The sequence below is a fragment of the Ambystoma mexicanum genome, chromosome 10 (genome assembly GCF_040938575.1).
Source record: "Ambystoma mexicanum isolate Mex_15411 chromosome 10, UKY_AmexF1_1, whole genome shotgun sequence".
Taxonomy (NCBI): Eukaryota; Metazoa; Chordata; class Amphibia; order Caudata; family Ambystomatidae; genus Ambystoma; species Ambystoma mexicanum.
The window spans coordinates 239,138,785-239,282,963 of record NC_090932.1 but is presented as its reverse complement, the minus strand read 5'-3'; the positions used below and the strand labels follow the sequence as shown (position 1 = coordinate 239,282,963).

Genomic DNA, 144,179 nt, shown 5'->3' with positions numbered 1-144,179 from the left:
GATTTTACTTTCCTTTTGGTGTTGCATTCATAATTTCTTCATTTGCATGTGTGGTTTTGATTTTGTCATTTTGGTTTCTTTTTAATACATTTCACGAATCTTCATTATTGGTGTGGTCTACTCTCAGTTTTGTGCATGTGTCAGTGTCCATTGCCTCTGTAATGTTCATCACTGTGTGGCTCTGTTGGACATGTCTTTAGGTGCATTCGTGTACTTTTTTGAATGTCAAGTCATGGTACTTATAGTGGGGAGTGGGTACAATATATGATTGTATGTTTGGACTGGGGTGCTGCAACGCGGGGTGGGATTTGGGTTGGCATTTCTGACATGGGCCTGTATTCTGACAGCACGTTGGGTGGGGTGAGCCACAGACAGACCATCCACCCTCCCCATGCCCCGCAGGCAGCCCACACCACAGGGGGGACTTTTTCCACGCAATTTGCCTAGCGCGAGCAGGGTATGCGTATTCCTAGGTTGCGCAGGTGTTTTACACACGATTGGCAGACGCGAGTGGGGTACGTGTATTCGAAGGGGTGCACGGGGAGTTTTACACACGATTGGCCTGGTGCAAGCGGGGTACACGTATTCCAAGGGGTGCGCGGTGAGTTTTACATGCGATTGGCCTGGCACAAGCGTGTTACATGTATTGGGCTGGCGTGAGTGGGGTACGTGTATTCCGAGGGTGTGCAGTGAATTTTAAACGCGATTGGCCTGGCGTGAGTGGGGTCGCATATTCTGAGGGGTGCGCGGGGAGTTTTACATGCGATTGGCCTGGCGTGAGCGGGGTCGCATATTCTGAGGGGTGCACGGGGAGTTTTACATGTGATTGGGCTGGCGCGAGTGGGGTACTCGTATTCCGAGGGTGCACCGGGAGTTTTACACACGATTGGGCTGGCACGAGTGGGGTACGTGTATTCCAAGGGGTTCGTGGGGAGTTTTACATGTGATTGGCCTGCCGCGAGCGGGGTACGCATTTTCCCATTTCCCCAACTCATATCCCTCCACCCCACCCCCATTGACATGCACCTGCCAGCAGGCCTCGACTCATGTCCCCCCACCCCACCCCCATTGAAGGGCACCTGCCAGCAGGCCCCGACTCATGTCCCTCCACCCCATCCCCATTGACGGGCACCTGCTAGCAGGCCTCGACTCATGTCCCCCCCACCCCACCCCCATTGACGGGCACCTGCCAGCAGGCCCCGACTCATGTTGCCCCCACCCCACCCCCATTGACGGGCAACTGCCAGCAGGCCCCGAATCATGTCCCTCAACCCCACCCCCATTGACGGGCACCTGCCAGTAGGCCCCGACTCATGTCCCCATCACCCCAATCCCCATTGACGCAACCTGCCAGCAGGCCCCGACTCGTGTCCCCCCAAACACCACATCATAACAATACAGACCCATGGCCCTAATGCCAGCCCAAATCCTACCACCGCATCCCCCAGTCCAAACACCCAATGATCCATTGCACCCACTCCCTAGTAAATTACCCATTCCATGATAGTCTGAAAAGAACCAGCATGCCCATCAACAAATGTCCTACAGAGCCACACAGTGGCAACACATGACTTAGCCTATGCTCATGAAGACATGCACAAAATAAATCATAGTAGACCACACCACAAATGTCGATTTATGAAATGTATTAAAAAGTCAAACAAATGACAAAATGAAAACCACACATGCAAATGAAGAAATAATGAGTGCAATAAGAAAAAGAATGTGAAATACAAGGAAAAAACCACATACAAAACATGAAAAAATAAGTGGTCCATCCCCAAAGTCCATAGAAAGAAATCATAAGTTGAAAAGCATAAAAATATTACTCCATGTGAACATCTAAAAAAGAAAGTATGTACATGTCCGTCAAAATTGTAAACGAAAAGTCTGAAGGGTCCATTATCCCAAAACAAAAGGAAACCTACCAAAAACCTTATCTAAAATACAACTATATACAAAAAGTGGAGCAAAGTCTGTGGACTCCAAATCATAATAAAAACCAAACAAAACCTAAACCTAAATAACTATATACAAAGGCGGCGGGCTAGTCCGATGGCTCACTAATTGATGTCCCGGGCCAGGGCATCATTGAACTCCATGTCGATGTTCCGGAGGCGGGCCTGTTCCCTGGCCTCGAGGTCTCGAAGTGATGCAGTCATGGCCTTCTCCAACTCCCTGCGAGTTGCCTCGAGGCACTCAGCACGCCTCAAAGCCCGGTGCATGGAGCTCACCGCCCTGACCATTGTGAGCCATGCCCTCTCCGCCACTGCTCCACCTCTATTTGCTGGCCCAACCGCTGCCACATGGAAGACACTCCCAATCTTGGGTCCTCCTGCCCGCCAGCCGATGCCTGCCCCCAGGATGTTGATGGCCCCGAGCCATGATCGCTCCCACACTCATCCTGCTGCTGCCTCCAATGCAACCGCCTCTGGCAGCACAACGGCCTCCAGGCTGATGGAATCCTCTGGTGCCACTGTGCACGTGCCCTGCTTGATGATTCCTGCACATCCTCCATCTGGTGGTGTCCAGTTGGTGGGGTGGCCACCCCTGCTGGACCTCTGACTCCTGACTGTGGCAGGGATGTGTCCTCCACCAGCCTGGCCGCTGACTCAGGGGCAGCTCCACAGGGGGCCCAGGTGATACTTGGGTGGGAAGATGGCAGGGAGGATGCCTGGCGCATAGGGGGTTCAGTTGAGGAGGGGGGCGCAAGAAGATCCAGCACACGGGGGAACCCAGTGCCGATGACCTGTCCTAGTAGTGCGACGCGGCCAAAGAGGTATTCGAAATGACGTGCATTATCCTGACGAGAACCCTGCATGTCATCCCGAATACCACGTTGGTGCAACGCCACACCAGCTAGGACAGGCTCAATCTGGTCACGGATTGCCACGTCCGCAGGGAGAGGAAGGCCAGTTGTTGTATGCGCATCCACTATTGGAAAACGGGTCTGGGCGGAGGCATCCCTGCTGGTGCCGGATGATGCAGTCACAGGATCGGAGACAGGATTACACACAGGCACCTCCGCAGCGGCCTGTGCTGCCTCCTGGACTGCACCACTAGCACCAGTGGAATCCCCCCTTCCAGGCCCCGTGCATGGGACTTCCATGCCCTCCTCCTCAACAAACCCCTCACCAAACTGGATGACTCTGTGCCATCTTCCTCCGTAGGCCCCTGTGCGGGCTCAGCTGCCCCTTCTGCAGCCAAGGAGTCCACCTCCAACCTCCGCCTCTTGGACCTTCCCTCGGCAGCTGCGGCCATGGATGCAGCACCAGACTCCTCACTCCTGGTAGATATCAATACCTGGGAGGGGAGCTGGGCCTTGCGTCTCCGGCTGGCGGGATCCCTGCCGCTGTGCTCCACAGCACCATCTCCGCCCTCTTCATCAGTCAATGCTGCAGACAGGGAGAGATAGAACACAGGCATCAGGGAACTGTGCATTGGTCTGATACACACATGACAGTTGCACATTAGTGGCAGTGTCAAACTTCACAGATGGCATCATACTCCCCAACATATCATTTTAACCCACACACATGCACTAATAAACTGGTATCGTGCAACAGGCATCAGCATCCATACACCCGTAACTATATGAACAACCAAAGCTTGCCATTACATCACAAGCAACATGGGTATTGCCGATCACATGCACACACGCCATGTCATGATGCCTACCTCTAAGGAGCCAGGCCGGGCCCAGCAACCCCAGAGGCAGACATCATTTTCCCCAGGGAAGTCTCAGCGGGCCCAAGTCGGGGCCCTTTGGACTCAGTCCTGGCGCCTTAGGCGCCAGGCTCATAGCGGACCCCAGTCCTGGCGCCTTAGGCGCCAGGCTCATAGAAGAGGATATGTGTTTAAGTGCTTGGGTGCACACTTACCTGATGCAGACCTTGCTGCTTCATCCAGGCCCTCTTGAGGCCTGAATGGGACTACTTTACCTGTAGGACTACTTCACCACCCGGGTGTGGTCGGGGAAGGATACATACCTGATTGGTGGAAGGATACATACCAGGAACTTCTTCCAAGGCTATTTAAACCCCACCCGAACAGCCACACGTGCTTCGCGTTGTTCTGCACCTAGCAGCTGGATGCTCACCGTGTCAGCTCCTGCATCCTGACTTCAGCCACGCCTGCCAACACCCTGGGACACCTGCAAGGGGAGAAAGGAAGAGAATAGGAGAAGAAAAGCCCTTACCTGCTAAATCTACATCCCGGAGTCATTTCTCCAACGGCCCTGAAAGGGAAGACATCATTTTAAAGGCATTTCGTTTCGATCGCTGCAGCGCTGCATTTTACTCACCTTGGCAAGGCGCTTCCATCTTCAGCAGCGATCTTCCGGATTCAGCTACGCCCCGGCGCCTAGAGGAAAAAAGACAAGAACAAAGGTGAGAGGGAGAAAAGGAATCAGGAAAGCTCAGTTTCCTTTTAAGTCTTACCTGTTGGATTATTCCCACTGCATTTCGGGTCCTGCCGCTTCCTGGCATCTCCGGACCCCGGCCCCTATGGGGAAAAAAGACAAAGACATTGAATGAGCGAATGCAAAGACATTACCTGAGCGCTCATCCAGAACTGTTTCACTTCGGGTCGGCGCCATATCTCCGGCACTCCGAACCCCGGCCCCTAAGGGGAAAAAGACATAAGCATTAGCGCTTGCTGCAATTAGACAACGAACATTATTATTAAGCTTGAACTTTTGAACAGAACTTTTACCGCGCCTTACCTGAACAGTCAAGCTTACCTGAACTCCCATTAATCCTCAATCCAGTGAAGTAACTGGGTTTCAACGCGCCACTGCATCAGAAGCAGGATGGAGAGCTCATCCTTCCAAACCCTAAGGTGAGGCTTCACGAGGAATCGTGGAGGAGGTATCGTGGAGGGTTGGAAGGGAGTGGGAGGCTTGAGCATTGTTCCACAGTTGGTAATACTCCCTTTTCACGCACAGGAGGGTATCCAACGAGCCAGGGAAGCCAGAATAGAGGGGCCCTTCCTGTCCATCTTCAGAGTTCTGCGCCTTCGACGCCGCGTCTCCGTGGGAACCAGGTGAGCGTTACAGAACGCGAAGCCTTACCACAATTTCCCACCTGGGCGCTATGGAGACTTCCGAGACAGATCAGCTGGCCCATCTTGTAGGGGAATTACGGGCAGAAGTGCACTCAGCCCGCCAGGAGACTAATGCTCTCAGAAGGGAACTAATCCTATCCAAGGAAAGAACTGATGATCTGGCCAAAAGGTTATTGCAGGGCCAGGCAGAGCACACTCCTTTACCTGTTTCCGGGGATATTTCTACAACAATGGTTCGAATAACCCGGTACAAATCAATCTACCTGGACACATGCCTTTGGCCCCGCCGGAACGTTTTGCGGGGGATCCCAAGAAATATGCCGTTTTTATGAACCAATGCCGTTTACACTTTTTATGCAGGCCTGGGGCCTTCCCCAACGACCAGACCAAAGTAGCCTTTGTACTATCTTACCTCAGTGGCTGTGCTGCCGATTGGTCTATTTCATTGGTAAATCAGGATGATCCCATTCTCCGGGATTTCCAGGGCTTCCAGGCCAGCATGGAAAGATTGTTCGCTCGACACTCGCAGGGACAGGCCCTTGACAACGAACTGCTATCCTTACGACAAGGTAATCAGGATCTTTTGTCCTATATCGCCACCTTTAATAGACTAGTTGTGGAAACCGGATGGCCTGAAAATAAAAGGATCACATTGTTTCATCGAGGCCTGCGCGGAGAGCTTAAAGATGTTATAGCTCAGATAGTAGATCCACCCCAGGCCTGCGCAGACTACATAGACTTAGTGGTTCAACTTGATCACAGACTTCAAAATAGAAAAGCAGATCGGCTCAAGTATGAAACCAGAGTACCTATCAAGACCCACGTTAACTCCAAGAGAACTGACGTTTCCGAACCTATGCAAATTGGCAGTGTTAAAGGACCATTAACGCAGAAGGAACGAGAGAGAAGGCGACAAATGCAACTTTGTCTGTATTGCGGAACTTCCGGGCACTTTCTTCAAAGTTGTCCAGTTAAACCACCCAAGAAGGTGGTTGGAGCCACTGATAACGAGTTATTGACACCTGGTTCGGGAAACGACCTAGCCCGACAAGCGTAGGGGTCCGCTTGCCGAGCTTGAAAACAAACTCTTTGACCTCGCATTTTGTCATGCCAATGGTGCTTGTGAACCCAAAACAGCCTCAGCAGTTGCATGCTATAAAAGCATACATTGAGAGTGGAGCTATTGGAAATTACATAGACCGTGAATTGGCTTCCAGGATTAAGCTTCCTCTCCACCCGAAAGTAACCCAAGATGTAATTACTACAGTTGATGGAACTGAAATAGCCTCAGGGCTGTAACGCATTCCACAGTTGAAATCACTCTGGTGGGTCAGGACGGACATCGGGAAGCAATCGTGTTTGATGTGATCAAGGCCCCACAATTTCAAGTACTTCTTGGAATCCCTTGGTTAGAAACACATAATCCGAGAATAGACTGGCGAGCAAAGAAGATAACTTTTCCTGATTGTGAACCAACCTGTTACCCAAGGAATCCAGCTATGGGTCTAGCCTCTGTAACTTCCACCCCTGTACAGCTACCATCTGAATACCAAGAATTCCAAGACGTTTTTCAGAAAGAGCAGGCTAACACCTTACCTCCCCATCGATCTTACGATTGCCAAATCGACTTGGTACCCAATGCACAACTACCCTGTAGTAGGATTTATGCTCTTACTGAACCTGAGAACCTGCATTTGCGCCAGTATTTGGATCAATACCTGGCCAATGGCTTCATTCGCCCATCAAAGTCACCAGTCTCTTCCGCTTTGTTCTTCGTACCAAAAAAGGAAGGAGACCTTAGGGCCTGTATTGACTACCGCGCCCTAAATCAGATAACGATTAAGAATCATTACCCTTTGCCCCTGATAGCTGAGCTTATCGACCAAGTAAAAGATGCCCGTGTGTACACCAAGCTAGATCTCCGAGGAGCTTACCACCTGGTACGTATAAAAGAGGGCGACAAGTGGAAGACTGCATTCCGCACCAAATTTGGGCTCTTCGAATATCAAGTAATGCCCTTCGGTTTGTGCAACGCACCTGCCGCCTTTCAGTACTTCATGAATGATGTTCTTCGGGAACTTATCGATGTTTGTGTCATCGTTTATATTGACGACATCCTGGTGTATTCCTCCTCAGAATCTGATCACAGAAACCATGTTAGGGCAGTTCTTGAGAAATTGTGCCAGCACAAATTATTTGCCAAGCTCGAAAAATGCGTTTTTCATACCATAGAAGTGGAGTTTCTCGGATTCATCCTGACACCACAAGGAATCCGAATGGACTCGCGGAAAGTGGACGCCATTCTCAAATGGCCATCTCCTAGCTCTGTGAAGGGAGTGCAAAGCATGCTTGGCTTTGCCAATTTCTATCGAAGGTTCATCCCGGAATTTTCTCGAACTGTTCAACCCATCACAGCTCTCCTAAAGAAAAATAAACACTTTGAATGGACTCTTGAGGCTGAACAAGCCTTTCAGGACCTGAAAACCAAATTCACCTCTGCACCTGTATTGAAGCACCCGCGCCCAGATCTCCCTTACATCGTGGAAACCGATGCATCCAGTTTGGCCATGGGAGCTGTCCTGTCGCAAAGAGACCCAGAAACTAACCAACTACACCCTGTAGCCTTTTGGTCCAGAAAATTCTCTCCACCTGAACTCAATTACGCAATTACCGACAAAGAACTACTGGCTATTAAATCAGCTTTCAAGGCTTGGCGTCACTATCTTCTCGGTGCAAGACACACCATCACCGTAATTACGGACCACAGAAATTTGCAGTATTTAAAGACGGCCAAAGCTCAATCTTCGCGACAACTCCGATGGGCTTTATTCTTTGCGGAATTTGATTTTGTAATTACCTATCGCCCTGGCTGCAAGAATGGTAAGGCAGATGCCTTATCCCGGATAGGCATGGAAGAACCCAATTCGAGTTTAGAACCTGTGCCAATCATACCGGAACAAAGAATTCTGGGCTTGACTTCATTGCAAACCATTGAGGACATCCAAGCTCAAGTAAAACAACTTTTCGACTCTTCTGACTTACTGGAATGGAGTCAAAAGGGTCCTCACTACACCGTTAAGGATGATTTACCCTACTTCCAAGAGCGGTTATTTCTGCCAAGTATTGAATTGCAGGAACTTGTCATTACCCGTCATCATGAATCATTAATGGAAGGACACCCCGGTATCGCGAAAACAGAAGAAAAGATCAAACGCCACTTCTGGTGGCCTTCTTAGAGAAAAGACATAAAGTCATTTGTGTTGTCTTGCGGAATCTGTGCCCAAAATAAGAGTCAAAAGAAAAGGCCAGCCGGCCTACTTCAACCTTTGGACATTCCACCAGCACCTTGGCACACCTTGTCAATGGACTTTATAACTGACCTGCCTCCTTGTGGTGGTTACAACACGATTCTCGTAATAGTGGATCTATTCTCCAAAATGGCCCATTTTATCCCTTTAAAAGGATTGCCGTCAGCTTCCACCTTGGCCAAGGAATTTATGGAAAATATAGTGCGGTTACATGGTTTCCCTTCCATATTAGTCTCAGACCGTGGAAGTCAATTTATCTCCCACTTTTGGAAGAAATGTTGCCAACTAGCACAAATAGACGTGTGGTTATCCACCAGCCACCACCCCCAGACCGACGGACAAACCGAGAGAACCAATCAGACTCTCGAGCAATATCTGCAGTGCATGTTACACCAATCCGAGTTAAATTGGAAAGACATCCTTTGGATTGCAGAATATGCATACAACAATTCAGTGCATTCTGGAACCGGACAGACTCCTTTTTATACCCTGTATGGTCACCATCCTCGGACCTCTGACCTAGATCCACCTCTGACCCTGGAGATGCCTGCAGTAAATCACCTACATTCCACAATAACCCAAGCCTTCAAAGAAGCTACAACCCACTTACAGCAAGCCAAGAAAAAGTATAAAGAAAACGCTGATTTGCACCGAAGTAAATCTCCTCCTTACCAAGTAGGAGATCAGGTATGGCTAGCAACTAAACATCTACCCCTCAAGGGTCAGCGAACTTTTAATCCCAGATTCATTGGGCCTTACCCCATCAAAGCTATTATCAACCCAGTGGCCTTTAAACTCGATTTACCATCCAACATGCGGATTCATCCCGTTTTTCACGCATCTCTTCTAAAACCAGTACAACCTGGAACCAGACTGTCTGAGCCCCCAGGCCCTGTCCAAATTGATGGAGAATTAGAATTCGAAGTGAAAGACATTTTAGATTCCAAGATAGTTAAGTCGAAACTCTTCTATCTTGTTGATTGGAAAGGATATGGACCTCAGGAAAGATCTTGGGAACCCAGTAACTATGTTCACGCACCACGATTAATTCAAAGATTCCATCGAAGATTCCCGCACAAACCAAAACCCCCGGAGGAAAAGACCTTGGGAGGGGCCTTGAGGGGGGGTACTGTCATGATGCCTACCTCTAAGGAGCCAGGCCGGGCCCAGCAACCCCAGAGGCAGACATCATTTTCCCCAGGGAAGTCTCAGCGGGCCCAAGTCGGGGCCCTTTGGACTCAGCCTTAGGCGCCAGGCTCATAGAAGAGGATATGTGTTTAAGTGCTTGGGTGCACACTTACCTGATGCAGACCTTGCTGCTTCATCCAGGCCCTCTTGAGGCCTGAATGGGACTACTTTACCTGTAGGACTACTTCACCACCCGGGTGTGGTCGGGGAAGGATACATACCTGATTGGTGGAAGGATACATGCCAGGAACTTCTTCCAAGGCTATTTAAACCCCACCCGAACAGCCACACGTGCTTCGCGTTGTTCTGCACCTAGCAGCTGGATGCTCACCGTGTCAGCTCCTGCATCCTGACTTCAGCCACGCCTGCCAACACCCTGGGACACCTGCAAGGGGAGAAAGGAAGAGAATAGGAGAAGAAAAGCCCTTACCTGCTAAATCTGCATCCCGGAGTCATTTCTCCAACGGCCCTGAAAAGGAAGACATCGTTTCGATCGCTGCAGCGCTGCATTTTACTCACCTTGGCAAGGCGCTTCCATCTTCAGCAGCGATCTTCCGGATTCAGCTACGCCCCGGCGCCTAGAGGAAAAAAGACAAGAACAAAGGTGAGAGGGAGAAAAGGAATAAGGAAAGCTCAGTTTCCTTTTAAGTCTTACCTGTTGGATTATTCCCACTGCATTTCGGGTCCTGCCGCTTCCTGGCATCTCCGGACCCCGGCCCCTATGGGGAAAAAAGACAAAGACATTGAATGAGCGAATGCAAAGACATTACCTGAGCGCTCATCCAGAACTGTTTCACTTCGGGTCGGCGCCATATCTCCGGCACTCCGAACCCCGGCCCCTAAGGGGAAAAAGACATAAGCATTAGCGCTTGCTGCAATTAGACAACGAACATTATTATTAAGCTTGAACTTTTGAACAGAACTTTTACAGCGCCTTACCTGAACAGTCAAGCTTACCTGAACTCCCATCAATCCTCAATCCAGTGAAGTAACTGGGTTTCAACGCGCCCCTGCATCAGAAGCAGGATGGAGAGCTCATCCTTCCAAACCCTAAGGTGAGGCTTCACGGGGAATCGTGGAGGAGGTATCGTGGAGGGTTGGAAGGGAGTGGGAGGCTTGAGCATTGTTCCACAGTTGGTAATACTCCCTTTTCACGCACAGGAGGGTATCCAACGAGCCAGGGAAGCCAGAATAGAGGGGCCCTTCCTGTCCATCTTCAGAGTTCTGCGCCTTCGACGCCGCGCCTCCGTGGGAACCAGGTGAGCGTTACACGCCACCAGACAGACATGTATCTGTACATCTCAAACCCCTGTCACAGTGCAATCATCGGCAACTAAGTCACATCTGCCAATCAGGTACCCACATGTCCGCGTCACATGCATCCACGGCGTATCACAGTCGCACACAACTCAAACACACACACGCACATGTACGCTGTCACGTACATGAAGGTGGAACCATCATCCATATGTCACACCCCAACCATGGCATAGCACATACACAGAAATGCAAACATGTGTGCATCTCCACATGCAGTTGGGCATCATGCATTGGAACACATACATCATTGATGGGCATCACACATGACTACACTCACATGCAGCACAGGCATGTCCCTGCACACACTCACATCCGTACATGGGCCTTTTCAGACATATGCCCAAGCTGCACACTCCTGCCACACCTAAACATGCACTGTGTGGAATGGGATAGGCCAGACACTCATTGCTTACCTCCAGACGGGTCTACCTCTCCAGAGCCTGGTGGTGAAGCACTGGGTCGATGCGTTCCAGGACCCTCATCTGGTCAATGGAAAGTTGGACCCGGCTTCCCCCTGCATCCGCTGCACGCAAGAGGTGCCGGGCCTTCCTGACAGTCCTGGATCTGAAGTCCTCCCAGCACTTCTGGACATGTTTTAAGTCGTGGGCTGCCACCCCTTCCGCGTTGATGGCGACCACGATGTCCGACCAGGTCCTCTTCCGTCCTTCCTTGTCGGCACACGGACGTCTGAAGAGGGCATCATAATGCCCCAGGACTTGCTCCACCAGGATGCCAACTTCTCTGGCTGAGAAGGCGACAGCCCTCTGCCTCTCTGGCTGGGGGTTGCCAGTGGTCTCTGATGGTGTTTGCCCCGACATGGCAACCCCCGAGAGCAGGTGTGGGTGGGCAACTGGGTCCTGGGGCTGGGCTGTGGAGCGATGGAACACCAGTCAGGAATCTTCTGTTTCAGCAGGGGTGGTCACAGCGACTGGACCCCTGCAGATGGCTGATGTGCAGGCACCAAATAGCAGGGCACGTGGCCAGCAGGCAGGCAGGCAGTAGCAGATGTCTCGTGGGAGGCTGCTCAGGGTTCTGGGGGGCATGAGAATGGCCTTCTGGGCAGGAGCGTGGTTTTACGTGTGTTGTCGCGTGGCCAGCTTGATGCAGAGTGAATCCCCACGTGAAAAAACAGCACGTCAGCGTGTAATTCGAGGAAAGGCCCTTAGTGCGTAAGCGCACAAGTGACGTGACGTGCATGGGGGTTTCCCTCGGCACGGGTGCATAGTGAATCCGCACGTGCAAAAACAGCACGTCAGCGTGTAATTCAAGGAAAGGCCCTTAGCGCATAAGCGCGCCAGTGATGTTACGCATGCAGCGTTTCCTTCAGCACCGGTTAAAGGTCCAGCGGGGAAACAATTCCCTGTATGTGCTTTTTGTGGAGACCGTCGCGTCTGTTTACTATTCTGGATTCACAAGCGATCACTTCACAGCATATGAAGTTCGTACCTCTTCTTTTGGCAGGGTGTTGCCTACGCGCTCAAGCGCTTGTGTTTTTCTTTTTCTTTTCCATGCAAGGCAGACGGTGAGTCGCGCATGCTATTTTTCCCACTGTAGTACCCCCTGTGCATCGCATACCGTTTTCGAGGTCATAGTAGCCCGTGTGTTCCAAGCGTACATGTTTTTTGTGTCCCTGGGTGACACAACATACTGTGGGTGGTTCATTCCACGTACGTGGGAGTTAGGGAGAATTCTCATTCTATGGCTAATTTCCATTACCTATAGAGTCCCTGAGCAGCTTTGCTGTATTTGAAGGGTTTGTTTTTTTCTCCTGCTAAGAGTGTGACTCTTTTTCTCACTCTTAGGCATATTTGCTAGGTGTGTTTTAGACTCTTAGGCATATTTACTATGTGCGTTTTAGGCTTTTTTTGTGTTTAATGGCTATGGAGTTTATCTCACCCTCATAGGAACCATCTTTATGCACATGTGTTACACAGCACCTTCCGTGCAGTGACACAGGGGTGTCGTAGGGACCCCTAAACATAGACTCCATACCGTAGGACTGACTATTGTCTCCCAGAGCATGTAAAGTCCCCATTGACTTTACTAGTCAATTTTTATGAACTAAACCAGTTCAACCCATCTTACTATGGGGGTACTGGGAAGGGGTAATAGTTTTTCCCTAGTGTTCATTTTCGAGAGGGTACCGTACAGTCTCTCTCTCAAACGTTTCTGGCTGGTGGCAGTGGTTACTACCAAAAATATTCGACCGTGAATATTTCCCTGAGGGATTTTCCCGTTGTTCGTGGCTACCATTTTTACTGACAGCCTCTAACATACCGCCGGTTTATTTTATTATTAACTTTACTCCGGTAGGTTTTATTTGCCAGAACTTTAATATAAATTCTTTCTCGTGTATTTCTCTAAACTCCTAACCCAGGTCAGGGATCCTTTGTTTGTCCTTTTGGTGGGCTTCTGCCAAGAAGCCCTCCTTTCAGCGCCACTGAGTCTGGGGTGGGTCCATTGTGTGGCAAGGGGAGTAGGACCCCTGGACAGGGTTGCCGCAGCAACTAATGTCTCACTCTGCCCTGATAGACTGGAGGGTCTCCCGCCACAATGACCACTCCACTGTGAGAGTGACAGCTAGGCTGTATGAATGGGGATCTTTTTGCATAAAAGCAGGGTCCTGAGGACTGGAAGATCAAGACGTCACCACTGGAACTAAGAAGTTGAAGAGGAGAGAAGCCAAAGACATCTGCAATGACTGAACCACCAGTGAAGGCCTGCTGCAGCGTCTCACCACTTTTCTCCACACAACGAGAGGAGATCTTCATCTGAAAGAGCCTCCTTCCCTTGAGCTGGTGGGGCCAACCAGTTTGCCAATCGCCTTCTTGGACCTGCCTTGGTCGAATCGCCAGTGCCCAGCACTTGGAGGCCAGATAGCCAGGGAGCCATCCACCCAGACCGCGATTTAAAGGAGCATACCTTTTATTCATTGGGCAGCACCTTCGCTGGTTTCATCCCTGGGTAGTGCAGTAACTCGAACCTTCTTCCACAACGAGAGTCCCTCTTCCTCTGCTGGATCACCCGAACTGCAGGAACTACCAGGAACAACCGCCACCGCAGGAGCCTCTTCTTCATTTCAAGGTACTTTGTTCCGTCAGGCCTCCCTTTTCGTGGGGTATCGCCAAAGGTGTTTTAAATCCTTTACTTACCTGTTAGTTGACCGCCCCTATCGGCTAACATTGTCTTTCGCCTCCTGCATCCACCTTTTCGAATCGTTAACCAAAGACTTGACTGCAGCTACAAGAACATTTTGCTCCTGGGCCCTTTGCCCTGTACCACTGACTCTGGCACAGGACCTTTGACTCTGGCTAAATTTGTTAGAACTGCCTTCTCCAGATTGCTTCTCAACTTGAACTGTGTTGTTGCACCTACTTCTTATAACAACCATTTCCTTCCTACTTTTAAAATTTGTGAAGTGCCATTTTGCTCGGTTTTCATTTAAGTATTCTGTATGCTAAAGTACTGCCTTGCCTAAACTTGTTCACAAACTTATTGGGAAGTGTTGCTAAGGTGCCTAAGAAGATATCCCTGTATAACTTGTCCTTTCCCTCCCTTGTGAGAAATTTCTAGAGTGCCATTTGTGTTTGGTTTTCACTGTGCCGTTTTGCTCAATTTTCACTCTTGCTCAAACTTGTCTACAATTTAATTAGGGAGATTGTGTATACTTTACTTGACTGATTTTAACTTGCTTTATTAACTGTGATTAATGTGTTGAACTAGAAGTGTGTAAAATAAATATATATATTCTTTTTAATACAAAGCTTTGGTCAGTGTTTCCTTGTGCCATAGTACTGTAGTCCTATTGTGTAAACCCTGAATACTGCTCATCTCCCTCTTGAGATATGTCTGACTGCTTAGCCACAGCTACCATCTAAATCTTTATGCTATAGACTGATACCAAAGGGGATTTATTGCTCATACCTGTAGTCTTAATCTTCTGTAGTGCTCCCTAAAGGAACTGCACAGGATTCTGCCTAACAGTGGGCTACCAGGTCGCGTGCACATTTTTCTTTAATATTTTAATTTTTTATTATTTACTTTAATTAATTTTTCTTTTTTTTTTAGGGGTGCTGAGCATTGCGTGACCCTTCATTTTTCCTCAGGGATCACAGACAGCCGTGCAGGAGCACAGGGGTACCTATTCCATCCTGTACCCTGCCCCCTTCAACCCAATTACCCAGGACAATTGTTGAGTGCACCTCCCATTGGCTATTTACCATTTGTGCCATGGTTGGGAGGCCACCAAAGGGTAAGGGGGGCAAAGTTGGGCACCCTCTGAGGGGTGTCCGTGGCTGGGCACGTGGGCGTGGAGACCAGGGGGCACAGGGAGTACAGGATGGCTACAGAGGGGGGAAGAGGCAGGGGTGCCCCATTGGGGCAGGATGCCCAGCCACGTGCTGGTGCAGACATGCCACCACCCCCTGTGGATCATGGAGATGCAGCTGTTGCATCACAACCTGGCACCCATATGATCCAACAGCAACTTTCATCTGCTGTCATGGGCCCACCGGTGGTGGTAGCTGCAGGTGCAGCCGTTGGGACCACCACCCAGGCTCAGGGTCGGGCAGCGCATGTTGCGTTGCGTGATGAGGACTCCCAGGAAGATTTCCATCTTGTCAGGAGTTGCGGGCCATGTGTGTCCAGTGTAGCTGTGACTGGGGCACACATATCTGGGGCAGTTATGACATCTGCTGCCCCAAGCAGCTGGGTGGTGGTAACTGCATGGGCAGATGCAGCCAACACCACCCCGGCAGTGAGTCAGACCCAAGCCAGACCTTCCGTCCACATTCCAACACCCACTCCCTAGGTCCAGTCCACCAGCGCCACTGCCCCCACTGATCAGGGCTACATTGGCCACTCAGGGTCAGTACCACCACCCAAAAGGAAGAAGCGTGTTCCTGCGCAAGAGGCTGAGACCCCAGCCACGGCTCCGTCCTCCGGCACGTTGAGGAAGAAGCCTTTCGGCAAGCTGGAATTGGACTTCCTTGTGGACTACGTGTCGGCACACCAACGCGATATGCTTGTGGGCCCACAGTGCCATACAACACCTCCCCAGCAGTGGGTCCACTGGCAGAATGTTGTGGATGGTGTGACAGCCATGGGATTCCAGGTGCGCACGGCTCAGGACTGCTACAAGCATTGGAATGACCTCCGACGCTGTGCAAAACAAAAGCGTGCCTTCAATTATGCCATGTCTCAGGTGATTGGTGGTGGGCCACAACCTGAGGAAGATGAACTCACTCAGCATGAGGAGATCACTGCAGAGTTCATCCCAGCAGAACAAATCTGTGGAGTGGGAGAGAGGATGGATTATGATGCATCGTCCGGTGAGTTTTGATGCGTGTTACTAAATGACATGTGTGTATGGCGTGTGTGCCCCTCACAGCTACAACTTGGGTCCTTCCTTTCATCAATCTCCCTCCCTACCTGTGGTGTTCACCAGGGGTCTGACCTCTCGGCCTGGCTTTCCATACAACACCTGGCAGCTCTCACCTACTGCATTTCCATTTTCTGCTACAACTTCCAGTGCTATGCTGATGACACTCAACTTATTTCCTGGCTGCCCTCGGCCACTTCTTCTCCTCCCCTCATTTCTGATTGCCTAATTGCTATTTGAAATTGGTGCACTGCCAACAATCTCTGTCTAAATGCCAGCAAGACTGACATCCTCATCATCGGTACACCTTCACCATCCTTTCCCCTCACTCTCTGTCCGGCCTCCCTTGGCCCTCCTCCTACCCCCATCTGCAAAGCCAACAACCTCAGGTTCACCTTTGACTCCACATATTCCATCTACGCACACATTTCTGATGTCTCTTGAGATTCTAACTTCTTGCTTAACCTCCTCAGGGGTACTCTGCCTTTCCTCTCGTTCACCTACAAGCTCACTGTCTCTCAAGCTCTGGTTGTCTCAAGGCTGGACTACTGTGACAGGCTCTTTCAAAAATCTACCTGCCTCCACACTCCGCCCTCTACCACTAATCCAGTACAGGACTGCGAGACTTGTCCTTGCCCTCAAGCTGTGGGATCCTATCTCTCCAGCTCTGAAATCCCTTCATTGGCTACCAATAGATTCAAGGATAACATTTTAGACCCACTGCATTGTGCACAAGGATTTCTGGGGCCTGCGTCCAAAATACCTTCAACTATCCCTCTGCTAATACCTACCCTTTTGAATCCTTTGCTCCTCTACCTCGCACTCCCTTTGGGTCAGTCGTTTATCGAAGAAACAAGTGGGGGCAGATCTGTGTCTACAGCTGGGACCTTCCTTTGGGACAGCCTACCTGCCACGTTAAAACTTGAGGAGAAACATCTCTGCTTCCGGAAGCACCTCAAGACCTTCCTATTTGCTCCTGCATAAGCCCCTCTTCTCCCGAGCTGAACTGATTTCCCTCTTGGCACTGTGCACCTGGCCATCCTCTGTCCTTCGGGCCGAGGTACCTGCTCACCCTGCCTCCCTGCTGCACTGCCTCCAGGCCTCCCATTGCAATGGCTCATGTACGTGTACCCATACAGTCCCACACTCTTCTTCTGCACTCATCAGATTTGCCCTATCCAAATGACCCTGCACTTGCCACTTGCTGGCTGCACTACCACCTTTAGAATGCCTATTCTATCATTGGATTTCATTCTCAATCTTTGGTCTCCTCTGTTTGGCACTTTCCACTTCTCCCCCTTCCAGGGACTTTACTCCTTTTTACCTTCTCGATGCACTTGCGTGTTCTCAATTTCACTGTACCCAGTAAGATAGTTGTTTTCTTTTTCTTTTCTCCCTTCTTCCCCTCCGTTTGCTTGGTTGGCATCTGAGCCACTTGTGTACGAGGGCAATCTTTATGAGAAATAATATCATGTCATATACATCCTTTGTCCTTGTTGCAGTGTGTCACACTCTGACTCTGCTGATGGCAGTGGCTCCCCCTGCACATGTGTGCACAATCATGCTCCATGTGCATTCCATGTATGCCCCTAGGTGCCCTTGACCGCCAGCTCATTATAGTATGTCTCCAGGATGATCCAAGTTGTATGTTATTTGGACAGCCATTTCATGCTCACTGTGGGTATGTATGTCATCATGCATGACTTTAAGGTGTTAACATCTGTGTCGTGCACATGGCTCCCCCTGTTACAGGCCCCCTGCCTTTGTTCAACTGGTGTTGTGTCTTCTGCATGCGTGGGTGTACTACTGATGGTTCCTCATCTGTCCTGCATCATGTCCACTTCTCGTTGGCTGTAGTGACATTTGACTGACGAGATGCAGTAGACACATGCCAACACTGTCTGTCAATGCACAGTTCTGTGGTGTACCTTTCATTGACTTGTAGTGCCTCCCTGCTATTGCCCAGATGGCTGCAATTGCCCTTACACTGCCGTCATGTTTGTAGATTGACATCACTACGTACGTGTTGGTGTTGGAAGTTGAGGGGGTACACATGCACTGCACACACCCACTCCTGTGCCAAGGTCAGCCCTTCAACATGGCAACACTATGCTGCTGTGTGATAGTGACCTGTCATGTATATACCCATGTCCCTCCTTTCACTGTATCGAAACGCAGTAGCTTAGGTGCCTCCTGTGACACATGTATTCTGCATAGTCGATGATTGTTAAGTGCTGCACATGAACATGCATGTTACATGTGTCATGGTGTGTTTGGTGTGATTGCCAGCTGTGGCTATTTGTGTGTTCCCACATGCTTATGCTACATGCCATCTCTTTGTTGCCATCTCTTATTTCTGCCTTGTATATGTGCCTGCTAGAGGTTGTGTGTGATGCAGGTGATGGGCAACATGCAAAACATGTGTTGGCTTCACATTTAGCACACATCCTTTTCTGCTTTCGGGATACCCTTGCATTGCAATTCCACTGGATGCATGTTGGGGTTTCAGTTGCGTGTGACATGTCTTCTTCATGTGTTGGCTGTCAATGTTGTGATCTGTATGTGTGTAGTATGTGCTACTGACATGCATGTTCCTGTTTCTTTCGTTTATGTTGCAGGCGATGACGCACTGTAGACAGAGGATGAAGATATCATCCCAGACACGGTGGTCAGTTCACATGACCATCCAGGCACCAGTGGTGGTCGTGGGGTGGCAGCCCATGAGAACCCACTGGTGCCCCAGGCCATCGTGTCCAGAGAAGACTCTGAGTCAGGCTCTGATGGATCCTCTAACCACTATGTTGAGCCGGATCTGCATCACAACGTGTCGTCGTCTGTAAGTGATCCTGTGTTGGATAATCTTCTGTCAGCAACACCTGCAGTAGGGGGCCAGGTGGGGTTGGAATGTCTGCCTGTGGTGGTTACGGGTGCAGGGTCACACTCCACACCAGTTGGCCATGTTCCTGGGGTATCAGGTCGATGGAGGGATGCAGTCCTGCAGCCGCGGGCGGCATCAACCCAGCAAGGACCACGCCTCTTTGGGCCCGGCAGGTGTCATGTCCAGCAATGCGGTGGCCGTGATACACCGGGGTTAACTGAGTGGGAGCATGCCATTATTGCCATTGCACAGCAACAGGAAGGAGCAGTTGAGATGATGTCCATCCTCCCCCCTGAAAGGCAAGTGGAGTTCCAGCAGCAGGCTATGCGGTCTATGTGCCGCTCACTCAGGCTGGGCATGGCGGCCTCTGACAGGGCACACCGGGCTGAAATGGTGGCTCTGCGTCAAGTACTTGCTGCTCAGGCAGAGGCACACCGTGAGGCCCTGAGGGTCGAACACCAAACCCTCCGATCTACTCTGGGTGCGCTCATGATGGACGACAGTAGGCGGGCAGAAGACAGGATGGAGCGGCTTGAAAGAACCATCTCAGGTGAACTCCAGGCAAGCCGAGAGGTGGTCCGTATGTCATGTGAGGCCATGCAGGCAGAACTCCATCTTACATGTGAGTCCTTGCAGGAGGAAGCACGTGTGACACATGAGTTAATGCATGCAGACCTACGTGCCATTGCCATGCAGGACCTGGTTTACCAGACCCGCATGCTTGCTGCTGCTGAGGGGAAAGCCACAGATAGACGTGGTCAGGCAACTATGCCATGTCTACCTTCTGATTTCAATCCAGAGGGTGACGACGACAACCTATCTCCCACATAAGTCGGGCCATGCAGGCACTGAGCCCATTGAGTTTTTTTTTTTATCTCAACATCTACAGATGTGGGTGTTGAGGTGCGCCCTGTGCCTCCCCCTTCTGGGTGCCCCTCCACCCCCTGGGTCATATGTGGCTATTTTAGTTTTTTTTAAATTATTTTTTCTGCACATTTTTTTTTTGTCTATTGTGCATTCATGTGACAGTGTGGTGCTTTGCGGCATTTGAAGGCATCCACTGTGTGTTCCAGCAGGGTCCATTCAGGCTTGTCTCATGTATGTGTTTTGCTTGGGGTCCTGACACATATGTTACTCCTGCTTCCCCTTTCCATGTGCTCGCTTGAATGGCTCGGTGTGGCAGCATCTTACACAGGGGCATTGGGCTTCCGTCATATCTGTGGCCAACCTGCAGTCCTACTTGTGTGTACACCCATAGTGGGTATTGCGGATGACTTCTCCAATACATGTCTGCACTTCATTTTGGTGAGTATTCTGTTGACAGTGCATTTCATCATGTTGCTTATGATTTTTTTATGACTTGACTGTCTATGTTCATGCACTTCCTTCTGTAGGCTGTACCATGCACCCTTTGGCTGTGTAACACACACTGATGGTGGGAGGGGTCCGTGTGCTGACAATGTTGCATTGGGACACTTGTCCTACAGTGATTTTGATATGCCACATGAACGCTCCACGCTGAGTTATCCTTGTGACCACGTGTTTCATCAACCCCAATTCCTTGCTTCCCCTGCTTTGGCCATCTTGCATCCCTGCCTGTGGTTTTGTTGTGCCATTTGAAAAATGGCCGCATTGCTTTTGACTTAACTGTCCGGTTTATGGCCTGGCCCTGCCCCCCCCATTAGTTGCACTTGGCCCTTGTGAAAATCCGGGCAACCAGGAGGCTGGAGCCAGCCACCACTAACAAAAGCCCACAATGGAGGCCCTGTCTACCCCTGTCCACACCTGTCCACCTCCCTTCTGGGTCCCTTGATTGTCCCCCTGTGTCCCCCGCCCCCGCCTGTCTCTACCTTCCCCCTGCCAGTCTCCCCCTGTCTCCCTTTCCCCCCGCCAGTCTCAACCTGGCCCCCGCCAGTCTGCCTCTGTCTCCACCCCTTCACCATCACACCCCCTCCTCTTCTACACCCTCTTCTTTCCCTCTGCCCCCTGTGTGTGCTTTCTATCACCCTCTCCCGCTTCCTGCCTTTACACCTTGTCCCCTTCCTCCCTTCTCTCCTCCCTCTCCCTATCCACCACCCTTTGCCCTCCTCCTTGTCCTCTGTCTGTCTTTTTCCAGCACTGCCCAAATTGCCGTCAGGCATGGTGATACATAGCCGCTTGTTCTTTGCAGACACTTCCCCCTCTGCCTCCATCCATCCACCCCCAACCTTCATCTTTTTGAGTTTTATTGTGGCACTTACTTTTATCATCAGTCCCTCCACCACTGATTACAGCTCATCTGTTCCCCCTTTCCCTTTTGTGTTTCTTCTCCCCCTCCCCAGCACTATCTTGATTATTTGTCGACCTTCCATTGTTTGTCACTTGTTTTGTTACTCTTCTCACCTCTTCCCTCCTCTTCCAGCACCCCCCCTCCTTATGTGACTCTTGCACTGCAACTATTGCCGTCCGGCATAACAATGTTGATGCTAGTTTTGTTTTCCCACATTCCCCCCCTAGACTCTCCCTTATTGTTACAGGCAGTTGTACTATCTACTTTGATTTGATTGTTATTTTTCATTTTCTGGACTGTTTGAAGGACTTGTAGGAAGGTACTGTTATTCTCCCTTGTTCACTCCCTCCTTGAGGCGCTTTGATGCACTTTGTGTGTAGGCCCTATACGGATTATCAATGAATCAGTGATTGCTCACTGTCTGCCATTGTTAATGTGCAGTACTCTGTACATGATATGTTCTGCTAGTCAATGGCTTATCCTATGTTGGGTTTGATTTTGAGGTGTCAGGGGATTGGTGTGATTTGACACACAGGGGGGTCCTTGAGTGCAATATACACATGTGCTGTCTACAGGACGCTCTGAGGCTCACTTCATTTCACATGCATGTATTCGATGCATGTCCCTACTGACACAAACAATTAGGCAACGCCCCCCCACCAACTACGATGACACCATGCACACACGTGCACCCAGATTGCCTTCTCAGGCATGCTGTGTCCCTACAATCCATGTTCACTTCCAATTCATTGATTGTGTACATGCATTACAGGGTACAATTTTGTTGATTGTACTTATTTTTCATGACGCCCAAGTGGTTTCCCCAATGCAATGCACACTCACTGTGCTGTCCCGTGAGCGGTGTGTTGCAGGGGACACACACACCGCACACTGTTTGTAATGCCAATTTGCTATTGTCCAATATGCATGGCAACAGGTATTCTGACTTTTGTTGCTTGCTCCATTGGTGGCATGCATTTGTGCCACAGTTTTCAGGGTGTGAGGTTTTGGCCAGTCATTTCTTCAGATTCCATGTCAGGTGTAATTGTCTGGTGCCTATTTGCATTTCTCACGTGGGACTTCATGACTATTGTGCCATGTATTGTGCATATGGTTTGATGTTTTGCTGTTGCATACCATTGCATGGTGTGGCAGATGAGGGTCATGGGGGTTGGGGCGGTGTGGGTGGCATACCAGTACTTTCATGACCTGTTTTTCAGGGTGGTGGGTGGAATATGCACCTTGCATGTGTTCCTTTTGGTCACACGGGATTGGTTGTGTTTAAGTAGCTAGGGATGCAAACAATGTGGCACTTCCAGTGACACATTCTCAGGGTGGTAAAATTGTGACAGTTAACTGTCCCTTCTCATCATCGATTGTGACCTGGTATGTGTCAGGCCTGTGTGCACTCTGCATGGGTCGGAGTTTAGGTGAAAAATGTGGCCATAAGCTGGGTACGGGCTGCCTCGCCACGTGCCCTTTCCCCTCCCATGCGCAGCGGCCGTGCGTGTAGTTGGGGATGTGGGGACACCACCAGGTCCACCGGTACGCCCCGCTGTGTTGCAACGTTGTGCAGGACACATGCTGCCACAATGATCCTGCACACTACTGGCGGTGCATATCGTAGCTGTTCACCAGAGTGGTCAAGGGAGCAGAAGCGTGACTTGAGCACTCCGAATGTGCGCTCCACTATGGCCCTGGTTGCAATATGGGCTGTGTTGTATCTTACCTGGGGTGGTGTGGTGGGGTTCCGTATTGGCGTCATCATGTAGGTGCTCAGAGGGTAGGCACTGTCCCATGGTAAGGTGATAATGGTTGTCATTGGTTGGGCTTGTGTATTTGTCTGTGTGTGACATGCATGCATGTGCACAGGCATTTGTACTCACCTATGAGCCATGTGTCGCCATGCTTCCCAGCTTCCAGGGCCCTGCTCAGGGCCGACATTCTGTATATGAAACTGTCATGGGTGGACCCAAGGATAGTTTGCATAGACAGAGGTGATGATTCCCTTGGCATAGCATACAACCTGCACGTTGATGGAATGCCAGTGCTTGCGGTTGCGGTAGATGTTTTCAGTGGCCCTAGGTGGACTTAGGGCCACATGTGTGCAGTCTATGGCACCAAGCACTTTAGACTTTGGGGAAGTGTGCCACCCTGTAGAAGTCCTGGACCACGGCCTGCCTTTCGGCGGGTGTTCTGGGCATGTATATGTGCCTTCGGACTTAAGGGCGCACAGTGATGTTTGCCAACACCTGGTGTAGGCAACGTGACTGTGTGGGCTGTGAGACGCCCCCCACTATGGCAGTTTTCCACTGAAATGACCCAGTGGCTAAAAAATGCAGTACATTGAGCACCTCCTCCAAGGGGCTTGGGAGCACAGGGTGACCAGCTCTAGGATGATATAAGGTGGAAACCTATACCTGCCATAGACCTCGTCATCAGGCATCCCAAAAAGGCTGGTCCCGGGCAAAAAAATGCAGGGCCTGGCGATTCTCCTCCTCCTGCGGTGTCCCACGATCACTGCTGCGAGGAATGGGACATTCATCGTAGCTGTATATGCTTGTTTGTTGTTTGCGCACACTTTTATGCTGCACGGGGGCGCTTCCACCTGCTTTCGTGTGGCGGACGTATTTGTGCATATGTTTTGACGTGCGCGGGTTTTCCCTATTCGATTCCATGAATACATGTTGTTCATTAGCGTGTGGGCATTGCGTGTGTTTCCCAGCAGTATTTCCCACTTTACGCTTACATTTTCACACGTTGTTCCCCATTCCAGTGTTCCTTTTTAGGTGTGTGTACGAGAAGTTGAGTGCTTTGCCTGTTCCTGTCGCAGTAACGTGTAAGGTAAGCACGGATTTGGCACACATCCCAGAAAAACATGCGCAAGGCCTTCCATGAATCGCACGTGGTGATTCGCACGCGTGCACTAGCTTTTTCACGCTTCCACCACAAATTTCGGCGCACAATTATTCCATGAATTACCCTCTTTGTATTTTCTGCTAACATGGATTACTTTATTTTTGATAAATTGTATTTACCTTGTATTTGTTGTTTTATAGTTGTATTTAGTTTGTCATAAGCTTTACAAAGTACACTTTATATACATTTTTACTAAACATATAATATTATATAATAATAATATAATATATACATTTTTTTATTCGTATTTGGTTTACACATAATACACTTTTACAAAAAGAGTTACAATAAGAAAAAGAACCGAATAGAACTCATAAATGATAAAAATACAGATAAAACATATTTCACAATCATTGTTTAAAACACATCATTTTAGCTTTAAAACATAAAAAGAAAATCAGAGAATTCAACAATTCCAAAAAGAAACACTTCATCATGGATATACATTTTGAAAAATCAAGTCCCACAAGCCTCCCAACGAGAGGTTTAAAAAATGTATCATATTATTGCCTTTTTACCCACCAAATTCACCACATAGCCTGCCCATGATCTTCAACTAAATTAATTAAAGGGTTCTAATAGCCCACACACTTCAGGGAGAAATTTAACTACGGCCATTTTCAATGCACTCATTTTCCCATGCAACAAATTCCACCATAAAACCCTGGAAGGGTCATGGACAAATCTGCCAAAAGCTGCTAAACGTTGTGGTATAAGCACAGGACATTCCAACAATAGATATTTTAATGATTCAGTAGAATTGCTACAATGGCAAAAACGACATGGAATTTTAGTGTTGTCCCTGACCGAGTTTCAAGAATTTCGCCCATAAGTAAATCATTAAAGCAAAATCTCAAATATGAGACCCTTCTAACTGGGTCCGGAAATGTATTCAGATATGAATCAGGGGTTCCCATTTTCTTTCCATCATGAACAAGGTGACAACATTGCCTAGACGCACTAACAATCTCCATTGATCTCATCCAATCCATACAGTGGAGACAGGACTTCACCCTCTCACGGATGCTGCGATTCGAGGAGTTTTTATCTTACCATAGAATCATATACATGCATGTGTGAGTGTCTAGCAACCATGTTATTCAGACATTTCACAGAGCTATCCATCAGACAACTTACATATTCCGAAAAAAGGGCACAGAGAATAAAAGCGATCTAATAGGCCACGAGGTACACTGGTATTCATGAATAAATTCAGCATTCAATTTGCTTATATTCCCATCATGCCATTTTATACGGTTACCTCCACATGAGACTGTTCGAGCTGTGTTTATTTTCCCTTGGTTGATTGTGTTAAAACTCCACATTAATGTAGTCTCTAGGAACCTGTGGTCACTCATTTCAGAGTCGATCACTGAAAATTTGACATACGCATCCGATAGGCTATTTGACATAAATATATGATCAATGGTGGATTTATATAGCCCATTCGACCATGCAAACTGTTCTACAGAGGATTCAAGATATACGTTCATGTGGTTAAGGCCCCATGATTGAAATAACTTGCTCCAAATCTGCCGTGAGTAATTTTACAGGTAGCAGCAAAGGGCACCCCTTTGATCACCCCAGAGCTCCCCATAGATCAAATCGAAGAAGAGCCCATCTTTTTGTTCAGGCCTAGACCATATTTGATTTCGGAATTAAGATCCCCCGCTACTATGATATTAGTCCTCTGTATTTAAGCAACATGGTCGAGAAGCAGGTATTGAAAGACATTATTACATTGTCCAATAATGATTGAGGATTCCAATATATATTGAGCACCAATAAAGGGATTGAGGGGTGACCATTAAATCGTTCCAAAACTACCGCTAATACCCCACAAGATATTTCCCTTGATTCCAGAATTCTCATGCCAATTGCTCTTTAACTGCAGTAAAAAGGCCCCCGGTAGGCCTGCCCTGGAGAGTTGGTGTATACATTCAAAACCATCTAGTTGGAGTGGGGAAGTCATCCATGATTCTTGAATTCAAATCAGGTCAAAAGTTTTAAATTTGGTACACAATGCTTTAGAAACCAGAAAGTTGGAATGTCCCCTGGAATTCCAGGATAAGAGTCGCAAATGTTAAAATGCTTTAGGGCGACTAAAGTTTCTGATTCATTGTTTTAATTTGGGAGATGGACTCCCTCACAGATAACGCAAGCCATCTCCAATCCTGTTGATCCTCCCCCTGAGTTGAAACTTTGTCCTCTTTATATTCCTGCACATCCTGCATCACGGGTTGAGATCTATTCTGCTGGTCCCTCAAGTTCCTCCCTTGATCCTACCCATTGTTGGAGATAAGTATATCGTACCCCATCCTGTTAAATTGCTCACTCTCTTGTAGTATTAGATCAAAAATCTTTTGAGAGTTGGGAACAATTCGCACATGATCATATCTTGTTGGATCAACAATGTCCACCAGCCAAATATCTGCAGAGGATATCAACCTCAATCTTGGGATCTCATTAAGCAACGACAGGACCCGTGATCAATGTAGGGACGGGGGACCTCCAATATCACAAAGATTGTACAATAAAATGCTGGGATAATCAGGGAAGGCTATTCTCCACCACTTTACATTCGTAGGTCACTGTCCTTAATATGAGCTGGCATGGGGGGCCCATTTGCCTCCTGGACTCCCTCTGCCAGTCCTCCTTTGCTTGGGCAATGATTCGGGAATTAGCGGTAGGGGCTGAACTCATCTCCTGCTCCTTTTCATATCTGGATCCCAGACCCAGCTGCCCGGCCGGTACCTGGTATATTTGGCGCCTGTTACACGGACCTGTCGTTTTATGGGGACACTCCCCTAGATCCTATGCGGGAGCTACGTTAATTTCATGGGGATTGACCGAGTGAACCGATTGTCTAAGCCAAGATTGATCTGGAAGCAGTTCCATTATGTTTTTTTTTAATGATCTTTGACAGGTCCTGTTTATTTTGGTCCACAATCCCCTGCCCCCTTGTATGCATTCCAGGATTTACAGGCAACACCGAAGCATGAACATTGGCAACCATGTTACTTAAAGCCCTAGTAGTCACCTGAGATTTTCCATCATTACAAGGGGGACTGATGGTTTAATTCCACAGGAATGAGCAAGACCTGGTTTCCAGTCCTTGGTTGCGAAGAGAAGCCTAATTTGTTTGACTCTGCTGATGTCATATTTTCTTTACACATTTCTTTCTAAAAGCAATACTACATTTTGCCACATTTTGCCATAGCCTAAAAAGTGCTATGTGCATCGCACTTGAATCAGTAGACCGTATAGCCAGAATTCTGTGGATTTAATCGTGTCATAGTTATGTATGAGATTTTCAAACTGGGTCATGTATATATATCCTAACTGTGGACACTCTGTCAAGACGTGTTTAGCTGTTTCGAGGTTGCTGCTACACAAACACAATCTGCATGTTCTTTTATCTTTTGGCAGTTTCTATTTTGCTCTCCATATTGCTCTCCATATTGCTCTCCATATTGCTCTCCATATTGCTCCACATATTGCTCTCACTGGAAGCTGGTTTGTGCTTAACAGAAGCCAAAATGTGCATACAGAAGGGTCACCACACTTTAGGAGGTAGGTTTGAGGTCGCAAATATGTGTGGACTATTCCCTCAACTTGTGCAACATTGTGCAATCCACTTAGAGGATCATAGTTGCATACCCAAACCCACCTCCTTAATGTTCTTCCAAATGCTGCCTTTAGTATGTTATAATTTCAACAGCGAGCCATATCTACGGACCAATTTATCCTAGAGCATAATTAATTTCCATATGTCCCATATTGAGCTCTGTCACTCTGGTGTCCTTGTGACTTGAAATCTTCACATAGTATTTTCCATACCGGGCACTCTGGCGATGTTAAGGCTTTCAGGCAGAGAAGGCCTCTACGCAAAAGTACCAATGATCTTAGAGAGGTGAACCCTGCTCTAATCCCATGTATTGTACGGGGCATGATCGAGTTAATCCTAGTATGGTCCGCCAGAAAAAGCCCCCAATTTGGTCAAGCCATCCCAAGTCTTTTATACCCAGGGCCAACATGCCATATGATACCACAGGGACAAACCCTTGTCTATACAGTGTCGTTCAGCCTCCAATCCAGTAGAACGCATACTGGAGAGCAAACATTCTAATCAGTAACACGACTTGTTTAGCTCTTCGTGTCTTGGTCTCTATTATATGGTCGTAGTTGTTATTATAGGACATTTCAATTCCTAGGTATTTGTAGCTGGCAATGTACTCTATGGTTCCAAAACTAGTCGTCATGGAATGCCTCAGGACTTTTTTGGAAGAGACTAACATTATTTTGGTTTTATTCAGATTTACTGCTAGTCCATTCTCTTTTGCATTTGTTCCTAGTTCTTTGAGCATCTCTGTCATCCCTCTAAAGGTATGTTCTCCAATGACTAGGTCCTCCTCACATAACATTGGCACTACTAGAGTGGAATTTATTTTCGGTGAACAATTTGCTTTCTTTTTCCAGACGGGAGGGCAAATCTGCTACATATAAATTAAATAATAAGGCCACTAACGGGCAGCCTTCTTTCACAAATTTACCTATCTTATAGTGACGCTCAAGAGCCCCTCGCCTCGTTATCTAAACAGAATCAGGCGGTGTTGTCTACGTGTAAGGCTATAATAACCTGCAGTAGCCAGTTGGGGCAGCCCATCTCCATCAGTTTGTTCCACAAAATATCCCAGTCTACATGATCAAATGCCGCTCAAAAGTCCACATACACCACATATAATGGAGGATTATTCTGCATCTTGGCTTGCAACATTAATGCGTTTAGGATTCTGACATTGTGGATCGTACTTGAACCTGGTGAAAATCCCATTTGAAAGGGATGTAGGTGGTCATTTTGTTCTACCCAGGATTGGAGATGTTCTAATACAATGGCTGTGAATAATTTGCCAGTAGTGTGATAATAGCCGATCATTTTCAGGGACAAACCTGTCACCAGCTTTGTAGACATGAACTAGGATTGATTTCTCCCATGATAATGGGACCTTTCCCACTGTGCATACCTTTTTAAACATCATTAATAATATTTCTGGCCAAGTATCTGGATCTTTTTTCAATACTATTGTGGCAAGCCAATTTGGACCAGGGGCTCTGGAGTTATTTAATTTGATTATAACTCTCTTGATGTCATTTAGAGTAATATTTAATATCCATGCTATGCATTTAATCTTTTTTACATGGTCCAAAGGAGGCTCATACAACATTTTAGACTCTATGAAATTGACCCATATGTCTTCCGTAATGGGGTTTATGATCTTCTGTATACAAGTTTTCCCCTTGCTTTATTTAATAGTCTCCATATAGAGCTAGTATTGCTGCTCCCCAAAGTCCCCATCATGTGCTGACATTTGACATTAAATCTCAATTTGAGCTTTCTTTTGGTCCAATTTCTATATTGATTCACTAGCCTTTTACATTTTTTCTTTCTCTTATTGGTGACTCCTCAGTCCTTTTAACTTCATGTCATTCATTTGTAGTTTCCTCCTTGCAACCAGAATCTCTAAATCAAAGTATTTGACTCTTTTTTTCCTGGTGCAATCAGGGGCCATACTTTTGGCACTGCAACACAGGTGGATAGTTTCTCGAACATCAGTTCGATCTCATTGCTTGCTTATATTGTCAGTGCGTGCAGTGTGTCAATTAGAATCCGCCGTATTTCTCGGCATACCTTTGAAATACTAGCAGCTGACCATTTATGTGATTTCCTCTGTAATTGGGTGTCAAATTGGCAGGACCCTTGCCCTTCATTTTGCTCACAAATATATTCAAATGAATACTAAGGACAGCATGATCACTGAACGGGGAGGCATGGATTTTAAGATCTTTCACGTATTGGAGAAGGGAGGCATTATCACAAAAGTAGTCCAATATTTCATTTTTCTTTCCATTGGACCACGTGGGAGCCTGGTGTATCACTGGTGGTCCTGCCATTTAGAATCCCTAGATCTCACTGTGCCAAAAACTCTCGCCATTCCACTCCCCTGCTATTAACCTTGGAGCAGGACAAAGTGTTTGTTTCTGCAACATTCTGATATATTGCTTTCAGTGAGGTTACTCCACATCTTGCATTCAGGTCTCCTCCAAACAATATTGTGTTGTTATTAGACGATATACCCCACTTGGTTAATATTTCATCTATATAATCAAATATTTCACTTGTGAGGTTTTTGTTTGGGGATCATATACATTTATCACTAGTATATTGGGAAAGTCTAACAATACCCTAGATTTAATCTCAACTGCCAACACATTATCATTAGGGTCAATGGGGCCCACCCTACTTGAGGTGAACTCTTGGCTAACTCCAATTATCAAACCTCCATAGGGTCGACCCTTCTAACCCTTTTCTGCATTGACCTGATGAACAACATAACTATCCACATAGAAATGAGTGGTTAACAATGTTTCTTGTAACATAAGTACTGGATAAGATGTGAGAACATTCAATGAAAAACCTTTCCTTAAAAAAAGTGTGTTTCCTCCAGTGTTCCACGAGGCCAGTTTAAATTCTTATTTCTGCAGGCCATCCATACTGTGTATTAGAGTTTTCAACCGCTGCCACCCTTTTAAGTTGTCTTATCCTTCCGTGGTTGCAGTCTCAGATTTGTCATGGTTGGTTGTTTTTCTTCTTGGAGGCACTACAGTGTTCACAGCAGTTCTTTTATTTCTTTATACAGATCACACCCTAAGTAGTCCAATGATTCATGTTGGGTCCTTATTAAAGCAGCAGTTGGGGGTAGAGGGAGAACACAATGTGTGCGTGACTTTGAATCAAACCCTCTTTTCATGGGTTCTTTAAAATCAAAGTCACATGAATTCAGGATGCAGAGAGAAGGGATTTTCACAAATAGCCCCATCAGTGCCAATCTATTTTTTTTAATGTGTTTATTTTAGTTAACAATCAAACAAACAGAGACAACACAGGTCTTGCCAGGTCATTTCAATCATATAGTGCTCTTCAATGCAAGTTCCTTTATGCTGTTGTCCATTTCCCCTTCTTCCCTGCACCCTGAGCTACTCCCACTATCACATCTACCAATTCATGCATTATATCGCAGTGCACTGTTCCAGTCCCTTAGTTGCCCTTTGTGCTAATCTTCCATTTTATTGTGTACCTTCATTCAGGGGTCTCCTCAATGACAGCAAACATGGTCTGGGTCAAGGCCCTTCCAGGCCTCCAATCCCTCACTCTTTTCATATATTCCCCCTAGCTGTGCTCTATACCACACTGCCGTTTCTGCCAGAGCCATCTTTTTAAGTCCCGCCACCAAGCCTCAAGTCTGGGGCCCTCGGTAGATTTCCACACCATTGCAATTCTGCGTTTCGCCAATATACAAATCAGGTCTTCATTTTAGAGAGGTGTGTGACCTGTCTTCCGCCTCTCGGAAACAGCCCTAGTAGATATTACTCTGGCGGCCAGTCCGTCATCTGGATGCCCCCACTTCCCGCCCTTTCTGGCACCACCCTCTAGAACCTTGCAATCCCCAGGCATGCCCAAAACATGTGCATCATGCCTGCCTCTCTGCATACACCACAGGCGGGCGTGGGTGTCTTCCCTTGCCTTTTGGTACAGGCTGTTGGGGTCATTTACCCTCTGTGGGTCACATATAATTGGGTCAATTGTAATCTAGTGTTTCTCGAGAATAGTTTGGTGCACTTCAGTACTCTACTCCACTCGGCATTCGTGAGAGCTGTCCTCACATCTTCCTCCCAGTTTCCCCACACCTTAAGCGCTACTGCTTCTAGCCTTTCCAGGAACAGTTTGTATAGTCTGGAGACCTTGTGCCCTCCCTCCGAAACATCATTTATAGTGTCTAGCCTCACATTGGTCACTATGTCCGGGCCAGCACTCCTCCATCTCCTCTCAATTCGACCAGACCCAGCTGTAACAGAAATTGGCCCTTTTGTATCCCATATTCACTAACCAAGGAAGGGAAGTCCATTATGTTATCCTCCCTCAACACGTCTGCCACAGTGGCCAACCCTTTGCTTTCCCATTGCCTCTGAAATCACCCCAGCTCATCTTTCTGCGAATCTATGACTACTATTAGAGGTACGTTTGCGGAGCAAGGGTCTGTCGCTCCGAGGAGCTTCCAGGCTCGGCCATATGTCTCGTTTCAGCAGTCTGGAGGGTCTCGCTAAATCAAGCTTCTGCACCCACAGTACTTCTTTCAGGTAGTAGCATCTCAATATTGGCTGAATTAGTATGGTTTCTTGCGAAAGCTCAACTCCTAGCCAGCTTGCTACGAATTGTAGCTGTCTAGCTAGGTAGCTAGGTAGTAGCCTTTGAAATGTGACACTTTCATTCTGCCTTCCACGTGGCCTCTTTGCAGGGTGCGCATCGCAATTCTGCTCCTTACTCCCTTCCACAGAAAGCCCCGGGCCAATGTGTTCAGATGCCAGAAAGAAGTTGCAGGTATGTTATACGGCACATTGGTAAAGTGATAAAGATGGCAGGAAATCACTATCATCTTCAGGAGGGCCACCCTTCCTGGTACCCCAAGTGGCAATTTATCCCAGAACTGCATAGAATTGGCTATTCCAGTTAGGGCTGTGAGAAACCTGAAGGTGTCCACCCACTAGTACCCCGGGATCTGTCATCCAGGTGGCCAGGACACAGCCATCGTTATTGGTTCCAGTTCCTGGGAGTGGACCAGTGCTGGACGATCACCTGGATGGGGGGGGTCTTCCGGGAGTGGAAATGGGACACGGACGGGTAAGACGCGGTACCCCCTTCCTTATAACACCTTTTCCCCATCCTACCCCGTAGGATATTTAAAAGCTCTAACCGCTCCTTTTCCTATACAAACACTTTCTCATCCCGTGAAAGACAATGGACTAATACCATAACCGTTTACCTGACATGTCCCAGCACAAAGGTCAGGCAGAGTCAGGCAATCGCTAATAACTATGCACACCTGGCAGCCCTTTACCTTCCCCAGAGGGATAAAAGCCAGAGCACAAGAGCACACTTTGAGCAAGGCTGAAAGCATGAGGAAGGAGCTATTCCGAGATGGCAGTTCAAGCAAAGTGGAAAGGCAAGGAAACTGAAAGGATGACAACGAGGGAATTGCCCTTACCCTTTTCAACCCAGACCCGTGAAGCCTTCGATAAAGGAACAGTAAGACTGGAAATTGCAGCTGGCGATTGGTGTGGCAGATGTCACCGGTACACGGGGCCCTCCTGCACTAATAGCCAAGGCGGGGGAAAAAAGCTTTCCGCTGTGGTACCGTCCTTGACGCCAGCAGAAGAAAAGCCAACAAGTGAGTCAGAAGAAACTGATAGTAGAAAGGACTGTGTTAAGCTCAGGGTTGCAGTGGCAACATTTATGTAAAGAGAAGAAGATAATAGACAAATGTCTTTTGTGAACAACTGAGGTATTGGGGTTAGAGTGGTCCGGCGCCACGCTGGGGCTCATTCAAAAGACTGCCCCGCTCCTGAACAAGGAGGATATGTTGAACTAAGAAAACGGCAAGAACCAAGAGACCCCAGGCAGGGCCAGTGAGAGATGTCAAAGTGGTCATACAAAGGTCGAGTTAAAACCCCTTGTACAATCGAAAGTCTTCGGCACATTTTGAATTGAAAAGCTAAGTGAGCTGCATTGTGGTGACAAATGTGAACCTGACTGAGGGATGTCCACAGTGGTTGTTGGTCTGAGCCTAATTGAGGGAGGCTGACGTTGTGAAAGGGATCGGAGCCTGACTGAGGGGATCCTTGGGTGAATAGTAATCACCTGATGTGAAGATAAACCGAAGGAACTTTTGTTTGTTGTTTGTGATGCATCTGACCCTCTGAAGCAAGAGACTTTGCATAAATAGACTTGGGCACAGAAGGGCCCTGATAGGAACTGTAAACTCAGGCAAGAGAAGCCCCAGAAGTGTGCTGTGCTCGAGAGTCCCGCCTTATCCTGTGGTTCAGACGTGGGGAAGGGAGACCCCAGCTATAAATTCCTGACTTATCCTTTGCAGAACACTACTTTCTTTCTTTGTTAACGTTATCCCACATGATTTTGCATTTAGAGGTAAGGACTGGCAATAGGTTTTTCTTAGTATAGGCCCTTTTTTATTTGACTAGACTCCACTACGACTTTATTATTATTATTTGATGGTCGTAGCTTGCTCCTATCTTAGATTTAGGTTTAGATTAGGCATTTATCTCACCTGTTTTTACAGTTCAATAAACACCCTTCAACTGTGATCACTTGTGTCTTTCTTGCTTTGATACCATGCCTTCCTTACATATGGTGTCAGGAGTTGGGATTTTACTCAATTCGAACAAATTGGGGAACCCTATGATTTCAAAAATTTAGTCATAGAGCTTTTAGCCCTCCTTTTGCCACTAAAGAGTCGATAGGTTTCGATATCTGTAGTACTAGGGAAGATGTTATTCCCCCTGTGAAAAGAGGAATGATTCCTACCGATTTGGCTTTGATACCCACTCCAGGGTGTTACATAAGGTTGGCCCCAAAATCTAGCCTAGCGTTGAAGTTCAGTGTAGACGTTTTAGCAGGTGTCATCGATCCTGACTTCCGTGGAGACGTAAACGTTCTCTTACAGAATCATGGTGGAATCCCATTTGAAATACATCGTGGGGATCCAATTGCTAAAGGAATTCTGGAAAAGGCTCTATTTCCTCAGTTTAAGGAAAGTGAACCAGACAAAACAGAAAGGGGTACACTCAGCTTTGGGGAAGCTGATAAATCTGTTAACATCAAAGAAAGGAAGGGAGAAGAGCCTACGATCTATCCCGACCTGCCTTCACCCAGCAAAATGATCCAGCTCTCGCTGAAGCTTTTCTACAAGCTGTGCCTGAAGGAGAAGGTATGAAGAAGGGCAGTCCCTTTTTCTTCTTAAAGCAGGGGTTGCTATATAGAAGAGAAACATCTACTGTAGGCCTTAATAATAATAATACAGTCCTAGTGTAGTGTAGGCAAATAAAAAGGGCCCATACTAAGAAAAACCTATTGCCAGTCCTTACTTCTAAATACAAAATAGTGTGGGATAATGTTATCCCTTTTTATTTGACTAGACTCCACTCGGACTGTATTATTATCGATCGGTTAGTATTTCCTTGGGGAAACCGACCCTGGCGAAATATGGTACAGGGTGTTTTAGGATTTGCTGTGTAGTATTTTTTCGCATTGGGAACGCTTCAGGGTTTCTGGTTGCATAGTCCGCAATCACAAGGACATATTTGATATTTGTTGCCTAATCTGGATGTTTCTAAATGGCCAATGTTATCCATCCCGATTCTTGAAAAAGAGATTTCTATGGTTGGTAAAGGTTTCAGAAGGGCAGGTAATGGGATGTGCTTGCTGGTTTTCTGGCAGATCTCGCATGTCTGGATAAAGGTCTTTATATCGGCGTGAATACCTTGCCAGTAAAATATCCCACTGATATGTGCCTCGGTTTTGGATTGTCCTAAGTGCCCCCCGGTAAGATGGGAATGTGCAATTTCCAGTACAACCTTTTGGTGGGTCTTGGGGATCACTAACTGCGTCTTGGTGGTCCTAGCTTGCTCCCATCTTAGATTTAGGTTTAGATTAGGCATTTATCTCAACCATTTTTACAGTTTAATAGACACCCTTGAACTGTGATCACGTGTGTCTGTCTTGCTTTGATACCATGCCTTCCTTACAGGGCCCTTAATGTGTTATGTTTGTGTGAGGCGCTGGGTCGTGCCACGCATTGATACCAAGATAGCAAAAGGTGTCCGTCTTCCACTGGAGGCCCAGTTGCAGTAACTGTTCTTCCTTCAAGCTTCGAAGTGAACAGACAAGTTTCTCCCAGTTTACCCTAATGCCCGAAAATGTTCTAAATGTATCTATAAAATCTAACACGTAATCTAACATGTACCGTAGGTCCTCCTCTGGGTGGCTCACATACAGTAACATGTCGTCTGCATACATGGATATTAGATGCACCACTCCGTCTATCTTGATTCCTGCTTCCTTATATTCCACCCTGAGGTATACTGCCAGTGGCTCCAAGGGCAACCTGTAGAACATCGATAACAGCGGGCACTCCTGTTTAGTTCCCTTTTGCACTTGCCATTTCTTAGAGACATGTCTCCCTGTTCGCACTCTCGCCGTGGGCGCAGTGTATATGAATTTCAACTATCTCAGGAAACCCTTTCCTATCCCAAACCGCTCCAGGGCCGCTAGCAGCCAGCTCCAGTCGACCGAATGAAAGGCCTTAACCGCATCTAGTGAGGCCACCACACAGTCTTCTGCAGTCTCCCTAAATTCCATGTGGTGTTACGCCCTGGGATATGTCCGGTTTGATCGGTGTGAATCAGGCTCCCTATTACTTTCTTTCGCCTATTCGCTAGAACTGCAGTAAGGATTTTGCAATCCTGATTTACCATCGAGAGGGGGCGGTATGACCCGCAACTCAGTGGGAGTTTGCTTGGTTTAAGAAAAGGTATTACAGTGGCTTCCCTCAAGCTGTCCGGGAACACTCCTAAATTTCACGCCTCTGCAAAGAGTGCTCATAGTCTGGGCGTCAACACCTCTCTGTATGTCTTGTAGTACTCTCCAGGGAGTCCATCCGGTCCTGGGGTCTTCACGGTTGGAAGTTCGTTTATCACCTCACCTATTTCCTCCAGTGTCAGCAGGGCATCTAGCATACCTGCCTGTTCTATCTCTAGTCTGGGCAAGTATATGTGGCCTAGTGGCTCATCGACATTCACACTCTCTTCTGCCTCTTTGTCCATTCTTAAGGATTGATAGTATCTTGAGAACACTTCATTTATTTTGCTTTGGGTTCTGACCACTGTGCCATGTTCATGCACGATGGCGCTGATCATCCCTTGGTTCCACCCGCCTACATAACCACACCAGCACTCTCTGAGGCTTGTCACCCTCTTCATTCAATCTCTCTGTATAGTTTGCAAAGTCTAGTCTTCCCAGTCCATCCCGTTCCCTCATGCATTGTTGCCCTAATTTTAATAGCTCCTCTGATTCCCTGAGTGCATCTGTCATGACTCCCTCTATGTGTGCAATTTTATTTCAATGTCATCTAGTGCTTGTTGTATTTAATTTCTGAGGCCTCCCATTTTTCCTATCGCTGCCCCAGTATGACCACTTTGAATGCTTCCCATAGTGTGCTTGTTCTCTCTACGCTATCTGTGTTGGTGTCAAAGTACTCATCTATCTGCTCTCTTAGATAGCTGCTAAAGGCTTCATGTTTTAGGGCCTCTGATCTTAGCCTCTAGGTGGGTATCTTGGATCTTGGGGCGGTGCACTGCCACACCGTTATCAAAGGGGTAGGATCTGAGAGAGTCCTAGCTCCATAAATTCTTCCCATGTTTTCCCTGCCTGTGAAGATATAATTAATCCGGGTGTGTACTGCGTGGGGGGTTGAATAGTATGAATAACCTCTCGTTGCCCCATTCGCTTCCCACCATATGTTTATCAACTCTAAGTCATGTATGAAGGTACCAAGGGTTTTGGCCTGCAGAGCCAGTTTCATGTATTTTGTGTACAATTGACGTCCCCTCAGAAAATACAAGTCATTCCTCTGTACCCAGATAACTTTGAGTATAACGATTTGAAAAACACAGTGGCGTTGTGGTTTGGAGCATATGTGTTTATCAGACAGATCTCCCTGTTTTCCCACAATCCGTTATCCACTACCATTCTACCCACCTTGTCTCTCCTGGTGAAACAGGACTGTTGGAGCTATCCAGATGAGCACACCCCTGGCGTATGCAGAGAAGGCTGAGAAGGCTGAGTCATACAGCTTTCCCACCATTTTTCCGCTACTTTTTCTTGTCTGTCAATTGTGTGTTTCTTGTAGCATAGCCACGTGCATTCCCCTCCTCATGAGATAGGCATGCACTCGTAGCCTCGTCACGTAATTGTTTTGGTGCCCTGACATTCCAGGTGACCATTCTCACCCCCTTAACTTTTGACAAGGATGAGTCTCCTTGGGCTATTCAGCTCCAACAGCCCCTGCAGCTCATTCCCCCATCTGGGTAAGCCACCGCTATGTGGCGCTTTTTTCCGGGGGCATGAAACCTGACCAGTGGCCTCCCTTACGCTGTGTTTTTTTGCCAATCCTTAAATGTACCTTGTCCGATCTGTCTAACAACACTACTAGTTCTCTCATCCAACCCCCCTGTGTGCCCAACACTCCCTCTCTCCTCCCAATCCCCCTACATATATCCCCTAAACATAACACAAAACCAAACAACAGCCTGCAGCAAATTGTCCTCTCAGGCACAGCTGCTTCTCGCGCTCCCACCTCCCTTCCGACGGGCAACGTGCAGTAGCTCGATGCCTTAAAACTGGCATCAAAAAATGCAACTGAGGTCCATGGCAGTCTCCCACAGTCGTAGCCGCTCATGTACTTGACCTCTGCACAGGTATTCCCGTTGCACGTGCTGCCCCATGTCTTCAATATATGTTCATTATGCTTATGTAAGTCTGCGCTCTAAGGATGGGATCTGAGTTTGCAGTCTGATCTTCCATCGTTTCAGATATCGCCATTCTATGCTGCATTGTTATCCTTGCTCGGTAGCTGCGGAATCCCATGTGCATGCAACCAAGGTTGCGCCCCTGCTTTGTCCTCGAAAAAAAGTGCAACCTTACGCTGCGTATGATTTTCAACTTGGCAGGGTTGATCAGCATATAGCGCAGGGCTGCTCTCCAGAGTCTTTTTTTTAGTCGGTCCAAACATTGCTCTTTTCCTTTGCACAAGAGCTGTGTAATCCGGATAGATCGCTAGTTTCTAAGACCTTCTTGTGATGACGCCCCCCTCTCTTGAAAAAGCCAGGATCTTCTATCTGTCCCTATAATTCATAATTTGTGCTACTATTGGTCGTGGGGGGGCTATTGGTTGTGGTTTCTTTGCCAGCAATCTATGAGCTCTTTCCACTGTAAATCCTTAAGTTAGTATGCCCGGGCTCACTTCCTGCAACAATACATTTTTGATATATGCTGTAGGATCTTGCCCTTGTTCACTTTCGGGAAGGCCCAGTATTCGAACGTTATTCCTGCAGACTCTTCCTTCTGGGTCTTCTGCACGGTGCTCCAGCACTTTCACTCTATCAAGCAAGTCACTTACTTGGACTTGAGTGTTGTCCTGTACCTGCTGTTCAGCTGTGCTCAGGCGGTCTGCCATTGCTCTCACATGCTGTGGGAGTAAGCCCACGTCTACCATTACTGCGTCAATCTTGTACTCCAGATCTGATTTCAGCACCACTATGGCTGCCAGTATAGATCCTTCTTCCTGCAATGTCGTGGCCACTTCTGTCTGGTCACACTGTTGCGTGGGGCTCACCCCATCTTTCCACGTGAATACCTCCATGACTGTCTGCCTCGCCTTCCCTTTACCGCTCTTATCTGGCATTTGGTGTCAGCTCCTGTAACTGGTCCGTGTAAGCGTTGTGTTAGCGAGATGTTTTTTCCGTCTCTCACCTCTGTGTCAGTCTGGAAAGTTGTCCCCACCTTCACTGTCCGTTATGAGACTATTTCTCCCCTGCACTGCTACTTGCGTTATCTTGGTTGTATGCTCTCTTCGGTTTATGGCCCTCACTTTCTAACGCTGTCCAAAGGTATTTGATGTCAGTTTCTAAGTGCCTCTCCGTGTGACCTGCTTCTCTCCTGCCGCACCCCAGTGGTGCGCTCAGCTCCAGTTTCCAGTTCTTTGCCCCAGTTGTTTCCGGTGCATCCGCACCTTCTGCTCTGGTCCCCCTCTGCAGTGACTGTAGTTGCAGGGTCTAGTGCTTCTCAATGGCGGTGCCCTCGCCCTTGTCCCCTGTAGATTTCTATATGTTCCCCGAGCCCCTGAGCATCAAACATCATTCCCAAAACGTTTGCTGATTCTTGGCTTCCTTGCAAAATATTCTCTGTTGGCCAAGAATGGAATGTCATGGTTCAGATCTAAGTACTAGTGTCACAAGCGTCTCAAGTTCTGTGTTCAATCAGCACCTTACCAGTGTTCCCGTTGCTCACACCAAATACAAGAGGCCAGGGAGTCCTTATCCCAACCAGTATCTCTTGGTATGGTGTCTTCCCTGGGTCCGGTGGGTCTGAGACCCTATCATCCTAACGCTGCATTCCCTCGTCGTTCCCGCTGTGCCTTCGTAGAGTATTGCCTGCAGTGCTCCTCTAAGCCGTGCCTTAACACCTGCACCTCCTCAATACCAGCAGAGTGTCTTCTGTTCCTCGGCTCCCGGGGCTCCACTACGTTATTCCCATCAGTGTTTTCTCACTCACCGGGGTAGGCCACCTCCCTGCCGCTACCTTAGTCTGGTCCGATGGCCACCTACAAATACGTAGAGCGCCGGTTGTTATGCTGATCCACTCTTTTTCTTCCGTCTTTGGCTGCGGTGCGGGTGCCCCGGCAGGCTCTGCTCCCAGGCCTGCGCTGGGTTGTGTGCATGTGGCCGCTGTTGTAAGTCCCATTGGTCGTTGTCCCTTCACGCCGCCCTTTCGCAAGTCTGTCCCCAACTCAGGCCGCCACTTCCAGGTATTGTCTGATTTGTCGCCCTCTCTCCCTTTTCACACTGCAGACCTCTCTGCGATTGCTCCAGGGTCGGCTTCTTACAGCTGTCGCATGGTTTGAAGCGACTCAGTGTCTCGTTGTGCCCACGTCATAGTGGAGCTCTGTGTCACCATTTTTCTGATCGCCTTGCCACAGTTTTGTTTCACCTACACGTCTGTGCCAGGGCTCATAGCTCCAGCTTTTGCCACAGCGGTCTCGAGCATATTTCGGCAAACCGCAGTGGGATCAAGCACGATTTTATATCTAAATATAAGGATCTTGCGGAGCCATGCTTGTGAGGAACTCTACCACATGGATGCTGGCCACGCCCAGTGCTGATCTATTTATGTGTTTTTTTTTGTTTTTAGATCAGTTTTTTCCCTTATGGCCACAACCTGCTCATCCAACAACTGCACTGAGACTCCTGTATTTGTATGGTTAGCTGGCTTATTACCATGTGTTCCATGTATCTATGGACTAACCTTCTTGTAGTTCTTCTGACATAGACTCATGTGTGTTCGTCTGTTTAGAGGGAGACTCTTGGGAACCAGCATTGCTGATGTTATTTTCTTGTAGCAACCAGCTGGTCAGTGTTCCAGTATTCTGTTGTTGATGTTTCTTTTTCCTGTTCTCCCTCTTCCTCGTCTTTTTTGTCTTCCACGGGAAAGTAGGACCAAAACGATTGTGGAATTTAACGGTTGAATCTCTCAGTTTCTCATTTCCCTTCTCGTTTAGTCTTTGCAGCTTGTTTTTCCTGTGTCGCTGTTTATGAGTTGGATATGTAAGTGGGGAGACAATCAGACTTTCTGTGGGTATTATCCTACCATCCTCCACCTGAGTGTTAATGGCAATCGGAGATGAACTTTGCCGTCGTTCTGTACTTTCCGTCATTATAATAGGAGCTCAGTCAGATGTTTTAGATTTTAAGTGAGTACTTAAAGTATCTAATGATTCACTGTGTTTCTGAGTTTCAATGAATATGCGGCTTCATAGTTTTCATAGTATTTTTATTGCACAATTGTGAATCGCATTTGGTATTTGTGTGCCTGTTGCAACAGAATTTTCTGCTCCCATTTGTTGGTTGCATCTTCATCAACTGCGGCAAGTTGGTCAATTGCCTGTTCTACTGACACCTCTGAACCCGGTGGGAGCGGTGAGTTGAGTGTAGCTGGAAATAGGATGGAGAGGCTGATAATCTTTGGGAGCTTAGTGCTTCATTCATTTCTACCGAAGTATTCCAAAGAGATACGCTCTTTGCAGCACTTCTTTAGGAAAATAGTTGAAATATAATCAGTTTTTCTGAGCTAGAACATTTAATTTAATTTAAGAATATCCCTTTATATTGATTTAACCATTGGATATCTTCTGTAAAGAAAGCTGCCGTTCCATACTAAAAAATGTATATCATTTTTAACTTATTGAATTTTATGAGGGGTTATCATGATTTCGATCTATGAACATCCACAAATGTCATATTGTTTCTCAAAATAAATATAGCTTTTTGTGTAAACATAGTTTATAGAGATGTAAATTTAACTATTAGTTAATATTAACTCCCAAGTATTTGTAAGCACTATATATAAAAGTTCATTAAAAACCAATTTAAATTCTGTTGGTCATTGAGTATCATAATGGCTAATTTCTTAAATGTCAATCATTAAATGGGGTTGTTTTTTTGTAAAAAGGCCACTTATGTGCTGATGCATGTTTGCATAGGCATTTGTTGGCTGAATATCCTGTGAGCCGCTATGGAGGAAACGTGACGTCATCACGCATACATGTATGCGGACATGTGAATTAAAAAGGTTTGAGACTATCATAGTGGAACACACCAAATGCAGAAAACATTGGGGTGGGAGCAACCTGTGTTGTTTCTAGATAAACATCAAAAGATTGTATTTTTAAGCTATGTGACACAGAGGCTACTATAACTCAGGAATTGTTATATCCGTTACAATTGACTCACTTGATAATGGTAATTATGTGAATTATTATATTTATGAAGTAATTGATGAAAGGCTAAACCAGGCATAAAAATGGGGTCTTATGAAAACAGATGAAGTAAACTACAACTGTTTTCATAGTGATCTAGGACATCATTTAATATCAGTTCTTTATGTGTCAGATGTTTTGCAGAAAGAGGGAAAAACATCTGCTGGGGAGGGGAACACAGGTCATCAAATATTTGAGGGGCTCCCGCCACAAGCAGAGCATTGCATTTCCAATGGGAATTCACATGCACAATGAGAGATGAACAATATTGCAAACAACCATTTTAGAGATGTCAATGACATGAACGTCACTGACGACGGAAAGAAAAAACAAAAGCAAATGGAGGAGACAGCATTTTAACCGCTTATGGGTCATGTCCCCTACAACCTGTTACCCTCCCCCTTGGAAAGGGGAGGGCAGGGGACGGAACGGCGCCGAGGCACCAAAACAACCCAAAAGCCTGCAAAGGGCTAAACAAAAGAAAGGGGCGGGGCTAGCCGCCTTATAAGCAGCAGGGTCCCACGACCGAATCATCTCACTCCTGCAGTGGGACCCTGCAGACTCGCCGTGGCTGAAGGATTTCGTTTTGGATTTGTTGCTGTTCGTGATTCTGTGATGCGGTGACTGCTGGGGTGCTTTTCCCGATCCAGAAAGATGAAGAGTTCCAGTGTTGGGCGATTTCCAGTGGAGGAGTGGATTGCGTTCCAGCAAGGAGTATGCGTCGGGTAAGGATCGGGGGTGGATAAACTTTGTGCTTGCAGCAAGGTAGGGCTACGGGTCATGAAGTAGCTGGGTGCGGAGCTGGTCAGCGGTCGATGTTATGGGAGTTGCTGCAGGGGCTTAAGGTTATGCACTTTTGAAGCAGCGGCGGGCGCATACGGGGTTAATGTCGTGCCTATCGGTCGGGGAGTGTCTCGGTAAATTAGCTCCTTCAAGGAAGAAGCATGCCGTGTAAAAAACTGATGCACAGGAACAGAGAAGGGTCTGGTTGGAGCGGCGGGATGGCCAGTTAGGGGCTAATGTGGAACGGCTCACACTGTGTGAAACATAGCGGGGAGATCCCCATTGGACACCCCCACCTCCTTAGGTCATTATCATAACACGATGAAATGAATAAATGAATACACTGACAACTGTATTAAAGTTCTTTGGAAAAACACAAGGTCACAGTTTATTTTGGAGCAAGACAACTTGGGACGGTCCCAGCCACATTACAAACAGTCAGATACGGGTGAACCATGTCACCACTTTAGCCACTGGCCAAACTGACAAACTGCTGGTTCTTCCAGCTACACTGGCACAGCCAGCAGGAACCAGGGGCACTGACCAGGATGATTGTTGGCCTAAAGCCCTAAGGAAGGGAGTCAGTGCCCATCGAGGGATCGGCTCGAGCCCGGCCAATCCCAAGCCGCTGCAGCTGCAGCGTGAAGTACCTCATTGGCTAGGACCGCCCCGATACTCCGCCTGTAACAAGAAACGAAAATATTAGGAACAACTCAAACAACACACTACTTATTTTATCAATACTTCCACTATGGCACTCTACTAATTCTACTGATGATGCGAAAGCGTCACCCCACTCCTCTCACCGGTCTGCACGTATTACTCCAGTTTTAAAAACTTACCAATCTTCAACCTGTTTAACCTCAGCACTATAATCTCTGGCGTGGGTGGGTGGGTGTCAATTCACAGTGGGCGGGAGCTGCTGGGCAAAGAGACTGATGGCCAGCAGCTCCCAACCCTTATAAGTGTCCGCAGGGGGACCTGACCGGAAGCCAGGTCCACCTGGAAACGCCTCTTCCCCTTCAGAGGAGGAGAGGAAGAGGAGAGAGGCTTGACCAGCGACCGGAAGGGGGTGGCCAGAAGGGACAGCCCGCTATGTAGGCTGTCCCTCTAGCGCCCCCTGTGGGGGCCGGTCAGCCTCTTAGCGGGGAGATCCCCATTGGACACCCCCACCTCCTTAGGTCATTATCATAACACGATGAAATTAATAAATGAATACACTGACAACTGTATTAAAGTTCTTTGGAAAAACACAAGGTCACAGTTTATTTTGGAGCAAGACAACTTGGGACGGTCCCAGCCACATTACAAACAGTCAGATACGGGTGAACCATGTCACCACTTTAGCCACTGGCCAAACTGACAAACTGCTGGTTCTTCCAGCTACACTGGCACAACCAGCAGGAACCAGGGGCACTGACCAGGATGATTGTTGGCCTAAAGCCCTAAGGAAGGGAGTCAGTGCCCGTCGAGGGATCGGCTCGAGCCCGGCCAATCCCGAGCCGCTGCAGCGTGAAGTACCTCATTGGCTAGGACCGCCCCGATACTCCGCCACGCTTTGATGGTGGCTGACGCTGCCATCAATGCCCCCAAACCCTAGGACCTTGCTTCTCTTTAACATTTACTAGACAATTACAGCTTGCCATACTCACCATTGAATTCATCTGCAACCTGCCCTCTTTATCTCGCCCAATAAAGCCGTTAGGAAAACATCATTGCCTTTATCAGATAGGTGGACCCCATCCGCTTCAAAATGGGAGGGCAAGGAGTTCAAACAGCAGTGCCCCACGTACCCCAGGCCCTCTGCCTTGGTAAATTTCGCAACACTTCTGTTGAGGCGCTTTCTGGACTTCTCCATGCCGGCTACAGAAATGGCGTCTCTCCATACTTGCCTTTGCAGGACTTCTGACCAGAATATTTCTGTGCCTGGCAACTCGTGCGCTATTATACGCAAAGTAACCTGTATTTGTGCGAGCAAGTGCCCGCGACCCAACTTGGCCAGATCGTTGCCCCCCAAATGAATCACTAACCACCTTGGTGCCCTCCGCCACTGGAGTCGCCAGTGAATTGCCGGCAGCAAGGAATGCCACCTCATGCCAGGAGTGCCCAGCCACACACATTCGGTACCCTTGAAACCCAGGTTGTGGCCGATCGTCCATTGCCTGGCCCTTTTTTCAGCGCGTGTCACAAATGAGTGGCCGATCAGCCATACTGCGTCATCTAAGGGGAAAAAACATACCATACCATAAATTCTTTGATCCGCCCGGATCCAACACACACTACTCCGCCCCGCCCTTCAGTGCCCTCTGTATCTAGTATTATTCAGGGGATGCATTATGCTGGGGGCGGACATACAATCGATAACGCCCCGACTCCCACCTCCCCACCTTCATGATTGCCCGTGGAGACATGCCCTGCTGAAAGGCAATGGTAGCTGCGCCTATCCTGAAACTATGGGTAGACCATCCCTCCCCCTGAATTCCCAAGGCCTTCAAGGCCATTGTCAGCACCTTGCGAAATTGAAATACAGAGAAGGGGGAAGTGTCGGCGTGGGTTAGCAGGGGGCCAGGGCTTGTAGCTCTTATTTGTATAAACCGCTTTAAAAGGTGCACAGGGCAGCAATCCGCCAGGGGGGCCCCATGTAGGCATATGTGAAAACCTTTTCCCTGCTGATCCGTCTTGCTTTTCCTCAACCATATACTGACCCCTTCACCTGAGTCTTTGTGGAACAGGGATACATCACCCAAAGCAATGGCCCTCCCAGATGTGTCTTTCTTGGATGCAGAAACTAGCTCACTAATCCTAAAGGCCCCAAAAAAGGCCCATGCGAATGCCAACCTGAATAGCGCTGTTTCGTATTCGCCGAAGCATATGCTAAGTAATGTGGCCAACAACCTCACCAATAACCCAAAGTCAATTGGTTTGCGCACGTCCTCAGACCTTGGTGCCGAACGGGCCCAGCCTTTCAATGCCGAGCGCACCAAAAACCCCTTTGTGGGATCACCCCTCCCCTCCAACTTGGAGTGGAAGGCAACCACCGCCAGGTGCGATGCCGCCCAACTCTTTGACAATCCTTCTGAGTGCGCCCAAACCACAAAAGTGCGTACCTGTTCCTCCGCGGTCTGTTTTTCGCACTGTAGATAAGAAATCACGCTCTTGAACTTACCATAACCTTGCTGGTATCTGCATCTTACTCTGGGCGTGAGTGAGCGCTCACTCAACTCTGCGAGTGCCCTGTCCACACCACCAACTGCCACCATTCCTTTTTGAACCGTGCTCCCTCCAGCTTGCCCTCCGGGTGGGCATTCTGGAACTTGGACCACTGAAAGCAAGAAAGAGCGTCAGCAGCAACATTTGCAGTGCCCGGCACATGTCGAGCCCTAAATTCAATGTTATGATATAAACATACTTCAACTAGTTTCCTGAGCAAGCTCAACATTGCTGGGCAAGAAGCAGACTGTAAATTAATGGCTTGGACTACCGCATTGTTGTCGGACCAAAAACGTACCCTCTTGTTGGCCAGAATCGTAGGCCACAACAACAATGCGACTACAATGGGGAACATCTCTAGGACCATTATGTTTTTTGTTCTGCCCTTCTTGTGCCACTGCTGCGGCCACTTCTGAGCACACCACTCAGGCCCTAAGATCACACCGAAACCTTCGCTTCCTGCAGCATCCGAAAACATCTGTAGCTCAGCGCTGGTTTCCCACGGGGTTCGCCATATCTGAACCCCATTGAAACTATCTAAGAATCTGCACCACATCTTCAAGTCCTCTTTGAGGGCAGCGCTTAATCTAATGTGGTGTTGCTTCTGAGCCACACCAGCGGTTGCCCTGGCCAGCCTTCGTGCAAAGACCCTCCCTGCCGGGATGACTTTGGCCGCAAAATTCAGCTTACCCAGGAGTTGCTGCATCTTCTCCAGGGTGGTCCTGTCCTTCGACAAATTATTCCTAATCTCAGCGTTTAGGCCTTTGACTTTGTCCTCTGGTAACCTGCAGGTCCCCTTAACAGTGTCAATCTCAATGCCAAGGAATGTTAAAACCCTACATGGACCCTCTGTCTTCCCAGGCGCTAAGGGAACCCCCATCTCTCCCATCAATTGCTGAAAGGCAGACATTGCACTTGAACAGTCATAGGAACCCATCCTTGCCAGTAAATAGAAAATCGTCCAGGTAATGGACCATTGCCCCCCGCTGCTCTCTTCTGCGCGCCGCCCATTCAAGGAACGTGCTCAAAGCTTCGAAAAAGGAACAAGACACTGAGCACCCCATGGGCATGCATTTATCCACAAAGAAACCCTCCTTCCAATGGAACCCCAACAAATGAAAGCTGGCCGGATTTACAGGTAATAAGCGAAATGCAGATTCTATATCCACCTTGGCCATCAAAGCCCCTTTCCCCATGTTGGCCACAACCAGCATAGCCTGATCAAAAGAAGCATAGTGGACAGAGCATGTCTCAGGGCTCAACCAATCGTTGACTCTCCTTTTGGGTATGAAAGGTGGTGGATGAGCCTGTACTTACCTTTTTCCTTTTTGGGAACTATGCCCAGTGGTGACACAATAAAGTTAGGGAGGGGTGGGGCATCAAACGGCCCCGCAATCCTGCCCAGTTCCAGTTCTTTGCTCACTTTTCTATCAACTTCCCCCGGCAGGTCCCTTGCTGAAGGTAGGTTCTTGGCAAAGCGGCAGGTGTGTGGTCCCTCGTAAGGGATAACAAACCCTTCCGTGAAACCCCGAAATAGCAAATCCCTCTCGCGCTGTTTGGGGTAGTGGTTTAGATGTTCACCCAACACCTGTAAGTTAACTGGAGAGGGGCCCTTAGTGGACAAATCCAGTCTCTGTGCTGCTGCACTGATTGCCGGGGGCGGGAGGGAAAAGGTAGTGGACTTACTGGCCTTTCCGCTGACCCCTGCCAGCGGAGAAACCTTCCCGCTTGAAACACTTGACCAGGGGATGGTTCCCGCCACATTTCCCACATTCGTGGCTGTACCTACACTTCGGACCCCAGTTGCAGCTGCCTTTATTAAAATAACGGCATGTTCTGTTCCCTGTTTTCTTCTCCTCTATAGTTCCCTTTACAACACCAGATCCTGTGGCTCCTGTCTCTTGACCCCCCCATCCCTGGGGGGCATTGTGAAAGGGTTGCCCCTTACCCCCACTATTTTGCTTACCATACCATTTACTCTTACCGCTTTTTTGGACATCAGCCCATCCAATGCTCTTCCTTTGCTTACCACCCATGAAAGAGACCCAACCATCCATCATCTTTTGGTCCCAAGTCATCTCGGGGCATTGCTCCATCATAAATCTAAATTTCCTGTCATAATCAATCCACCCGGTAGAACCGTACTCTTTTGCCTCCTCTAAAATGGATTCCCTATATATGACCAAACCTGGTCCCTGCTCAGGATTCCTTTCCATCACTATTACTGACAGTATAGCGAACGCTTTCTCCCAGTTAGCGATGTTCTCCTCTGGATGATACTTACGGTGCCTCTTATTATTCTCCTCTGCACTTAAGGTGACATTGGGACCGGCATCTTCTATTGCCAACAGGCTGAATATGTCAATATTCTTACTAGCCCAAAAAAAAACAGTATTGCATGCCCTGTACCTTACCACTCTTCTGTCTTTTGGAAAAAAGGGGGGGGGGGTTGGATCCCTCTTATTTGCAGCTTCTTTGCCCAACCTGTATTCAAAATAAAGCATGAAGTTCAACATAATGTGCAAAACCGAATAAACATGAAAAAAAAAAAACCCCTGAGAGGCTTTATCCAAATTATTCCCTCGTAATAATTTTGCTTTTTTAACGACAAACCCTCCGGTGTCTGAGCGCTACCTGCTGTTACCCACAGTGTGTGGTGCTCATTCATCGACCTCGGAAGGATGAAAGGCTGAGATTCGGCACTGCCGGGATTCGAACCTGCGTTTGCAGGCTCTGCAGGGATGTCAAAGAGAGTGCTCTACTCGCTGTGCCACTTGACCAGTTAAGGCCCAAAAGAAGAAACCTGGGAAACAACCCTGCTTCCCTTTCTTGGAGCAGCAGCTGTGTCAACGTGCTCCGCATTCTGGGGCATGGCGGCCCTAATCTATACCTAATCTATACCACGGGTTCCCCTCTAACTACTTTCCTCAGCCTATTAAAGACCCGATCAGGCGACCTCGCCGCATCTTTTGCCACAAAGATTACATTTTTTTAGAAAAAGCAAACATGCCCAGGAGGTTCCGGACGTTGAGTTAGAACTCCGGTCCCCTAGCGTTCCGAAAGCAATCACGTTCAATGGGTTCACGCCGCCACCGTTGCGCCTGAATCTCCCGCTGCTATAACCCCTAACGTTTGATAATTAGGCCCTGATATAGCGCTATAAACCCACAGGTACCAAGCGCTGACCGGCTAATTGTGCAACCATCCCCGCTAAAAAACCCTGCGGTATCTGGGCACCTTTAAATTATTCCCCATTATGTGACGGGATGCGTGAGCTTCCGCATTCTAATTCATGTTTCCAACATTAACGACCAAGCGAAGTGACTGTTAACGGCACTGCCGCCATTTTCAAAATATACAAATAAACATGCGCTGGCCGGCCGCGAACCCGGGTCTTCCTGCATGGGAGACCTGCAGCTCTATATTTGAGCTAATTTGGCTCAGTGGTAGGAAAAACAGATCAGCGTAGATGATTCTACCTTAACCGAGGCTGTAACCGAAGCACGGCGGCCCAATATAAACAAAACACGGCCCAAACTCCCATCTGTGGGTACTTGAGGCAAACCATATAAAGATGCGCCTGCCGAAACCCCTCTTTTGTATTACATGCGGCACGGCGGCCGTTATACAAGCATGCAGTACGTACTATCCAAATCCCAGCCTTCTAACAACATTCCCGGACCACGCATTAGAACTTAGGTCGCTAGCGTTCAAAGACCAAGCACTTACCACTTGAGTCACTGGCGACTGCGCTCGGCCGATACAAACTAGCAACAAAACATGCAATTAGCCTATGACTCCGGGCTTTGACTACATAACCGCGCACGGCGGCCATTAACAATAAAAACATGCCCCGTTACAAACAACCGCTACACGGTGACCGCATAAGCATGTCAAAAACAACTTATTAGTACACACGCACGGCGCCCGTTATTATTAAAAATTGCACATTTAAACCGCACTTGTCACAAATCACCTTAGATCCGAACCCCGGCCCCCCGCATGCCAAGGCCCCGCACTTATCGGTTGGGCCATTGTTGTCTGTACTAACTGGAGCATGCAGTCCACATTACATATTAAACCCCTGCGACAAGACGGCCCCGGTACCTAGCCGCGGCACGCCGTAATTTCACCTTGCTACTCATATACAAATATCATTTGTTTTCAATAACCAGGGCCCGGTAAGTTACATACGCTCAGCCCACGCGGTCGTGTTTGGCACAGTTAATACATTTTTGTATTCCTCGGGCCCGCTCAAGCTGGCGCGGCGGCCAGCGAGCAGACCCTTCTCCCCTCCCCCCGATACTTACCACAACTGCTGCGACAACCGATCGATGCTTCAGGAGTCAATTCACACTGGGCGGGAGCTGCTGGGCAAAGAGACTGATGGCCAGCAGCTCCCGCCCTTATAAGTGTCCGCAGGGGGACCTGACCGGAAGCCAGGTCCACCTGGAAACGCCTCTTCCCCTTCAGAGGAGGAGTGGAAGAGGAGAGAGGCTTGACCAGCGACCGGAAGGGGGTGGCCAGAAGGGACAGCCCGCTATGTAGGCTGTCCCTCTAGCGCCCCCTGCGGGGGCCGGTCAGCCTCTGAGCCTACAATTCATGCCTACCATCATATGAGTTAATCGCTGCTCCTAGAAATGCGAGGATAGTTGGAGGATAAAAAAGACAGCAGCCGTCTCAGTTAAAAGGAAGGCGAACAGTTAGTAGTCATGGGCTTGGATGTGCAGCTTGGCAGCAGGCGCTGCGTTTGAAGGGGTGTCACGGTGTCCGAGCATGATGCCTTTGGGTGCCTTAAGGGCTGGGAATCACCCGACGTGGAGGGAGTATAAGGGTAACAAAGGGCAGGAAAGGCTAAGCAGGTCAAGGGCAAATGATTTGTAATCCGACTCGGCGTGATAGCTCAGTGGCTTAATACCCTGCGGTGGAGCTTTGCGGGCAGACTGCGGCCTCAGTTCCCAACCCCTGCGCTGCTGATATCAATAAGACAAGTGTTCCTGCGTTCAGAGGAAAAGGGCTGGAATTTCAAAAACGTTTTGCAATGGGAACATCCACTCAAGAACGAACGCTTTGTAAAGTAGCTGTTCTCTTCGCTGGCTCGTAGGGCATAAGCAGGCTGTCATTATTCTTTGCGGCTACCAAGCATCTTTATCTCTCTTCGTGTTGCTTGCATGGGTTACTACCAACTCGAGTTACCCATTGTTAGGTTACCGGCCTTGGTTTTGGGTCATGACGTCTCTGCGCTGGGTCCACGTCATCCCGTGGTGCCTGGAGAGCGGCACAAATGCGGCCTTCAATACAGACCGAAACTGGGTAGTTAAATAGGCGGGAGGAACAAAGCAGGCACCAACATTTCCGAAGTGGCTCGCCTTGCGTGACATTGTGGGAAGTCAATCTATGGGGACGGAGAGAAACAGGGGCCGTCGCGCATTGTTAGGGATGCCAGGTTTCGGTCGGGGGACGTGGAATAAAGTGTATAGTGAATAAGCCCCATGCCGCGGGTCAGCAAGAGGTAACGGCCATGTAATGCCGGAGATCTGTAGCAAACAATTCATAATGCATTCCATAGTCAGCTCGCACAATGTGAATGAAAGCTCGGCTGGGGTAAGCAGCATGCATAGGATAGGGCGCCGGGTCTACTAATAATGCGAGGAGGAGATATTTATAACATGTCCCTACATTATGGTAAATGAAAACACAGGAGTGTCCACACTATCAACATAAGGAACTTTGGGGTCATTTATAGCGAGCCCGCACGCAGGGGTTCACAGGTTAAGTATGCACTATATGATCAGATATAAAGCATCAAGGCGCGAGTGTTTGCAGATGCATGTATGCACATGATGGACTCCAGCCGAGCGTGCATTTTATTTTTGCATCTTTCACCTAGGGTTGTCGGGGTAGGGGTACGGATTGCATGCCCATCCAGGGCACAGATGCGGGGAATGTTGCAGTTGGGATCAGGGGTACACAGCACGCTGGTCAGCCAGATGGTTGATGTTAACCTTTTGTCGGCTCCGACCACTCAGAAGAAGGTGAGGGCTTCAACAAGCACTGTTTACACATTCCAGAGCGAAATACCAAAGGTGTTCTAGAAAGCGGTGCTTATATTCTTCAGTTGCGGTTGTGCTGTGGCACCCAGGGGTTTTGTTTTCATCAGCTGTCGCGGGAAGATAGCGACAGCAGCAATGTGTTCGCCTTCGATACAAGGCAACACCGGTTCGATTCCCGGGTCCGCCCTTTGAAACCGCTGGGTATTTAAGTGCGTGACAAATAATGAATTTGATTCCTGGAACAGCGTCTCGATGCCCGCGGGCTGGGGAGCGCTTTAAAAACATAAATTAATAAATCAGCGGGTTGAGTGCTCGCTGCTGCAATCTGAGTGTGATCTGCAGGCCGCAGGTTCGGAGCCCTGCAAGGCCAACTCAGCCTTTCATCATTCCGAAGTCTAAGTACCAATTTCGGTGGGGTGATATGTTATGTAAAGATGTGCTTGGTAAAGAGCTTTGGATTAAGGCGTTATATAAATAACGCAGCATTATCATTATAGAAATTGTTTTACAAAGGTAGCGGGCGCCCCCCTCTCTGGGGGCAACCAGACGTGGTCTCCCTCTCACTGTGCTTAGAGAGGCATCAGCTTCACCTCACTGATGATCCCCAACAAGGGTGAAACACGTGTATGGGGTTGCTGGTGGTACTCTCGTTCAGATTGGAATTGCCATTGTATTTCGGTGCTGGACTGCCCCTGGGCAGGACAAAGACTGATATGCAAATGGATATTTCCCATCTGTGAAAGGCACAGTGAGTAAAAGCAGTGGCTGCGAACTCTCAAGTGGTTAATAACCACTGAACAGGTTATCATGTCTGTTCTTGCGAGAGAGGGGCGCCCGCTACCTTTGTAAAACTATTTTATAAGGAACCTGGGATTGGTAACCCTAGGTCTCCTGGGGGCAACCAGACGTGGTCTCCCTCTCACTGTGCTTAGAGAGGCATCAGCTTCACCTCACTGATGATCCCCAACAAGGGTGAAACACGTGTATGGGGTTGCTGGTGGTACTCTCGTTCAGATTGGAATTGCCATTGTATTTCGGTGCTGGACTGCCCCTGGGCAGGACAAAGACTGATATGCAAATGGATATTTCCCATCTGTGAAAGGCACAGTGAGTAAAAGCAGTGGCTGCGAACTCTCAAGTGGTTAATAACCACTGAACAGGTTATCATGTCTGTTCTTGCGAGAGAGGGGCGCCCGCTACCTTTGTAAAACTATTTTATAAGGAACCTGGGATTGGTAACCCTAGGTCTCCTGGGGGCAACCAGACGTGGTCTCCCTCTCACTGTGCTTAGAGAGGCATCAGCTTCACCTCACTGATGATCCCCAACAAGGGTGAAACACGTGTATGGGGTTGCTGGTGGTAATCTCGTTCAGATTGGAATTGCCATTGTATTTCGGTGCTGGACTGCCCCTGGGCAGGACAAAGACTGATATGCAAATGGATATTTCCCATCTGTGAAAGGCACAGTGAGTAAAAGCAGTGGCTGCGAACTCTCAAGTGGTTAATAACCACTGAACAGGTTATCATGTCTGTTCTTGCGAGAGAGGGGCGCCCGCTACCTTTGTAAAACTATTTTATAAGGAACCTGGGATTGGTAACCCTAGGTCTCCTGGGGGCAACCAGACGTGGTCTCCCTCTCACTGTGCTTAGAGAGGCATCAGCTTCACCTCACTGATGATCCCCAACAAGGGTGAAACACGTGTATGGGGTTGCTGGTGGTACTCTCGTTCAGATTGGAATTGCCATTGTATTTCGGTGCTGGACTGCCCCTGGGCAGGACAAAGACTGATATGCAAATGGATATTTCCCATCTGTGAAAGGCACAGTGAGTAAAAGCAGTGGCTGCGAACTCTCAAGTGGTTAATAACCACTGAACAGGTTATCATGTCTGTTCTTGCGAGAGAGGGGCGCCCGCTACCTTTGTAAAACTATTTTATAAGGAACCTGGGATTGGTAACCCTAGGTCTCCTGGGGGCAACCAGACGTGGTCTCCCTCTCACTGTGCTTAGAGAGGCATCAGCTTCACCTCACTGATGATCCCCAACAAGGGTGAAACACGTGTATGGGGTTGCTGGTGGTACTCTCGTTCAGATTGGAATTGCCATTGTATTTCGGTGCTGGACTGCCCCTGGGCAGGACAAAGACTGATATGCAAATGGATATTTCCCATCTGTGAAAGGCACAGTGAGTAAAAGCAGTGGCTGCGAACTCTCAAGTGGTTAATAACCACTGAACAGGTTATCATGTCTGTTCTTGCGAGAGAGGGGCGCCCGCTACCTTTGTAAAACTATTTTATAAGGAACCTGGGATTGGTAACCCTAGGTCTCCTGGGGGCAACCAGACGTGGTCTCCCTCTCACTGTGCTTAGAGAGGCATCAGCTTCACCTCACTGATGATCCCCAACAAGGGTGAAACACGTGTATGGGGTTGCTGGTGGTACTCTCGTTCAGATTGGAATTGCCATTGTATTTCGGTGCTGGACTGCCCCTGGGCAGGACAAAGACTGATATGCAAATGGATATTTCCCATCTGTGAAAGGCACAGTGAGTAAAAGCAGTGGCTGCGAACTCTCAAGTGGTTAATAACCACTGAACAGGTTATCATGTCTGTTCTTGCGAGAGAGGGGCGCCCGCTACCTTTGTAAAACTATTTTATAAGGAACCTGGGATTGGTAACCCTAGGTCTCCTGGGGGCAACCAGACGTGGTCTCCCTCTCACTGTGCTTAGAGAGGCATCAGCTTCACCTCACTGATGATCCCCAACAAGGGTGAAACACGTGTATGGGGTTGCTGGTGGTACTCTCGTTCAGATTGGAATTGCCATTGTATTTCGGTGCTGGACTGCCCCTGGGCAGGACAAAGACTGATATGCAAATGGATATTTCCCATCTGTGAAAGGCACAGTGAGTAAAAGCAGTGGCTGCGAACTCTCAAGTGGTTAATAACCACTGAACAGGTTATCATGTCTGTTCTTGCGAGAGAGGGGCGCCCGCTACCTTTGTAAAACCATTATAGAAATTGGCCCTGTTTTGAACTCGAGTTGCTAGTCACCTGGTGCCACTAAGGGTGTCTTAGGCAACTTTCGAACACAGCAGTCGGTTGTCCGATAGTACAACTGGTCAGGTGGCACAACCAGTTAAGGCATGTGGTAAAGTCCGGTAAGGTTGGGGGGTTCGGACCCCTCCTGCCACAGCATGAATGTTAATTCTATAAGGGCTTTCAAGATGGTGACTCGCAGGGTGATGATGCACTACGACAAAAGGGGGCTGGGTCGTCAATAGAAGACGACACGTAGCAGACCAGGTTCGAGCAATGGGTCCGCTCAAAGAAACTTCTGGGTGTTAGGCATGTTGTAAATAACCCAACATTACATATAACAAGGGCAGTCATTTAATGGGGGCGGTGCGTCAGCTTTTAAGGACCCCTCCCACGGTATGGTAAGGGGTATATCTGACTTGCGCCAGGGGGTGAGGGTTCAGGAGGTGCTCAGGTCAGTTACTGACCCATTGAGGTGGATGCACAAGAGGGTATCCCCCACGAGGCAGGTTGGCAAGGTTTGAGTCACAGTGGGGCATCGTTTCAATGCAAGGTCTGGTAGTGGTAGTGGCACTGAAACAGGTGAGAGGGCCCGGGTTACCCAGTGAGGTGTAGAGGCGAACAGTTAGGAGATGAATACACAGCTCAATCTATTGGTGATTGTGCGCTTGGGCAAAATCAAGTTACAAATCGGGTACCCCCAAACAAACACACCAGGGGTGCCAGGCGTAATGGCATAGCGCTTAGGTAGAATAATGGGCAGGATACGTTAGAGCGGGATTGGGACTAAGCTTGGAGCAGCTTAACAGGAAAGGAAGTAAAGACAGAGCTGGAGGGGCGCTGAAGCACGCAACACTCTGGAAACAGTTGACTTATTGCGAAGGCCAGATGCCTATTTAATGGGGAATAATTCTACGGACTAGTGAAGGGGCACTGGGGGTAAATTGGTTAAGCCAGTTTGGTTATGTGGGGAGCAAGGGAACATGATCAAGAATGAAGTCATCAGGCGGATGACACAGGTGCTAGTGAGATTGCTAAAGTTAGGACTGGGGGGTCATGTGTCTAACGTTGCCAAAGCTGAATTAGAAAGGGGGGCAAGTCAGCATTCTCATAGAATAAAAGTATTGGGCGATGCATTGGGGACATCGCTAGCATTGTATATGGGGTTCTAGGGGTGAACAGGTCGTCATGGCAAACTCAGCCTTGCAATCTTTCAGGGGGTCAATAAACGAGTAGCATGGGCTGGGGACGTCTGGTAGGTGGTAGTCGGGGTTTTGGTAAATAGCTACGATGGAGGTGAAGCTTTGGCCTACACAATGAATAGAAGAGAGCAGGTTTTAAGAGTAAGAGGTTTTGCCCAACAGCTCTTGGTCATCAATGGCATTCCCCCAGGCTGTTAATACTACCTTTGGTAGAGACAGCACTGTCGCCAGGTACAGCTAAGAGGTACAGGGCATGTTGGGACCGTTTTACGCAATTTCAAGAAGAGGTGCTGCCAGGCGGCCGGGGTGAGAACCCGGTACGGGCCTTTGTGGGTTGGTGCTGGAACACGGGTAAGACCCGGGCATGGGTAGGGTACCACTTGGCGGCCATAGCGCATTACGCCAAGATTAAGGGGGAGAAGGACCCCACCAAGGAACACTACATCACGCTGGCCATGAGAGGCTGGGCAAGGCAAACAGTAACAAAACCAGATGAGAGGCGGCCAATTGATATCTTAAAGTTACATGGGTTAATTAAATGTCTGGGCGCAGTATGCAACGACGATGCCGAGAGGGTACTGTACTGTTACTGTTCACGGTCGTCTTTACAGTGGCATTCTTTGGGGCTCTCGGGGTCAGCAAGCTGGTGCCAGAGAACAAAGACGGCAAGGGGAGGGGGTTTTTACGCTTAAGGGACGTTCAGTTAAACAGCACCCAAGTGGTCATCTATGTGAGAAGGTCAAATACGGATCAGAAAGGGAAGGGGGCGGCATTAACACTGCAGGCCATCCAGACAAGCAGAGTATGCCCAGTGGCGGCAGTGACCAACTTTCTCCAGCAGCGGCTGCCATCAGAGGCAGAGGCTCTGTGGCTCTTGCATGGAGACGGGTCCGCACGAAGCCGCTTCCAGTTTAAAAAAGTGATGGCACAGGGATCGGCAAAGATGGGGTTGACGGGGGGCCGGTTTGGGACACATTCATTCCGAATAGGGGCCGCCACCTCTGCGGCAGTCGGGGGACTAGGGGCGGAGGACATCAAGAGGTTGGGAAGATGGTCTTCGGGATGCTATAAATGATATATCAGACCAGAAAAAATGTAAGTTAACCATGCCGTTCCCTCCACTTGTCATTTCCCAACAGCACTAGGAAGGAGGAAGCGCACTGTGTGGGTAGTGGGGCACTCGTTCATCTCAAGGGCAAAGGCAAGCTGGTCTCAGCAGCAGGAGGAGCTGACAGCAGGCGAGTTCAGGATTGAGTGGCACAGGGTGCCAGGGATGAAGTGGGCTCAGCTAAAGGGGCGGTTGCAGAAATAGCTGAATAGGCAGCAGAAGCCAGAGGTGTTGGTGATACACTTGGGAGGGAACGACCTGACCAGCCTGGGTAGGCGGGTCTTGCTGAGGGACATTACAAGCTCATTGCAGGAGATCTCAGCACAGTTGGGCGAAACTGAGATCATATGGTCGGAGGTTATTCCCAGGGCGCAATGGAGGGGGGCCGAGAACCATTCAGCAGTTGAGAAATCGAGGAGGAAGCTGAATGGGGCCATTGCAAAGTTCTGCAGGGGCAGAGGTTTCCATTAAATCAGGCATGGCCTGATCTGTGGGAACACGCCCGAGTACTTTCTAAAAGATGGGGTACACCTGTCCGCAAAAGGAATGGAGCTCTTTTTCTGGAACATTTGTACCAAATTGCTGGAGTTATGAGAGGGAGACAGGAAGAAGGGGAGCCACAGTGGGCGGGAACCCACTTGGTGGCGTGGCGGTGTTTGGGCAACCAAGCACAAATGATAGACTCCGGATGAGCCAGAAGGAAAGCGGAATGGGTCTGCGCTCTTCCGGACCAGCGCCTCTTGAGTGCCTAAACGGCGGGGGCGTCTGGTGGTAAGGAATAAGGCTGAGCTTCCCCCAAAAAACGGGGCTCTCCCCACCCACGACACCTGCACGGGCAGGATAGGCTCAGGTACAAAGGGTTGGGGGAGTTGGGGGCCTACTATACAAAAGTATAGGGGGAAGCAAGGGAAATCCGGCACGGAGCAAGCGCCACACTTGCAGACTGAAGTTCACAAAATGTGTACAATAATTCTGTTGTTATGGAAATAAAACTGCGGCCAAGTTTGCCATATGAAACACTGTGTCATGCCAATTTGATTGTTGAGAGGAGTAAGGTGCAGCTAAGGGGCATGCGCAAAGGAATAATTGGCAAGAAAGGCTAAATGGACAAATGCAGTGGTTATTAACCCTACTCAAAAGTCACTCGTAACAGTCTCTTCACATGCCCAATACTGGAATGATGAAGAAGACTCCATTGGTCAATGTCACAATTTCTGCCGTAAATAGGCAAGCCAGTAAAGTGGCCAGAAAAGTGTGCATGCATTGTGTGGTGGACCTCAGCTCCCACGATGCCTGCATAGCACAGGCAGTTAGGAGGAATTGTGGGAGTTGTCATCCTGGACATCAGAATTAGAATTAATGTCAGGCTAGTGTCCTATGATGTTCAGCACATACTAGACATATCAATGCCAAAGTAGCTCTCAAGGTCATGCATACATATGGGCCTCACAAGAACTATCACTGCACACCTGCAAAGGTTTTTGAAAACCCAGCGTGACAACTTTCTGTGGGGTTGTACCAGACTCATGCTCACTAAAAGCACAGAAATACACAGTTTCACACTATGGAGCATGTTACTCTACGACTGATAGGTGAAAGCTAAAAAGATGCAACAAAGGCAAGTTGTCTCCGACTTGCAATACTTTTACCTCAGTGAGCTCTGTGTAACCAGTACGGTCTGGTTTACAAAACGTTGGTTTCTATTGCAAGTGACTAGTATCAATCATTTATGGATAGCAAGTGTCATTTGAAAAGCACTGCTACATATATGCAGGATTCGAGTGCTCTGGTCCAGAATATATAGAGATAGCTATGTGTACCAACTCGCTTAACAGCATCAATGCATAATAAGACATCTTGGTGCATTGCCACATCAAGCGTCCATATCTAGAAACAATGCAACACGACGGCCACACCCAGCATTGGCATACAGGCATTAGTGATCAACAAAATATACAAAAAAAGTGCTTTCAGCACAGGGTATAAACATGCAGGTACTCTTAAAGCACATTAGGCAGGCATATGACACAGCACCAAAGGAATAAAGAATATTCCATGGAGGAAATGAGACACGTAAACAAAATAGATAAACAGCTAAGTCTCACTTGGGGTAGGGGGGTGTGTGTGTGTGTGTATGTGTGTGTGTTTTTAAACACAGTTTCACTGTAGATTTTTTAATATTGAATAGACTTCTATTTTCTCCATCAGTTTAATAACTATGTGAAGAAAGTCCTCTTCAATACATCAGCTGGCGAGGAGATCTACTTCGATATGGGTGGCGATCCACCAGCACGCTACGATATTTTGAATTGGGTGATCCACCCTAACAACACAATCACCAAGAAGCAGGTGGGCAGCTTTCACTTCTCTGCCCCCCAAGGCCAACAACTTCGGATCAAAGACAATGACATCCTGTGGGCTATCAACTTCACACAGGTAAGAGAACCCTATATCTAAGAAGCTAGCTTAAAAGGTGTGGATGCTTTCCAAATATTGTCATCAGTCATATAAGACGAATATCACAGATACCCAGTGTCTGTGACTCCTCATATCATGGTTTAGGATTAGATAAGGTGAAAGACCTTCACCATCCTGAACACTCAAATAGCTGGTAGTCTGACATGAGTGCAATGGGAAGGCGAACAACTAATGGGAGTTGCTATATTTGTTCCTTAATACCGCACGCATCTGGGGCGCCCAAGGTCTTAGTGCCACAAGATGTACCCTTATAAGACACACAATGTCTCATCCACCTTGCACTATGTAGGATAAAAGGCGCATTTCAGGCACGCAGCGTCCAGTTGAAACTCCTTGAGTTGGACATTCGTAAATGCAAAACAGGCTCGACCGCTCCCATCATATTTACTTTGTTGTGACTGCCTTTTTCTTCTATCACTGTGCAAGGGAAATGTTTTTCTTTCCAACATTGTTCTATATATGATCTACTCCTGTTGCATAGTGACCTTTGTACACCAGGTGTTAACAGTTGAAACGTTACACTATTACACAATGTGGATTGGGAGTTGGTACAGGTAGTATTTGTGCTATTTGGCATTGTGCGGTTTTCCCCCATGACAGACTGCTCAGTGCTTGTTATTAAAACATCATTACTTTCATTCATGCTTTCATCTGAGGTTAAAAAATGGAAAACCCTGTAACCATATTAGGGGCTGGAGAGGACAACATGTTAAATACTGAGGTAGATGGTTGAGGACTAAATACTATAGAAGGTGCAAAAGTTGCATTTGGGGCAACTAGTGATCTTTCGGTTACATTGTCAGCGAATATAAGAATTCCTGTCACCATTTGCGTTACATTTTTATGTAAGCTAGTCAGTTTTAAGGATGTGTTTCCCATCCACTTCCATTTATATTCATCCCACGTCCACTTCCCCCCTCTGCCCTTCTTTTATATGGTGCCCCCAGATAAAAGATGCTCCCCAATAAACACCTAATATAAACATTAAAAATGTGAACAATATTGCAGAGAACTGCATTCCGCAGTTGAAACTGTATGCTCTTGTAAAACTAATTTTATTCCTATTGCTATCTGCATTTGTGTTTCCGTTGAGCGGTGTCATCTCCATAATCGTTGCACCTGTAGAGAGGGAAAGAACGGGATGTGTTGGTTATTAAAGAGTGAGAAAAATAAGAGAGAGAGAGAGAGAGAGAGAGAGAGAGAGAGAGAGGGATTGAGAGAGAGATTTAATTCTTGTTGCCTGTGCTCTAGCAGCAATGCATGTTTTTCTTACATTCCACATGCACGGATAAGGTCAGCGTAAGGCTACTTAGGTCGCGGTAGTGGCTATGTCCCTAGTCGGGACACCTTGTGGAGTGTGCTCGGGTGCTTTACGAACATCTGAGAAGTGTATCCAATATCTTAGCCCTTTCTACTTTACTGTGAGAGGGGTGAATATACAACCTCATAAGGTCTGTGGAATTTTGGTGCGTTCCACTTGCTGATGAAACTTCTTACATAAATCCATGAAGCCCGTGAAGCCCCGTCAAGTTCCGCTTTCCCACGGATGACTCTGGAGTTCCTGTGCTATTGTGGATCACTTTGGACTCAGCGTTACTGTGGACTTTTCGTACAAAACTTCAAGTCCCAGCAGGTGAAGATTCGCTCAAGAAAGCTATATATAATACCCACCTACATAAATATATGCTGATATAACTTTCTTAGTTTGTGTCTAGGCCCTCTGCTTAACATCTCTTGGGAGGGGCTATAAATATGTGGTTGCGCGTGCACCACGTGCGCGCACCCGTGAAGCCCTGTCAAGTCCCGCTTTGCCACGGGTGACTCTGGAGTTCCTGTGCTATTGTGGATCACTTTGGACTCAGCGTTGCTGTGGACTTTTCGTACAAAACTTCAAGTCCCAGCAGGTGAAGATTCGCTCAAGAAAGCTATATATAATACCCACCTGCATAAATATATGCTGATATAACTTTCTTTGTTTGTGTCTAGGCCCTCTGCTTAACATCTCTTGGGAGGGGCTATAAATCCGTGGTTGCGCGTGCACCGTGCGCGCGCACCCGTGAAGCCCCGCCAAGTCCCGCTTTGCCACGCTCGTCACGGTGAGTGGTGAGGCTTCTAGACCTTGGGTTCACTTTACAAGCTTTGGTTATTTTTTACTCTACATAGTTGTTTTCGCTTTTGAGCTCGTTTGACTCATTTTCATTATGAAACGAGGCATTACTACTCTAAAATCGGGTATGCCCATAGTAACTGCTTTGCATTGTACAAATGGTGTTAGTCCTTCACATAACTCACCATCTTCCTTAACTAAAAAAACCTGATTAAGTTCTACTCCCGCATGGGCATTATGAAACCCAAACCAAAAAGCAAAGCTGAACTGCTGTTAGGGATGGACATTTGTCCGTTCTGCCGAGAAGCAAGTCATGTGGATTCCTTTGATTTGAACAATGGAAATACTTCAACAGCAGTATCCGGTTGTGTGGAAAAAACAAATGCTGCATCAAAATAAGACCTCTCACACGGACAATCTGGCAAGTTCGTCATGGCGGACGATGGAACAACTGGTGAGACAATTAAGCATGTGTCATCGACTGTCTCTACGGTCACTTTCGCAAAGGAAAATGGGACCCTAACAGACAGTATCTTGCTCAATAATGTGTTAACTGGTCCTGTTGCACCGTCCGTAAAAGTACCTGATATGTCCATTTTGTCTGCAAACGATATCTCCAACTCTAAATTGTCTACAATATCTAATGCTGGAGACATGGCCGTCATTGATCTTGATACAAATGCTTCTTGTTTTTCAGCACATACCATCTCTGAAAATCTATCTAAGTCCCCAATTTTATTCACAAACATTAGTGCTGCTAATTCAGTGGATAAACTGTCATTTATTGCTCCAACACCTCGAAAACGGGGGGCAATTGTTCCCCTGATGATGGATTGGGTGATACGCAAAATGTAAATACTGGTATTGCTTTCAATTCTATGAATACTGCTATTCTTGCTTTGGCTAAATTGTTTGAAGTATTAGCTAACAAGGCTGATGTACATTCTAATCAGCTTAATAAGTTATTAACTGGGCAACTCACGATTTCTAATAACCTTGCAAGTCTGAGTGAACCTGCCATCTTACCCATTACTAAACTGTCAGTAAATTCCCAGACTTCGCTCCAACCTGATGTTCCTTTGCAGCGTTTTCCGACCATTCCGTTCATAGTAAATCCTATTATTGATCTGGTAAATGTTGTAAATGAAGCCGAAGATGACCAGCAAAAAAAACAAATTATTCGCTTTTTGGTGGTACAAATACAAATGTTTTTTATGCATCTGTGAAGTTGGTGCCCACTAAGGGTGCCCTTCCCAAAAAATCCAAAAACATTAAATCTGTGGCTAAACGAGCAACCTAAACCAAATCTTTTGTTAAAAATCTTTCAATTCCAGTATCAACTACCGCAATTGCTTCTAAAGCCATAGCAAAAAAATATCTGCTTCAGTCTCAGGCGAAGAGGGCTAAGACTTTGACAGTACTAGCTCCCTCTGTTATGGCTTACAGTCCTTTAAATGATTTGATAAGTGCTGCTACTGATGTGTCCCGAGATAATTCTAAAAGTCTAACATCTAATGGCTTTTGTTTCAAACCTCCTTTGGCCACAGGAGTCCCGAGCACTGTAGAGCGTCGTAAAGAAATAAGGCAAGCTGTGGATGAGTATATGACTTCTAAATCTGCCTTAAAGAAGTTTTAATTTGCGCCATGTGAAACGGTAAATATGTATGAGCCTACTGCTCCCGTCGCACAGAAAGCGCAAATAACAAGGTCACAAGTTTTTGACAATACTGACCTAACACAATCCGTGACACACACAATTTCAGAATAAGATAAATGTCCCAGCATGTAATCTTGTGGCCTCTAGTGACATGGAAAAATTGATTCAATCCACATTAACAAAGTTTTTTCAGGCCTCTGCCTCTTCTCAAAGAAATTAGTTTGGTGTCATGCATCCATCCTCCAATGTTCTGTCAAATCGATCAAAACAAAAACCTCTGACTGTGCGCACTAAGCGTCCTGCAGTTCATTCAGTGACTATCAGCTGCAGGTCTTTGCCTGCCAAGCAATATAATCTGAACCGTGCCTCTGTTTTGTCTATTTTCAGCAAAATTCCCGAGCTCGATGACATTGGCACCATCGACATTGAGCTAGTGGAGTTTTTTGATCATTTAAAACGGTCCTCTGTCATTCTTTGGATAAATTTGAGGGTTGTTGTTAATGCAATCTGGGCTGTTAAGTCCCAGCTTTTTGACCTTGGCTTTATCCTGCTGTCAAGTTCTGATTCCTCAGATTTCTTATTATCGAAACAATTGGACAAATCTTCAAAGCAATACACAAATAAAAATCAATATATTCCTTCGCACACATGCAATTGCGACCCCAAAAATAACCAATGTTAGCATTCTAACTATTTAGAATCTTTTGTGTCTTTGATTAGTTGGAATTCCAGAGGGCATAGGCATCTGTTGTATAATCAGGCCTTGCATTTGTTAGACCACGATATAATTCTGATACAAGAATCTTGGCTTACCAGCGTCCCATCATGGAATAACTATTATGTCCTTTTAACACCTGCAGTTAAGGGTCATTGTGGGCGTCTGCCTCCGGCCTGCTAACTGCTGTTAAGCAGTCTTCAACCTTAAAGGTCGAACCTTGGTTTTCTCTGATTGCTTTCCTACAAATGACTAGAATATTTGGTTCAAACTTTTCATGTGCTGCTATTAATGTCTATTGCAATCCCTTGGGTATCTCTGATGACAGGTTTCTGGAATCTGTCAACAAAGCCATCGATCTTATAATTCTCGATGGACATTCGGACTCCATCATTTTAGCTGGTGATCTGAATCTTCACTGTTTGGGTCCAAATTGTAAATCTGAAACACTCCGTCTTGCCAAGTGGACAAGCTTTGTAGAATCCAGAAGCCTGTTCATACTAAATGGTTCCTTCCCTCAGGATATTATGCCTAGAACCACTTGGCATTGTGCCCGTAGTCAGGGAATTATTGATTTCATTTATCTCAATGCAAGCATGCTAAACAAAGTAAAATCATTTCAAATATTTGACACAGAACTGAGCGATCACAACGCGCTAAATGCAATTTGGCTCCTCAATTCTAATACGGCACAAGAGAAACCCTGTCATCTCATGGGTTCCTATAAAATAAATACGGCTAGAAATCAATTAATGTGGACTGAGTCATCCTTGGAAGCTTTTAGGTCATGTTATGACGCTGAGTTGAAGTGTAAAGCTATTTGGAAACATAACCCAGAGGTAGTTTATTATGATTTAATGCAGCTATTTCAACCAGCCTCAATCATACATAAACATAAACAAACACCGCGTTTGCATATCTTCGACCATGAAATTAGAATCAGGAAATCTGTGGTTTGGGCTGAAAAGAGGGAAGCCCACAAGCTCCCCGCTGAAACACAATTAGCAGCCTTAACTCTTATCAAAACCAGATATAGGAATTGGTCAAGAGGGATGCAGGCCAAACTATATCAAACCGATGGAAGTAATATGCTTAAATCATTAGCCTCTAAAAATTCTGCACAGTCATGGAACATCATCAATCAGGCTACTGCAGGTCATCAGGTTGCTGTTCAAACTAATGATGTGACTGAAGAGATGTGGATCCTATACTACTCTAAACTTTTTGCTGCACCCCCGGCACATCTAAGTATACATAAGCCTGAGTCTCAACCTAATTTCCATTTATACTTTGATAAAGACGATATCTTGTATTTCATCAAACAAGCAAGACACTCTAGAGCACCCGGCCCGGATGGGTTGTCGAATGCACAAATGAAGCAATTCTCGGACATTTGGGCAGATATATTATATCTTATTTTTGAGAACATTAATTGATCTCAGAAAATACAGTTGTCCTGGAAACAATCCATCGTCATCCCTATTTATAAGAAGGGTGATCGGGCAAATCCGGCTAGTTATAGGCCCATTTCTTTGCTTGATGTGCCTGGAAAGATCTTTTGTCATTTAATTCTGAGAGAGTTGAATACTTGGACCAAAAATTGTTTCAAGAGAGATCCTCTTCAATCTGGATTTGTCAGCGGTCTTGGCACTCTTCCTAACATCATTACTATTAACATGCTTAAGTCACAGTATGCTTGCCGGAAACAATCCTTATATCTTGCATTTATTGATTTCCGGTCAGCATTTGACTCAATAAACCGTGACCATTTATTGCAAAAGTTAAAACTGCTTGGTTGTCCATCATCCCTGTTGGCATTAGTGATTCAGCTACATACGGAGACCTCCATGCGAGTTAGAATATCTTTAGAAGGTCTCCTGTCCTCTTCCTTTGCCACTTTTTTGGGCCTCAAGCAGGGGTGTATTCTAGCATCAATACTCTTTAATGTATTCATTTTTGATATGGGCTTTTCTCTCTTCGGAATTGTGTCTGATGCTCCTGAATTGGGAGGCCAGTGTATACCGTGGCTGTTGTACGCTGATGATTTAGTTTTAATATCTCAAACTCCCAAGGGACTCCAGAATTTGCTATCTGCCCTTTCTGAATATGTGGAAAGGAATCAGTTTATAGTAAACTTCAATAAATCACAGATCTTCGTTTGTAGACCACAAGGGAAATCCAAAATCAATAATAGAACTTGGTTCATCCGACAGGAATTCATGAAATCAGTCTTTCAATACAAATATTTGCGGCTTTTCATACAAAACAGCGTCAGTGATAATAAATACTTGATCACTTTACAGTCAAAACATTCGACTTTGATCTCACAGGCCAGAATACTTCTTTATAAATATGGGAAATTTACTTTAAAACATCTGTTAATGTTCTATGAGCAAAAAGTAATTCCTATTCTTCTTTATAGTGTTGAATCAAAGCTGTACACAAATGACATTCTGTGGAATAAATTGGAGGCTGGTTTTTGGAAAAGGGTTCTACATCTACCGAATTGCTCACCCATGCCTATATTACGATTCGAATTAGGATTGAATTCATTATCTAGTAAAGTCAAGTGGAGAATGTGCTCCTTCTTTCGTAAGTGCTTGTTTGGCGTGGAGAATAATAACATTTTGAGCACGGTTGCCCGTTACTTGGCCTCCTCAAATCACGTATTTCCATTGAAATGGCGGAATCTAGTATTGAATACATTGGTAGACCCTGATATATCACTACAGCTTCTAATTGAAAACCCAGTCCGCGCTAAAACAAAGTTCTATCATTGCGATTGGATACAAAACCATGACTTCTGTTCAAAATACAAAGATTTCAATAACAATAATTTTCGAATTAAGCGGATGGGTCAAGCGGCAGGTTATTTACTGAAATGTCCTTCTAGGAAGGTACGGAATACATTTTTGCGTCTGAGACTCAATTTATGGACCACTAGGGAAGTATTGGTGAGGCGCAAAATCATTTCTGCTGACATACATTTTTGTCGGTTTTGTGAAACTCATACAGTGAAGGAAACCTTACAACATTTGATAATATTGTGTCCTAATTTGAAGGAGTTGCGGGCTAAATTTTTTACTAATTTGTTGAGTTTGCATGAGGAACTGGATGAAAACCAGATATGGAATATTTTATTTAATAGCACGAGATTCTCAGTGATCAAGGCTTTGGTGCACTTTTTGGAGGCCATTTTGCCTGGTGAAATCAATTTGCAAAATTAATTTTGAACTGTGAACATTACTTGTAAATATTCAAAGTTATTTTGTGCACTTGAGAAATGAAATGTGTAAGTTTTTAAGTCTTTAGATTGTTTTTAGCATTTGCCCATTATCTGATTTATTCCTTGTTTTCCTCTTTGTTTGTTATCAATGTCATTATTTTATTATTGACTGAAATTGGAAAATGTATATCTATTTATAAATTGAGGATCCCGTGGTGGTCTCCCTGTCTTCTGTATGTGGAGGTGGGAATTGTTTTGATATGCACATTAAAGCATATGTGAGTTGTGTGAGCTACTGCTTGAATTCTTCTCCTAGTATAGTTGCTGCTCTGTGTGCATCAGATGCTCTCCTCACTGGCGACAGTGGTGTTTGCATGCGTCTGCCAGTCACTATTTCGTGAGGGGACAGGTGGTGCTCCTTGCTGGGTTGTACTTGCTGGGTTGTGTGTGGAGATGGAACAATGCGAGGGGTAGGCAATATACCCAATTCCTTGCATAGCTTAGACAATCTACTTTTAAGGAGGCTGTTTATTTTTTCTACCAATTCCGTTTGCTTGCAGGTGGTAAATGGAGCACATTTTGTGTTTGATCCCCAAGAGAGTCGTTACTTCTTTGAACAACTCAATGAAAACGGAGTCTTGTTGTCTGAATGGATGACGTCACACACTCCCCATCAGTGGAATACCTCTCTGACGAGGAATTTTGCAGCACACCTTGCGTCTGGGTGGGCACATGGCCCTGCTACAACCCATCGAGAGAATGGACACACCACTACAATCAAGTACCGCGCTCCATTGCACCTCTCTCCCATGTCTGTGTAATCTATGTGCAGCTCACGGAAAGGTCCAACGGAGCGGGGTAAGGTCCCCCTCAAAGTTATGAATGCCATTCCTGCGCTGAAACCTTGACACGTGGTACATTGGACCACCATTTGGGTAAGGTGTTCCTGCAAGTTTGCAATGAATCAATCTTTCTGGAGATTGGCAGCAATATGTTGTTTTGAACTGTGTGCTGGAAAAAGCAATTGTTCGAATACTGTGTATAATAGCTTGACAGGCATAACAGCTTTCCCTGTTGCTTGCTACCGCCATAAGCGATCTATGGGTGACTCTGTGCACCCACGTTTAAGCCATAGAGCTTTTTCTTCTGCCCTTTGTTGTAGCTCTATAATTTGGGCTGTGCTCCCACGGTCTGTTCCTTAGCCTCCTGGAACACTCAAGGGTTCTCACACTTGTTTAACACACTCTCGTTAGACAATCTCCAAATTGTGTGTTTACAAGAAACATGGCTAAGTGAGTTACCAGTCACCTTGGACTTTGAGTCTGTAATGAATCCGGCCATAAAATCTAAGCTTGGCCGCCCTATGTCAGGCCTTTTAACGATGGTGAGAAGAGCATCAGGTTGGCGTGTTATAAATTCCATCAATCATTCTCCCTATATTCAGGAGACTATCATCAAAAGTTTTGGGGGACAGGATTCGGCGCAGGACAAGATCATAATCTTGAATTTGTATTGGAACCTTCTACGGGCAGGTAAAATGGAGTTCATTGATCAGATAACAGGTCTAATTGATCTCCGTATGGAATCATTAGACTTGCCAAAGATACTTCTATGTGGTGATCTAAATATCGATCTACCTAAGGAATCAAACTCAGACCAAAACTTAGTAGCACAGTCTTGGTTAACCGAAATGAGGCTACGCAACTTTCAGATGTTGAATGGCAGTACCTGCGGCGATATACCATCCGTTCAAACATGGCATCGTGCGGATTCATCCTCAACAATTGACTACATGTTTGTATCCGAAGCTTTGCATCCTAGGATACAATCGTTGACGATTTGTGAAAAAGCAAATAGCGATCACAATATGTTGCTCATGAAATTGCAACAGTTGGACCTACTCAAAGGTCAAAATGGGCACATAAACTTGAGGTTGAATCAAATAGAGTTTGTCTAAGACTGGAGGAGAGCGAAGTCAAGGGCGTAATGATCCAGTACTGTCAACTGAGTGCTGACCTTGAATATGATCAACTATTGACACAATTCAGAACTGCAAAAGTGGGCTTAAAAAATCTCAATATGGTCCGTGCCCATCACTTCGATCTCAAGATCCTGATTCAAAAACGAAAGATGCGTGCGGCCATTAGGAGAGCTAAGTCCCTTGACACTGACACTCGCAAGTTGGAAACAAAGGCGTTGAAGCAAAAATATAAGAACTGGCTGAAAATGCATAAACACATTCTAGTGCAAAACGACGCGGAACAGATGCTAGCCACCTTAAAGAATAAAAATTTGAGTGACTTCTGGAGACTCATTAATAACTTTCAAGCTCCTCAAACGGCATTGCAGTCGTGCATGGTCTCGGAAGCAGCTTGGGTTGACCACTTCGAAGCCCTCTACAAAGCAGGAGTCCCTGGCATCACTACATTGGAACCAACTTCGAAACCATGGGATTTGACGTTTCCAAGAGAGGAGATTGTGTCTATAATTAACAAGGCAAAAAAATCTAGAGCTCCTGGACCGGATGGTCTTACCAACTTCACGATAAAACAGCAGCCTGAGCTATGGGCATCAATATGCGTAACCCTATTTGACAGAATATGTAAAACCCAGAAGACTCCTAAATCCTGGAAATCCGCTGTTATTGTCCCGATATTCAAGAAAGGGGACAGAACATGCCCAAAAAATTATCGCCCAGTGGCATTACTGGATACTCTGGGGAAAATCTATGCCACAATGTTACAGCAAAAACTGGTGACCTGGGCAATCGAGTCTAATCATATAGATAAAAGACAATCTGGCTTTGTGAAGCAAGTGGGCTGCTCTTTAAACTTGTTACTCCTGAACCTGATGAAAATGGAAGCGATCAAATCTAAATCTAAGGTATATTTGGCCTTTATCGACTTCTCAAGTGCCTTTGACACCATCGACAGGCCTCGCTTGTGGTCAAAACTACAAAGTTGGGGCTGTCCAGCTGACTTAATGGCAGCAATTCGAGAATTGCACTCCGAAACCTCTATAAAAATCTGGTTGGATCGATCTGGAAATGTAACTACCCCATTCATAACCTATAAGGAGGTAAAACAAGGCTGTCCCTTAGCTGCCGCAATATTCAGTCTATTCATCTCAGATATTGGTTCGGCAATTAACTCTGTAAGATCATTTTCCCCGAAGATTGATAAGACCCGTCTAAGTTGGCTGTTATACGCCGACGATCTCGTTCTTATGGACCTCACACCTGTTGGCCTACAGAGGAAACTGAATGTGGTTGCCCAATATGCTGCATCTAACCACTTGGTGATAAACACAAAAAAATGTGAAATTTTGGTGTTAAAGAATCTTAACAGCGGAAGACAAAACAAGTTGAGACAACCAAGATGGCACTTGGGTGAGACGCCATTCAGATAACTCAGAACGTAAAATATCTCGGAATGCTAATAAATTCATCAATCAACGATGGACCATGGATTATTGAAAATAAAAGGAAATGCAAACAACTGGCCAGTCAAGCAGTCATCATACAGAAAAAATGTGGGACATTTTCACTAAAGCCAGTCCTAGCTTCTTACCATCAAAATGTAATCCCAGTGTTATTATATGATGCTGAAAACTCCTTGGGCTGCAGTCATGATACATGGTCATCGCTGGAGCACTGTTTTTGTTCTAAAGTTTTGTCTTTGCCAAGGGGAATTCCGACATCTTGTGTGAGGTATGAACTCTCGCTTATCTCGCTACATGCTAGGGTATGCTGGGCCCTAGTAAGTTTGTTTCGGAAATCTCGTCAGCGTGAGCACATACCACAATTTGACATCTTTCATGACCCATCGCCAGCTAATAATAGCATGGTGTCATTATGGTCTAAAAGATGCAAAGAGATCTTGAGTGATCACGGAATCAGCCTAGATATGCTGCATAATGACCCGAATGCTGCCAAATTGAAAATCTGGCGCACGGACTGGAAGCAAACTTGCTCACAACGTGCCACAGCCTCCATGATGAAGGACGCCCCGCTTGAAACAAGGCCATTTAACGTGCTACAACGCTATATCGAGATGTTTCCAGACTCACAGGCTCGAAGAGTGTTCATGATGCTGCGTCTGAACGCATTTAAAACTAACGAGCGGTTGGCGTCATGGAGAACAAACAAAGTCTCAACCTTAACGTGTAGACTATGCGCTAAAGATAAGGAAACCCTGAAGCATTTGGTGCTATTCTGCACGGTACTTCGCTCAGAAAGGACAATTTACCTGGGGACTTGGGGCCTAAACTACCCCTCCCGTTGTTCCGATGACTGGTGGGCCTATATGTTTCAAGGATGGGACATGAAACTGATATTACCACTAACTCGATTTCTAATGTTAATTGAAAAACGCCTGAATATATTGTCGGTTGATGAGTAACGACGACAGTGCATTGCCTACTCCTTTGATAACTGAGAGGGGTATCTCTAAGGGACTCCTAAAAGATTACGTATTCTGATTATGTGTTGTGTTTTGTGTTTTGTTTGTAATCATTTTAAAGGTTTGTAAGAAACCGATAAAATTAAAAAAAATAAAATAAATAATAATAATTTGGGCTATGGGGAGTGCTGTCTATGCGTCTGTTGGTTGAGACGTGTCTTTAGTGGTGACAACATATTCTGCACCCATATGAATTGGGAGATAAGCTGCTGTTTTGGAGGCCGCGTCTGCTGTGGTCTTTCCCATTGTGAGCTACGACAGCTACTACAGAAGGCTCTGTAAGAGCCGAAATCAATTCATTCAGTAATTCTGCATGTTGTACTGGTGAGCCATCTGCCCTTCTGAACCCCCTTCTTCTCCACCTGGAAAAACCCACGTGCACCATGGTGGGATGTATTCGGAGTTGGAATAAATGGAGACACAACACCCCTTTGCTGTCTTTAGTGCTTCGATCAATGCTACAAGCTCTGCTGCTTGTGCAGAAAAATGCCTCGGCAATCTCTTCATAATTAGTGTGTTATATTCACCTTCCTCCATTCTCACTACTGCAGTCCCAAAATGTTTTTCACCCGTTTCCTAATCTATGGACGCGGACCCATCAACGAAGAACACCTTCCCTTCTTTCAGGGCTCTATCTCTGGCTTTTGGGATATAATTCCCTTCTCTTTCATATGTTGCACAGTCAGGGTGCTGCATGTCTTCGACAGTGCATGCTTCTGTGAGAAATGTGGCTGGATTTACTGTTTTGCATCTTACCACATGGATATTGGAACTGGATAGGATGATCTCATATGCAGATGCTCTCTGTGTGGTTAGTGTGGATTTTGATCGTTCTAAAATCGCAAACAGTGAGTGCTGAACATACAACGTTACCGAACACCACATCACGATAGTAGAGCTTTTTTCAATAGCGAAGGCTGCTGCTGCGAGCACTTGTTCTCGGGCTTTGAGTCCCATTGAACTTTTCTGCATTAGCATGGCAGTCATGAGTTTGCGATTTGAATGGTAGAACAGGTAGAACTCCTGTCCATAATCTGGGGTCGCTAGAACTGACGCTTTGGATATCAAATTCTTTAGGTCATTAAACAGAGTGATTATCTCTGCTGTCCACTTAATGGGTGTTCCCTCTTTCTGGACATCTATGAGCCCTTGCAGGAGTGGCCTAGTGTATGCTGCATAGTCTAAAAATAAAATCCAAGCCCTGCAGTAGTTGCAGAGCACTAGACATTTCTGCATCTCCTTCACTGTATTTGGTTTGGCAGTGGCGCAAACTGTTGCTGCTCTATCTGGAATTATTCTCTTGCCATCTTTGGAAATGAGCTGGCCTAAGTACAGGACCTCTGCCAAACAGTACTGGAGTTGTTTCTTGTCCACCTTGTTTCCCTTTTGTGCTAGTAGTTGAAGTAAAGTGATGGTGTCCCTTCAACAACTCTGCTTGCTGTCGCTACAGACCAGTAGGTCAACTACCTACTGAATGATCATGCTGGGAACCTGAATATTACCAAGATTCTCGTGTAATATTCGAATGAAGATGCTGGGGCTTTCACAGTACCCCTGGGGTAAGCGACAGTGTTCGTATCGCTTTCTACCCAGGGTAAATGCTGTAAGGCACTGTGATTGTGGGTTGAGGGGCACTGAGAAAAATGCATTTTCCAGATCCACCAGGGTGAAGTAGGTGGCCTGTTTCGGGATACTGCACAGGATGGAGGCATGGTTGGGAAAAAGAGGAAATTCTTTCTGTACAATATTAAGGGGCGAAGGTCCTGAATCATCCTCCAACTCCCCCCTGTTGCTTTCAGATGGCCAATAATTCCTTGCTGTAAGAGTACCCATAATGTTTCCTGTACCCCTTCCTCACCTTCTCTGGATAGGGGGTATTGTATCACTCTTGGTAGGACAGCACCTGGTTTGAGCGTTATTGTTACTGGGGTCACTTCTTTTAGCATTCCCACATCATCGCGGTTGGTGGTACACAAATGGGGTGGGACCTTTTGCTGATCACTTTCACAAAAGGAGGGGACCCACTGACAATCGCCATAAGGGCACTCTGTACTTTTCTGTATTGTACCATGATATCACAAGGTATACATGTTTCAAGTACTATCTCCCCATCATTGTTGGCATCTTCGAACAACTCCTCATCTGTCATTTCTCGTAGGGGTATATTGGGGTTTGACACATACAACTGTGCGCCACTGGCACCGATGGATGTCTGTTGCTAGTACTACAATTCTCTTTGCGGACACCTGCAATCCCTCTTAGTATAAGGACAGGATGGTGCTAGCAATCATTTTGGCCATTAAAATCAGAAGGTACTCTCCATTCTTTTCTAGTGAGCTGGGGCACTGCTCTTGCAAGCACTCTAATAGCATAAATGAACATATCTGGATTTAGCGGTATCCCTCTTACCACCACCTCGTTTGCCACTGAGTGTATTACTAACATTGCTCGAAGGGAGCACATGCCAGGGGTGACACAGGCAACTCCACTGTCAGTAAAGTATGTGGTCATGTTTAGCTTGCTTAGCAGGTCCCTTCCCAGTAAGTTGACAGGTAAGCTTTCATAATGGAGGAGGGGTGCTCGCACAACCTTACCCCCAATTTTAACATCCAAATCTTCTGTGTAAGGAACCGTTACTATAGTCCCAGAGAATCCCTATGTGTCGAGAGTTTGTCCTGATAACAGAAAGTCACCTTCACAAATGCATGACTTTTCCACCCCTGAGTCCACCATAAAGATGAATTGCTTGTTTCCTATCTCTGCCCCTACCAGCGGTTCCTCTTCTGGATGCAAGGTTATTGATAGTACTGGACACGCAAGTGCTCTCTGTGGGCTGTCCTAGTTGGGATAGGTGTCCGTCGCTGGACATGCGAAGGGGTTCCCTCCCATTACGGAAGCACCATATGGTCATCATATGGTGCTGCTGTGCCGTTGGGTGCTGTGGCGAAAGGGTGTCTGTTTCTCTTGCTCTGTGTATTGGGGCAGTTTTGGTGTGATTGCATAGCATGCGGTGGGTGGCGGTACGTACCAGGGCTGGGTATTTGGGGCGTAACTGCGTGTACACGTGGTGTATATCGTTTGGGATCATTGTTGATCCTTGCACTGGCCCCTGTGGGCTACCGGGGTTCCCATACTGTTGTAGTGGGGTTGGTTGTATTGGTAGTTCCATCCCTGCCTGCTGCGACATTCTCTGGCAAAGTTCCCACCACTGCTCTTGCCCACCTCCTCTCCGCCCTTGCCCTCCGAATCCCCCTCTTCTTTGCCCTCAGAACCCACCTCGTCCTCTTGGTGGCCCTCCTTGCCATTGGGGTCCTGCATATTGTTGATTTCCTCCCCACTGTTCTTGCCCGTTGTCTGCCCATACAACTGCCATCCTCGCCTGTGTAGCGACGGAGGCGCATTCTTCTTCTCCCATCGGTTCTGGGGGCGGTAGTACTGATACCGCGGCTACTTTCACTAGTTTGTTCTGCACCAGTTTTGCTTCCTCTGCCTGCCTTCTCTGAATAGTTTCCCTTTCTCTCTCTTGGATCCTCCAACAATGATACACTATGATGCTTTGAATTTCCGGCCAACCTTTCGCTTCCACCCCTGCTATTTTATCTAGGGCCTTCTGTACTTCCTTTGGGAGTCTTCTCTTTATAATAAAATAAATCAAGGACATTGATTGGTCCCAAGCGGTGCCCGTCTCGGCACTCCACATCTTTGAACCCGAAGAATGTACTGCGCAGCATCTTCCTCATCTCCCATGGTGCATTGCATTTCTGAGTGGAAATCGGGAGTATCTAGGAAGGCCCTCCACAGTGTATTCCACACACGTGCTCTGATATTATTAAATGAAGCCCCATCATGAGTGGCATTGCTGATGGTTACTCCCGAATACCCCACTTTCACCCACACTGATTCTGCCTGATCTCCCACTGCAGACACTAGCAAGCTCTTGATATCTCCTATAGCGAGGGGCACCCCTGCAGTGTGTTTTTCAAAGGCATTAATCCATTTTCCCACACCTGCCGCGAGTGGGTGGAGATATTTAAGGAGGCTATTTTTATACATCTGTGCCCATGGAACATAGTGTGGCTGACCTGCTCCTTTATGGATCCGGGCATTTGCAGTTTCGATTTGACTTTCTCACCTTTTACTCAATTTCCTTTTTTCTTCGCTAGGGTAATTCTCCCAAACCTCTTTCGCAACCAACCTTCCCACGTCCCTTCCACCCTTGCCGTCGTCAGATGTACTTGCTGAACTCATCCCACTGCTCCTTCTTCCCCCTCATCAAAATCACTCCAGTACTCCTCATCCCTCACCATTCCCACATTCTCATATCCCAAACCGTCTGTCTCCCCTTCCCTTTCTATACACACGGCCCTTATGGAGGTGCTGTCTAACCTGAACAGAAAATCTCCCGATTTCCACTCATCTTCCTGGGGAGGAGTGGGGGTAGTCGTGGGTAGCGCTGCACTATCTGATCCCCTTGCTGCTCATAATCGAGCTAATTCTGTATAGGTGGAAGATAATGCTACTTCGATGTCCCTAGCACTCACTCATGTGTGGGTTAGTGTTGTTGGTGGATCATACAGTGGGGGCAGTGCTGTACTCGAGCTTGCTAGCGTACTTCCCCCAGACACATAGTTCGGGTTCAAGTACCTCTCCGCTGGTCTTGTTAGCAATGGGTACATTTTCTTTGGTTGCCCCTGCCCCTTCTCATCGTCTCCCATGTTACTCGTTGTCACACTTTCCATTTTTACTTCTCTTTTCTCTAAGACAGGTGTTTCTTCAAACATCTGTCACAAATGCAATATTTCTCTCTGATTCTGTAATGGTTTCCCCTTGTATTTGGCAGTCAAGTATGTGGACATGTGGTCTAAACCCCCTATCGAAGGACCCTTCCTGTGGCCAGGAGTACAGCATTCCTTCCCCCTTTGTTTCCATCACCCATTCTCTCCACCTATTTATATCCTCCGTATAACTTAAAACTAAAGGAATGAGAAAAAAATGGCCATAAAAACTGCACTCATCAAAAATACAGTCACTCCAACCACTTTCATTCATCGCGTGTTCCCCTCTATCATGCTGCTCCATACCCAAACCCAGACATTGTTATTCTTTACAGACTATACTCACATGTCCGTGTTCTTCCGAAACCCTCAGTTTGCGGTTAATCCACAACCGGTCTGGGCCTCTCCCTGGTGCCGTGTCCGGCTCCAACAAGCAAACTGTATTGTCGCAAAGCCAGCACCCACAAGGACCACTTCTGCTGCGTATGCATTTTGGGGGACTGGTCAGCTGTAGGCAGGCACAGCCTTTCCAGAGAGGCCCCTGGATATCCCCGCAAGTACGGGGGCTAAGGAATCATGTCACATGGGTCAACAAATGAAGGCAAGTCCCTCTGTACGCACACTCCAGGGTAAATACAACCCGCAAACCCACTAGGGAATAAAGCCAAGAGATAGGTTTGCAAGGATAGCAAGGTTTACTTGTACAAAATACAAGTATCAGCAAATAACTCTGCTGCTTGAGAGCGCTCTACCAAAAATGACACAAGCAGTACATTAAGAAGGCCCAACGCGTCATGAGTGTCATCATTTTATACAGTAGAAATCCACATGGCTGGTTGGTGAGAGCATGTACATGGGCCTGCTCCATAGGGGATGCCAGGCGCTAATTGGCGGCCGCCTTTCCTCATTGATCTTGGCGCACGTGGGTCAGCTGGGCTCATCCCTGCGGTGAAGGTCAGGGCATGCATAAAATACAATATATCTGATCTAAGCTAAACAACTGAAACCGGCCATTCATTATGACGGGCACCTGGGCAGCACAGGAAAGTGGTGCCAGGGAGAGGGGAGGATAAAAGATAGTCATGCTGACCCCCACATTCAGGGCTTTGTTAATACCGCAGTTCCCACACCCATGGTCTCCCCCCTGGGGATTGATCTGTGATTTACCCTTCGTGGCACCTCATGTTACAGGAGACGTGTGTTGCTATTGGAGATCTATACAGTCATGCATGCTTTAGATCTGTGGTGGGCACCTTAGGTAGGTAGGGCCTACGAGTTGGATGCTTATCACTATGTTAAAAAGGTAGGGGGTTGGGTCGGTGAAGTGTGGCCGGCTCCGTCCTGGCTGGATGCGGTCAGAGGCCCAATGTCTGTTTAGTGGTGATGGATTGATGCAGCGCAGAGCCTGGTACTGTCTCACGCTCTTCGCAGGGCGCGTTCCTGGAAGTGATACTAGATATTCCCAACACTGAAGGGGCAAGAGAGAAATAGACTTCTGTGTGAACAGGGCTTGTGCAGAGCAGGCTTGGTGAGTTGAGCTTGTCACCTTTGAGTGAACTCTAGACGTGAGCATCGCAGGCCATCAGCCTTTCTTGGCCTAATACAAAATGGAGTCACGGGGCTGGGGCATGGTTAGTGCTATTCAACTACTTCTATGAGCTACCAGGCCTTTATATGCACCCTGGGGGCAGGGCTGCTCCCCCCTTGTGGGTTATATCGCCTTGTATGGGGTTTGCCTAACCTGGAAGCACTTAGGGGGGTGGGATAGGCTCATTTCCGTCCCAACACCTTCTTGCTTAGGGCCAGGTAGTCTTGCTGTTTGGGTATTCTGTACAGTGTTGATACTGCTTACACTAATAATGCAGTAGTATGAGGTCAAATATCTCATATTTTAGGACTATTTTTCTAGCCAGGAGGTGGAATGATGAATAGAAAACAAATCCCATTTTTTTTCAAATGTATTTTCCTGTACTGAATGGAAATGCAAGAATTGTCCTTTAACGCAGGAAACGTTTGTATGGGATAATCAAAGGGGGTGAAACATCTACAGTAGAGTTATGAACCACTACAGTGTGCAATAATTTTTCATATTCAAAATGAGCGTTGATATGGATAAAAAAAGTGTTAAAAAATGCATGCCAATTTCCAGAAATACTGCATGTAGCATTTCTCGAAATCTGCATCCATTGGCGCCAACCTGTCTGATTTTTCACATTTGCGCAGCTTTCCAGAAATACTGCGTGTCTTAACATGTATCGCCACAAGCAGTATTTCAGGTTGTAGTCTTTTGGGGGATTTTGTAAATTCCAATTTTTGGCTTCTTAGGTATTTTGTGATTTGTAAAGGTTGTATAAAGTAACACCTTTTGGGGGGTTTGAGGTGGTTATGTTTTTATGACTGTCCATAACTGAAGTTCTCTTCCTTTTTTTAATTACATTTTCCTCTGATCAAAACACTGTAAGCTATGCATTCATTCTAGTTATCACTATCACTCACCCTTATGTTTTAATTTCCCTAAATGTTGTTGGTTAAGACTGTGCATTTTTTGTCTCCACTGTCTTTTCCTACTCTTCCACTTCTTTCTGGCTCTCCATGTACCCATTTACTTTTCACCCTACAGACCACGGTCTGAAGGCCACCCTTGGTAGAGGTCACAATTAGCGTTTACAAGGTCCAGACTCAGTGCTCTAAGACCACTATGGTAGTTATGCACACATAATAAAAGACAGAGTCATTATAGGTTTGCCGTTCTAAAATTAATGTACCGCTAATTCCGTTTACCAGCACGTTTCCAGACCGTTTTCTGGGTGGGTGGCCTGATTTACCTCCAGCACAGAGCTGGAGGTAAGTGAGGCACCCCACTGACAAAAATCAGCCAGTATTACTGTCACCGATATTGCTGGTGCCGTTAATACTGGCAATCCCCCATGGAGTCCTATGGAACTCCATGGAATGGGGAATTTCCTACCCTTACTGGCACCTATAATCTGCCGGTAATTCCGGCAGATCAGGTGCCGGTAATGGTGTTACCGTCTGGTGGTATCCCGACAGATTTACCGGTGGGATACCACCAGACATGTAATGAGGCCCAAGAGAAGAGGCACCCATTCCCCTTTCGCAAACTGCTACCAGATTGCAAGAGCATATGAGACTTGTTTGAGATTTAGTCTATACTCATATGGAAAAGGCCCAAATCCAACAAAAGTCCATCTATGACAAAAAGGTAAACTTAAAATTGTTTTCCATAGGACAAAAAGTATTGGTCTTCTTGCCTACCTTAGAAAACAAACCTGTCTCTAAGTGGCATGGGCCATATGAAATACTGGAAAGAACAGGAACCTGTACCTATAAGGAAGCACAACCTGAGAGGAAACAAAAGGTCCATCTATATCACGTAAATCTCTTAAAAGAGTGGAAGAGAAACCTGTCTGCCACTAATGCCACAATACTATCCTGTTTTGTGCCAGAAGAAATAGACAACATTGAATTAATTCCTCAAGAGATATCTAATCAACAACAAGAAGATTTAAAGGATTTAGTTATATCATTTCCCGATGTATTCTCGGAGAAACCAGGAAGAGTGAAAGGAACGTATCACTACATTAGAACACCCAAGGGAAAAGTGGTCCATCTGAAACCTTATAGTCTCCCGGAAGCCCGTAAACAGATAGTGGTTGAGGAAGTTAATAAAATGTTAAGGGACAATATTATCGAACCCTCTTCAAGCCCATGGTTCTCCCCTATCGTATTGGTCACCAAACCTGACCATTCCTGGAGGTTTTGCATAGACTTCCGCCAAGACAATGACATTTCCGATTTCAATGCCTATCTCATGCAACGCATCAACGACCTGATTGATAAACTTAGAAACGCCACTTTTCCATCAACCCTAGACTTAACAAAAGGATACTGGCAGGTCCTAATGTATGGACCTGATAAGTTAAAGAAAGCTTTCCTGATGCTCTTGGAACTGTGCCAGTTAAAGGCCCTCCCTTTTGGCTTACACAGGGCTTCAGCCACTTTCCAATGACTTATGGACAAAATATTACAGCCTTACTCTGATTTCTGTGGAGCTTATATTGACGATATTGTCATTTATAGTAAAACCTGGAAAGACCATCATTTCCATCTTTTTACTATTCTGGGAGCCCTCAGAGAAGCTGGCCTAACTGCCAATCCATCCAAATGCAGAATAGCCTAATCAGCCGTGAAATGCCTTGGCTTCTTTGTAGGGAATGGTAGTGTCCAACCTCAACGCGAGAAAATTAAGGCGGTCCTAGATACCCCTACACCTAAAACTAAAAGAGATCTCAGAGCATTCCTAGGGTTAATTGGTTATTATCATAGGTTTATCCCGAACTTCTCGGACAGAACAGCTAGGCTAACAGACAAACTAAAGAATGCAGAACCCCAGAAAATTAATTGGACTGAAGAGGATGATATATGTTACAACAACCTAAAACAAACCCTGTGCCAGAACCCAATCCTAAAGATAGTACATTTCTCAAAGGAATTTGTATTACAAACAGATGCCTCCCTTACAGGGCTAGGAGCAGTCTTATCACAAATGTGCGATCTTGCGATATCCCATCTTATTTATGAGTCGCAAATCTTTCCCACGTGAAAAGAATTACTCTGTGCTGGAACTAGAGGCCCTTGCCATCAAGTGGGCTATTAACCATCTTAGATACTACCTCCTTGGAAGAATGTTGCACACTCATCATGGATCATTCTCCACTAGTTTGGATTAGCCAATGGAAAGATTCTAAGCCACGAGTCATGCGATGGTTCTTAGACCTGCAACCCTACTGTTTCACTGTGGAACACTGAAAAGGCAAAGAACAAGGGGATGTGGATTTTCTTTCTCAGTTCCCTTGTGAAACAGACGCAGCTACATTGCATAGAGGAAGGGTATGTGAGAAAACTGAAGCTGTCTCACCCACTAGGCCCTGGGGATCTGTCATCCAGGTGGCCAGGATACAGCCATCGCTTTTGGATCCAGTTCCCAGGGTGGACCAGTGTGGGAGGATCACCTGGATGTGGGGTCTTCGGGGAGTGGGAGTGGGACACCGGATGGTGAGACTCCATACCCCCTTCCCTGTAACACCTTTTTTCCATCCTGCCAGGTAGGATATTTAGGAACTCAACCCCCCCATGCCCCCTCCCTGCACAAACACTTTCTCACGGACAGCTCACTGTGAGAGAAAATAGACTAACACCTGAGCTATATACCCGACATGTCCCAACACAATGACCAGACAGAGTCAGGCAATTACTGATCATTACACACTCTGAGCAAAGCAAAGCACATGAGGAAGCAGTAGTTCCAAGATGGCAGTTTAATACGAGGAGAAAGAGGGCAAGACGAGAGAGGGCTGCAATGAGGGAAGTGCCCTTGACCTTTTCGGAGAAAAACTGTTACTTTCATGAGCTTTCGAAAATCAGAAACATAAGACCTGGAATTAAAGCTGAGGAAACCTGCATTGTGTGTCGGAGGAAGTCAGGGCTCTCCCGCATCGATAGCCAAGGTGGGGAGGAGCATTTGCTACTGTGGTACTGTCCTTGGCTCTTACAACAAAGCAGCACCAGTGAAGTCAGCACAGCCTGTGCGTCGGGGAGACTAATAGCAGACTGGTCTGTGCTAGAACCAAGGTTGAAAGCGGCAACATTGTATGAAGAAATCTGAAGAAAACAGAGTGTGAAGCATATGTGACGAGTGGCGCGGATATAATTGAACATTAAAGGAGTGACTGAACTTTAAAGATAAATACCATATACAGAGTGGTCCGGCGTTACGTGGGTGCTCATTCGAAGGTTTCTGTTAGGAATCCAACTAAGAGGTGGCAAATGTACAAAGGAATGGTGAAATTGAATTTGTTCTGCAAAGGGTCAAGCTAAACCCTGTGCACATTCAAAAGTGTTCGATAGTTAATGCAAACTGAAATTGGTCTGAGCCCGGCTGAGGGAGACTAATTGTGTAAGAGGAAGGATCTGAGCCCAGCTGAGGGGGATCCAGCGTGAACCGCGAGTCACCCGAGAAAGAATATTCTCTGAACATTGGAGAATGGGATTTGAGCCCGTAAGAGGGGGATCCAAAGTGGCGATCATTGTAATAGAAAAGATATCTGAGCATGGCTAAGGGGGATCCAGGGTGAAGAGTGAGTCTCCTGAATTAAGAACTTGTAAGAGGAAAGGAACTTTGTGTTTGTTTTGGTATATCAGGGCCTCTGAATCAAGAGGCTTTGATAAATAAAGAGACTTGGGAACAGAAGGACGTGATGCTGGTTATGGAACTGTATCCTCATGCCGAAGAAGCCAGAGAGCGTGCTATGCTCGAGTGAACTGCCTTGTCCCATGTTGAAAACATGGGGAAGGGAGGCCAACGGCCTGAACATCCTGACATATCATTTTTGTGAAAACCTCTTTCTTTTTCATAAACACTACTCCACACTATTTGTATTTAGAGGTAAGGATTGGCAATCATTTTTGTTTTGGTATAGGACGTTTTATTTTGACGAGGCTGCACTAGGACTGCATTATTATTTTTTTATGGTCGTAGCTTACTCCAATCTGTAGATTTAGGATTAGATAGGCGTTATGACACCCTTGTTGACGTTCAATAAACACTGCTGAACTATGGTCACTTCTGTCTGTCTTACTGTTGATAACATGCCTTCCTTACAGCTGTGTGAATCGTGGATGAGGCAATCATTGAGGCAAGGTTACAGACTGATCCCTTCATGATGTAACAGTTCCATGTGCCGGGCCAGGACTTTTGTGAACACTCTTGTTGAGGCGCTAAGCCCAAACGGTAGGATCTAGAACTTAAAGTGCCACCAGCCCACAGCAAACCTCAGGTATTTGTAGTCAAGTGGGTGAATGGAGACATGGAGGTATGCATCCAAGAGATCCAGAGATGCCAGCCAATTTACTGGGGCAATCAGGGGAATTATTCCTGGAGGGTCTCCATCTTGAACCCGATCTTCAAGATGTTCTGGTTAAGCCTCTTCCGGTTGATGACTAAATAGAATCTGCTGGATGATTTCTGTTCCACGAAGATGATTGAGTTGAACCAATGTCCCTGCTGGTGCACTGGTACCTCCCGAAAAACCCCTTTCAGAATCGATAGTTGGAATTCTGATTTCAAGGCTTTCCTCTGTGCCACACACGAGGGCCATGGGGGTCACTAGTGTTCCTGTTCCTGCTGGTTGGTCCAGGAACTCCTGTATGTATCCCTGTTGAATGATATTCAACACTGATGGGTCGACACTCTTTCTTACTAGACCTGAGCAAACTCCTGAATCATGGCTCCTACTTAGAGGATTGTGGCCTAGTCAGGACAGCTGGTGTGGCTTGGGGGTGAGGCTCCATGTATTGACCTAGGCGAATGCCTACCCTTTCCTTTGAACACCGGTCTGCTGCACCTACTTTCGGCCAATACTGGGGTTTTCTTGCCAATTCCTGTGACCCACTGTGTGAATGGATCCAGAGAGGGCTCCTGAGGGAACACAATCATGCTTTTCCTACCTGTGTATGTGGTGTACCTTCTCTTCCAGTCCATCACCAAAGTATTTCTCCCCTTGAAAGGGCAATTGGAGGGTTACGGTTTTCTGCGTATTGTCCATTTTCTAATCCTCGACATGGATATGCTGGCGTGCTGCCACTGTGGTGCCCATCGTGAGAGCTACAGCCCTGAGTCATAGGCCAGTTTGGACAGTAGATCAGCCACTGCATAGCTGGCTCTGAGGGAGCCAGAAGGCTGTTTTAGCTATGTCTATGTGTGCACTATCATTTTGGAATGGAGCATTATAAAATAGTGGTCTGATTAGAAGACCTTTCAGAAATCCAACTGGTAATGGTGGAATAGCCCACATTCTGCATATGAGCCAAAATACCTCAATTGTTCTTTTTCAATTGTTGACCAGTTGCACTCTCACATTTTCAAGTGCTTTCTAATGTGGGTGCATGGTTGTTCAAACCCCTCAGAGCTTAGCTGTGCCAAAACTGCTCCAATTACAGATCCACAGAGTGTGTTGTATAATGAATGTCTTCCCATAATCTGGGATCCTTAGAATTTGGACCCTGCACATACCATCTTCAAAGGCCTAAAATGCTGTTTGGCAGGCAGGAATCCATGTGATGTTTGGCAACTTCTTGGATGCAATTTAGGCGAGGGGCAATGGTCCCATACCTCTTGACAACAGACCTTAAGTATGAAGTGAGGTCTAGAAAGGCTCTTATCTGTGTCTGAGTGGTGGGAATTCTGCCCAGGTAGGCTGTTTATTACTGCCACCCACTTTATGTCCTAAGTAAGTCACAGTATGGTCCACTATCTGCCATTTAAAAGCCTTGATAGTCGAGCCAACCTTCAACATGGCCATAAGGATCTATTTCAGGGGGAATAAATGGTTTTCCAAGGGATGACAAAAGGCAGCAACGTCATCTAAATTGCCAATGCTGAACTCTTTAAAGCCAGAGAGAGCCTGGTTCACCATTCTCTGAACATTGCAGGAGATTGTTTTATTCAATTGACATTGAAGTAAACTGGTACTGCCCTGCTGGTGTGGAAAATGCTGACTTGACTTCGCCTTCAATCTGTCAAACGAATATATAGGCAAACACTGTTCCTGGTATGTACCAATCAATTAAAGACATACATCATTGTATAGACAATGTCAAAAGTCTTTTGCATCAAAAGTTATTTGGCCACCCTGATATCACTGATTCATTTAATATCCTTCATTTGTATGTGATGATTTCTCTCTCATTGCATATTTCTGAAATCATAAAAAACATTGATGTACTTTACTAAGATACCGTAGACATATACGTTATGAAATAACCATCATGAAAAAAAGAAAATATTTCCCATAATAACACATATAGGGCCTCATTACACGGTAGGCGGCAACCATGGTGCTATTAGCACCATGGTTGCCGCCAGTACCATACCTGTACCACCTTGGAGGAAAGGGGAATTACCACCCCATTCCAAGGTTGGCAGGGCGGTAATTCCCCCTTGCTCCATGGCCCTTCCCCATTCCCATTTTTGCGCCATAGGGCATAATGGGAATGGGGAAGGAGCTAATTACGGTACCACAAATTGCGGTACCGTAATTAGCACCAAGGTCCCTTTGCGGGTCCCAACTTTAACGGCTGGTCTACAACAGCCGTTAAGGTCGGGTCCCGCAAAGGGACCTCATATTAAGGTGGTAAGGTTTTACTGGTGCCCTTACCGGTACCGGTAAACCCTTACCACCTACCGTGTAATGAGGCCCTTAGACTTGAAAACCGCAAAGTGATAGCATTTCATGTTGGTGTATCATAGAATTGTGCCTCCTTCATAACCCAAACTGAACTGATGTAGAGCAAAGCAGAGTCATAGTTCATATCCCAAAGGAAATCATAACTCAGCAGGGCCAGGCCAACCTGCCAGTACCCGGCCCTGATTTCCAAGGTACTCTCTTTCACCTACTCCACCACATTTAAGTTCCTTGGTTACCTGCATGGTTTAGCCTCCCACTTCTCCCCTGCATAGACACATTCTTGGAATTGCTGCTGTGTTTGAATACTAGGCCTTTCTTTCACTCTTTTAGGAAAGTTGAATCTGGGTGTTCCACATTGCTCCTGTGTTTGAAAAATAGGCCTTTTCCCCTCCTTTAGGAAAGTTGAATCTGGGTGTTCCACATTGCTGCTGTGTTTGAAAATGAAGCCTTTTTTCCCTTTTTTAGGAAAGTTGAATCTGGGTGTTCCACATTGCTGCTGTGTTTGAAAATGAAGCCTTTTTTTTTTTTTTTTTAAACTTCTTTTTATTATAAGCGTGGCAGCAAAACACAGGCGAACAGCGTCAGGCAGAAACATTGTAAAAGAACAGCAGTACATAACGTAGGTATGCAGAAGTTACTACACATAATGAACAATCGAAGAGCAAAGTAAAGTCACATCATGAAAAGGGGCATCAGGGAACTATGACAGGGCTGAGGACCCAAGCTGGCGGGGGGAAACGGGGGAGGAGGGGGCTTCCTGAGTCTCGACTAGGTCAGACATATAGGAGCGGAACCTGAGCCAAATGTTTCTAGGTCTGGAATGCATGGGTTGTAGATGGGACCAGGTTTCTTCCGTGTCAGAGGCCCACGTGACCGCTCTCAGCCATTGGGCATGTGTGGGAGGCGAGGGGCGAAGCCAACAGAGCAGGATAGAGCGCACCGCGAGAACTAGGCAAAGACCAGCTAGTTTCTTGGAATCTCGGGGGAGGCCTGGGAGATCGTGAAAGAGACATAACAGCGGGGAGAGAGCAATGGGGTGGTCAATTACAGCGGACACTGTCGAGCAAACGGCCTCCCAGAACTGAGCGAGGCGGGGGCAAGACCAAATCATATGGATGTAGTCGGCATCATCCCGACCGCATCTGGGGCAGCTGGCTGGATAGTCGGTGGACATGCGGTGCAGTCTGATCGGGGTATGGTGGAATCTGTGAAGCACTTTGAACTGGATAAGTTTAAACCGAGAATTGAGGGAAACCCGTTGCGTGCGGTCGCATAGGTGGGTCCAGCGATCATCTGACATCTCAACACCGAGGTCTGCCTCCCAGGTACGTTTCAGTTTAGCAAAGTCTGGGATCAATCTGGACTGCAGCATGGTATATAACCTAGAGATCATACCCCTTGTAGGGCTGGGGGAGGTGAGCTCCTCAATTGCGGGGTCGTCAGGCGGCAATGCAGGGAATGTTTGGTAATGTCGTTTAAGGGTCTTTCGGAGGGATGCGTATTGGAGCCATACACTCCGGTCTCTTCTCAGGGATAAGGGGAGGTCGGGCCACTCGACGAATGTACCCTGGTCAAACACGTCGCGTAGCAGCTCGAAGCCCGAGTCCGCCCATCGGCGCACCGTACCCAATGGAACCCGCGGGACCCCAGGGAGAAAATTCCAAAGTGGAAGATTGCCATGGAAGGCATAAGTAATCCCTAACAGATTCCACATTTTTGCTAGTGCAACGGCTGTGCAGGCGACCGGATTCGGCGAGTTCCGAGTCAAGGGGGCGGGCTGCAGCACCAGGGAGCGGATGTCCCGGTCAATCACTGCGAGCCTCTCAAGTCGGACGTGCGGGGCAGGATCCGTGGTATCGAACCAATAGGAGGTATATTGGATTTGTGACGCCAGCCAGTATTTAAGAAAGTTAGGGGCACCGAAGCCCCCGTGAGACATGGGAGTGGAGAGGGTCCCGATTTTAAGGCGGACCGCGCCCGAGTGCCAGAGAAAGGAGTTCACGGTGCGTGTCAAGTCGCGAAAAAAGCCCACCCTTCGGCCATAAGGGAACGTTAGCGAACCTATAGAGCAGCTGGGGCAATACCACCATCTTCAGCAGACCAATTCTGCCGACCAGAGATATTGGGAGTTTATCCCAGACCTGGATCTTAGCCGTCAAGTGTGTGAGATACTTCTGGTAGTTTTCATGGAAGGTCAGCTCGTGTTGGCGAGCCACCACCGTCCCAAGGTAGGTAAATGTGTTTTGGGCCCATGTGAAACCAAAGGTGTCGGGAGGGGGAGAGGTACATTCCGTGAGTGGAAAGAGAGTGGATTTCGAGCAATTCACTTTAAGGCCAGAGACTTGGCCGAAACGGATAATATCCACCAGTATAGGGGGTAAGTTGGTCGAAGGAGAGCGGACAAACAGCAACGCGTCATCCGCATAGAGGGACACTATGTCCGTATGCCCCGCGGAGCGGAGACCCCTGTGAGCATGGAGTTGGCGGAGCATATCGGCGAAAGGCTCGATCGCTATCGCAAAGACCAGAGGAGAGAAGGGGCACCCCTGTCTCGTTCCCCTGGCGATCTTGAAAAGGGGAGAGTAGCGGTCACCAGTGCTGACCCTGGCAACCGGCTCAGAGTAAAGCAGTCTGACCCAGGAAATAAAGGAGGGGCCGAATTTACAGCACTCGAGGACCCGCCACAGATACCTCCATGAAACCGAGTCAAATGCCTTTTGCATGTCAAGGGCAACAGCCACAGCGTGTGTGTCGGGACTGATTCTATCGATGACGTTGAATAGCCGTCTCAAATTCAGGGAAGTAGAGCGTCCCGGGACAAAACCGGCCTGGTCTGGGTGGATAATAGATGGTAAGAGGGGAGCCAGCCGGAGACCCAGAGCCTTGGCAAATATTTTGACATCGCAGTTTATGAGAGACAGTGGGCGATACGAACCGCACTGCAAAGGGGGTTTACCGGGCTTAAATAGTACTGCGATCGTGGCTTCACGGAGAGAAGGAGGGAGAACCCCAGCCTCAACGGACTCCTCCCAGAGAGCCAGCAAGTGAGGAAACAGTTGTGGCTTGAAGCGTTTATAGAACTCGATTGGGATACCGTCCAAGCCGGGTGTGCGGCCCGAGGATAGGGAATCAATTGCAGCCGACAGCTCCTCCCGTGTGAGTGGGGAGTCAAGAGAACCCGTGGTCTCCGGGGACAGTGTAGATAGAGGGAGGGCCTCGAGAAAGGAGTCAATCTCCGCCAACGGGACCTCATCAGCGTTGGAATATAGGGATTCGTAGAAGGTGAACAATTCCCTATTGACCTCCTGTGAAAAGACCGCCATAGAGCCATCAGACCTCTCAACCCCGAGAATGTGCGGGGGCCCCGTCTCGTGCCGGATCAACCTAGCTAGAAAGCGGCCGGGGCGCTCCCCCTCTCCATATCTCCTCGCCATGCCAGGGTTATCGAGGAACCTCTGCTCGCGGTCCGCAAGAGAGCGGAATTTGTCCAGTTCCTCCCCGATGTTAGCGAGGTTACCGGGGGTAGAGTGTAGTGAGCATATAGCCTCCAGAGACGAAAGTCTAGATTCGCTGGTGGCGAGGTCCCTGCGGATCGACTTAAGAACCCAATTCTCCTTGGACAGTGCAATCCCTCTAATGTAAGCCTTGAATGACTCCCATAAGATGGCGTAGGACGTTACCGAGCCCGTGTTGGTCTCGAAGAACTCCTCGATCGATAACTCAAGCTCGGAGCAAAACTCCGGGTCCAGTAGGGAAAGGGGTTTCAATTTCCAGTGTCGGGTGCGGGCGGGATCGGGGCCCCAATCTACTGTAATGGTGACAGGAGAGTGGTCAGAAAGGGTTCTCGGTAGGATCATTAGCTGTGTTACATTCTTGACCAGTACGCTAGAAATCACCCACCTATCGATACGAGAATAGGAGTCGTGAACAGAAGAGTAAAAGGAGTAGATGCGGGAGTCCGGGTAGAAGAACCTCCACGCGTCCACCATGGCCAGACGGGGAAGGGAGGACAGTGCGGCATAAGCCGCCCTGGAGAGATGGCGGGGCCTGGAGCCCGATCTATCCAGAGCTACATCGAAGATCGTGTTGAAGTCCCCACCCCAGAGAATTGGAACAAGGGGGAAACCATCGAGAAGGGAGGTGACCTGCACATAAAATTCCGGGTCATCAAGGTTAGGGCCATAGATGTTCAGGAGAATCACTTCCTTGTGGTGCAGCATGGCGTGAAGAAGTACATATCTACCCTGGGGGTCAATTGTCGAGGAGATGAGGGAAAATTGGAGGCTCCTATGGATAAGGGTCATGACACCCCGGCTCTGGGAAGAGTAATCAGTGAAAAACCTGTGGGGACCCCAGGATTTGGCGAAGCGCATGCAGTGTACAGAACGGGCATGAGTCTCTTGAAGGAAGAGAATCTTGGATCCATGGCATTCGGCCTGCAGCTGAAGTTGTCTCATCTTTCTATAGTTCCCTAGTCCCCGTACATTCCAACTCATAAAGGTCAGGGCACTCTCAATCATAGTATGGCGGTGTTAGGAATAAAGCAGAATGTCAGTGACCAGGGGTTCAAATTAACAGTCCCACAAGAACAGTTCCAAGGTGCCTCAGCACAGTCCGCCCTCGCCGCCAACGCTAATTTTCCAATAACAAAAACCCCAACATAACCCACCCCCACCCCCAACCCCCTCCCAATCAGAGGGATGACCAGCCCATCCCATTGTAAACAAAACCAAAACAGAGGCATCATCGCCTGGGGGTCTGAAGGCCTGACTGGCCGTATCGCTCCGGGTTGCAGCAGAGCAGATAGTACATGAGAAGCCCGTGGTGGAGGAAGAATGCAGATTGGACAAAGTTCTCGCCAGAAGCAATACGGGTGGGCCCTGCAGATTGAACAGAGCAAGCAGATTGCGGGATAAAGGATCGACGTGGCCCCAGTACAGGAGGGGCGGGAGGACCTATGCACCCCCCGTCGGGGACCAAGGATCACCACTGTACCGAGATCAGGGGAAAGGGATCAGCCAGGAAAGTGTTCGTCAATGAATTTGGAGGCTTCCTCTGGAATCGTGAAGAACAACACCTGATTGGTGTGTTCTATGCGAAGCTTGGCGGGATAAAGCATAGCATATTTGATGGAATGGTCTCGTAGCCTGCGTTTCACTGCCTGGAAGGTCTTGCGTTCCCGCTGGACCGCCGTTGAGAAGTCGGGGTAAAGATGGATCCTAGCACCGCCCAGAAGTAGTTCACCCTTGAGTCTCGCAGCCCTGAGGAGGGCGTCACGGTCACGGTAGTTTAGTACACGGGCTATGATGGGCCGAGGAGGGGCACCAGGCCTAGGTTTCGCCACCAGGGCGCGATGTGCCCGTTCAATTGCGAAGTGTGGAGAGAGCTCGGGCTCGTCGAGGAGCGACAGAAGTGTGCGCTGAACAAAGTCCTCCATTGGCTCGTGAATTTCATCCTCGGGGACCCCGATGATGCGGAGGTTATTGCGCCTCGAGCGGGATTCCAAATCTTCATTTTTCTTTTCAACCTCGAGGACGCGTTTGGAGAGAGCGACGACCTCGGTACGGAGAGCCCCCAGCGCATCCTCAGTAGAGCCGACCCGCGTCTCGATCTCCAATACTCGGCTGTCCGTCCTCTCGATGTGGGCCTTAATGGAGGATGGAGGATATGGTACCGTTCATATCGTCTAATTTAGAGTGAAGAGCAGTGAAACCCTCACGTATAAAATCCATCATACTCCGGGATTCCGGGGTTGCGTCGGGGGGGGCGGTGGAGGCCCGCTCGGTATCTTCTTCAGATGCTTTCCCCGCAGCCTTCGCAAACATGTTGATGGAGCTCTGCTTCCTCGCACCTCCCTTGGTCATCCTGGCCTTTACGTGTATCAGGGAGGGAGAAGGGGGAGAAATGAGAGCTAGATACCAGTGCCAAAGAACGCCCTCCGGGACACCGAGGCCGATGCGTGTAACGGGTCGATGTAGGCGAGGAGCAACCAGTGGGCTCACCCAGAGTCCAGGGGGTGAAGAGTAGAAGAAGTTATGACCCCTCTAGGGCTGGAGGGTAGGTGTCACCGAGATTGGTGTAGTAGGCCCGAGTGCGCCCAGGCGGTGCGGTACACAGTGTCAGGCGCGCAGCTCCAGAGAATCCTGTGGGGGCAATTGCGTGGTATGTTCCCCAGCACCGCAGCCCCAGGGCACAAGCAGCCCAAGGGGAGATGGAGCGCGACCCGGCGGGTCACAGTGTCTAGGGTCGGCTCAGGAGGTCTCCAGCAGGAGTCAGCGGCGTCAGAAGAGAGGCAGGGGGGTGGGGGGGGTCCGCGCCGCCCCAGGCCCAGCAGCGGCGCCAGCCCCAGCACAGGGGAGACACCCGCAGGGTGGAATGGGTGCAATCGGTCGAGCCGGGGCCACAGCAGCCAGGCACAGTCCCCCCCCCCGCGCTCCCCCTACCTTCAAGGTGTTCTGGAGTCGATGGGGCCCCTCGGGGCACGGAACAAGGGCCCGGGGCCGGACGGCGCCAGCAAGCCGCACCAGGAGGGAGAGGAAGCCAGCAGCCAGCAGAGGTCCTGGTCGTATGGCGCAGAGGGATGAGGTGAGGCCCGGCCGGCCACAATAATCCGGCGCGTCTCGCCGGGCGGGCGCCCCTCCCCCAAAGCGGCCCGCAGCGCCGCGGCCCCAGGTCAGAGGAGTGCTGACGCCGCCGGAGCCGCAGGGCGGGGAGGGCGGGAGGCTGCAGCCGCAGGGGAGAAAAAGAGGCGCAGGCCCGTCCTCAGGGTTCGCAGCGGCCCCAGGCTGCGCCCAGCCGCGGTAGTGGGGCTCCCGAAGGATCGGGTGAAGTAGTCAGGTCCACAAGTGGCCTCAGGCAGAGCAAGGAAGGATCGAGCGCTCTGCAGGTCCGGAGCTCGACGTTTAGGCGGCCATCTTGATTGCCGCGCAACAGCGCCCCCCAAAATGAAGCCTTTTTTCCCTTTTTTAGGAAAGTTGAATCTGGGTGTTCCACATTGCTGCTGTGTTTGAAAACTCAGCCTTTTTCCCTCTTTCAGGAAAGTTGAATCTGGTTTGCTTTGGGAAAAATGAAGGTACTGTTAACTGTGTCTCTTAAGATTTCCTCCACTCCCCCGCTTCCCCTTCCTGTTGGAAGCTCCTGCATACTGTTGAGTGTCCCTACCTGCCCTGTCTGTGTGTTCCCTGCTGTGTGACCACTCCACCCCCGTTGCACATGCTGTGTGGGACTGGCTGTGCGTCACTCCTCTCTTTTCACTCCCTCCTCCTCCTACGCCTCCTCACACCCTCTATGGTGCTTTCCGTTTCCCCTATCTTCACCAACTGCTACTCTATCTCCTATCATGTCCCTCTGACTAAGACTGGAAGGAAGAAATTCAAGAGGGACATCCTGTTTTCCAACCCAGGACCCCCTATCACTAATACCCACATCAGTACTTCCTCCAGAAACACTCTTACGGACATCCTCTTTGTCTTTACCTATCCAGATCTTTGGACCCCTCAGATGGTTTCTACTCTCTCCTTTTTCCTCCTCTCCCCTTAATAGTGGCACTTGGTGGGAGTTCCTTTTGGCCCCCTTCCACTCCTCCAAGACCATCATTACTGTCTATCTGAATGGCACTGTCTTGGTCCAGGGCCCTCAGCCCAATCTCCTCCTTTTCGATAGAAGTCTCCCACATCTTATCAACTTCCTTCCTTCTCCTGCTACTCCTACCAGTACCACTCTGGCTTCTCAGCCACCTACATAATCCGCCACCTCCGTTGCACCCTCCTCATCCTCTCTGGCTACTTTGCCATCTCCTTCTTCCTCCTCCTCTTCCCACTCTGCCCACTCTCGGGCCCCTCTACCACTTCTGCAGGGCGAACTTCAAGCCTGTACCCCTCCACAGAAGTCTTTCATATGTGGCAACCTGCTCCATGTCGCTACTCTCAACACTCGCTCTGCTGTCAAACACTCGTCTGACATCTGCCACCTCCTTGAAGAATTGGACCTGATGTCCTTGCTCTCACCAAGACATGGTTCACTGCCAACTCTGTCACAAGTTTTGACACTCTCCTCCCTGACGGCTACAAGATCCTTTCCGAACCCAGAACCAATTGCCCCGGAGGTGGAGTAGCTCTGATCTTTAACGAGTGGATTCACACTTCTGTCATTCCTACGCAGGCCTACTCCTCCTTTGAATGCCTGGTTTTCAGCTAATTTGCAAACGGGACAATGCATTGCCGTGTGGCACTGAGCTGAAGGTGAACTTTGAGTAATGGCTTCTACTGGAGAATGTGCTTGCATAGCTTTTAGCAGATTTGTCTTTGACCATCACCACTTACCCTGCTGTGAAAGGGATCATAAGGTGGCCCCCAACCATTGCAATTTGTGATCAGAATCAACGGGGGTGGGAATACAGTGTGAAGCCCTTTGCTATATTGCGAGACTTCAGTAACCACTGAAGGATGAATCATGATAGAGATTTCAATCGGGACCCTGGAGACATCACATTCTGGGGGCCATTGTAATTGTAATTGGTTATTTATAAGACGCTTAATACCCAGAGGTTTCTAAGCATGGAGCCGGGGACCGAACCTGTGTTGCTCCACATCGTCTTGCTTCCAAGACAAGCGCGTTGCCCCTGAGCTATCCTCCTGAGCCAAGTTAATCAATACATGGTTCATCAATGGCTGGAATGTGCTGTCACCCAAAAGATGATGATAAACTCAGGGTTCAATCTCTCAACACACCTGAAGCCTTTGGCGTACCATCACCTGGCCCAGCAGAAGAACCGTGTAGAGATGCAACTTTAGCTTCTTCAAGCACTAATAGCACTTATGTACCAACGCCATGACTGAGCTTGATCATTACTCACTCCAGATTTCCACTACGCTATCAGTCAAGGAGATACCCATCCTTGCTAATCTTACTCATCTGGAAATCCTTGAGCAAAACTACATACTGAGGGCCTACTGGCACTTGTATCTTTACTAATCCTACCTATCTGGGAATGTATCTAGCAGAACTATGGACATAGGGCCTCTCTAGCACCTATATTGAAACAATATGATTTAGGCCAGATCTGGCTGTCATCGTCCATCAGACAACGCCAATAAGCAATTGCAGACCCAACAAGACACAGGGAGGACGTTTGTCTAATAGCCCAAACCCATATGGAGATACCATCCCCTCCACAGGCACTGGAAACTCATCAACAACAGAGTCCCCCTCGTATCCGCACAGATACTCAAACACAATAATATGCTAACTCTTCCCTCTGTACCAACAAACAACAGAATGCAGCTATACCCCTCAATTAATTTGGCCTAGCTGCACATATACTTATACACCTCCATGATCATCTCAACAGTCTTTACAACGCAGCTATACCCCACTAACATCGGCCTAGCTGCACACATAATACCATTCACAAACTCTGCTGCTGCCAAAATGCAGCTACCCCAGTCCAACTGGCCTTGCTGCACACACTGTACTGATCTCACACAACCACAGCACCAAGCCTAGCACTAGGATGCAGCTACACACCACGAAATCTGCTGTGGCTGCACACATACTGATTGCACCCAAGCACTTTACTGCACTTCTCTCTCCACTGACCTGGAAAACAGTCCCCAAGGACGTTCCACCCACATCGCTTTGGAATCATACCAATGGTAAAAGGCGCTGTACAATGCCCAATAACATAACATAACATTCTCTTAGATTGGAGGGAAACCCTCCCCATGTATATGTTGAAAAGGGCACCAAACCTCAACTGACTGCTTGGAAGAAGGGAACACTTCCCATAGTTTATCAGCTCTACGAACTCCTAGAACAAGAAACAGGCCACCAGGGAGCTCACCTCTTTTGGCAGGAGATGTTTTTTATCGACCAGTTTTTTCTAAACAAGGGTTGATCTGTATGCCCTGTTTGTATAGTGGACCCACTTCTTTTATAAGCCACTGGAGAGCAGACCTTCCAGAGTGTAGCTCTGAAGTGAGGGTTGTCCCTCCACCGATGACAAATGTAGGAACCTCTGGTGAGGCAGAAGTAGGCATCCTCCAAGTCGACTGATGTCTGAAAGCTGCGAAACTGATCATGGTGGTCACCTTCTGAAGAGACTCCATCTTCAATGGAACTGCACAGACAAAATAGATTGCCATTTTTTGTTTTTCGCGGAGCCAGAAATGTCTTGACATTTGGCAGTGTACAAAGATTTTAGAAAAGACCACGTCCAAGCCCATCCTGGAGACTCTGAATCACATCCCACTTCATGTTCATGGCTTCTCTCTTTCCAGATCCTCCAGGTTAGGAGGTAAGGATTAGGCCACAGTGTGGAAGAGGGCTTATGAAGTCAATTTGGACCACTGAGTGTACCCAGACATCAGAAAGGTGAGCCTCCCAAATGGTACTGAATAGCCCCAACCCTCCCACTTGCTGGATGACTCGTCTCACTTGGTCTGGGTAGGCCCTACCGTCAAGAGAACCATTTGGTGGCTGAGGGGTGGTTCTGCATCTGTTCGAGAAATTTCTTCCCTCTTCGTCTTGAATCTGCTCCTAAATTGTGCTATTGACAAAAAGGATTGTCTAGAAATAGTATTCCTGGAAAGATATGGGATCTATGTGAATATGCCTGTTTTTAATGCTACTGCCACAAACACATGGCAAAAACACAAGCCACTCCATTTCCAGTTTGTTTTTTAAAAGAGACTGCCCTTTTCTCCTCCTTTAATCCTCCTGCCACACCATCTTTTCCTATGATATGATATGATATGATATGATATGATATGGCATTTATAACGCGCCTGTACACAAGTGTTTCTAGGCGCCACAAGACAAGGGTGGGAAGACAAGACAAACAATCCTACTAGGCGTTGTGTCATTCGGACCCTGCAAGTGCGACAACGAGAAGTGCAGGGGGAAGGGCGAGGAAGAAGTGCTGGGGAGATAAAAATGGGGAAATGCGATCAGATCCACATGGCTGAGTAAATGCAGCCAGAGCACTGCCGCTCTGGGTAAGTGCAAGGAGGCAGGGGGCTGTAGGGGTTACAGTTATAGACCCTACATGTGCGGTAGGCCAGAAGGCAGTGCGATGAAGGCTGATCATGGAGAAGTCTGGTACCCAGTGAGACTCTGAGGGTACCAATCAACCAGTCGGCAAAGCAGACAGGTTAGTTGGCAAGGAAATGAGAGAAAGAAGGCAGAGGAGAAAAAGGAGCGTATTGAGCTGCCTCCGGAACCTCAGGTGGTCCGGCTCAGGTCTGAGAGGGGCAGGGAGGCTGTTCCAGAGGGAGGCACCTGCAGAGGAGAGAAAGCTACCCCCCACTCTCTGCCTGACCCTCAGAGAGTTGAAGGTAGCTGAGCAAAGGGCTCTAGGAGGTAGGTATTTTGGCAGAGAGAGTTGGATGCAGTACAGGACCCGGCCCCAGAAAGCCTTGTGGATGATGCAGAGGGTCTTGACCTTGATCCTTGCAGCCACCAGGAGCCAGTGGGGAGATTTCAGGGCTGCAAAGGTACAGTCCCTGGGGCCAAGGATAAGTCTTGCAGTCCTGTTCTGGATTAGTTGCACGGGGCGAAGTGTAGAGGTAGGCAGATTGAGAAAGAGGCTGTTGCAATAGTCCAGCCTGGAGAGAACCATGGCTCTGGAGACAGAGAGCTTCTGGGGGAAGGTGAAAAAAGTTAGAATACCTCTGTGGAGGTGCTGCTGGAAGTGGGCCTTTTTGGCAAAGTCTTTGATGTGAGAAGGAGAGAGTGGAGTCGAAGATGAAAACAATGTTTTTGCCTCAAAGGAAGGCAAGGGCAAAGGGCTTTCGGAGGGGGCCAGAGTGTGAGAGGGAAAGTGGGAGCCGGGGTCTCAATGAGAAGGATCTCCATTTTACTGGCATTAAGGCAAAGATCATTAGAGGCGCACCAATCCTGAATCGCGTATAGACAGTCAGGAATGAGCGAGGGAGGAGAGGAGGCTGAGGGAAGCCTGAAGGGGAGCTGAGAGTCATCCGCATAAAACCGAAAGTTAGAAAAGAAGGTGAAGATCAAGTGAGCCCAAGGGGCCAGATAGACATTGAAGAGCCAGAGTGAAAGGATAGAGCCCTGTGGAACATCACATGTGGAGAGAGAGGTGGTGGAGAGAAAGGACAAGTTGATCCTAGGAGGGTCGGTCCAGTAGGAAGGAGGTCTGCCACACCAGGGCCTGAACCATAATGGCCAGGTTCACACGGAGTGGGTTGATCAGGGTGGCCTTGTTTACTGTGTCAAAAGCAGAGGAAAGGTCAAGGAGGATGAGGGAGAGCTGGAATAAAGATTAGAGAGCAGATCTTCACAGGTGTTCAGGAGAGCAGTTTCTGTGCCCCTGGTTGCTCTGAAGCCATACTGATGGTCATGGAGACAAGCAACAGATTGAGTGTGGAGATTAAGCTGGGAGATGTCCTGAGTTTTAGTGGGGAAATGAGAAGCCAGGGCCATGCAGAGGGCCTGGGAGACCAACAGGAGACGTGGGGACTTCAGTAGGTTTGGCCAGTTCTTTGCAGATTTTAAAGATTTTGGCTGTGTTGTTAGAGGCCGCAGAGACACAGGCTTGGATATGAACCCTCTTCTTGGAGAGGACATATATCTGTAATACCTTTGGAGCAGGTGGCAGACCAGTTTCTGAGAGTGCACCAAAGGCCATCCACTTCCTCTCAGCTACCCTGCACTTGCGTTTCAGTGCGGCGAGGTCGGAGTCATACCAAGAGTTGCAGTTGGAGGTAGGCTTCAGACGGATTGTCATGACAAGGACAAGGATGTCCAGATTGTTGGAGATAGAAAGATGCAGGTTAGAGAGGGCTGTGTCAGAGTATGAGTAAGCCACAGGAGTAGGAGGAGCAGAGAAGATAGAGGCATAGGCATCCATTGACACTCGCTTCATAGGCCAAATGACCAAGAGGGTGGGTGGCAGTGCTGGGGTAGGCTTTGCTTGAGGGACAAGAAGTTTCAGGTGACAGGAGAGCAGAAAGTGGTCCATCTAAGATAGAGGAGTGGTGAAAGGGTTATATAGGGGGATGCCTGATGACATGATAACATCCAAGGTGTGACCTGTAGTGTATGTTAGACCAGATGGAAGAATGGACAGGTATAGAGAGTCGCAAAGATTGCGAAAGAGCCCAGAGGAGGATTAGAAGCATCCAGGTGGATGTTGAGGTCTCTGAGGAAGAAACGTTGAGAAGTAGAGGCAAGAAGAGAAGAAGAGACTTCAGCCCATTCTGAGAGGAAGAGGGCAACCTGGCCAGTTGGCCTGCAGGTGGTGGCCACAGTCAGAGAGAAGCCAGGAGAGATAGAGAGCCTGCAGACCAACCATTCAAAGGAGGAGAAGGCCTGCTAAGGAATGGCTGTAGCAGGGACCCACTCCAGAAAGATCAGGGCCACTCCACCTCTGGCACGGTTGCTTGTGGGATTGGAGGGGAACTTGTGGCCCTTAGGGAGGAGAGTGTCAAAGCTTGTGACAGAACTGGCTGAGAAACCATGTCTTGGTGAGAGCGAGAACATCCAGGTGAAGGTCTTCGAGGAGGAGGCAGGAGGTGATTTCTTTGGCTTATTTGTTACTCAGCATATCATATATAATCAGCTCATGGAATTAACTATCCTACATATTTAAGGTTATGGGACATAAGTGTGTTGAATCTGTTATGAATCTAACATAGACATACTTAATTTTGGTTTCAGGAATATACTTTGTGTCTGATACTGATGGTTTGCTGAACCCTTGGTAGGGTATTATTTTTCCAAATTACGAATTCACATCCACGCAGCTGTGCTGATTACAGATAGCAACCCATGTGGGAATATGGATTAATGTGCATCTAAAGGTATCCTGCGGGCACTCTATACTGGAGTAAATTAAGTCAGGAATGCTCAACAAACTATTTGTTGTTTATTATACAGTATTCTTATTGCTTTTTTTGTAGCAATTGAGTTCACTGAAATACGACTTTGGGTAAGATCGTCTTTATACACTGGTATAGCTAACCAATGGTCAACAATCTAGTCACACTGGTGGATTTGTTAAACATATTCATGACTTTTCCCTTTTTCCAATTAGATAATTTAGATGTCTTCAAGTCTTTCTCTCATTTCACTATTGATTGGGTGACTATGGTGGCAAGTTCAGTTTGGCACGGTCTTTATAATGGGGCACTCTTCCCCTTGTTTATTGTCAAATTCATCCTGCAATTGGATTCTGGACGCTTTTCTGATGACGACATAACTATATGAAGCTTGTTAATTTTTTACATTTTGTTTGGCCTTTTTTTCTTATTTTTCCCTATTTATGCTTTGTCAACAATGTGCATCATCTGCTTGACTTCCCTCTCCGGCAATCCAAATGTGGTATGTTGCAAAAAGAAAATTTTCTTTTTGAATTTTGTTTACAACTTTTTGATTTCAATTGTTTAAATCTCTTTTGCTTCGCAACATTGTGGTTATGAATTTGTTCAATGCTCATGTGTTTTGGATGATAATGTATGATCTTTTTGTTACTTTGTACTCTCATTGATTGTAACATGATATGATATGATGATATGATATGCCATTTATAACGCGCCTATGCACAGGTGTTTCAAGGCACAACGAGGCAAAGAGGGGGGAGCAGAGGCAAGACAGACAACGATCTTACTAGGCCAGGCATCATACATATCGCGCAAGTGCAGGGCAGGGGGAAGAAAGTGGAGGGGGAGGGTAAAGTGCAATACATGGGATAATATAAACAAGATAAATAAAAGAATGGAAAGTGCAGTACATGGGATAATAAATAAACCAGATAATAAAAGAGCGTCCAACAGGTGGCAAGCGCAGGGAGAGTGCTGAAGTAAGTGCTGGTGGGGGGACTGTATGGATACATAAAACAGTCCCCAGTAGCAGGGCTGCCAGGGAGGCAGTGCAGGCACGCAACTGGCTGGGCTAGAGCTTGAGATCAGAAAGGGCCAGGTAACCAGTGCAATCTCAGTATCAGCCAGGTATTCAGCAGGGGAGAGGGTGAGAGAAAGCAGAAGGGAAGAGGAAGGTTTTAAGGTGCTTCTGGAACCGAAGGTGGTTCTCCTCAAGTTTCAGGGAGGCAGGGAGGCTGTTCCAGAGGGAGGCCCCATCCGAAGAGAGAGCTCTACCACCAACTTGTTGCCTGGAGAAGCGACTGACCCTGAGGGAGTTGGAAGCGGAAGAGTGAAGATTTCGAGAAGGAAGATATTTAGGAAGAGAGAGTTGAAGGTATTGAGGCCCCAGGCCCCAGCAGGCCTTGTGGACAATGCAGAGGGTTTTGAACTTAATCCTCACAGCCACTGGGAGCCAATGCAGAGATTTCAGTCCTGGAGAGATACGATCCCTGGGCTTGAGGCCAAAGACAAGTCTCGCAGTCCTGTTCTGGATGAGTTGCAAAGGTCAGAGGATGGAAGCAGGCAGATTTAGAAAGATGCTGTTGCAATAGTCCAGCCTAGAGAGAACCAGAGCTCTGGAGACAGGAAGCTTCTGGGGGAAGGAGAAGAAAGGGAGAATACCACTGAGAAGGTGCAGGTGGTAGTGTGACTTGTTAGAGACATCAGAATGTGAGGCGAGAAAGAGAGTGTGGAGTCGAAGATGATGCAAAGGTTTTTGGCCTTGCAGGTGGGAGCAGGAACAGGGCCAACAGAGGCCAGCCAGAGAGTTGCAGGAAAGGAGGAAGTGGGTGTGCCAATGAGAAGAATCTCAATCTTACTGGCATTAAGGCAGAGGTTGTTGGCGGCACACCACTCCTGGATAGCAGACAGGCAGTCAGAGATGAGGGACGGAGAAGAGGTGGCCGAAGGAAGCCTGAAAATGAGCTGAGTGTCATCCTCATAGCACTGAAAGTTGGGGCAGAGAGCGGCAATGCGGTGGGCAAGGAGAGCCAGGTATTGGTTGAACAGCCAGGGAGAGAGATTAGACCCCTGGGGGACACCACAGGTAGAGAAAAAGATAGCAGCGAGGAAGGATCCAAGTTGGACCTGAGAGGGTCGGTCAGAGAGGAAGCAAGTCAGCCACGCCAGGGCCTAACCGGTGATACCCAGGTTATCACTGAGACAATTTAGCAGGATAGAATGGTTGACAGTGTCAAAGGCACACGAGAGATCAAGCAGGATGAGGACACAGGAGGTGTTAAGAGTCAAAAATGGAGAGCAGATCTTCACGGATGTTCAGGAGATTTCCGTGCTTCTGGCCTTGCTTGTTGCGTTGGCTCTTTGGTTAATACCCATAGGGCAGTGGCACTGGTATCAATTTGGTAGGCGCATTTTGTTTTGTTTCCTCTGTTAGTATCTTAATTGATTGATGTGGCTTTCTGTCTGCTTTGGGCTCTGAATCTTGAATTGCGAACGTTGAATTAATTGAATTGTGAATTTTGAATTGGAGACAATGTACTTGAATTGTATTATGACATATGTGTATGAAGTATTTTTAATAGGTAATGTAAAAGCTCTATGAAATATACACAAATGCATTAAAAAAAAATAACAACAATAAGCAATGGTGCCTCAAATCTGGCTTCTATTTCACATTAGTTGGTGCTGCAAGCTACACAAAATAAAAAATGCAAGGGGTGATCTTTCCAATTTGGTTATTTGTGCCCGATTCTCCTTCCTCAGGTGCCCCGCTCGAAGTGCAGTGAAAGCTGCGCCCCAGGATCCAGGAAGATGCCTCGACAGGGAGAGCCCAAATGCTGCTACGATTGCGTTGCGTGCGCTGAAGGGGAGGTGGCCCCTAATATTGGTAAAGCGCCATTTAACATTTGTTATACGGATATTTATGGATATTTACAGATGACCAAATATTTCTGTGAAGCACATTTTATATAAAAAGCTAATTCTCTCTATCACTCCCAAACTAATCCATGAATAATTATGATATGCTTACTACTTTGAATGTTTGTTGCAATCTTAATAACATAAAAAACGGAATGCTTGCAGAAACGATGATGATTTTTCTTTTAGTCTAACTCATGATTTTCATTGCTATCTTTCAAGCCAACAAACTGTACTTGAAAGAACAGTTTGGATCTATTGCTCTTTTCAGTCATTTCAGTGACACCTGTAGTTTGGCTCGAAAGTTGCCTGGTGCTGCTATTGATACCGATGCACTAGAGCCTGTCTATTGGTTTGCCAGTTGGTGTCTCTGTGCCATTCGACAGAGCCTCTTCGGTGTGTCCACAATTCTGGAAGGTGTTTGTGAGTTCATATGCGCTCCGGCAGGCATCATTCCTAGAGCATTGGCAGATTAGAGATTAGAACACTAGCCTGGGAAGCAAGCAACCACAGACGCGTTGGGTTCTATCATTCCCCATCAATGATCTCCTGTTATGTAATGTTAGCTGTACCTGGCTCTCATTTTCTCTCTTTCTCTTTCGCTCTACCTTTATCTCTTTCACGCTCCCTTTTTTCCTCCAACTTCTCTTTCTCAGTCTCTCTCTCCCTCTCTGTCGTCTGACTCTGGGTTTCTCTCTCTGTGAGCAAGAGCTGTGTTTCCACTTGCGTGTTTGCTAGTGCTACCCCAACCATTGCTCACAGGAGCAGAAGGTGAGAAAGAATGGAGATATTTTTGGTAAAGTCAGTGTGCTTTGTTATAAAATTGAACGGGAGCAGCAGGGACAGAGACACCCCTGGAGGACAATCCTAGAATGTTATGACATATATCATCAATATACGTGACCCAAGGGAAAGTCACCATCACATTCCGGGGACATTGTCTGTGTGGGGTTGGAGGCGTGAATAGGCTCTTCAGGCGTTGCTGAGTTATGACAGACCTTGAGGGAGGCCTGAGGATCAGGCTACAGTGTCAGTGGGCAGCAGGCAAAATTAAACATTGTCTTGGTGCTCACAGAAGAAACATATTGTTGGTGGTTGTAATCTGTGTGTAACCCTTTCTAAGAAAAAGGGACTAATACTAGGGTGCACTCTTGGAAAAAGAAGCTTGTAAAAGGAGCACATTTCTTAACTGCACTAACATTGAAAACTGGCTATTTTTAAAGGGTTATAATGTTCACCTGTAATGATTACTGTCAGTATAGTTGCAGTCATAAAATTATGGAATACTTGCCATACTGAACAAATCACATGATCAAAAGACTAACCATACAAATTATTTTCTTCCAAGAGGGGCAGTCTTGTACTCTCCTACTGTACCCTTCCGAAATATGCCTATGAAAACAGGGAAGGGGGTATGTAGGAAAAGTGAGTGTTTCTGGCTGATTTGCACACCATCAAAGAATATGTGGGATCATATGAATGACCATAGTTCTTTATATTTGACAAATATGTCTATGATAAAAGGGTTGTATCATTGACTCATATAATGCACATTGAGTTGGGAGCTCAATTCATTTTTCGTAATACTCACCCTACAATTAAAGTGTTTTCAAACATGAATCTTGTTTATTCATTCTGGATGTGAGGATACATTGGATGGCTGTGACTCATCGTGAGTTCTTTTTGTTGCTGGGCAAGCATCTCCATACCTTATTGTAGCGTTAACTAGGCTACACACCTCACCCATGGTATAATAAATGTTGATGGCAACAATGTGTGTAAGGTAAAAAAAAGACACAGACGCCATGGTGATGTGAAGCACAGTTTCATTGATTAAAGGAAATGTAAAGCTATATGTGTGTGTAGTAGGCAAGTTGGAGTGTTATGCCAATGTGTTTCTAACTGCAATACTTTAAATGCAACCTGCTTTGTGATGTTATTGTACCTGTGGAAAGGAAATTGTAAACTACAGCCACCATGTTAAAAGATGATTGACTTACCTGATGAGCCACTTGACCATGTTCTTACTGTGCATTTAGTTCATTACAAAACTTTAAGCACTTGATTTTTTAAAAGAATAAGAAGGCGAATAATCAATCAAATTTCATCAATGTCATCACAGTAAATGAGAAAATATAAGAATCCAGAATTGTTTACATCACTTAATAAAATACAAGTTCATACAATATTAAAAAAGGATAAAATAGTCCATTAAATCAGTTACACAAATTAATCAAATCTCCTCATGGCTTCTTTCCAGATGGCAAAGGCTTCAGCAGTTAGAACTATGGATTCAGCGCTGAATATCATTGACCAAAATTTCAGCATAATACATTACTGGAGGTATTATTATCACTGGGAAACCCAAATAAGTAAATACCCTCGTTCTTTCAAGGGCGGATTCCTGCAGGTTCCATACAAAGGGTCTTTTCTCTGGAATACTTTTGCTGAGGCACATAGTCTTGGTCTTCGGTATGTTAATGACCATGTAGTTTTTTTATGGCGTATTCTGCTAGAGCGTCTATCATTCGTTGGAGCCCGATCTGGGTCTGGTCGAACAGAATAATGTCGTCAGTGTGCGATATGGACAGTACTTGCTCTCTATTTATCTTGGGTGGAAAGTTGTGGACTTTTAATAATTTGTGTTCTAAATCGGCAGTGTAGAGGCTGTATACTATGAGCCCTAAAACACAGCCTTGCTTCAGGCCACAAATAGTTTGGTAATAATTAGTGTTGTTGCCTGCCAGGTTCAATCGAATTGTGAGGTGTAAATGTATAGTTGTTGTATATGTATAGTGGTTGTATATAATACAGTATTCCACACCCCAGATGTTATGCTTTCCCCAAAGTAATGGTCGCAAGACTAAGTCAAAGGCTTTACTGAAATCAGCGTAACAGCAATACAAATTATTGCCATTCTTGTTACTATATTCCGCTATAAGGTGTTGAAGTGTACAGATGTTAGTATTAATACTATGGCCTTTTCTAAATCCTGTTTGATATCTGCTAAGTATATATATCTTCTGGCTGGTGTCCATTATAGCCAAGAGGCAATAGTTGGAAGGTTCCAGTCTTTCTCCTTTTTTGAAAATGGGGACAAGCACAGATCTACGCCAACTATCGGTAATGGAGCCGGTCAGTTCAATGCGAGCATATAGTCATTTCAATATTTTCACCCAAAGTTCTGGTTGGCCCTTAAAGACTATGTTAGGGATACAGTCTGGTTCAGGAGCCCGGGAGCTCTTACGTTTTACGATAATTCAAACCAGTGTATCTTCTTTTATATCCAGTTTAGTAAAGTGTAGTTTTTTATTTTCGAATTCCTCTTTTGAATTAATAGTTCTATTTTTGTTAAATAAATCCTTGATGTATTTGGACCATGCGTCCTGTGAAGTAGGATTAAGTTCGAAAGGTGATAAGATTTTTCTGAATTCGTTATAGCTGGACCAAAATGTATGTGCGCCATATGTTTTCAGCCAACCAAATAACTTTAACCAATTCAAGTTATTTGTTGAGTATTTATGTTGTTTCAACCAGTTTTTATACCGTTTGGCCAGATTTGTGATGAAATTTTGTTTCTCGACTTTGCTTAGCATAAGGTTGCCCCTGACTGCTGCTTCGTCCTTACGATAGGTCCGTTTTTTGGTCTCTATCATCGAATCGAATGGTGCGTTCTACTTGATGTTACCAGGGATAGTTTCATGATGGCTAATTTTCAAGTGTTTTTCGCCTTGGTATTAATCATACATTCCAAATTCCACTCAGACAAATTCAGGGCTGCCTCAATTTCTTTTTGGTCAAGCCATAACATGTAATTAATTTCCTTTATGTTTACATCAGACCAGTGTAATCTGTTACCTTGTGTGTTACATGAAATATTCAGGTTTCTTGTTATTTTTGTAAATGTATTACCGAAATCGACTGTCCAGCTTAAAACAGCATGATCACTCTGGTTAGCAAATCGAATTTTAACAGGACCACAGCACTTTACCATATTTACATCAGTGATCACATAATCAATATGGGATCTTGCAGTTCCATTTGTCCAATTATAACTATTGACATATGTCGTTGATGGAATAAAACGTAAGTATGTCAATTCAAATATGTTAACAAGGTTTGTTTAGATCTCCGGCTAGCATGACAGTTCCCGTAAGGAATTTTTCATACCACTGTGACAGTATATCTACTATCATCCAAAATGTAATTTTGGTATGGAGTCCCCCATATATATTTACGATCAAGATACAAGATGATATGCTTGTTTTTGGCTGTATCATTACCTATAAGACATAAGGGGAAAGAATTGCTTTTGGGAACTGGGTCAAGGTCAAATTAGGTTTTACCCCAATAGCAAGGCCGCCACTGGCGCGTCCCCTTTTTGAAGGGACCGCATGGTTAAATAGGATCTGGTAACCATCTACATCAAACAGAGTAGTGCACCATGTTTCCTGTAAAATAAATACATCGCTTGACACTATAAGCTTGGTTTGCTCCATTTTTTGATGCGTTCAGGTTTCCAATATTGGGCTTCATGGGCTTTGGTTGCAGCTGAGTTGCTGGCGGCTTGGACAGCATTCAATATTTCTCTTTACAAGCGTCGCACATCTTTTAAATAAGAGCTGTTTTTCGTTACTTGAGGAGCTTCTTCTTAGCATCTTAGTTATTTGGCCTTGCAGCATATTATGAGGGATACACCCATTTGGAGCAATGATGCTGAATGGGTTTTTAATAAGGCCACCATTAATGATGAGAAATCCACGCAGGCCCAATTTGTAGGACTGTCGACCCCCAGAAGTTCGATTCTAATATTAGCGGAAGTTATCAGGTCAAGGCTGCTTAAATATAGGCAATAGGCCAGACCTATTCAAAAAAGGGCTTTGAGTAGTAGGATTAGTTTCCTCCAAGATAATCCATTTTCACAGGAATTTCATTGCACTGCTTGTGATAATTAGTTTGTCGAATGACATGGTATTAAGTTTTGTGTCGGCTGATGGCATGTTCTCAGGTTAAACATTAGTGGTTAACACTCCTGGTCTGTTTGCAACCAGGAGAATTTGTCACCAATGATTCATCGATTTTGTATGGTGGCACGCGGCAACTGTTTCCCTGTCTGGGTTACCGGGCTGCTGTGCTCGTCTATGCAGTGTATCAATACGATGAGGGTCAGGTAGGCCTATAGCTGAACTTGCCAAACCATTCCATCTGACATAGTATTTGTTACTGTTACTTTCTTCTGTGATTTTCGCAATTTTTGTGATTTTGCTTCAGGTGTTTTTGTTTTTGCGTTCCTTTCAGCAGACTTGGGTGGCAAGTTGTTCTCGCTGCTACTTTGAAAGTTGGCAATTTTTGGTATATTCTCCGACATCATACTTTTTTTAATAGTATTTTTTAGCTCTATGACCGGCGGGATGGGTATTTCCTCATGGTCCCAGTTTTTGATTGGAACTTCGTCCAAATGGATAAATGGACAAGGTGCCAATAAGGGTAGCCTGAATCCTCGCTCTGTTGGTGCCAGTGGGGTGCTAGATGGATTTATTTTCACAATGCTTTCTCTTCTTCATAATTTAGGGTCAAGCAATAGTTTTTTTACAAGCGCTGTTATATCAACCACCTTTTTTAGTGTAGATTTAACGTCTGATTGATCCTTTACTATAGTAGCTAATAGAATTGAAAGGGCGACTACTTTCGAAATAATGTATTTATTCCATTAGGAACAGATGCTGCTCTGGTCCAAGCATACTCATTTATTGGTGCGTTAGTTTCTTGACTTTCACAACTTGTTTCAAAATGATCTGAGGAGACTGAGGACGATGAGTTGGACAAGTCCATATCAATGAAATCGTCGTCATTATTTTTGTTAGGCAGATCTTTTCTGCCTCTGAGAGATAGACCGGCATTAGTTGGAGTTTCACCATTACACAGATTATATCGGTAGTGAGCCTGGGCGCAGTCAGTAGGACGCCGTCTATTGTGTGAATTTATGTATGGACCCAATAAGCCATCAACCTCACAATCTTGTATTCCGGGTGTACATTTATGTATCACCATTCATTGCCTGGGGCTTGGATACCCTTTGGGTTGCAGCCAGTGGCCTTAATAGTATTGTGCCATGGGAGCATACTACCATAATTGCCAGTGCATTTATTGGTTTTCCTGATGAAGACGTTGCCTGAATCATCTTTATACGTCGAAACCGGTCGAGAAGAACAATTGGGGATGTGATCAGTCAGATTTTATTGATTTGATCCACCCCCTTAGCAGATCAAATGTTGTATAACTATTGTAATGTTGAACATTGCATGTACATGAAATCGCATTTTTTGTAGTGAAAACTAGGTTGTTTTACTTCATAAATGTTCCACCAATTTTCGTTTTAGTGGCTTGTGTATGAATGTTTGTCACTGAATGTAGTTTAATGAATTAATGGTTCACTGTGATTGGAGTGAAATTGTATGGCTTTTTTATGGCTTTTTATGCTTTCCTGCAACATTAATGAAATTTAATCTGTTGACTAATTTATGATAAATTAATTCCTTACAAATAATGTTTCAGGCTAAATAAATTCTGATACTTTATTAAGAAATAACATCCTGTGGACATCTTTTCAGTTTACTCCGCTGTAAGACAACAGCCATCTTCAAAAGTGAATTATTGTTGTCTATTGCATGAGAGAGCGTGTTGTCTAGTGTTTCTGTCAAAGATATAGAAGAGTGTTTGCTTTTATTGGGATTCTTAGCTTCGAAAACGCCTGTGATGGCAGATTGAGAAAGGTGTGTTTGCTTTGACTGTAGCTTCTTGATTGCAGCGTGCTTTGTTTTTAAAAGTACGCCTTATTTTTTGCTGACACATGTAGTGCGGGCAGTAGCGCTACGCAGCATGAATTTGCGAGAAGGGAAATGTTTCATTTTTTAGTGGCTTTTTTCTGCTGCATATGGTCTTACCTGGTATATTGACAGATCAGTCTCAGGCAACACAAGACACAGGACAAGCAATCACACTCCAGCTCACATGACGCACGTGCTGACGTGTACTTCTGGTGATTTTTTGTCTGTGTCTTCAGGCAGGGTCAGAGCTCAGAGTGAGGATCAGCTGCAGACTCAAGCAGTCGAACTCTGCTCCACAGATCCAGCGAATTCCAGCAAATGAAATAAACTAGTGTTAGATTGTGTCCAAATGCCTCAAATAACACAGGACACTCAATCACACTGCAGCTCATATGACGCACGTGCTGACGCGCACATCTGGTGATTTTATGTCCGTGTCTTCAGGCAGAGTCAGAGCTCAGAGTGAGGATCAGCTGCAGACTCAAGCAGTCGAACTCTGCTCCACAGATCCAGCAAATTCCAGAAAACGCAATAAACAAGTGTTAGATAGCGTCCAAATGCCTCAGTGACACAGGACACTCAATCACACTCCAGCTCACACAACGTGCCTAATGGCTGACCAAATGGCTGACATTTATGAGGACACATATTCCTCCCTGAGGTAAGAAGATAGCTGTTACCCCTCTGCTGACATGTGGCCTAAAAGGAATGCACCCCCAAGAGAAAAAGAGCACATAGGAGACCTGAAAGCCAGTTATTCTGTTATTCCAAACAGTCACTGTCAGCAGAGAGTAAGTAAAGCCTGACCTAGGCTGGTAACACCCCACGCCCATTCCTGAATTACTCTCCTCTACCGAGGAGCCCTTTATCTTCACAGCAATCCTGACACATGGCATTAGGAAGGAGAGAAGCGTACTATAAGCCAAAGGATGGAGGTGCCTCATCTGCTGCCCCATAAGTTCGCTGTGCAGATAGACTAAAACAAGTAAAGATACTAGTGCTGGCTAACTAAACCGAACACCCTGATATCTAGGCCTGGCGCTCTGCTATGAACCTCGAGGGCCTCACACCCCAGCTGGCCACTTACACCACATTCCTTGGGTTCGACATCAACAGATAGCACAAACCATGCTATGTGCTGTTTGAAGGAGAGCTATGTGCTGTCGGCTTGGCACCAACTTCTATCCTGCAGAAAATCATACCCTTCATCCCAGAAAACAACTTCAGACTTCAGATTCTCTGCTAAAGCCTTCGTCCTCTCCCACCTGGATGGTGGCAATGGCCTTTTGGAAGGCCTTCTGGCAACTACCCAGGCAAATCTGAGATGTGTCCTGCATGCTGCAGCACGACTCATCAAAGGACTCCACAAATTCAAGCACATCCCCCTGACCCTCATCAAACTGCAATGGCTTTGGATGCAAGCACGTATCATCTTCAAATCCTGCTGCACAATCGAATAGACTGTCACCCTGGAGTCCCCAAGCTACATCAATGAGTACCTCAGCATCTCCAGAAGCCTACGATTCCCAAGAAGTATAGACATGTGCAAACAACTTAAACTGTGTGGGTGCAGGAAGGAAAGAACCAGAAGGACACGCTTCTCTGTCTACGCCTGAAGAATCTGGAAGCTCCTCGATGTCAATACCAGACTCTCGCCTTGCTTCTACAATTCAGGAAGGACATCTGGGCCCTCCTGTACATAGAATTGCTCTTCCCTAACACCTAGATCAACACCCTCCTCTGCCCACCCTATGTGATACTGGGTGATCTGATCCCCACTGTTTCCTCCCGAAGTTGCTTGTAGACCCCTTCCTGACAAATTGCCCACCCTGACCCTTCCTGCTTCCTGGTATCTCTGCTTCCCTCACTGTGCAGAGACGTTTTTATGGGAGGGCAAAAGGGGCACTTGCCCAGTGCCCCCACCTTGGAGGGGGCCCCCACAAGGCTGCCTGATCTACAGTAAGATTCCATTGTTCACCAGACTTAAATAGCACACGCCAGGAGATTTTATGGCATGCTGCTGAGGCGCTAAACTTATTGCCTGTCTGTTTTGATAAGTACATTCTGCCTTGATCAATTAATCATGTAATACTTTCTGTGTTCACTGTGGAATACATAGTTTGTGTGTTCCGTATGGCACAACTTCTGTAGCATTCTTTCCTTTCTGTGGGAATTATGTTGATCATGTGCAATAGCCAAAGTTGAAATCCATTTTGATCAATTGAGTGCCACAATGGTTCAGAAGTTAGCTTAGTGTGTTAAGCACTCATTGCAGAGATATGTGTTCATATGAAAGATTAGAAGAGCACATTCTAGCAAGGCTGGCTGAACCATTCCTATGTCTGAGGTTTATAAACCTACCTGCATATGTACTTGGTTTTGCAGCATAAGAGGTGCTATTAACACCAATGTTCCGGCACCAGATAGGGGTTACTATAAAAACAAATATGTCATTCGTATGGTGAAGGTATAGAAATTGGTTTGTTCAGATGGGGTGTTCTAAAACCTAGGCAATCCCTTCCAAAGATGAGCATAAATGATTAGTCCAAGAGGTGAATAAATATCCAAATTCAAGACTGTGGAATAAAAGTATGCATGCTTGTATTATGGCTTTGCCAGCAGACGATACAGTGATCCCGGTCAAATCATATAACATCTCTTGCATTGCTGTGCTGTCCTCTTGCATGCTGGTGGCATTGTTTAGCTCATTAATTGATATTTCTTCTTATGTAGGCCATTTCAGTGGAAGCAGTGATAGACAGGAGAGAGTGGACCAGATGCTGTAGGCCTCAGGCAAGCATATTTTAAGGTCTGCTTGTTTGACACAAAAAACGTTTTGCTTTTTGTATAAAAGTCAAAGGTTTTTCTGCATGTTTATCAATAACAATTTCACAAGCCATTGTTTTGGAAGTATTTAAAACTTAAAAGTACAAAATACATACCTAGATAAAATCTGTTAAATCACATCCATGTTACGCTCACCTGGTCTCTGCGGGGATGTTGGGGCACGGTAGGAGCCCCCCCTGGACTTGCCTTCCTTGGATCGGTTCTCTCCCCCAGCTGCTGCAAAGTCGGCTGCTCTGGTTACTGGAACTGCCCCTGAGGGAATACGTCAGGCATTGAGAATGGTGTGGTGATATCTTGATTTCCCTTGAACCCTTTGTTCCAGAACGAGATGAGCAAGCGTTTGCCCATGTAAGCTCACCTGATTTCTTGTAATGATGTGCTCTCTGTCCTTCTTCTCATTAGCAGGGGCCCCTTGGGTGGACCTAGTTGCTTCACTGGTCCGTGGATGTGGCGACCCAGACCGGCTGCGACCAACCACTTGGAAGGTAAGTGTTCTTAGCAATGATTATTGTCTGTGTTCTTATTGCAATGTCTTTTTGCCATGATTATAGTTCGTAATTCTTGCAATGTCTTTTCTCTCCCCTATAGGTGTGAAGATGTCTGCACAGAGTCGCAGTGTTTAGAGCGAGTCCAATGATGCGCCAAGAGGATAACGAAGCCTTAAAATTAGATGGTAAATTGGCTTTCAGGGTAGAACACAAGGCTTAGGTGTGGCGTGGCCAAGTGTAAGTTATTTATGCAGCTTCTAACCTTGTTTGTTCTTTTCTCTTGCAGGGAAGGCCTGGCGACGTCAAGTGGAGAGCAACTGTCCGAAGGTCAGTCTGCGGTTGCAGGATGGAGGGCTCCATGAAGATGAAGAATGGAAGATAAACTCCCGCGTAGCTGGATGTACAGAACAGGTGGGGATGTGCTCCAACTCCGATGACTATGGGAATCAGGTAAGATGCGTTGCGCTGCAGGCGATGGAGTACAGGAGACAGGTAAGATGCGCTTTCAGTGATGGTGTAGCTGGAGTCAGGTAAGATGCGCTTTCCGCGATGGTGTAGCTGGAGTCAGGAGGATGCGCGTCAAGGAGATGAGCTGGAAAAAAGGTAATAACTCCGTAGACGGCGGTAGGCGTTACGCTGCTGAAGGCAGACTAAAGTGAAGCACCAGTATGCGGACGGGTTGGCCTTAAATAGGCTGTCTCCATCCCCCCCTTTGGCCCCGCCTTGTGGCTCCACCTTGCCACTCCCAGAGGTTCTTGCACGTGCTCCCCAATGTTCTCCTATGGCCACACCCGACCTGGATGCACGTGCCTTAGGCACAAAGTGTGCAAAGCACACTTTTTCATGAGCCTGGCGTCAGAGGCGCCAGGACTGAGTCCATTTGGACCCTGTAGGTGATAAAGACATGGGCCCTTCTCCAGTGGCCATGACAATCGATTGTTATGCTGGTACTTATATACTTCCCTTGATGATGGACAGAATGAAGCTAGAATTATTCCTATTTTGAGTAACACCCTTCTGTAATATTTTGATTTTAAAAATGGTCAGGTTTGGAAATGTAATTTGTGTACTTTGCAAGTCAGTTTGATAAAAGGAGATTGTTTTAGTACATGGTAAGAGCTGGAAAAGAAAGTGTTCAAATGCAGAAATTGCATAATTGGCACAAATCCCAGCTTAACCCTTTAAGCAATGTGTGATCTTGGGCATCTCATTTAATCTTTTATTGCCTGACCTCTCAGAATTAGCAGTCCCTAAACCTTTCAAAATTGTCAGCCATTCAGAGTATTTTCCTTCTCAGGGTATGATCTTCATAAAAGCCTCACTCAGGGTGTCACTGGCTATAGGATTGCTTCCAATATAACAGTGAGAATTAATATACTGCACGCCACAGGCACGTGATCCCTTGATCTCTAATGGCAACATTATTTGAAAACCATGTCCCACTTCTAATCTCAGTCTGTCTGAATAGAGACACCTTCCTGGTAGCTTCTAATCTGCATTCACTGTCAATGCTATGCTATGTGTAGCTTTATCCTTCCTTACAATTGGCCTACTCTATCCTGCCTTGAGCACTTTTGCATTCTCTGAGGCAGCTAATGTGAGTTCTCTGCCTATACTGGGGTATATGTACCTTTTACATACAGGGCAGCATTAATAACTAATACTACAGGCTGCATACCTTACCGGATGCTATTGATAAACTGCACCGTTTCTATACTAGAAGAGAAGTATATCTCTTATTAGACTGCTAATGTAGGCCTACAAATGCTACTTGTTTATCATTCTGATTAGAGCAAGAATGAAGAGGGTAAGGGGACTTAAAGGGAGTAAACATGCTTATTTTGAATGCAGCATATCAATGTATAGGTTACGATCACGTTGTGGGGGGGGTGCCAACAGATATTCTTGATCACTTAATTCCTTTGGTTTGGTGCACGGGGGCCCCAAAGATGTCCATGCCCAGGACCCCAAAAATGCTTAAAATGGCCCTGTCACTGTGTCCTTCCTCCTATGATTTGGAAAGCTTCCCGTTGCTGTCTAATGCTTCTCCCTAGAGCAATAAATATGCTTATGAAAATAATAACAACAAATTTGGATGAAGCAAGACATCACTGGTCGCTGCTCTCTCAGTACACAACTTTCAACTAATGTACCACACAGAGGTCAGAAAAATCAATGCTGATGGATTACCCTGCCAGCCTGATCCCCCAGAGGCTGAAGACATGACAGAATGGTGCAACTTTCCAGCTGAAGCAGTGTGGCTGCCCTGCCTTTGGACATCTGGTTGTGTTCCTTTGGAATACTGTGATGTCACTAGGCTGGTCAATAGTAGAGATTCCAAATCAGAAACTCATTAAGCCTTGCCAAGCCAAGTTAACTGACCCCAGTATGGCTGCTCCGAGCCAAGGTGGATTGGAGCTATATAACTTCCATAATGTTGCCAGCCATTTTTCATTTGCTAAGGAGTGGAAGACACTATTCATCAAAGGAGGTGTCTTAAACAATACTAGCCAGGATGCTGATTGACATCTCCATCACCTGGTGCTCCCTCGTCAGCATCACCAAGCCGCACTCCATATGGTTCCTTACCAGCGTAGCCACTTTGAGGTTTGAATGCACCTACAACCTGGCCAAGAAATCCTTCTCAAATCTGCTTGTGCCTGTATCTCCTCCTACCTCAAAGGTTGATCCTGCAAAATCTCTTGGAACCTGAAAGCCTCTGACCCCACCCCTCTCCCTGTCAGCATCCCCCAAGGACCAGTCCTTAGACCTCTGCTCTTTACACTAGATTGCTGTCCTAGGAAGATGTATCTCATCCTTATGCTTTCAATATCATTTTATTACTGATGATGCTTTAATATTTTTCTCCTTTCCCTTCTTCACCCCATCCTTCTGAGAACGGATTACAAACTATATCACTGCAGTTTTTCACTGGATGGCTATCTGCTGGCTCATGCTATAAACTTCAAATATGAAAGTCATCTTTCTCCCAACTTGCAATGACATCCCACCCTCCCCTCTCCAATCTCATTTGTACCTGAACTTCTTTCTCTTCACACAAGGATTGCAACCTTAGGGTCCTGTTTGATAGCGACTTCCGACTGCAACAATTCATCACTACCACTGCCTCTGTTCCTCGTGCTAACCTCCTCAACATTTGGAAAATTCACCCTGACCACAAAAGTTCTAATCTACACTCTCATGCTCAGCAAACTTGACTGCTCCTTGGCCTTGGAGTTCCTCTCTACTCCTTCTTCCATCTACACACAGTCCTCAAATGTGCCAGGCACACTCTACAACCTACCCAGATCCTGCCTCAATGTTAATTACTGACAACATGCTATTTGGATATCAATGCACAACCCCTCTCTTTTAAAGTTCCTTCTCCTATTCTACAAATCTATCAATGGTCCTGCTGCTCCGAACATGTCTGATTGATACTATATCAACTCACCATCTTGCTCCATCCTATAATCAACTGCATTCAACCTTACTGTCCTATATTCTCCCTGTGCCTTCTCTTGCTTTAGCTCCTTCCCCCTAGTCGCACCACACAAATAAATCCTGATGTATCTTGGAATGGCATTAACTTCAGGCAGGACACACAGGAACCACTCTAGAGCCAGGTAGGTAGAAAAGGTAAGTTGCTTTAATGTTACAGTTCAAGTAGGAAGGTAAGACTGGAGAGCAGCTAATATGCTTCTACCTCCTCTGGCTCTTTCTCTGCCTGTCCTCAACCGTCATCCCTGGAACCCTCATGCTCCCTAGGTTCCACGCCTCACGCCAACACTCCAAACTCCACTACTCACACACACACACACAGCTCATCCGGCCAGGTGCAAAGCTAGGCGCTAAGCCATAGCACTTTTTTTTCCTTAAAAGAAGAAAATAGAAAACTCTCCACATGTGCACAAGGAATCAAACATACCGAGGAACAATACTACTTCTGTCCTGGTCTGCCTCCCAGGACCACAGGGCTGCCACCCCCAAGCAGAGCCTGCTCCCTATGAGCAATAGACTTCACTAACTCACATAAACCACCCATAAAGAACCTTGTTCCTTCTGTAAGGGCCTGCCACACCCAAACCCTAGACCTGCCACGTCCAGGCATAACCTCACCTACAGTACAGAGCACCACAGTCTCTGCAGTGCGAGTAACCACTCTATCATCCATATTCCTGAATGATTCTTCTCAAAGAACTCAATACAACACATGGAGGTTTACAAGAAGGTCTCAATGTATCTAACCCCTTGGTTCACAGTGTATCTACCCTAATGTATTAGGTAAAACCAATAGCACCAACACTTAACGCCACTAACACATCTCACCACTAACTACGCCACCTCTCTCAAATAGAGAACATTAAAGAAAATGTATAGGAAAGTGACTCACAAAAAATAGAGCACAAAAAAACACAATGACGCAACCACAAAAGGCATGGTGCGTACAGCATGCACATACACAACTGTGCAAAGACTGCATGCAAGCAAAAGAAGATGAAAAATGTGTGCTTGCTAAAATGTCATAAGAAAATGTCAATAAATATATAATCCACTAAGTAACTTGCCATATGGTTCACTTGGTCACAACATGACCGCAACATCACTTAATAAAACTCAATAAAAAGACACTAAACTACACTGGCATCATTCTGTGTGCCCAACTCAATTCAATTTAATACCAATTATGGAGTGCCCAGAGAACTATATTCCACCTATCAATACGCACAACCTGGCACCACAGACCTCAAATAGGAGTTAGAACCATCACTCCTACAATTACACTATATCCACAACTAAGCCTGGAGACAGATGCCGGCACCTACCACACATCTTTCCTACTGCACGGGTCCCAACTCCCACACATCACGCGTCAAAATATGCTTGATCAGTCTCCATTTAAATCTTAGGGACACCTTGCCCAAAGTTCTCATGACTACTACCCTACCCTCCTAGGGTTCATCTCATCAGAACGCTACAACTGTAATGTGTTCAAACCTCACTATAACTCGGGTTTCACCAGAGGTTTTACCATGGCACCACACCTGGCCAGCATGTAAGCCACAACCTCTCCTTAACATATGCTACCTCTTACACGCACCCTCTTCATAATGTAGGTCACTACATACCTTCACTTGCGTTCACACAACTCAACCTCAACATTTTATGCAAGTATCGCCGGTATCAGGTAATATTATCCCCTATATATGGTTGCCGTAAATAATATCGCCGGGAAAAGGTTGCAGCGATATTATATGGGTGAGCATATATATGGGGACAGGGGCGAACAAAAAAAAGTTTGGGAGTTGCGGGGGTGTCCCCCGCATGTTCCATGCAATAATGTCGCCACAAAAAATGGCCAATATTCGGCGATACTTTTGCATGGCAAGATTTTTGTGGCGACATTATTACATGGAACTGTATCGCCATACTCGCCCTTAAACATCAATACATGCACTCAAATCATCCACTCAGTACATACACCTGTACATTTACAGAATAAAAATGGACATACTAGTAATTAAACATCAATACATGCTCTCAAACCATGTCCACTCAGTACATATACATTTGCATTAACCGAAAATTTTTTTTATATTGTAGGGATGTAAAACACTAGCAGAAATGGTGGTGATCAAGCACCATTCTAAAAAGTGTGCACCAATATCACATAAAAAAGAAACATCCCACTAACTCTTTTTAATATCATCCTTTAAGAACCTCATCATTTAATACAATTTCTGTGCTAAAAGTCGTTGCCCAAAATTTCTGAGGACGTTTCACCATTTCAAAACCAAATAAAACATTGTTTAAGAATTATTCATCCATTGTCGTCCATTGTCAAAACCCTGCGCACTTATCTCTAAATTAACATATTTAAGAAGTTGACTGTGCCAGGATCCTTTTTTAAAACAAATTGTGCATGTTTTCCACCAATAGCATCATTGAAATCATTTCATCTTCATTAACAAAGCATTTTGTGTTCCATGACATTTCACATAAAATTATGTTTCAATTATAGTGCACGTAAGAATCAATCATTCAAACTGCATCCAATCCTGCACATTCAGCACCACTCCAGCATAAACTGCTTCAAAATGCACTATAACGCCCATGCCCTTCTGCTTACTTGGACTGCAGCACACGTAATCAAACATCATTTGAATAATGAACGTGTCAGTAAAACACAACAATGATGCTTCAGGATCAGGCTGTACCACGAAGCAACATCACAAAGATATACTTGATAGCACTCCTGCAGCATTCTTTTATGCGCTTCCGCCGCCGCCACCATCGCAACTCAATCACATGGCAGCTCAATATTTCCCTGTCGCTGCGTATTACTTTTGTACAGCCCCTTAATGTTTGTCCGTTGCCATTTCCCCTTTATTTTTTATTTTTCCGACTTTGTACTCATCTTGAATGCCCAAAATGTTTCTCAAAAATATGTCTGGTGCAGTCTGAGGAAAATAAATAAACACTCAAGGTTACGAGAATCCCTTGTTCCGTGTTCGTCATCAGGAAAATGTAGGACTCGAGGGCCCTTCCTCTAACTTCTCTCCTCGCCGGCTCTCTGCATCATTGGCAAAGGGACTACGTTATTTTCCTTGCGTTCCAGTGCAAACGGCTATGCTAGAACGCAAACGAGGGGGGGCTGCTGGGCGTGCGTACCACCCACAGCCCCCCGGAGACCCTCTCCACGGTCCTAAATCTGTGCACCATTAATATTGATCTGAAAACACAGTACCTTGAAGTGGAATGGACCGGATTCATTTTCTTTCACTTCGTCTTTTTGCCTTTTTTTCTCTTAGCGCAACAACGCTCGGATCTGCTGCTATCATATGGCTGCTCAATGTACACACACAGCCAGTGTGCACGTCTCATGGTTGTCTTCATTCATGCAGCTCTCCCTATCTGGCCCTCTCCTTATGCCAGGGCCAGCACTCTTCATGCCCCATGGATGGGCCTTCGCTCTCATCAATGCCACTGCCACCCCTCTTGAATGCAGCACAGCTCTATCAGCATCCCATTTTCACCAGCTTCTCATGTCTGTGCTGTTGAACTGCTGATGAACGGCATCCGGACTCCATCCTTTTCATTCCGGATTTCACTTCTCTTCGCTCAGTACTTCATCACCCTGCTCTCCCCTTCCTCTGGGTTCTTGATTTCCTCTTCGCCAAAATGATGTATCTTGGAGTGGCATTAACTTTAAGCAGGACACACAGGAACCACTCAAGAGCCAGGTAAGTAGAAAAGGTAAGTTGGAGAGCAGGTAATATCCTTCTACCTCCTCTGGCTCTCTCTCTGCCTGTCCTCAAACATCATCCCTGGAACCCTCATGCTCCCTAGGTTCCAGGCCTCACAACAACACTCCAAGCTCCACTACTCACACACACACAGCTCATCCTGCCAGGTGCAAAGTTCGGCGCTAGGCCACAACAAATCCCGCTGCCCAAAACAATCAAAGCCAGCCCAACTTTGGATCTCTTCAAAGGACGGCTTAAACTTCACTTGTTAAAGCGGGAGCTCCTCCTGCGCTCTCCCACACACTTCAGAGCTTTTGATACATATTTTGTTTTATTACAGTTAACAAATATAACATGACATGGAACAATACACTGATAAAGAAGTATGAAATGATTAATTGTGGCACATTCATTTGTAATACTTAGCAACGTGTACACTTTAAAATTAAAATAAGTTCCGTTACACAAATGGTTTGAATTTCATGGATTAGTAAACAATTACAATTGCGGGGAACGTACCTGATTCTAGTAAATCTATTTCTGGTATTTCAAACATGGTATAATAAGCATATGTAGCAGTCAAGAAACAAGAATAGACAGAAGTAGAACCATGTTTAAGTAAGTAGCAAGTGTTATGAAAATAGTTAATGTTCACATTTACATTTACAATTCTAAATTACAAGTTTTATAAAAAATTAAAAAATAAAATACAAGAAAAAGTACATGCCCATGCGCATTGTGATAATACACAATCTAAGAATTTTAAGTTTGGTTAATGTAAACAAAAAGTCTGTTACTTATGCTTGTACAAATGGGGATGCACTATAAACGCACCAAATGTGACAGGAAGTATAGGCTCTGAGAGTATATCCACGTGAGGAGCTCTGACAAGCTGGCCTTGGGGCCTCTGCCGTCCGGGACTCCTCGCACACCTTAGCAAGCTTGTGGGTAGGGGTGAGCGGGAAAATGATTCTGCTTCGTTCTTCTGTGTCGGGCAGGTGGAGGCAGCAGTGCACGGGCCTTTGCCACCCGGGGTTCCTCACACACCTTGCACCTGGGGCTGGCTGATGCCTCTGTGCCGATGGCTATCTGTGCTGTCCCTCGCCGACTCACACTACTGCGAGGAGGGCTCCGACACTGTGTGTCTTGTCACCCGACTCGTCCCCAATGTAATATTCCAGACCGCCTACGGTCTATGCAATGACCCACACAGTCTCTCTATCATACACAGCAGTGAGGAGACGGGAGGAGGATACAAAAATGTCTTTAATCCTTAACTCCAAACATGAACTGAACTTCCCTTGTCCCGCACCGCCCCTTCCCGTAGTTCCATGTCCTCCACGTGATGTGGGAGCTGGCTTAGTGTAAGGTCGTCACATAAACCTATCAAGAATATGAACGTCCTCATACCTGAAATAAAGGACTTCCTCCATGACATTGGTGATATAGACAGCTCTGAACTAAAGAAGGGATGGGTGAAATCTAACTGTGGAATGATTGCAGAAAGAGCCGACAGGATTGATGTTGATACTGACACAGAACACCCTGTTACTAAGGACAACGCTAACTCTTCTTGTGCCAGAAGTAGGCTCCCTACACCTGACACTCTGGCAGTGTTTGAAGTCGAAAAACAGGCTTGCCAAGAGCACAGCAAGAATTATTCCATTCCTGCAAGTAGTACAGCCTTGCAGGCGCAGCATGGAGGCAGTGCCACGGAGATTCACGGCGAACCTACGGGGTGGAGGGGAATGCAATGCTTAACATTTTAGGTCCGACAGGCAATTATTTATCAAGCACAGATTGTAGTTTGGTCAATGGCGACAGTCCCAAGGAAGGGGCATAGACGATCACAGGCCCAAAAGCAAACACATCAGAGCACTGGACTGATAGTCTTAGTGCCATTATTCCATCTGTGATATAGCTTGCTTGCACACAAGAGTTGAACACAACCTCACCACAGGTTGCCACCGATATCAAAATAACCAACAGAAATTCATTGTTGGCGGACAACACGCAAATTGTCACGATACCTCAAGAAGGGCTGAAGCCACCGTCTAAAAGAAAAAGGAGCAGGAATTGCAGATCAGAGCATGGTCGTACAACAGTAAGCCCACCACATAAGTCTGGTGAAAGTACTTCGGGCAGGGGGATGGTCAGAACTTCTGCCCATAAGCAATCTGTCCTGGAGCAACCACTGTCTAGGTCGCTGTTAACTTTGAGTGCAAATTCCATCTTGCCCCCTCCAGACTGTGGGTATATGTGTTCTAAAGAAGAAAAACATTTCCTTGATTAAGGCCGATTTAAGATGGTTGAACGAGTCTGTATTGTCCATCCTTGCTATGGTTGTACAGTTAACCCGTACTATCTCGGAGTGCCCTGTGAACTTGAAAGTTGGAACACCTAAGAGCAGTGCACCAGTGTTATGCAAATTAACCAGGGGAATCCATGTGGGGCCGGTAAGCTATTTCGACCACTGGGAGGGGTTCCAATGGTCTCAGCAGGGGAGTGCCAACCTTTACCACACCTACTTAACATGCACTTGGTTGGGAATTCTGGGGCTGGGGGTTTGGTGACGTTAACAGAACAATAGACAGATATGCCAATTCCACTCCCCTTCCCTGACAAGGCTCACATCTGCGAAGGCGACATGGTGCCAGTTGTTGGAACAATGGAAGACCACCTCATGTGCCCCAACCTGGCCTAGCACGGAAAACATGTACCATTCTCGGAATGGCCCGCTAAGGGGTGGGGTGGTGGGTTATGTCTATATGAATAATGTTCCCAGATTAGAGTCAGGACAGTATGACAGTAAGAAATCCCCAATTAACAAGGCCATCCTCTGGCTGCGGCACACTAGGGGATGCAAATCCATCATTAGAGAGGACTTTGTTGGATGCTCACGTGGACCAATGCCAATGAGTTAGGGAGATTACATCAGACTGTAACTGGTCAGCAACCATCTGGTTGGGGGGGTTAATGTCTATTGAACTGAAAATATCCCCCACCAACTTAAAGAATGCACTTAAATCACCCCTGCCACCTTTAGATCAGTGAACCCTACTTGAGGTGAAGATAATGCACAAGTCCTTGGGGTTGAGCTTGATGAGGGTCTGGAAGCTGTGGATTGACTAAACATTCCTTCAGTGGAAATCCCACCTGCCCTAATCCCTGACATGAGTCCAGGTTGCAATAGTTGTAAAGTCCTGTCTTGGAACATAGCTGGTATTGGCAAACACCAAGACGACCCTGTTTGGATGGAGTTTGTTCGCAGATTTGAAATCATCTGTATACAAGGGTACTGGGCATTGGAGGCAAATACGATTCAGGACTATAGTGTGTTCTCCATCCCTGCAGTAAAAGGCCCTAGAGGTAGGCCTAAGGGTGGTTTCTTGATTTGGTGGCCTCTGGCCTAAACTGGATTGTTAATGAATGTTACACTGGTAGTTTAGATCTACAACACCTTGCTGCTACCACCCCTAATGCTAAGTCAATTCATACATTTAAACAGACCATTACTATTGATCCAGGGTGCGATTATCAAGTTGTGTGACCAGTCCATTGCCCAGCCATTTTTCTGGTATTAGGTGATTTGAATTTACAATTTGAGCCGCTATTTAACATTGATGAGTAAATGATGATCAGCATCATGTCTGGGGGATCCCCACTTTGATGGCCACCTTTCCTCAGAGAACCCACCCGCAGCCATCAAAGTATGCATCCTATTTAGCTTTATTTTGAGAGCCTGTAATGGCAGGTTTAAATCTGATTAGCCTGCTGCAAACACTTGTTTTGGTCATAATGGCCATCCGAGAATTTACTATATCCTTATTTGCGCTGAAGCATGACTTTTGATTGATAGATTTGCTGCTCTCCAGGGTACGGAGAGTGACCACAAATCCCTTATATGCTCTTTGGAGTGCAAGGTCAGGGATGCCATGTCCATTCATACTCAGCAACGTGCAGTTGAAATTTGTGTAGTGAACAATGCCAGGCAAAAGGCAAAATGGGCCGATGTTGGTAGAAATAATCAAAATCCCAATATCTATGGCCTTTTATTGGATGATGTTGATGACATGTGTGGTGCCTACGTAAGTAACCAATCGGTTTTGTGTCACTATGAGGCCATGATATCGGTTTGCAATCCCTCTTTACTAAGCCTGCTAGAACCATTAAAAAGAGGGTGCTCAATCATAAGAGTTGGTTCGACGAAGAGCGTACAGCAGAAAAAAGGACCTTTTAAATTGTATAAAGGGCATAAAGGGCAGCCTGTTCATAGCGAGACAACGTACTCTTAGGGCATCCTACAAGGCACTGATTGAGGACAAAAAAGCTTGTTATAATAAGGACAGATGGGACGCACTAACACAAGCCTGCAAAGAGGGTGATTGTCATCTGTTTCGGAAGACGGTGGCAAGGAAAGATCAGCACGCTCAAAACACCTTTCAATGTAGTATACCACCTTTGTTATGGCAGAATCTCTCTGGGGGTTATACTCTGACTCAGTTGAACTCCCTCCCATTGAGAGTTTGGAAATCACATTCCCCAATTAGATGTTGAAGCCAACTGAGGTGACTGTGAAAGAGGTTGAAGGTGCCATCAAAGCTCGAATGGGTGGTAAAACCACAGTCCCCGACAGAGTCCCAGTTGTTCTCTACAGGGATGAACCACATATTTGGGCCTCTGTTGTTTCCTGTTTATTTAACACAGTTATCAAATTGGTAACTTTTCCCCAATCCTGGTGGTCAGCAGAAATCATTCCAATATTTAAGAAGAGCAACAGTGATCACCTGAGAACTATTAACCAATATCACACCATGATGGAGTGAAAAGCTTTTTGCCAAGGTTTTATGGAATGTTTGCAGTATTAGGCTGAGTCGGCTGGGATAGTCAGTAACCTGCAGGCCGGGTTTCAAAAAAGGACAAGTACTATAGACCGGAGCTTCTGCCCTTAAAAAATATACAGTCTTAAATAGGGCATTTGACTGCATCCCAGAGGACTTGCTTTGGCTAGTGCTGGTAAAGAAGAATATACATCAAGATGTATTGACCTCTATTCAGTCTTTGTACAGGTCTAATAAAGCATCTGTTAGATGGGGCCTCGCTGGTCAGTTAACTGTGTCAATTGATGTGCAGCGATGAGGTAGGCAGAGGTGCGTATTGGCACCACTCCTGTTTAGTTTATATATTAATTAGGTAATCGAAGAGCTAGTGGTGTGTAATCTTGACCCCCGCTAAAATTGGCAATTTTTTTTCCCTGGCCTCTTCTTCGCAGATGTCTCAATCTTGCAGGTGACGTCTCCAGTGGTGCTCAAATTCACTCTGGCAATATTTCTGAGGAAGTGTGAGGAATTGAGGCTTGAATTAAATAAAGATAAGACTAAAACTATCATCTTCAGACATAGATTGGCCAGGCAGGTTAAGTTAGTTATAGGGGTTCATGGTTCTAAACTCGAGCAATTCATCACCTATGATGGGCAAATCTGCAGGCACCTTGTGAGGCCTGGTAACCTGTGCCCCATGGCAGCCAGGCAGGGGAGAGGGGGAGCAGCAACCCAACAAATGGGCCAGTGATCCCCTTTTTCCTCACCAAACTACAAAGGTGACGCGCAGTTGCCAAACCAGGAAAGGGAAGGGCAAGGTGTTAATCAACACCTTGCCCTCCTCCCACAGGGATGCAACGCATCAGGGCCCCCAAAGACAGGAAGTAGGCGGGGGAGCAGTTGTTAGGCACCATAAGGTGCAATTTGTTGTCAGCATCAGCCAGCCGGGGGCTGGCACCACAGCCCCCCACCACACAGAAGGACCCCGGGGACAGCCCCTGGGTCCCATATAAGGAGCTGTTTTGACAGCAGAAAACAGAAAAAGCTTGTGATCTCTGTGCGGGGACACAAGCGAACCAGTTTGTGGTCCCTGCACATGGACCCATACCAAAGAGTACTCTGTGCACTCAGAGTCTCTTCTTTTTCCCAGAACCCTCCCACCCTAGAAAAAGGATGAGAAGAAAGAGAAAGAAGACAGGTCACTGTACAGTGACCACACTGTCGTGGGGCAAGTATGGCGGCACGGGCCAGAGGGGGTAACCTCGGGACCCGATGCCCAAAAGTACAGCATATTATGGTTACTGTAATTATGATCATGTTTGTTATGACCATAACTGTGCAATAAAATCCCACAACCTTTTATTGCCAACACTTACCCAATGTTTCATGTAATACCTTGGGGGGAAAAAGCATGGGACGTATTGTCCCCCAGGTCATGTTACCACCCTGCCTGCATATGGGTCCACTTGTTACTATCTTTGGATCAAGTTTTCCAAAAACAGGTTATGGACTAATCAAGTTGCAAAGACGATTGTGACCCTGGAGAAGTATTGCGAGGGCATAAGATGGTTTTATCGTAGTCACACTAGCGGAGCAATCACCCCAGTTCTCCACTTGTACCAGTCCCATGCACTTGCCTTGGCTTCGCATGGAGCTGAGATATGGAGTTGTGCCAGAATCCAACCTTTGAGCACTGTTGAAAACAAATTCTTAAAATTATTATTAATGCTATCCATGTGCACTCCTGGTGCACGTTTTTTGCGCATGGAGTGCGATCGCCAACCTGCTAAGGATTACATCATGCAGAAGCCACTAGTGAATTGGGCTAGACTGTGGTCCTCCCCGGGACTGACATGTTACAGAAAGGCATTGACATACTTGCTGTCCTTAGGGGGGTTGAGGTCACTCTTGTGGTTGAAAGATGTAAAAACATGGTTAATGAGGCTGACTTTAGGTCATCTTTGGCTAAACCCGGAAGCCATGACTAGTGAAGCAAAGGGACTCATCAAAGAGGTTTGTGTTGAGTTTTCCCGATGCTCCATGGTGGCAGCCTGTAAAAATCTCACTGCTGGTAGAAATGACTTAAGAAGCAAGGCCGATTGTAGCCTTGAAGCCAATTTGGATACACTGATCCCTTGCCTTGCACAAAGTCTTTTTATTGAGCTCTGTATCAACATCTTGAAACTGGGCTTGTTCATTAAAGAGTGGCAAGGGGATTTTAGAGTTGCCTGCCCAATGTGTGGATCAATGGAGGAGTCAACCATCCATTTTCTGTTTTTTTTGCCATGAGTATGATGACCTCTGAGTGAAATATCTAGTCCCGTTGTTCAAGCAGGAAGCATACGGCAGGCATACGGCATATGGCAGGCAGGGCTGGACTGGGAACCAAAAGTGGCATTGGAATTTGTTTTCAAAGTGGCCCCATATTTCGCCAAAGGAGCGAGCACAGCGCGTGAGCCCAACCCTCCTATCACGGGATTGTGAGTATCCCCCAAGAAGATGTTGAATAAAATGAGTCCAAATTAGTGCATTTAAACCATGTTTAAATCATATATGGATTAAAAAAATACATGTTTTAAATAAGTTCATGATCTCGAAAAGTAGATCTTCAATGATAGATGGACAAACCACTAGTGCAATATCATTCTCAATAAACATAAGAAACATGTCAAATAAATCATGGACGGTAACAAATGTTTTTATTAAGTAACAGAAATCTGCGAAAACTCTAGAACTGTAAAACAGCAAATAATAAATATTCAATAGAAATCTGTGAAAATTCTAGAACTGTAAAACAGCTAATAATAAATATTAAATATTCACCAGAAATCTGCGAAAACTCTAGAAGTGTAAAACAGCTAACAATAAATATTCAATATCTCTTGTAACATTCTACCTTCAAAGCAAACAGCTGCAGACCCGCACACGGCACTGGGTGGCTATTAGATTGATCAGAGAGGAGGTGGTTGGCTACCCATATTAGGGAATGTCCGGGGTTGTAAGCTTGGAGATGCTGCCAAATTCGAGGTGTGACATCAGCGTTGAATGGTCACAGAGGCAGGTATGCAGACCAAGACTCTGCAGACCTGCCATTAAGCTGCACAAATGGGAGCGAGGACAGATGCAACACAAGTCCAAAAGGTAAACTAAGAAGTACATAACCAAACGCTGAAAGAAGCATACGAGAGCTTGCCTACCAGGCCTTCATGAGAGACGCCCCCAGGGGCCAAGATGAGATGATAACTTGCTGAGGTATCCTTGGAATCAGAGGATAAGCAGAGGATAAGCAGATGGGAAAGCCTTTGCCAGAGCTCGACGGGGAAAACAGAAACAGCAGAAACCCGATGCGTTCAAGGGATAACCCACAAATAAATGCTGCATTCAGGGTTAATGTGGTATGAAATCCCAAAGAGTCGCACGTTCAAAGAAAGAGAATTGAAGCAAGTGTGAAATGTTGAATCCTGGGACCTCTTGTACAGAATTCCAAAGTGTTTCAAATTTGAAGAAAGAGAATTGAAAAAGTATGACATGAACCGCTGATTTGTAGGAACTCGGACACAAAATCCCAAAACACCACGTGCAAGGAAAATTGTGAAACAAGAGCGAAACATTGCATTCTGTAAACTTAGGGACACAATTCCGAAGTCTCACATTTTAAAAAGTAGAAATGAAAGCACAGCAAAAACGTTGCACACTGACATCGGAAGTAAGCTACCCACAGCATTTTAAGCCCATATAAAGAACATTCTTACACATATTGTTGATAGGGTAAGAACAGCAGGCTGAACCAATCAGCAACTGTTTTGGGGCTGATGAATTGAAGAAACTTAAGGTTACAGTCAATTGGACCAGAAGCGTTGACAGGGTAGGGCCTCAGGAGGCAAGGCCCCCCAGAATCTGTAAATGCCCACTCATCAGCACTGTGTGTAGGCATTTGAAGATCTTAATATTACTGTGGTGGGCCCAACTACATTAGCTTCAGGCCCCACTAGTTAGGAAATCCTAGCTACGCCTCCAAAAAGGACCCATAGCTTGCGAGCAATTAGGTATGGAGTGAAGATGAGAATGTGAAGAAACTGTGGAAGGTAAGGAGGGGTGCAGCATTGTGAGCAGGGAGGAAGAAAACCTCTCTCTTCTCTGAGTTGAGCAGCGGTCTATTGGGTTATACCTGTGGATTTTAAATACACTCTCCAGGATTTGCACGCTGGCATCCCAAATGCTAGTGCACCCATTCAAAGTACTTTAGTCCGGAAACACACCCACAAAGACTGGGTGTGGAATGTTTTTGTAGAGGACAATTATCTTGATTCAACATTGTCTTCTTGCCTTCAGCCCCAGCTGAGTTCCAAACCTATCTAATGCTTAGTCAGTCTTCTGCCTCAGTCCCACATAACCTGTCCCTCCAGGTGCATTTTTCCACAGTTGCCTCCGGAAGCTTAATGTCAGCCTGCTGATGTTCTCTCACGCTCTCTGTGGGTCTGAATTAAGTGCTGGGGACATACATTGCACCTTCAATGACATGATATGATCAGTCATTTATAACACGCCTGTATACAAGTGTTTCTAGGTGCGAGAACCATGCTTCCATAGGGTTGGGCAACTTTTAAGTACAGAATTGTTGCATGTAGCATAGTCCGTATTACAGGCAGCTTGAGCCCCTTAGCCCATTCCACAACATCTGTGTGAGAAGAATACATTATTCTGGGGTTCCCATGCATCTTTTCTCCATTTAGCAGAACACTATTACTTGACAGCGCACCTCCCTATCTGGCCTTCTACATGGTTGCCTCACATGGGAGGTTGCGAAAAATGAACAGAGACTGGCTCACATACACATGTGTACGTGTGTGTGGCACTTGTGCACTGTTCTTTTCTTAACTACAGCAACATGTATCCGGGGAGCTGGCTAAAACCGGTTTCCAACAGTTCCATCCACTCACACAGTCCTGTCCGAAAAAACAAATGCCTAGTAATTTAATTTCCATTCACACAGTAAAAACACCATGCACGATTAATACCACAAACCTAGTTGCTATTTTTACACTTGTGCACTCTGTGTGTACAACCACATCCCCAAACCTAAAGGGATAAGAAGGTCCGCCTTCCTCCCACTGGCACTCCCTGCTGGAAACAGGAACGCAGAGAGACACACCACAGTAGACATGTATTTAAAGAATAGCTCTCGAGTCTGCCTGTGCGATAATAATGCTTTTTACACTTCTTTGTGTTATCACTCTTCATTCGAGGTAATAAATGACATAGGAATGACCCGAAATTACAAAGAAAGACAGATTCTGAGCAAATAGTTGACTGTGGAATGGAAAAGCTGGGAATGTTTTCGTGCGCCATTAATTTATTAACCCTCTGCTTTCGTCCCCCCCCCCCCCTTTCGCCGGCTCGATCAGCCTCTCTGCTGCTTCAGCCATTTCCATCTCGCTGTTAATTTCCCCCCTCCATATGAAGCTGCAGACTGTTCACCTGCAGTCAGTACGGGCGGCCGTGTTGCTGTAGCGCGCACACACGTCCGGAGGCCCGAGCTGTCACTTAAGGTTGAATCCCAGAGCATCTGCCGCCAGCGAGAGAGCGAATGACAAATTGGATGCACCTCTGATCCGGATGATTAGTGTGTTTTCGTGATCCGGGCTACTTGTGAGCAGACCCTCCAGGGATGCGCAGAGTGTGAGTGGGGGCCCCACTTGGAATCGACTGGCCTGGGCCTGATAGTGTGGGTACTTATTTCGAACCTTGAAACACTTGTGTACACCGCGGGGGCTGCGGGGGGGGCCCAGGGTGTGGGGGGCCCCACCAGCACATGGCTGGGAGGGGACCCCAGGAAAAAAAAAAAAAAAAAATGTCTAAAAAAAAAAAAAGTTTCTTTTGAAATTCACTCTGCATTCATAAAGAACATTTCTGTAACAGAAATAATTTCTTTATGAAGGCAGAGTGACAACAAAAAGAAACTTTCTTTTTGAAGTCTGAGGGCCCCCGTACCCCATGACATGGAAGACCCTAGGCTGGAGGCCTCCATGTCATGGGGTGGGGGGGTGGGGAACCCTATGCCTTCAAAAAGAAATTGTTTGTTTTTGAAGCCACTCAGCCATCATAAAGAAATTATTTTGATTATGGTTCGGTCCGTAACTGAAATAATTTCTTAATGAAGTTATAGTGACTTAAAAAAGAAACAATGGGGCTCATTCTGACCATGCCGGTCCGGAAACAACGGTGCTGGTAAGCTTACAGGCAATGTTGTTTCCGGACCGGCATATTACAGGTCTGCCTGATGGGGCTGCTGTGCCCGACAGGTCTGACCCTGCCAGGCACAGCAGCCACGGTAGGCAGACCTGTCACGGAAGCACCGGCACCGTTAACAATGGTGCAGGTGCTTCTGTGTCCCCATTCCCCTGGAGTCTGGGGTTTAACGAAATTACCGGCACCTGATTTCCCAGCTGCCGGACTTGAAATAGCACGGTGGCACCGGGAAGTCAGGCCATAGTAATTTTTTATGGGTCTGGCGGCAACCCGCCGGTAGCACCGGCACGGTTACCGCTGGACCCGTAATGAGCCCCAATTTCTTTTTTAAGTAATAGGGCCCCCCCTCAACTCCATGAGGTGTGCGTGTATGAGTCTATGGTGAAAGGGTGCACACTCAAATGTATAGCCGGCTGCCTGTGTGTGTATGGTGAAAGGGTGCACACTTAAATGTATGGGTGGCTGTGGGGGTGTGCCTGCATGGTGAAAGGGTGCACACATAAATGTATAGGTGGCTACCTCTGTGAGTGTATGGTGAAAGGGTGCACACTTAAATGGGTGACTGGGTGTGTATAAGGTGAATGGTGTATGTGCTTGTGTACAGGGGCACAAGAAAACCTTCATTTCGGGGGGCTAACCCTTCAAATGTTGGGAGAGGCGCTAACTTCACATGCGGTGGGGAGGGGGAAACTTATTTGTGTGGGCGCATCCAAATTATTTAAGCATTTTAATGAGACTATTCTAGTGCAAATTCAATGTTACAAGCAGTTAACTCTCTCCTATAAGTTTCCTGTTCCCTCTCTACCCTTCCAATCACTCCCCTGGCATGCAAGAACTAAACCCACATCACGATTTCAATCGCCTAAACAATGTGGCATTTGAATGCAGGTACTAACAGTGAAATGCTTTACGTTGGTAATTGCTGGGTTCTTGTTAACAGCAAAAACCAGGTGCCGTTTAAAATCTGTGTCCTGTTCGGTGGGGAACTGCTCTAAAGGTTAGCCAAGTTCAGTCAATTTAGCCCAAAATGTCAGCGGGGGTAGTGCTGAAGCCCAGTCAACTCAATGGTGTTGCGCTACTACTTGTGTTTAATGCCTTGCTTACTCCTAGCCCTATTCTTTCTCGTCCCAGTACTTATATACGAGGCAGTACGTGTGTTTGAGGCACTCTGCCTCATACAAAAGTACTGGGAAGAGGTAGAGGTACATGGAGGTAATGCCTGATTTAGCTACCTGTAATCTTCATCACTCCTAGTCCCACTGTTCCGCATCCCAGTACTTACCTATGAGGCAAGGAGCCTCATACGAAAGCTCTGGGACAAGGAAGAGGGACGCAGAGGTAATTCTGGGCCAAGGAGCTGATTGTGGAGGTTGGGGTGGTGGGTGGGAGGGAGAGTGGATGTGTGGGGGGGCAGGATTGTGTGATAAATCATAATGGTTGTCCATGTCCAGGCTAAGCAGGCATGATATGTGGTATTAGTGGCTAGAGAGGCATTTTGATTTAGCCAGTCTAGTCATTCCTCAGTTTGGTATGACTTTCTTTTAACTGGACATTTCTGATAAAGTAGTCCTGCTAACTTTAATTACCTGGCTAGATTGGCATTTGGGTGCTGCCAGTCTAGCCATTTCTTACTGCGGCATTGTATATTTTTTTGGGCATCTGTGATAAAATGATATGATGTGATTCAAGTCATTTATAATGCGCCTGTACACAAGTGTACACAAGGGAGGGATGATAGAGGGAGGACAAGACAAACGATCTCACTAGGCCTTGTGTCATTGTGAGAACGAGAAGTGCAAGGGAAAAGGGAGCAGGGAAGTGCAAGTGAGAGGGGAGGGGAAAACAGGGCAGCAATGCTCACAGTAAGTGCAGCCAGGGCAGAGCAGCTATTGGTTGTGCAAGGAGAACAATGGACTGCAGGGTTACAGTTACAGCCCCTAAGTGCATGGTAGGCCCGGAGGCAGTGCAAGGGTGACCAATCAAGAAAGAGCCTGGACTCAGAGAGACTCATAGGGTAGCCAAGCAGCCAGTCAGTACAGCAGACAGGTAGGTCAGCAGGGGGGGAGAGAGAGCGAAAGCAGCAGAGAAGAGGAAAGCTTTTAGCTGCTTCCGAAACTTCAGGTTGTCCGCCTCAAGTTTGAGAGGGGCAGGGAGGCCATTCCAGTTGGAGGCACCAGCAGAGGAGAGAGGTCTACCCCCACTCTCTGCCTGGAGAAATGTCTAAGCCTTAGAGAGTTGGAGGTAGCTGAGTGAAGGGTTAGAGAAAGAAGGTATTTTGGAAGAGAGCATTGGATTTAGTGTTGGCACTGGCCCCAGAAAGCCTTGTGGGCAATGCAAAGGTTCTTGAACTTGATCCTTGCAGCCAGTGGAGAGATTTCAGGGCTGGAGAAATACAATCCCAGGGCTTGAGGCCAAGGCTAAGTCTTGCAGTCCTGTTCTGGATTATTTGCAGATGACGGAGACTAGAGGAAGACAGATTGAGAAAGTGGCTGTTGCAGTAGTCCAGCTTAGAGACAGTGAGCTTCTGGTGGAGAGTGAGAAAGGGAAGAGTCCCTTTGAGGAGGAGCAGCTGGTAGTGGGACTTCTTGGTGATGTCCGAGATGTTAGGAGAGAAAGAGAGTGTGGCATTGAAGATGACACCAAGGTTTTTTGCCTCGCAGGAAGGCAAAGGAAGAGGGCCCAAGATGGTCTGCTATAGTGAGAGAGGAAACACAGTGGCAAGGGTCCCAATGAGAAGGATCTCTGTCTTACTGGCATTAAGGCAGAGATTGTTGGAGGCGCACCAATCCTGAATCGTGGATAGACAGTCAGGAATGAGCAAGAGAGGAGAGGAGGATGAGAGGAGCCTGAAGGAAAGCTGAGTCATCCGCACAACACTGAATGTTAGAGGATAAGGTAGAGATCAGGGAGGCCAAAGTGGCCAAGTAGAGGTTGAAAAACCAGCGTGAGAGGATAGAGCCCTGGGGAATGCCACAGGTAGAGAGAGCTGGCGGAGAGAATGGGACCACGATCGACCTGGGAGCGGAGTGGCGGTCCAAGTGGAAGTAGGTCAGTCAGTCACTCTAGGGTCTGATCTGTGATGCCCAGGTTCTCACAGAGTCGATTGATCAGGATGGCTATGTTGACCCTGTCGAAAGCAGAGGAAAGATGAAGGATGAGAATAGAAGGAATGCTGGAATCAAGGTTAGAGAGCAGCACAGGTGTTAAGGAGAGCAGTTTCCATGCCTCTGGCAGCTCTGAAGCCAGACTGATGGTCATGGAGACAACCAACAGATTCAGTGTGGAGAGTAAGCTGGGAGATGGCAAGCTTTTCCAAGAGTTTGCTCAGGAAAGGTGGAGATTGAGCGATAGTTTTCCAGCAGGTAGGAACAGCAGACTGCTTCTTGAGGAGTGGGTGCACAAGGGAGTGCTGAAAGGGAGAGGGGAACATTGCAGTGGCGAAAGAGTGATTACAGAAATCGGCCAAGGCTGGAGCGAGGGTGTCAATATGGGGTTTGATGGTTCTGGAGGAGCAGCGGAGCACCCGTTTGGACGACACTTTCATAGATCGGACTTGTCTAGAAACCTCGTCAGGTGTTGTCAGAGAGAAAGAGGAAAAAGGAGGAGGAGAGAAGAGATGGCCAAAATGGGCCGAGAGAGGAAGAGGACAGGATGTCCTGAGATTTAGCAGAGAAATGAGAGGCCAGAGCTGTACAGAGGGCATGGGAGGGAACAGAAGAGGTATAGACCACAACAGGATTGACCAGTTCCTTGCAGATTTTAAAGAGTTGTTCGAGGCCATGGAGACACATGCTTTATTGTGTGCTCTCTTCTTGATGAGAAAACAGTCTAGGTATGTCTAAATGTGGCCTTGCATTCTGTACTATAATGTTATTACATGTTTACACTGGTCTACATTGTGCAGCCAGTTGGAAGCATTAATGTTCCTGTGCACTGTTGGTGACTTGCATGTATTGGATTGTGTTACCCTACAAAACAATTGCAAACACTCTGGCTTTATAGCCAATTTATCTCAGAAAGTGTGCTGCATATTGCATTAAAACACATATTTATATCTTTTTCCTAGTGCAGTGTGCGGCATACCCCTTCAGCAGCACGTTCATGCGTATTGTGCAAGCGTGACAGTCTAGGCCGGCCCAGAGTGTGGCGCAACCCGTGATTTGTTGCTGAGTTGGGGGGCCTCCTCAGCATGGCTCGCAGGGGGGCCCCCACATTTTGTGTTACGCCACTGCTTGTGTATAGGCGGTATTAAATGCCATTTTATGTGCTCTGACCTATTCCCTAAGCTAAGTCCAACTCCACCCTCAGCTAGCGCCCACTGGGCTGCAGGGAGAAGAGTCGAGGCGCCGGCCCAGGATGCAGAAGAAGGCGGGAATATTTCATCCTGCCTTCTTATTGATTGGAAAAGAGCCCTTCATTTCTTCTCACCCCATGTTGTGATTAATTTGCATTCTTTGTCAGAAGTTCATGGAGTTTGTTATGGTTCACTCTGAAATCAGCAAACGCATCAAGCTAGTTCTGATGTTCATACACACGCTATGTTTTTTTTTCCTTCCTCTGCTCCGTTTTCCCCTTCGTTTGATTGATGGCAACTCAGTAATGAGTAGAATAATAAAGCGTTGGTCTATCTTACCTTCGATATCAAGGAAATGCCAGCCGAAGGCCTCACAGCCGCTGCCCCGGCAGTGGCACGCACCGCACGCACACCCAACACTTAACACCGCACCTGAATGTGTGTGAAAAAAGGCACGTGCCGTTTCGGTTCCCCGACCTGCCTAGGCCCTCATGCGCAGGCGCACAGCCAGCTGGGAAGAAAAAAAGAAATCCGCAGAGCCAGCGTCAGAGTGCCGTCGGTGGTGGCAGCCAGCAAGCAGCCAATTCAATGAAACCACCTAGGTGGATTCACGCAATCCGCACGCTTTATTGTATCCTTCCACGTTGTCAAAGAGGCCCTATGACCAGAAGCCCAACGGGGGGATGTCCCGGTGTCCCAGTGGGGCAGTCCAGTTGAGTCTGCCATGGCTTTCTGTTTAGATACTGAGAATCTAGCTGCAGATTTTACTATTACCAAGGATATTCACAGAGCATGGCTGATGAGACCTAAAAAGAAGAGTGCTCCGATTTTCTGCTATTGGTTGATTTGCCTGGAAGTAGTAATGGGTTTGCAGACTACGAGCACGAGAATAAAATAATTGTCCTGCTTTGTACTGCACTTTATCCTTCGTAAAGTATGGAGTGTTGATAAAGGTTTTAATAGGTTTTAAGTTACTTGTTATGTCAATGTATTATTGTGCTTTATTTTTAGTAAGTGGATAAATAACTATGCATTTGAATGTTGCCACAGTCATGTGTCAGCATTGCACTGCACTTTAACAAATCGACGTCTTGGCCGGCCGTTGATATAGATTTTAGATGGTTTTAATTGCTTTGTGTTATGTATTCATGCAATATGTTTATAAATTGCCATGTGCCAGTATTACATTGCATTTTATCAAACAGAAGTCCAAGGTGTAGATTTGGGTTTTTAGACGGTTTCATGAGAAACGTTGTGTGATATGTTCAAATATAATTGTATTGTATTGTATTGGCTTTTATTTAATGGTATGAGCATGTACGCTTTTACAGTTGTGTGCCGAAATAAAGCAATGTTGACTACTGATAATCGGTTTGGGAATTAAAGAAAGAGGGTAGGTACATGAAGAGAGGAAACACTTAGGTAGGTGGGGGGTCGACAGGGCAGCATTTTCAGGTAGAGTTTATCTAAACATTCATGCTTGCCTTAATGATTGATCTTAATATACCATGACTTGATATTCTTGGTATGTGTATATCATTTGGGGATGGAGTAGGGGGCTGCATAATTAGATGCGTTCCTTTGTGGGAGTCAAGGTGGGGGAGTGGTCAATGTTAATCAAGTCATTTGCTGGTGGACTTTGAGTTCTTCAGAGAAAAGGTAAGTAAGATAAAAGTTCTCCTACACAATAGTCCAAGCGTTGGAATCTTATTGCTAAATTTCTAAGTTACAGATTGATAAAATGTACTCTTGTAAAGGCTGTAAGCGTGCATGAAGTTTTACAAACAGGTTGTGATCATTGTAAGATGATGCAATAGATCAAATCATTTGGTCAGTCCGCTGAAGCACTGCAGCATCTCAAGAACACAGGTCGGAGAGGTCATTGCCTCATGATGTGTTCCAATCAATCCAACTGTCCTGACATATATGCACACACAAGCACCCATATTCACACGCACACACACACCGCTCGCAAAAACCCACATCTGCATTAACTTATACAAATATTCTCGTTTATTACAATTCCAGATTTCTGCTGCTCAAAAATATCTTAATGCTGTTATTCACATAAATAAAGCTTTATTTGGCCTGGACCCCGAATGCTTACAAATATTCCTGCCATCTCAAGACTGTCTCTACATTCAGTGGAATGAGCTTTAGTATCAGGTTTAGCATGGGGATATCAAAAATGTAAAGCCACACATTGAAAAGACGCGTGTTCAAGAGATGGTACAATACATAGGCAGTAGAGTTGCTCAAGTGCACTCTGCTCAATAGTCTGCTTCATGGGTTTGATACCTCAATCGGGAGACTCAGCACCCCCTCCCCCCCGGCAGCACCCAGTGATGGTGGTGCTATTTAAAAAATCACCAAAATAAACTTGGCACTCCCACATTTTTTCCGATTTGTTGGAGCGGCCAATAATTCTGAAAACTATCTTGTCTGCACTTAAGTAAAACATGAGTTGATTCAACTAGGACTCTTTGGTAACATCTCATAGACAAGTGAGTCTACAAAGGAACAAGTCTGTGCACAAAGTCCTCATTTTACAATCAGAAAGGGAAGCACTGTTTTGGAAAACAAATGTCTTTACCTTAAAAGTTTACGGGTTGTTTTATTTGAAACAATACTTGTTATGAAAAACATTGCTCAACACTAAACATACCACTGGGTTCCTACCCTTTGCACCTCTAGTGACCCATCAAGGCCACTCTCAAAACTGCTCCAGCTCAGCAGAGCTAACCCTTAGTGGAACTAGACCAATCAAAATATATTTCAAATTTTGGGGGTCATCTGCAGCTGGTGCTATGTGGTCGGACCTAGAAGGCCAATCAAGAAACCACTGACCAAGCAAGACATGAGTTTTAGTTATATTGCTTGTACTTCTTCACTTCAATAAAGAGATGCTTTTGGTTCTTTTGGTTCTCCTCCCTCATAACCCCTGTCGGGTTCTCATTTAATAAAGTACTGCAACAAATTCTTGTGATAGTTGATCCTTCTTGCCTGATACTCAGAGAACCAATCATATTAGTGGATTCTTTCAATTCTAATGTAAACATCTCTACACTATATCTGCATGTCTGGAATACTGAAAATATGATTTTGTCTTTCAGATATGGAAAATTGTTTGCAGTGTCCTGCAGATCAGTGGTCCAATGAGAAAAAAGACAAATGCATCCCACGGACTATAGACTACCTGTCCTATGAAGATGTTTTAGGTGTGTCATTGGCAATAGTTGCTGTTATTTTCACTATAGCCACTGCTGGAATTCTGGGCATCTTCATTAAACACCGGGACACACCAATCGTGAAGGCAAATAACCGACATCTCAGCTACGTCCTCCTTGTCTCCCTCATGCTGTGTTTTCTCTGCTCCTTTCTTTTCATTGGTTATCCTCAGAAGGTTACTTGTTTGCTCCGACAAGCAACATTTGGGGTTATCTTTACAGTAGCTGTTTCCTCTGTACTGGCAAAAACCATAACAGTGGTCCTAGCATTCAATGCCACTAAACCCAACAGTAGTTTAAGAAAATGCGTTGGGCCCGGAGTATCCTTCGGTTTCATTGTTCTGTGCTGCCTGGTGGAAGTTCTGATATGTGCCGTGTGGCTGAGCAGCTCCCCTCCCTTCCCAGAATATGACACATGGACTGAACCCAGGAAGATGATCTTACAGTGTAATGAAGGGTCTACCATTGCTTTTTACTCTCTAATCGGATACATGGGCTGTTTGGCTCTGTTGAGCTTCATCGTAGCTTTTGTAGCCCGAAAGTTGCCGGACAGTTTCAACGAGGCCCAGTTTATTACCTTTAGTATGGTGGTGTTCTGCTCTGTCTGGCTGTCTTTTCTCCCTGCCTACCTGAGTGTCAAGGGAAAGTACATGGTGTCTGTGGAGCTCTTTGCAATACTGTCTTCTGCTGCTGGACTCTTGGGCTGTATATTTCTTCCAAAGTGCTACATAATCGTGTGGCGGCCAGACCTGAACACAAGGGGCAATGTAATTGGAAAGCAGAATTACACTTTGAAGTTATAGAGTACCATTGTTTAGGTCCCGTGGGTCAGAAAAAAAGTGGTGAAAAAAGTGGCAGTAAACATTAGCTAAACCTTTCCCGCCCGCAGTGTTTTCTTTAATTTGGCAGGCAGCGTTGGAGAGCAGAGTGAACCTAACACCTCTACCTGCTCTAATTTCAAGGGTTACCAAATGTGCCTTTTGTTCCGGCCAGCCTGTGTTTTCAAGCTGGCATAAAAACAATGGATTCCTATGAAATCTGCTTGAAACAGACAGATCCCTTAGGAATCCATTGAAAATTACTCCTGCAATAGTAGTGGAAATGTAACATGACAAGGTGATTGTGTCTGCGGTTTACACTTGTTTTTTCATTACATGGTGGACACGTTCAAAATTGCATGGAGGGTGCACTTTCAACAGAGGTGCAAATGGGTGTAGTGCCCTTCAGTGGAATTCTGACCTCCATTGATTTCTAAAGGAAACACAGAGAAAGATGTGACTTCATGGGAACGTTACATTACACACCAGAAATGAAAACAATCTTCTGGCTTCTAAAAGAAAAATGTGATACCTGGATATTCTAAATGTATACCACTGGCCTGAGAATTTGCTTCTGATATGCCATTTCCCTCTGAGTTTGCCTTTCCACCGTCTTAACATACACAGACCTTTTAGCACAATGTAAATAACACAAGAAATGAAAAGTGAAACCTTGAAAAAGAACACAAAATACACCAAACCAGAAGAAATATAAAACTCATCTATGATGTGATGTTCGGTGTTAGCTGATATGCAAGCCACTCTTCATGTGTTGAGCATTGTACCCCATAATCCTTTGCATGACAATGTACTGCAGTAGTAATTGTAAGGGTTCCCCTTTAAACCCTGAATGCCCTATACAAGGCAAGAAGATCAGGGCCCTCCTGCCAGTCCCACTGTACCACATCAGAGATAGCAACTGCATGGGTCCGGGAACCCACATTGAACTTCATCACAGGTCATGCCTCCGTGTCACATCTGATTCCCTGCTGAGGGCAGTGCATCAAGCAGGGTAGTTGGTAGAGTAGTAAGAGGCAGTGCACTGCTGCCTTGCCTGCTGGCTGCCTTGCCTGCTGGCAGCCTTGTCTGACACCTAACAGACTCAGGAAGATGCAGAAACACTGGGACAGCTGGCACTTCACATGCAGGTTGCATGGCACGCATATTGTATTGATCCCCAGATGCAAGGCCAGGCTTCCATTTGCTTCTTTAGTGCAGACCCAGATTATTTGCCCTCCAATGGGTTTGTGATATGAAGGGCCTGTGGCCATAGAGGCTAGAGGCGCGTGCTGTCCTAACACAGTAGCAAGGCCTGTGTTGCTGCATTAATAATGTATTTCATCCCCCATCATGGTTGCGGTACCCTTGCAATCCATAGAGGGGGCCACATTGTTTTGTTTGTAACTATGGGCAGATTGGGGTCTTGGGGACCATCCCACTTTGACAAACTGAGCAGACGATTAGTCTAGGAAGAGTACCATGCAGGGGTGTTGCTAGGTCTGGAAAAGACCCGGGGCTACGCTAATGTTGGAACTGTCGGGACTGGGGGCTAGCTAGGCTTTTGGTTGAAGCTCCTGAGATTCTATCCGGGGCTACAACCAAAATACCAGGGGCTATAGCCCCCTTAGCGCCCCCCCCTAGCAACGCCTCTGGTACCATGAATGCCGTTCGGGATCAGTCAAAGATCTGTGCATCCCTATAGCCTAAAAGGGAAATTGACTATTTTGAATTTCATCATAACCAACGGCTGGCTAAGCACATCCACGCCTTTGGCCTATGCACATGATATATAGATCTGCCTTCAAGTTAACAACCAGGCAGGCTCTAGGGCCACGTTTGGGCAATGCCTGGCTGCCTGACTGGTTGGATGGACCCCACCTGTTGAAACTGAATTTGAACAGCACAGAGGTCCTTCTGCAATGATTGTTGTAGGCTCTCTGATGCGGGAGCCCCGCCCGGTGCTTCCCTATGGAAGAAACACCTGGGTGTGAAGCTGGATCAGACTGTGAACCTGCAAGGTAACTGGAAAAACTGGTGATGTTGGAATGACTTCCTTTTTTTTCAGTCCTTTTGATTATGAAATAGTGAAACCATGCGCTTTAAAACTGCAGCATGTGGATGGTGGAGGTATTACCGCTGGTGGTATTATCCCAGTGGTACTACCGTATTTCTCCAATGCAATCTAATGGGACATCAGAGCGGGCACTAACACAAACTCATAATCAGGCAGAGATGCCACAGTTACTGGTAATTTGTTACGGGTCCGGCAGCAACCCCCCGGTAGCACCGGTAGGGTTACAGCCGGACCCATAAAGAGGCCCATTGTAACCAGCTTGCCTCCCAATGGCCCTCTCTTAGTAGTCGCAGTGACTAGCACAGTGTGCCTGGACTACTGTGTAAGGCTTGTTGCCTTGGCCTGCGCCGCTGCAGGCACCACATGATGGCTTTATCACACATCTTCGACAGGTACATTAGCTACTAGCCAATAACCGGAACAACTTTAACATTCTACTGTATGTCTTGTGCACATCTGCTATATAGACACGCAAACATGCATGCATACAGTCATAAACATGTTGTTTCTTTATGTTGCAAATGACATCATATGAGGTTTCTGTCTGCCAATATTCGGTTACTCAAGATATGTCAGCTTGCAAAACACTGGTGTGTCTATTTATATCAAAATGCCATTGTTTTTCTCAAGACAATATAATTAAAGAAACGTGTTGCGTTTCAATTAAGTCTCTTGCTAAATATGTTTTCCTCTGTCCAAGCCTTGCCTGTACTCCTGCAGGTACATTACCTTGTTTTCCTCTAACAAATTAAAGTCAATCAACCTGTTGCTTCTCAAATGTGTCTCAGTTTGTAGATTTGTTCACAATGATATTAGTGTCAAGTGTTTGCTCGCAAAACCAGATAAACTATTCTGATAAATATATTGCTGTTTTTCCTCTTATAAATATGTATTGCTTTAAAATAATGTTCTGAAGAAGCGTTTCCTGACACAAAGCCTTGAAGATGTCACTTTTGCTTCCAAATTCATATGAAAGTTCCTAAATGTGCATGTTATCCTAGCCAGTTTTAGTCAGTCTACCCTCCAAGAAATGTTGTCTGTTTTTTCTCTCACAAATTGAATGCAATCAGTTTGTTTCCTTACAATAATACTCAATCAAATCCATCCTTCCATCCCTCCTCCCCCCTACCCTTGGTCCACCCGTATTTACCAACCTGTCCATGATCCCTTCTTCTTTCCTGTGTCCTTCTTCTTTCCTGTGTCCGTCCTTCCTTCCTTCCTTCCTTCCTTCCTTCCTTCCTTCCTTCCTTCCTTCCTTCCTTCCTTCCTTCCTTCCTTCCTTCCTTCCTTCCTTCCTTCCTTCCTTCCTTCCTTCCTTCCTTCCTTCCTTCCTTCCTTCCTTCCTTCCTTCCTTCCCTCCCTCCCTCCCTCCCTCCCTCCCTCCCTCCTTCCCTCCCTCCCTCCCTCCTTCCTTCCTTCCAAGGGTTCCCAACCATTTATCTATGTTTTCACCCACCTCTTATTCTTGGGGTTGAACAAAAAAATGTCCTAGAATTCCTCAATTCCACCACTGGTCATATAAGCTTGTTTTTCCTGTGAAGTTAATTGCACTCCATTGACTGACATAATACACTTTGGGGGGGCTATCCCCTCATAAAAACTACCTACAAGAACCAGATCGCAAGCT

At 46.6% G+C, this 144,179-nt stretch overlaps 1 protein-coding gene across 1 annotated transcript; it reads left to right on the top strand.

Moving 5' to 3' along the window:
- Positions 1–43,581: 43,581 nt before the first annotated feature.
- On the top strand, positions 43,582–143,330 carry LOC138491318 (vomeronasal type-2 receptor 26-like). The gene is made up of 4 exons (XM_069617771.1): positions 43,582–43,594; positions 60,429–60,656; positions 103,506–103,629; positions 139,547–143,330. Exons 2-4 carry the CDS (start codon positions 60,492–60,494, stop codon positions 140,461–140,463), a joined length of 1,206 nt encoding a protein of 401 aa, XP_069473872.1. The 5' UTR covers positions 43,582–43,594; positions 60,429–60,491; the 3' UTR covers positions 140,464–143,330.
- The last annotated feature ends 849 nt before the right edge of the window (positions 143,331–144,179 follow it).

Coding starts and splice junctions, on each gene's coding strand:
- LOC138491318 (XM_069617771.1), top strand. CDS start 60,492: ATGGGTGGCGATCCACCAGCACGCTACGATATTTTGAATTGGGTGATC. Junction 60,657..103,505: donor GGGCTATCAACTTCACACAG/GTAAGAGAACCC, acceptor CTCCTTCCTCAG/GTGCCCCGCTCGAAGTGCAG. Junction 103,630..139,546: donor GGAGGTGGCCCCTAATATTG/GTAAAGCGCCAT, acceptor TTTGTCTTTCAG/ATATGGAAAATTGTTTGCAG.